The sequence below is a fragment of the Halichoeres trimaculatus genome, unplaced genomic scaffold, assembly GCF_033239565.1.
Source record: "Halichoeres trimaculatus isolate MK-OKI-2021-1 unplaced genomic scaffold, fHalTri1.1 fHalTri1_scaffold_12, whole genome shotgun sequence".
Lineage (NCBI taxonomy): Eukaryota > Metazoa > Chordata > Actinopteri > Labriformes > Labridae > Halichoeres > Halichoeres trimaculatus.
In genome coordinates, this window is record NW_027437190.1 from 12814396 (window position 1) to 12958574 (window position 144179).

General features: G+C 40.6%; 5 protein-coding genes across 7 annotated transcripts; 2 read left to right on the forward strand and 3 right to left on the reverse strand.

The window, feature by feature from the left end:
* The first annotated feature begins 729 nt into the window (after nucleotides 1–729).
* galnt1 (UDP-N-acetyl-alpha-D-galactosamine:polypeptide N-acetylgalactosaminyltransferase 1) lies at nucleotides 730–52971 on the forward strand. Its single transcript, XM_074683683.1, has 15 exons — nucleotides 730–781; nucleotides 941–1125; nucleotides 20953–21064; nucleotides 30110–30249; nucleotides 30341–30509; nucleotides 38286–38452; nucleotides 38957–39084; nucleotides 39200–39279; nucleotides 41328–41498; nucleotides 43269–43386; nucleotides 43730–43910; nucleotides 47566–47705; nucleotides 47907–48005; nucleotides 48199–48333; nucleotides 50433–52971. Exons 4-15 carry the CDS (start codon nucleotides 30111–30113, stop codon nucleotides 50577–50579), a joined length of 1674 nt encoding a protein of 557 aa, XP_074539784.1. The 5' UTR covers nucleotides 730–781; nucleotides 941–1125; nucleotides 20953–21064; nucleotide 30110; the 3' UTR covers nucleotides 50580–52971.
* A 5918-nt stretch (nucleotides 52972–58889) lies between these two features.
* Nucleotides 58890–77097, reverse strand: tmem245 (transmembrane protein 245). Of its 2 annotated transcripts, XM_074683362.1 has the most exons (18): nucleotides 76454–77097; nucleotides 75241–75358; nucleotides 74638–74733; nucleotides 73093–73200; nucleotides 72702–72905; nucleotides 72430–72599; nucleotides 68877–68900; nucleotides 65301–65405; nucleotides 65133–65215; nucleotides 64957–65047; nucleotides 64749–64847; nucleotides 64533–64664; nucleotides 64134–64256; nucleotides 62733–62878; nucleotides 62533–62633; nucleotides 62264–62438; nucleotides 61611–61805; nucleotides 58890–60304 (listed from the first exon to the last, which is right to left on the reverse strand). In XM_074683362.1, exons 1-18 carry the CDS (start codon nucleotides 77051–77053, stop codon nucleotides 60256–60258), a joined length of 2619 nt encoding a protein of 872 aa, XP_074539463.1. In that variant the 5' UTR covers nucleotides 77054–77097; the 3' UTR covers nucleotides 58890–60255. The 2 variants fall into 2 exon arrangements, with proteins under 2 accessions (XP_074539463.1, XP_074539464.1); XM_074683363.1 differs by lacking the exon at nucleotides 68877–68900.
* Nucleotides 77098–79151: 2054 nt separating this feature from the next.
* On the reverse strand, nucleotides 79152–84716 carry frrs1l (ferric-chelate reductase 1-like). The gene is made up of 5 exons (XM_074682637.1): nucleotides 84157–84716; nucleotides 83632–83716; nucleotides 83245–83383; nucleotides 80570–80816; nucleotides 79152–80486 (listed from the first exon to the last, which is right to left on the reverse strand). Exons 1-5 carry the CDS (start codon nucleotides 84359–84361, stop codon nucleotides 80314–80316), a joined length of 849 nt encoding a protein of 282 aa, XP_074538738.1. The 5' UTR covers nucleotides 84362–84716; the 3' UTR covers nucleotides 79152–80313.
* A 19348-nt stretch (nucleotides 84717–104064) lies between these two features.
* Nucleotides 104065–109708, reverse strand: alg2 (ALG2 alpha-1,3/1,6-mannosyltransferase). Of its 2 annotated transcripts, none has more exons than XM_074684378.1 (5): nucleotides 109204–109294; nucleotides 108628–108799; nucleotides 108345–108482; nucleotides 107829–107996; nucleotides 104065–105700 (listed from the first exon to the last, which is right to left on the reverse strand). In XM_074684378.1, the coding sequence occupies exons 2-5, from the start codon at nucleotides 108796–108798 to the stop codon at nucleotides 104960–104962; spliced, it is 1218 nt and encodes a 405-aa protein (XP_074540479.1). In that variant the 5' UTR covers nucleotide 108799; nucleotides 109204–109294; the 3' UTR covers nucleotides 104065–104959. The 2 variants fall into 2 exon arrangements, with proteins under 2 accessions (XP_074540479.1, XP_074540478.1); XM_074684377.1 differs by lacking the exon at nucleotides 109204–109294 and adding an exon at nucleotides 109364–109708 and having other exon boundaries at nucleotides 104069–105700.
* Nucleotides 109709–109797: 89 nt separating this feature from the next.
* sec61b (SEC61 translocon subunit beta) lies at nucleotides 109798–113064 on the forward strand. Its single transcript, XM_074684379.1, has 4 exons — nucleotides 109798–109953; nucleotides 110472–110569; nucleotides 111526–111630; nucleotides 112501–113064. The coding sequence occupies exons 1-4, from the start codon at nucleotides 109951–109953 to the stop codon at nucleotides 112586–112588; spliced, it is 294 nt and encodes a 97-aa protein (XP_074540480.1). The 5' UTR covers nucleotides 109798–109950; the 3' UTR covers nucleotides 112589–113064.
* Nucleotides 113065–144179: the final 31115 nt, after the last annotated feature.

The window sequence follows — 144179 nt, forward strand, 5'->3', positions numbered from 1 at the left end:
ACCTAAATGTCAATGGGCCCAAGCTACCCCTCATCTACTTCTCTGGATACACCCCTGATTACTGTATAAGACCTTATTTAATTAAAGGAGGATAAGCCTAACCTAGTTATACAGTCATTCTCTTCACAAATTAAGCAATTGCCTTGTTATACTTTTCTTATATATAAGTTCATTTCATTTATGAATGTTCACTTTGTCTTACATTCAATATGTAGCCAAAGCTAAAATAACTAAATGGAAGAAGTTCCAGTCAACTGAAAGCCACTTGAGTGTCTCTTTGTTCCAAAAAAGTTACAGAAAGGCTAAGCTCAAGAATTATAATGTGGGATTTACAACCCTATTATACATTACTGTTAGGTATTGTTAAGAGTTATTCTGTTTTAGACGTTATTGCTTTCTAATGAGTTTATCTAAAATGGGAAATCAAACTTCGTCACTCTCATTTTGCGCAGATTTTTGCCATTATTTTTTTATAATTAGCCAAACAAAACATGACATTGGAACATTAGTTGTTTATTTATGTGTTTTTAGTCGGTGTCACACGCAAAGACTACATCCTCCTTCTCAAATGGAAATAGCAAAAGGATGAAATTGTTGTGGTTCTGGACTATGAAAAAATGATGGTATCAGTTTTAGATATTTCTTCCGGGTTGAGGGAGGGATGAGCAGAGATGCTGCCTCTCTTGGCTCTGCTCATCACTACCCTGGCTTCCCTCTCTCTCCCCCTCTCTCAGTCACACAGAGCCAGGCCAGGCAGGCAGAGGCAACGCGTCCGCCCGGGGTAACAGAGATATAACACTGCATAGGGTTATGCCGACTCAACTGAGCTTAATCATTTTAACGGTTTAATATAATGGATGTTTCCGCTGATAAAACCCTTTGACACTGGACTGTCGCTCTTAACGTGGTCAGCAACCTCCCCTCCTGTTTGCTTTTTAAGGTAACTGTTTCGCCTCGACGACATAAGAGAGGACCACACTCCCCCCATCGTTAGCTCGCTAAGCTAGCTAGCCGCGCTAACTTAGCCGTGATACTTTGAACCGTATCGGCGTCTGCTTTCTGCCTCGAAGCGAGCCTACGATCTCCTGCGCCATAGCGCTGGATTGAGGTGCGCCGTCACTCAAGGTAAGCGAAAAAATATATAAAAATGCTGTATTATTGTGGCTGTTTTTTTCTTAAATCCACTTCCAATCGCGGGTCTTGTGAAACCCTAAGGTTTTCTAGCAGCAGCAGCAGCAGAGTGGCGCTATGGCAGAGAGCTTCTTGTTGACAGAAGCAGCCAAGCAACGGAGAGGTGATGCGACTCACCGTTAAGCACACATATGTCACTTTGATTTCCTGCTAATAAGGCGACAGTTGCTGTTCCGCGACCAGCTTGAAATGTGTTGAACAAACGAGAGCCTGCTCTGCCTGAATGAACACGGCTCAGAAATACTTTGACGTGAATCTAATGATAGCATTTACTCCTGGTTTGGCTTGAATGGGCCACTGCCAGGTTAACATTATCTTTCAGTTGCCGCATTTGACTGCAGCGACTTCTCCTAACGGTCTATTCAAACGACTGTTCAAATAGGAGGAGATACCGCCCAGGGATATTTTAATCAGCACATTACGGTTCCACTTTACCATTGAGTGGTTTAGTCACCAGAGCTTCAATACAGTGCTTTCTTCCTCATTTCTCAGTGAACATCAGATCATTGATGGTGCTGGACCGTGTTTGGTGCCGAACATGATTTCAGACGCTGGGAACTGGGTGCAGAAAGCAGGTTGCGTTGGTTTAGATTCGGTTACTTAAGTATTCAAATATAACTTAAAACATGTGGATGGTAGGGGCACTTGACATGTTTAAACTGCAAGAGTCAACACTCTTCTACTGTTATTGCTTCCGCACAGATGTGCTCATCACCAGTTAAGGAGACAATTGGGAGATATGCCTCTTTTTTGAGATTATGTTTATATTCCGTATAATTTATATAGACAATAAACTTTTATTGCACTGTTGATGCTTTCTAGCACCATGCTGTCTTTTATCTAGACATAGAGTCCACAGTAAAGTTTGAACAGAGAAGGGCTTCAGTGTTGCATCACAGCCTGGAAAGATGAGCTGTGCAGCTGGAATTTAACCCTCGGTTTGTGTTGGTTGTGTGTCCTGATTCCAGGTCAGATGATTTAGCTTAGCTTAATAGGAGGAACCCAACCAGTGACCAGACCCTTCCTCACAGGACTTCAGATAATCAGGGCCCTCCTCCTCCTCTTTCACTGCTGACCAGAAGTTAATCACATTTCATGTAGTTCATGTCTCCAGGAGACTTTTTTATAGGGTTCAGTTGAGGCATGTGGGGCCTGATCTGTGCGTGTGCATGTGTGAGAAGGTGAGACTCATTGGGTGAGTGAAAGAGGAGAGAATGGGTGTGCATGAGAGAGCAAGCATTAGCTGTAATTATCTGAAGAGATAAGAAAATGGATTCACTATCAATCCTGCAAGAGTCTGCAGCGGTGGAGGAGCAGATGAAGATGTAGCATTGACAGGGAACCAATTATATTAATCTGTCATGTTCCGTAAAGGGAGAGAGACGAGGAGGCTGTATTATTTATTCCCTGTGTGCGTGGTGCATGTGCAGTAGCAGAATATGCAGTGTAGCTGGAGGGGAGCTGCTGTATATTTATGCTACCTGTTGGATTAGTCCCACGATGTCTGTACATGAACTGCCGGCTTTGATCATGCTTTGAAAAGACGTGAAGGAAATCTGGATTACGTTCAAAGAAGAACTGATTTGGCCATGTAGGTTTGTGTTATGAAACATGTTTGTCGTGAAATGTGTACTAAACATGATGTGTCCTCAGCACAAGCGTTCTTCCTGGTCTGGGTAATACGTATGTCATGTTCAGGACCTGGCCTCAGAGCTGTATCTGAAATCAGCCCTGTGTTGGAGCCATGACTGTCCAGCTTTGAAAGGAAATGAATCATGTTCCTCATTTCAAGGCCGTGGAGTCGGCATGATGCGTTTCCTGCCCTGTGTGTGTGTGTGTGTTTGTGTGCGTGTGTGTGTGTTGACTGTGTTCAGGCGTTGGCAGATGTGCTTGTTTTTGGATGTGTGTACTGCTACTCCTGTATTTGTGGGCGCTGACTTGAGATTTTTTTAAATTTGGAATATTTTTCTCGGTCTTTTAGACATAACTGGTCAGGTGAGGGTTTGTATTTCCAAATTTGGCTTTGCGCCTCAGAGAAATAACATCAGAGCTTATGTATAACAAGCTGTGTGCGTGGTGTCGGGTACGTCATTGTGGTTTTAGTTCATAGGGTATGTAGAAGTAATAACTAGTGCGTTTGAACTGCTACGTTAACAGATAGTTTTAGTGATGATAACAGACTGTAGAGCAGGGGTCTTCAACCTGCGGCTCTTTGACTCCTTTGCTGTGGCTCTTTGTAGCTTTAAAAAAATATTATTTAAATAAGAATTTCTATTTTTCTCATATAGGGATTTTTTTTAATTTCCCATTTTTTTAATGTGTCGAATATTTCAAATTATTTTTTAATATATTTTTTAAAAGTTTTGAAATTTCAGTTTTATTTTTGCAAATTTACTGAATTTAATTAAAAAAAACATTTTTACAAAAAAGTAAAATTTGTATTTATTTGCAAGTTTTGTAAAATTTTGCAAATTTTTGCAAGAATTTCCAATTTTCTCATAGAGGAATTTTTTTTAAATTCCATATTTTTTTAATGTGTCAAATTTTTGAAATTATTATTTTTATATATTTTTGAAAAGTTTTGAAAGAAATTTCATTTTTATTTTGCAAACATTTTTACAAATAAGCGAAATTTCAATTTATTTGTGAGTTTTGAAAAATTTTGCAATTTTTTCCAATTTTTGCAAATGTTTGCAGTTTTTAAAAATATCTATTTTTTTTATTTTTTACAAGTTTATCAAAAATAAGAAACTAAGACATCGCGCACGCAATTCTATAAATTTGAAAAACCTCTCTTTTTAGACAACTAATCACTATATTTTACTCCGTATAGAATTTTACACTCTGTCTTGTCTTTATTGTGAAGATAAAGTAGATTGTGTGGCTCCTGAATGACTTTAATCCAGGTGAGCTGAAGAAAAATGGCTCCTTTGAAAGTAAAGGTTGCAGACCCCTGCTGTAGAGTATAATTTTTTGACCTTAACAAAATTTCAAATTATAATGTGAACAGATGCAAACAAGGTGTTCTGATCTTTTTCAGTTTTCATTAGCAGTGGAGCAGTATTTACTTGGTATTGCTGCTCAGTGGAAGTCAAGATGTGCTGGTGAAGGTCAGTGATATAAGGCAGTATTTTAAAGAGTGTTGGTCACAGAAGGTGGCCGTGGAGCATTTATTGCTCCAAGCGGGTTTAGAACAATAGCTCTATTCTGGCCCATTTCTCTGGAGGGAGGCTGCACTATTCCCCGTCCCGGCACTCTGTGTGCCAGCGAGGCTTGGTTTGGGATTGGGTTTCCACAGCCACCTGGAGCTCTGAGCACAGGAATGCCATTGTTCCTTCTTCCAGACTATGGCCGGATCAGCCACACATGCAAACACACACATGCAACGTAAACAGACATGTGCATGTTTGCATCTTTATTACACACTGGGCAACAGGAGCTCATGTCAGCCTGCATCTTCACCGAAACTTAGGTTACCCCGCTCTTGTTAAGTTGACTTTGCTTACATAAATAGAATGAGCTGACTCTAGCAGCAGAGAAATAAGCTCGTCTGAGTTGCTGGTTTGTATTTTAAGCATGGTATGACTGCTGAAGACTGAACTTTTTTGTAATTAAAATGTTTTACTTTCACTTTTCTTTTTTAACTCATGATTAAACTGCTCAAGACCTGCATTGAATGAAAAGCATTTTAAAATGCAATTAGTGCGGAAATAATTGCTCAATTAATAAATGACTTGCTTGACATATAACCACTCATCTGTACAGCTGAGAGGCAGTAAATCGTTGTCGTCATTTATCTAAAGAATGTTTTCTTCCAGCGTGAGGAATTTTCAGCCTGCAGCTTGGTGAATGATTATGACTAATTGTCACCATTGTCAGTCATTTTCTGCACCAAACTTTTTAATTTTAACGATTAAGTAATAATGAAAATAGCTAATTGCAGCCTGAAAGACAAACCTGAAAACCGTGACCTTGAAATTGATGTATGAATTCATTAATATGGATGCGTTATGCTAAAGAGGAAGCACAGCGCGAGCGTAGCGACACCCCCTCTGTTATCTGTTCCAGCCGGTGAAATGTCACTCCGACTTTGTTTACGCCAAAGTTGTCTCTTTAATCAAATCCTCCTCTTGCAAGAAAACATTGAACAATCACCAGCTGTCAGTTAGACATGTGATTACTTTCCTGCCAGCTCCGTCTCAAAGGTGGGTTTTGTTTTTTACTTCTGTTATCTGATCACAGAGCACGTCAGACGGATTTATTCAACATTTTGCATCTATTGTTTTTTGCAAGTGACACTGCAGCAAAAGCTTTATTTGTTCTTAACTGATACATCTGCTTTTTTATCCTGTAACATAATGTTTTTTTCACTGTGATTTGAAAGGAAGTAGTTGAGAGCGACATGACATTTGTAGTTCAAGCGATAGTGAGATGACATTCAATACGTTTCCTCGGTCAGCGCTGACCTCAAACATATTATTAGACACTATTTGTATTTCAAATTGAAAGTAGGTACCTTGATGTATTTGCAACCTGTTTCATCTTCCTTCCTTTTTGAAACGGTGCCTCTACAAAGTGCAGACAGTTCAGAAACTCACTCCGGATGTTGATAGCTGGTTAAGCTTTATCAGATCAGGCCGAGTCCTAAATGTTTTGATCTTCAGACAAAGTGAGAGAAACAGTAAACGAAGAGAGATGAGGGCCACAAAGAGATAGCCATCAGCAGCATTTAGTTGTTTTTTTTCCCCTCTGTCCTCCAGGGTTTGAAGGCAGTTAGAGTGTGTGTGTGTGTGTGTGTGGGCACGTGCATGATATGTGTATGTCCTCTGTCTTCCCAGCAGGTCACAGTAGGGATTGAGTTGCACAGAAGTGGGTCAGCTAGTGCCACCAGGGAGTCTTGCAAGCTCCCCTCTCCCTCTTAGGCTGGTACCAACTGAGGCCGACACAAACATGTAAATCTCACTTGTGTGTACATCATTTATGGGCACTGATTGCTGGCCACAGACAGAGTGTGTGTGCATGATGTGTGTCATTCATAGAGATCACATGCCCCTGCCTTGTTCCCTGCCCTTTGACTCCTCATAAACAGTTCTCATGAAACAGGAAAACCTTCAAGAAAGACAGAGCAGCTGGGCAGAGCTGTGGCGCAGTATGTTCAGACTGCATATAGAGCTTCTACAGATGATTCAGAGCCTGTCACACTCTGTGTGTCTCAGCTGGATGGACACACTGTTTCTGCGAGGGTAATGATAAGGAAATAGGATTTAGCCTAGTATTCAGCTGAGGTTTATTTCATCTCCTTACTGCAGCCTCTTGTTTTCAGCATTGGTTCTCCTGTGACGAGGAATGAATGGTCTGTTCTCAGTTAGCAGTCTGCTTTCCTCGGTCCTTGTGATTGAGACAGCACATTAGGGTAAGTAGACGGTAATGTAAGCAAAGCAGAAGGCTAGGCCTGTCACGAAAACACATTTTGCTTGACGATAATTTTCCAAAATATTATTGCTGATAAACGATAGTATTGTCAATATTATTTTGATTTTTTTTCCATTTTTTCATTGATGTAATTATGATAAATGGGATAATACAGTGAGTACACCATATCAAAAGCAAGAAACTTTAATTTTTTAAGAGTATTTAACTGTAATTTAAAGGTCAGGATATTTTGAATAAAATAAATTAAACAAAAAATATGATAAATTTAACAAACAAGAAAGAGAAAAAAATACTATGAAAATGAAATGGACTCTCTTTTAGAAAAAAATACATGTAAATGAAAATAGTTAATACTAATCAAAAACAATAAAACATAGACCCTGTCTCTAAAGAAAAAACAAAACGCCAAAAAAAAACAAACCAACGATAAAAACTATAGCCTAAATAAAAGGGAGTTTATACAGTTCCTGAATTGTTTGTAACATGTACTTTTTCCCAGTCAATCCGTACTGTCTGTTAAACATTTTTAACATTTCTGGCTTTCAACCGTATTGAAGGGCTGCATTTCTTTGGCAATGTAGCTGTCTTTGAGCGCCCACCATTTTGCGCTTTTATTTCTATTTACTTTGCAGACCAAAAGCCTCAGTAAGAGTGGATTGTCAAAGAACAAGGCTCCGCTGCACCTCCCCCTCTTCTTCTTTGTAGCCACTATTTTCAAACAAATGCGACATATCAGCTCGTTGGTGTTCATGAGCTCACACTTGGTTCATTCTGATAAAAAACAAAATATTCCCACACTGGGACTGTGGCAGGCAGCTTAAGAACCGTATCTTTTGTCCCATCACTCATATTAGCGCGTGTTTCCTCCTTACCCCTCAGGACGCTCGCTTCAGCTCTCTCCATGTGTACGCGAGCAGCCCCGTCTTCACCCCAAAGACCCAAAGCATTTTTGACAGATGCTCACTCCGCTTTAAATCCGCTAAATCCGCTTTAGAATCTATGCACCCCAATGTTAGGAAAGATAGACGTAGTGAGCCATCTTCTCATTCAACCTCTTTGGTCGAAGAGAGGAGGAAAGCAAACATGCATGCGCGTGTCAGTTTATCGAGGCTGGCAAACTTACCGAGGACGTTTTTCTTTATCGTTCGGTTAATCAATTTATTGATTATCGTGACAGGCCCACACAAGGCTAAATTTTAGATGGACAAACGAGAGGTCACGCTTTGATGACACCCAAAAGAAGTGACCAAGAGTGATGAAAAATGTCAGAAAAACATTTCAACAAGAAAACTTAGTTGACAAAAGCCTGAATCTGTTGCACTGTTCAGGTGTGGTTCTGTGCACTAATGAGAGGGGTTTCATTCAGGCCTCAAGAGTACTTTGTAATTATTACTATTTACTCAACTTTGTGGAGGAACTTTCTGGGGACAACTCAAATCTGTGAGGCACCATCGTGGTTTGGAATACATAAATATTTTGCAGGAGCATGTCCCAACTTGTACATGATCTGCATTCCAGCAAATGAATGATGGCTTCCTCAGCAGACACTGTGACTTGCTTGTTGTCGTCACTGAAAACAGGGTGAAATATTGTAAACATTGAAGAAGTTAACACAAATCAGGCAAAGTTGTGCAATTGCAGAGATTATAGCGTAATTTCCCCTAGTCTTTTTCTCATTGCTATTAAAAAATTTAGGTTATAGATACAGAGAACAAAGAGCACAATTTAGTTATTTTATTTCTCTCCTCTCCCCTATTTATAAGCCTATGTCACCTAACTTCTCAATTTTATATGAGCAACTTTATTTCAAAACTTCAGGGATATGGAAGATTTTCCTGCAGTGACATTAGTGAAGGGAAAAATAGCATGATAGTATGTCAGTATGCATGTCACTACATCTTAGTTTTCAGTATCCAAATCCTATTTCCCACTGTCCTTATTCATCTCTCTGTTTCATTACAACTTCATTAGCTTAAATGAAATCCAATTGGACCTGAAATTGTAACTGACTTGTTTTCACAATCCTAACTGGCTTTTCCCTTAGTGCGTCTGCTCGTCCTACGACACGTTTGCCTCCAAACACTGATCCTGTTCTTGGATTGTGAAAGCATTAAGTGGAGCTTTGAACACCTGAACACAGTGAAGTAGTATTAACTGCACCAGCTCACTTAGGTAGTAACCCTACACCAAGTTCAAGCTGGAGTCAACAATCACCTTCTTTGTGAGAGCGTGCCGTTCATGTGTCCCTGCGTTTCTTGCAGCATCTGTTTCAGACTGAGATATGACCCAACAGGAAGAGACAGAGTTTCCATGGTGACAGCCCTGCTCCTTGCCTGAGTCCCCTGTGCAGACACTATAAGAGGAAGTGGAATATGTCCAATTTCTGCTGACTCGTGAGGGAACAATGAAACAACAGATGTCTTTTGTCCATCAGGCGTGGTGTTATTGTTTGGGGGCCTGTTCAGTGTGTTTGAAACGGGACTTTTTAAAGCTTGTTTTGGGGCTTTAGTGTTGTTGTAGGACAGTGGATGGAATAAAAAGCTAGAAAGAGGAAGTGTGGAATGACAAGTGGCGAAGGGTCAGGGGCTGGGAGCCTCTGTGCTCTCAGGGCATGGGAGTCAGCCGTTTAACTAGCATGTTGAAACAAATCCACGCAGTCACTTCAGAGAAATGGAAATATTTTAAAAGAAACAGGCTTATTTACAGTAACTTTTTCACCCGTGCCTAATTTTTTCACCTTACTTTTGTTTTATGTCTTCCTCCTCTCCTTTCTTTTTAGCCTTTTCTCTCTGTCGTACTCCCTCTCTTCCCCCTCCCTTTCTCCCTCTCGCTTTTTTTGGTTTCTCTTTCCATTTGTTTCTCTTACTCTTTGGTTTTCGGTCTGAGCGTGTGTTTTTCTCTGATGAGCGTGTGCAGAAACACTACAAGTCTCTGGTTAGTTTCTCTTAATCAGAAGCTTGGGGGTTTAGTCCCAGGCCTCACTGACCACATGCTGAAGTGTCTTATTGCAAGACACTGAACCCCAGAAGTGGCTGAATGTGACATGTTGTGTAAATAGTCTGAGTCGTTGGAGGACAAGAGAAGGCATTATATAAACACAGTTCACTCATATAGTTAAGAAAAGCACGAGGGAAACACGAGGTGTAACTGCCAAGCCGGATGTCCTACATAACTCCTATTGATTATTTATGTTTTAGCTCATTAACTGATGGTATTTATCAGCCATATTCTGTTTTTTTCCTGTATAATGGTCAATCATTAATATTAGAGCCGAGCAATTTTGGAAAATAATCGAATTACAATTTTTTGGGACCAATATTGCGATTGTGATTTAGCATCTTCTGCATTGTTCACTAAACACAAGCTACAAGTCATTTTATAGTATCACCAACACGACAAGGGAAACTGTTAGCATTTAAACAAGTCTTTCCTGCACTTTCTAATTGAAAAAGAAAAAGGAACACTGTAAAATTTTACTGATCTCTGGTTGTTAGTCAAAATAACAAACCATGCAGAATAAAGTAAACAAGGGGTACGGCTCTGCCAGCCCAGTCACTGTACTGTATGGGTCTCTGTAGCTCACAGGGTTTTTGACAGAAAACCAGCATGTTGACTTTTGCTAGTTTTAAGGAAGAATAAGTAAAAAAAATACAGTATTTCCTCCAGGTCAGTGTCCATTAATTTTTTTTTTCTAATTGCAGCCTTTGTGATTTGAAAATCGCATTCTATTGAAATGCGATGCCAGTTTCAAACCGATTAATTGTTCAGCCCTAATTAATATCTTGAATCTGTTATTATCCACATAATTTTAACTCATAGAGTGACAACTGATGCCAGACACTTAAAAGTTTACTTTGGGTGGAGAGGAGAAAAGCTTCACAGTTTTAGGGGTCGTTTACAAGACAACGGTTTTTGGGTGTAACGCAAAAGTTTTGTTGCGTTTTGGCCTCGTGTTTACACGGAAACAGCATTTCAGCCGACCTAAAGAGTGGGATTTTATGAAACGCTCCCGACACCGTAGCTGTGTAAACAGTAAGCTCGGCGTTTTCAGTGGAAACACTGACGTCACAGTCTGCCTCACGCGCGCGCATACAACAGGACAACAGTACAGTTGGTACGATTGTCACAAACTACCATGTTGTGCTTGTGTTGCTCAATCTGCTGAATCTGCTGACTGTCTTTCAACAAAATCTGCATCTGTTGCTCCACTTTTTGACTTAGTATTCCTCATTGCACCAGATGACCAGCTCAACTCTACTTCGGTGGAGATCCCACAAAAGGGGCTTCTGGACAAGACAGTTATAGCACCACCTATAGGCCTGGCATGCTTACTACAGCGTTTTCAGTCCATCAGCGTTTCCATGTAAACGCAGATTTTTTTCATTTGAGTTTTCACTGCGTTTTAGCATTTCAGATGAAACGTTGTTGTGTAAACGGGGCCTTAGTTGCCTTTTCTTTTGTTGTCATAGACAGAAAAGTTCTGCTGTCCAAGTCAGGATGGTGTTCACTACCAGCTGCTTATCTGTTCTTCATCTGTTCTAAAAACTAAAGAAAACTAAAAACAAAGAGCAAAAGTTATGAGCACCCACTTTTAAATTTTTCTCACCTTTTACAAAGCCTTACTAAACTCTCAAAGGCTTATGGATTTAGTGGCTTCAGGCATTTGGCACAGTGAACCCTTACAAATGCAACAGAGTGAAATATTTAGTGAAAAAGAAATAAATTTGCTGTCGAAGGTGGGGTAGCACTCTTGAGGTGGTTCATATAGTGAAATTTTTTAGCCAGAGCTGTAGGCAAATTGTCACTCCTAAATAGAAAAGTCGTGGAAGAGTGAAGAGATCCAGAGGAGGGCAGAGAGGACAGACCCCTGCTGTGGCAGCTCTGTGCTCTGTCTTTGTTGTGTGACAGAGCAAGCTATCTGCCCCGGGCTCACCCTGACCCAGGTACAAACCCCCCCTCCCGGGCTCACACAGCTATCCATCTACAGCTCTTATCTGTTACCAGGCTGCTCCTCTGACTCTCTCCAGGCCTGTGTGGAGTCCCTGTATTTGTGTGTCTGAGGACTCTTTTGAGCGTAGTTGTTCTGGCCCGGTCACCCTGATAGCCGTATCAACAGTTACTCCTGGCTGATGGACTGCAGAACAACAGGCCCATTGTTTTTTCTGAGTGTGTGCACGTGTGACTCTGTGTGGGCATGTGTGCTAAGCCTTCAGAAAAGGCATTTCTACAAGCCACAAATGTCAGATGCACTGTGCTCATGTATCTTTTGGAAAGTGTGTGAGTGTGCGCGTGTGTTTGTGTGTGCACGCATGCTGCAGTGTAATCTGCCAGAGGCTGGGATATGGGTCAGTGTGACTGCAGCTCTGCAGAGAGATAGAGCAGCAGGATACTGCCTTTGTGCTAACTGTCAGGGGCTGGTCTGATGAAAAAGATACACAATAAACTAACAAAGAAAAAAACAAGCTAAATCAGTATATGACTAGAAATATTAAAGTCTAAAGAGCCAGGTGTAAGAATTAAAAATGAAAATATGTGTGTGTTGAGGCTTGATTGGAAAAAGGATGATCATTTTAGCCGTACCTCAGGGATCATAGTGTAATTTACCTGCATCCAACAAAGCAGAGTTCTTGCAGATTGGAGGTTATGTAATGTGACCCCTGTGTGTGTCTGTGTGTAGGAAGTATTACCCTCATGAAGTAGCTGCTCAAACACAGTATTGATAGCGCTTGCTTGAGGAGGAGATTTGGGAACAAATCTATTTAGAGCCTTGCTCTGTGATTGGTTGTGCCTTTTTCAGGATTGTATTTTGGCTTTCAGTGTCTTTATTGAGAGGGTAGGATGGTGGAAAGTGGGAAGAGAGAGTGGGGGAGGACATGCAGCAAAGGACTGAGCAGGTCAAAAATGACCTCAGGATGCCTGCTATACTATGCTCATATCCTCGCTGTCAAAAACCACATCTCCACTTTGAGAAATTTGACTTTCCACAGCGTCCAGAGTGTCCAACGTCTCTCTGTCAGCGGTGGGGACCCAAATGACCAATGGAAAAACATTATGTCATATACATATTACACTTAACTCATCCTACTCTCCGTAGCAGGAGATGCATTTTCTGTTGAGTGTGCTCTGTAATGTATCCATTTTTGAGGGAAACACTGCACGGTTTCTTCCAACGAAGTATCTAATAGTCCATTATCACAGAGAAGCGCTGTGAGACAGGCTGATGCATGTACATTAGTATTGGACTACTGGCCTTTAGATTAACATGATTTCAGGATGAAATCCCAAGAAAAAGTCTTGATCAGGGTAATGTGCTGTGTGGAATCGTAGAGCAGTGAACTGTCAATGGTTTACCATCATAGTGGAACATAAACCAGGAGGTTTGTGATAACTGATATTCCAGTGTGTTATTAAAACATGTGTCCATCACCACTTAAATTATGGTGGGATGGGCACCTTTCACATTTGATGTGGTACCGATGCCGGTACTCAACAGTACCAATTTTTGGTACTTTTTTGTGTTTATGTGGTAAAAATATATTTTTTAAAATAATAAATTATATATATTTTTTATAAATTTAACATATTTATGCATCAATATGTAACCTTGCAATGCTGTGTTCATGCCCAGCACGGAAACATTATCTTCTACTCCCCCAAAGTCACAAGGATGCATTTAGGTACCCAAACATGGTACCTTTTGATTTTACGTGAATCGGTACCTCCTGCTTTTGACAGAACTTGCTTGGTACCTATAAAAGTACCTAATTTGGTACCCACCCAGAAGTGATGGGTGTGTTCATGTCCAGCATGGAAAATGGAAAATCACCTACTCTTCAACTCCCTCGCAAGGATGTGTTTAGGTACTGGGAAACCAACAACATAATGTACCAGAGAACAGAATTCGGTACCCATCCATCCCTTACTGAATGGTTTACGGATGACTCTACATATATGGTTTTAATTTCAGGTCTTGTCAAATATCAGTATTTTGTGTTTATTTTGAAAGTTAGTAGATGAGAAAAAAAAAATTTGTGACCCTGGACACAAAAAAGAAATTGTGTATATTTGTTTTTATTTTACAGAAAGCAACAATAGGTATGTACATAGGAGCCTCTGTACTTCTGTCAGAACTAGACTCCTCAGCTACTCTGATGTCCCTGATTGACCGTTAACTGCAGGGTTAATAAGAACTCAACATGCAAACAGACTCAGAAATTACACGATGTCTAATGAAGGGCATCTAATGTGTTGACAAGCAGCTACTACTGCACGACATGAACAGTTAAGATATTGAACTACAGAACTACAGATGTGCTTTTTGTTGAAAGCTGAAAATGGAAATAAGTCACGTTTGGAGTGACTCAGCAAGCTCAGCTCCCCAATGAAATAATGTGGGGTCTCCAGATGTCTGCTGCACGTGTATCATTTCACCCTGAGTCTGTGCCTTTACCGTGTGTTTCATTAAAAACATTTACTTTGCTTTGTAGGGAAAGAGAATCAGTAATCTTTTTTGCAGTGTAAGCAGATAAAACAGCCTTGTTCTCCTGAAAATGTGTTAACCCTTTGAAACCTACAATTGCCGTCTAGTTGGGTACATTCAGATACAACAAAGGGGAAAAAAGCAGTGGATAGATTTATATTCATCTTATTAGGAGCTTGCAGAACTTTAACATGTTGATTAAAGTGCAGCATCAGAAGTTCAGACTTGTAGGCATGCTCAATATATCTTGTATTTACAATGTGATGAATGGGAAGATGAAAAATCTGTGCAATGTAGTTTTGTTTTGCTAACAGATTTAACACACTCATGTAACATCTGATCTGCAGGAACTTGTTAAAGCCCACACATGATATCATGAGCATAATGTATGTAACCATAATGATGTCATTGAGAGAGCACATAGATGGTTTGTTGTGGCTGAAGAGTAACTGAAGGATGTATTCACTGGTTTTATTTACATCAAACAGGATCATTCAATGTTAAAAAGGGGTTTAAGCCATGTTTTGCCTCTACATCACGGGAGGAGATTTACACCCCAGGACTGTTGGGACGTCTCTCTTCAGTCGGGAATGTCGCCTGGAGCATTTAAACACACAGCTGAGGGCACGCACGCACTTAAGCCTGATCCTGTTAACACGGCTGCTGGCCAGAGCAGAGACAAGCTGCGAGATACAGAACCGAGAACAAATCACACGCCTCCAGATGTCACCAGAACACACAGAGATAGATGGGAAAGTTTGGGGCTAAATCTGTTCCGTGTAATCATTCAGGACACAGAGAGGGAAAGGTAGTGTGTTTGTGTGTGTGTGAGATGTTGTCATCCCTGTCAGGCCTGTTAACAGCGTACCCTCTGTCCCCTCTTCTCTACATAAACAGGAAGCAGATCTCTCTTTCGGATACCCTCTCCTCTCATGTGTCTTTGCCTGTTCTCTCGTGGTCCCACTTTGTTCTTCTTCCTCCTGCCTTCTCCCCCAGTGAGTGTGTACAGTAGATTTGCAAAGTGACAGGTCCCCAGCTGCCAAGCACATCCTTATTATAGAAAGTAAAGCGAGCTTTTGTGTAACATCCCGGTTAAGTGTGACATATTGGTGTTTCCAGCTGCTTCTCACCTATTTTTCTCCACGCTCTATTCCTGGTATTCCTGTTTTTCCTCGCTGGGCTTCCCCTGGAAAGCTGTCAGAAATGTTGAGCTACAGCTTCACTTGCATGCAACGCTGTTGTTGCCATGTTTTGTAACTTTTCCTCTCATCCCTATTTAGCATGGATTTGGTGTTTGTGCGTACATGGAGGACTGCAGGCTCCTCTGGGTCCTTCCTTTCCCACACGCCTGGAGACATGAGGTGTGTGACAGGGCAGGAGGCCTGTGTGGAGGTGTAGATGGAGGTGGGAGTGCTGTCAGCACAGGATTGACACCAGCTCTGTTTGTTGTTGTCATCTTTTGACTCCCTCTGTTCCAACATACGCTACAAAAGGAGTCATATTACGCATATAGAAGCCTTGGCTGGGAACCACACACACTCTATCACACAGTTTTAAGAAAAGACACCATTCTTCCTGTCCTGCCCACTCTGTCCCTCTCTCACAGTGTCTATCTCTGGCAGTCCTTAGAGGAAATGGAACAGTTTGGTTTTATGCTTCACCATGGCTGGTTGGTCACACTCTGTTCATGCAAGGCTTGGGGAATTGTGAAAGACTGATTTGACTGTCTGTTAGTTTAGGCTCAGCCCACATTATCCTCTAAACTGTCCAGAGCAAAGGTTGTTTCGGGGCTCCTCCACCTTGTCTGGCTCCAGTTCTGCTATAAAGGCTTGTATCTCTTAAGCTTTAGAAGGCCAACTAAATGTTTTAAGATGTAACGTGAGAAGTGCACACGATGAGTGCGTCTGTGAGAAGTGAGCTTTAGCTGAAAGAGATCATGAGCCTGCTCGCAGAGATTTCATTAGTCCACTCATGAGCTCATCCTGCATTTTTCTCGTCTGTCTCATTCACCGGTTTTTGGACATATGTCAGGAATTACGTAGGTCCTGAGTGAACAGAAAGAGGCCTGCATGGAAGAAGAGAAAGACTTCACGTAAGGAGTTTTCATTTGGGTCATAGAAAGAGGCAACATTAGGGTGGGATAATGAGGACCAAGCCTTTCAGCTCTCAGGCATTTTTAGCATTGCTGACCAGCTGCTCACAGCTGGAGCAAAGAGAAGTACAAAGAGAGATAAAAAGGAGGGAGAGGATAGGAGATGCAGTTATTTGTCTTTTCTCCCTCACAAAACCAAATGGGAGACCTGAACTCAGAGTATTTACTGAAATCCAGATCAGTTTGTCCCTTTACACCAAATTTAATACAAAACCTTACTGTTTGTAACTGTGAGTAAAGACGTCAAACTACCACAACCACACTCTGCCAAACATTTTATGATAATATGTTGGGACGTCCAGTTCTCCATCTCAAGTGTCAGATTAAGGGCAATTTTGGCATTTTCTAATTGATCTGTGATCGGCATTTTAGCCAATTTTCTCATCCAATCATTCACATCAGCTGTCATTGAGCACAAAATGTTTTGGTATAACTGAGCGCTGAGTTTCCCACAATGTAAAATTGTTTAGAAATAATAAAACATAGTATGGTACATTGATGTGGCACACCAGCCACACTTAGCTTTATTAAAGAATAGGGATGGGTACTGAATTAGGTACTTTTATAGGTACCAACCGAATTCCAACTGTCATACCGAGTCACGATTCACTTAGAATCAAAGAGTACTATGTTTAGGTACCTAAACGCATCCTTGTAACTGTGAGAGAGTGGAAGAGTAGGGGATTTTCCATGCTGGACATGAACACAGCAATGCAAGTTTATATATTGACAAAAAAATATGTTACGTTGAAAAACTTTGAGATTTTATTATTCAACAAATTGATATTTAATACCACAAATACACACACAGAAGTACCAAAAAGTGGTACCATTCAGTACCGATACCGATTGCCAGGTACTGGGCATCTGTACTGTATCAGTTCAAAGCTGAAAGGTGAAATATTCCCTATTTCAGAACACATACACAGACACTTTACAGCAATAACGTGTTGTTACGTAAAAAAGACAACAAATAAAAAGGGGACAGTCTGATACCTTAGCATTAAGAACTCTGTGGATCAAATGTTGGTAGTGTAAAAAATATATTTTACCAGAACGTAAAAACAGTCCAGACATGTGAATACATTTATGCCCCATGATCTGTTTGTGAGGCGTATAGTATGACTACGGATGGATACCTTTCACATTTGAAACAATAGAGTACCAATGCCCAGTACCTGGTAATTAGTACCAGTGCTCAACGGTACCATAGTTTAAGATATTTATTTCTCAGAATATAAATTTGCAATACTGTTTTTATGTCCAGTATCGAAAATCACCTACTCTTCCACTCCCTCACAGTAGGGCTGGACAATTAATCAGATTTTAATCGTGATTTCAATTTTGCCATCTGACAATCATAAAAACAATATAATTGAAGAAAAACAATTAATATGCCACACAGTGTAGATGTATGCAAGTTCCTGTGCTTCATAGCTCTTCTGTGTTCCATGTGCAGTCACAGCGAGTGTGTGTGACTTGTGTGTATCAAAAATACTGAATGTGCCACTTGCTGGTTCTTTAAAGTTGTGTTTAAATCAGTATTGAAGTTTTTTTAATAAATGAATAATTGTGTATATTAATTGTGATTTCAATATCACTTAAAATAATCAGGATTCTTATTTTTACCATAATCGCCCAGCCCTACCTCACAGTCACAAGGATGCATTTAGGTACCTAAACAAGGTACCTTTTGATTTTACCTGAATCGGTACCTGGTACTTTTGACAGAATTCGGTTGGTACCTTTAAAAGCACCTATCTCGGTACCCATCCCTATACATGACCAAACATTCTTAAGAAACATTACAATGTAGTTCACTTACAAGGGAAAGGTTGCTCAGGTTTTAACAGAACAAAGAAAGATAAAAATAAAGCTCTGAGAAAAAGGTGGGACAGGTTTATACCATCTCCATCAACCACATTAACTCCTGTTGTTGCAACACCTGGTTTCACGTCCTGCCTCACTGGAACTAAACAGCACGGTCAACGAGAACATGCAGTGTGATTTAAACATGATGTGATTGGTTTTACGATGGATGTTTTTCCCATGTTACTGCTGAATCTTGCAACACAATGAGTAGGTTTCTTTACTTTTGAGTTTTGGATGATTCAGGTCAGTTGGAGTTGTTATTCCGTTTGTGGCAAAATAAACACTTCAGTGAATGGAGAAAAATATGAGATAGTCGTGTTAGTTTCCAACAAGTTCAGGGGGCCTTATACAGGCAAGTATGAAATAGATAGATTAGATGGAATTGAATTAAACTCAAGGCATATTTTAGTTGTTATTTTTTAATATTCATTATTGTTGGAAGACCATAAATTATTGTGAAGAACAGAAAACTCTGCAGCTTCACTTTCTTACCTCTTTATCAAAGTTTATATCTGCAAACCCAAGCATCACAACAGGACTCTGTATCCCCAGATATTCAATACTGAAATTTGGATTGCATTGGGGGCAAAAAATGCCATTGTGGATGTCCCTAATATTATGTAACCATAACATCAGAATGGTTTTATCCCAGCATTTTGACTGGAGGACTAAACTCATCAAAAACAGGTCACTGTCAGTATATGAATAGAGCAGGACAGACGACTATATTTAATGTAGATTACTTGTGTCAGGCTAAATCCTGATCCACTTCTTTTTGAGGTCAGTGTGGCCACTGATTCTAATCCATCAGGTTTTATCAGCACAATTCTACACAGAATGGGTGTTAGACAACTGGCACAGTAAAAGTTTTGATCAGGAGTATTTTTAGACGACAGAAAAATAGAGTGAGTGCTTTACGACAAGCAGCAGACACAGAGAGACACACTCAGGCACACACACAGCTTGTCTCTTTAGTGTGCGTGCTTGAATCAGTGCACTGTTTGTCTCCATAATGTCATGTTACAGTGTTCCAGCTCAGTGTTTGGACAGGTTCATTGCTGCTCACTTGCTCTGCATTACACATCTGACTAAGTGTCCATCTGTTAGCCCAACCACTCAAGCGTTGTATCTTGAGGTTTTCTTTCTGATAAAATCTGCTCTGTCTTACAGCAGCAGTTTGTGTAACAACTACTTTTTTGGCTCCAAAGAACAGAGGTCAGGGTTTACATTTATTAAGAAAACAATTTATACCCCGGTGGCAGAAACGCTGCGTTAGCTGCATGTGTTGGAAGACCTCCCAGCTTTGCTGCACTGCTGGAGACAAGCCCAGTAAAACACACAGACTTGGAGTATCTTCCTCTGTTAAAATTTGTTTTATTGAAACAAAGTAACTAAGTAAAGTATTGCCAAAGCATGGTCTACAAGTTGTGACCCCTCTCAGTTTCAGTATGTTTCACTGTCTGTGTTTCCAAGTTTACTCCTTTGCTGGTATTCTTCATAAGCGTTTAGCGCACATGCATCATCGACAGCATGAGAGGAGCAGAGAGCAGAATGTGAAGAGGACAAGGTTCACTTTGCAGGCAGACACAGAGATGGTGTGCTATTTGAGCTGCAGTGTTGCGTGTGGTTCTGTAGGTTTCTTTTGTGATTTGTCAGGGGAATCTCATGAGTATTTTTAGAAGCTCTCGCTCGTCCTGCTTCCAATTTGCAGATGGATTAGGTTCCTCCCGAACTTGGTGGAGGTGTGAGTGAGATAAAGAGAGGGGAAAAAGTAGAGGCACTTTATGATGTGTATGTTTGATGAAGAGAGCAGGAGAGGGTAAAGTGAATGAGAAGTAATGCCTCAGTTTGAAGGAGACACCTTAGGTGGCCAAGATCCTCCACATACTGAGGCATACCTGCACTGCAGTACACCTTCCTCACACTCACTAATACAGGAGTGTGTGGGCTGAGAGGAAGAGATTAATGGTATGGTTCTTATTATATTAAAAACCCTGAACACACACGCACACACAGATACACAGCCTGGCAATATGAAATCCCAGTGGACCCAGTGATGACTTGGCTTTAAAGTAGGCCAAGGACTAGATTTAAGGACACACACATACACATAAGCCCAGACTGAGTCATATTCATTCGCATCTTCATTCTCAGCGGATTTTTCAAAAATAGCAGATTAATCCTGTGAAATGAGCAGTTCTGAGAATCTGTCAGTTGTCCATCCCCATATCCCTCTGTCTTCTCCCTCCCTCCCTCTCGCGCTCTCTTTTATCCTCCTCCAAGGCTGCCAGAGTCTTTGGCTGTGTTTGACCTTTGGGTTGGCGTGAAAGGAAGGAAGATGATGGATTTATATCAAAACACAAAGAGATATGGGTCTAGGCTGACAAATGTAAATGATTGACAACTGGAAACATGCGTGGTGACACTGGGACTGCGGCTGTGTGATTATGTGCCAGAGATGAGTGTTATTACTGTGCGTGCCAGCCAGGAAGTGTATTTTAGGCGGTTGACTGACAACTTCTCTCGGGTCTTCCTGTGGTTGTGTTGCAATTTTACATCCCTGAGCTGAGACCAGGATGCTCAGTGCCTCTTCTCCAAGCCACTGGGTCAAACCTCAGTATGCATGAGCTGTTGGTGTAACGGTAAAGTGATGAATGAAAGTGAGACAAAGCTCCTTTAGGATATTTCCTAACTTAGAATCTTAGTGTGTGATCACCTGAGGATTAAGAATTTATATTTAACTGCTTAGCATGCACACTGGCTTTTCACACTCTAAACAACTGAACTGTGTTTTAAGTCTGAGTCTGTTGTTCCCTTCTTCTAGGAGCATGTCTGAGTGACAAGACAGGGAGGAAGTGGGATCTCTGACGCTCCGCCCCTCCAGCTGGTGGAGCAACCTGTACATCTGACCAGAGACCCCTAAGTCACCTGAACAGGTATGTTTGTAAATTATGGTTGGCTGAGCTTCAGCTATTGTATTCACCAAAGGCTAGAGGGGAATTGTGATTTTTTTTAAGGCTTTATACTGTACCTCTGGTACCCCTGTAGTGGCTTCAGGTGTTTTATGGTTTAAGATTATTAATGTTTTTCTCACACTGGTGTTTTAGAAAACTCTTATTTCAGCCCCTGTCTGAAATGTTTTTCTTTTAGCTGCTGTCTCTTTAAGACCCCTGAGACCCTGCTCCACAAACCCTAACTGGCCAGCCTTCTAGAGGCCTGTCAGGGGGAGAGCTAAGGAAGGCCTTGGTGTTTGAGACTAGGGCTGGTTACCAAATTAGGTCCTTTTAGTGGTACCAACCAAATCCCGTCTTTAGTACCAAGTATTGATTCACATAAAATTAAAAGGTACTAGGGCTGAACAATTAATCTATTTTAAACCAACATCGCAATGTGATACAATGCAATTTTCAAATCGCCGCAATTAGAAAAAAAGTTTCATGTACACAGACCTGGAGGGTAATATAGTAACTTGTACTTGTTCTTCCTTAAAACCAGCAATAATCAAAATGCTGTTTTTTCTCTGGCAAAAAAACTGCAAAGATCTGTCACTTTTTTCTGTATGGTTTGTTACTCTTACTGACAGCTGGAGGTCAGTAAAATTTCACAGTTTTCCTTTTCCTTTTTTAATTAAGAAATGCAAAAAAGACTTGTTTAGATGCTAACAGTATCTTTTGTTGGTTAGTTATACTATAAAATGACTTGAAACTTTTCAGAAGAAGAAGATAACCACCACCCCACCCCCACTACCCCCCCCCCCCCCCCAAAAAAAAATTGTATGATTAACCACAATCGCAATATTGGTCTAAAAAAATCGCAATTACATTATTTTTCAAAATCCTTCAGCCCTAAAAGGTACCATGTTTAGGTACCTAAACGCATCCTTGTGACTGTGAGGGAGTGGAAGAGTAGGTGATTTTCCACACCTGACATGAACACAGCTTTTCAAATTTATATTTTGAGAACTAAATATGTTAAAGTGAAAAACTTTGAGATTTTATTATTCAACAAATTAATAGTATCACACTTACATACACAGAAGTGCCTTATCGTTTCAAATGTGAAAGGTGCCCATTCCTATTTGAGACCCACCCCTCCAGCTTTTCATGAACCAGTTTGTCCTTTTGTGATGACCTTATGATTTCAACAAGTCCTGTATCTTATTGGTTTTTAGAAATGCCCGCTTAGAGCTGTTTACAGACAGATTCAGGGATTTCTACAACTTATTAATACGTAGCTTTTTGGAAATCTGGACAGTTTAATACAGACATAAGGTAATGTTACTTTGTAGCTTTGTTTAATATATGGAAGAGGTCTTTGTTTTTCTCTGCTGAAAACAATTTTTTGAGTAACTTTGTTGTAATGGTGGACCCTGCAGCTGGACTGGCAAAAAGAAAGAAGATGTCAAAACACAAGATAAAGGGTCAAACACTGGCTAAGCTGTTAGTGATAATGTTCATTCCAACCCACAGTCAGCAGTTATTCTGCAGTGGTCTGTTCAAACTTGAGAGTCTATCAATAAAATGAAGAGTGCGGTTATGTGGATCGTGGATTTCAATCCAGCTAATATCTAGAATTGTGAAATTTGCAGGATCACTTATAAAGTCCTCACAGAGACTTTTATTAAACCACACAGCCTACTTTTTTGATAGACTTTTTCGATCAAAAAAGAAATTGTTTCTTCTGTTTTAACCTTTGTTTAGACAAGTTAGCTCATTGACACACAGGCTGTTGATATCCTAAAAAGACCTCAGTTATTAAAACACAGATAAACAACACAGAGATGCCGACACATGGGACTAGAGGTGTACCAACAAAGTAGAACTTCATTTATCTTGAAAACACAAAGTACAAATCCTAGTTAGATAAATAATTCATTGGGGTGTGTTCTTTAAAATAAAATTGGGCAAACTTGTAAGTAATGCAGCATTTGTAAAGCTAAAGCATAAAAAGCATAAAAAGCATCATGTTCTGTATTTTCAGAAAAGCAAAACAACTTTCTCCATCTTTAACATTGGCTCTTTGTTCCCGGTTCAAAGCCACCTCAGTATAAGTACAATCAAACCATACAAGCTGATCTGCTTCTAACAGATACTGGAATCAGATCTGTTCATGGCACTGTTAGAATATTTGGATTTGGAAAGTAAAAACAAAGTGTTATGAGATGTCACTCACATTTTTCATATTTCTGGGTTGAGATAAAAGGTAGAGCCAGGCTGTTGAAGTGGTTAGTAAGCAGAGAGATCCTGCTGTGAATCCAGAGCCTCATAAATCCTGTCTGCTTTGCATTATCACGGGGAGGTAGCAGCTCGCACACAGCTGAGATTCGACTCCCATTAGCAGACAGGTTTAACAAATCAGTCTGGCACTGTTGTGAGTGTGTGAATTGTTATGATAATCTGACTTAAAAAAAAAAAAGTTAATATCAGCGTCATAACCGTCTGTCCTGTTTGTGAGGTGAAAGAAGAGACAGAAAGAAAAGAGCTGTTAGAAAAAATAAAATCATGCAGGCGTCACACAGACTGTAAAGGCCTGATGCTGTGGTTTGTGCTCCCTCATGTTTGCTGTAAATGCTTGTTTTATGAATGTGCTTTGTGCCTGCCTGTATAGCTGTGGTTTAATGCATAGACAACCAGCTGGACTCTCTCCAAACATCAGGGAACCCCGTGAGACAATAATGTGTATCGATTTGTCCGAAAATGCCCGAGCGATCAGAGATTGAAGTGTTTAATTTCACTTTGTGCCATTGCCAAGCTCTCAATGGAAATCAATTTCATTTGGGACCCAAACACTGCCATGGGCAGTACTCTGGGTTGTACTCTTCAAACCTTTTTTATTGTGACTTTAAAACTTTGTGTTATCTTTTCTTATCTTTCGTGCTCTCTAAAATTCTGTGTTACTGAAGATTAATGAATCTTTACATTCAAGTATGTCATGATCAAGCATGTATCATGATGTGAAAATGTGCAGGTTTAAAAAACTTTAAAGGACGCAAAAAACAGGGGGACACAAGAAAGGTTTAGAGCTATGAAATGATGCAAAAGAAGAAAAAAGGAGATACATGAAAATAGTTCAGAATGCAGGATAAGAAATATTTGGTCAAAATAGTCTGAATATGAATCCTGAGAAAATCCAGATACTGATCTGCCATAAAAACATCCTGACATATTTTTCCCAGAAAGCCCCCTGATTGAGAGCATTCTCCGTGGTCAGAAGCAGAGTTTGCTGATGCAGCATGTAACACTGCAGATAACTGACCACCTATCATGTGGTATCAAGAGACAATAGAGGGACAGGTGTAGTTTGAAATAGGGCTGAACAATGTTGGAGAATAATCTAATTGCATTTTTTTTACCGATGTTGTAATTGTGATTTATTGTACAATTTATTTATTTTTTTCCTGGCCAGACCTACATGCTATGATGAAATGAAATGAAGCATTGCATGAGTTGATGCGGATAACATATCTTAATCTAACTGTTACAGCCACAGCAGAATACTGACTGATTGATTGAACTTCAAGCCTTGTATAGTTTAATATAATTGTCATTAGTTACCTTAAATAAAATCAGATAAAGAAACAAAGAACTGCAGAGCAACAGGCCAGGTATGAACAATAATATGAAAAATCCATATGAATTCTCTCTTTGATGAATCTCACACAAGGAGCAACATCCAGTCAGTAGAAATGAAGCCTCTGTTGAAATGCTAAAAGTTCATCGAGGATCCACTTGAGCTGGCAGCAGAGACTGGAAGTCACGTACACACCCAGCTTTAAAAACGGACTTTTACCACATTAAAAAGCACATTTACAGCCTGGTTCAAAAAACAGCTTGGGTCAAAAACACTGATTTCACTGTCAGCACCCACTGTATGGTGAGTGAATTTTCTTCTAACACACAGGTTTAGAAGTTATTAGAATCGTTTGAATTTCCAATCAGAAAACTCAAAATGAAACTCAAAGCAGGTGTCATAACAAATGTGGCTGCGTCTGCGGATTGGCTTTATTATAAGCGTCAGGAACAGACAGGTGACGTGGCGGAGGCTACATGTGTGGATTTCACTTTTTCAATGCACTTTAAAACATTTTTTAATTGCAGCCTTTGTGATTTGAAAAGTGCATTCTATTCAGATTTGCCACTTAATGGCCTTTTTTTCAGACATGACTAAAAGAAATAGTCCACAAATGAGGCATTTATGTTACTTTCATGATCAATCAATATGTCATTAAGAGCTGTTGGCCCTTGATCATTTTCACAAAATCAAATATGGCTCTCAGAAAAAAGTTTGGACACCCCAAGGCTTAAGGCAAGTGGAATTACAATTCAAAAAAGCCCCACACACACACATCAGCTTCATCATTGCATCTTTCAAGCCTAAGTGACCCACAGACAGCTTTAACATTTCACACACAATGGCATCTACTCTCATTCTGACATTAAAGATGCACATGAGCTGGTTTATGATGGGGAGAGTTGATACAATTAAAATTGTCAGATTTTGTTCACAACAGTTTGTTGAAATATATCATGAGGCAGCAGAAAGCTCCTCTAAAGTCCTCCTCCCTAGTTGCCCCATGCTTCAATAAATTCTATCTCCCTCCCTTTTTATTGTCTTTTTTTCTCTTATAAGCACAAAATGCCCAGAAGGGAGACTCCTCACTCCCAGTTATAAATTGTGAAACTCTTGGTTACCTCTGAACCAGACTTTTTACCGAGTGGTTGTGAGAAAAACTGGTTGTGCAATCTCTAAAGGGGGATTAAGCCTGTGGAGAAGAGGAGAGGAGGGGATATGAAGAGCGACACAGAGAAGGATGTGAAGGGGGAAATTGTGTTCTCATTGGGGTGTAGTGATGGCAACCACCCCTGAAAGGGGACGACATCACTAAGAGACGGACAAGGAGCTGGTGGAGGGGGTGAGGGTGGAAAAGAGAAAGAGAGAGCAAGGTGCCAGGATGGAGATATAAAAGAAGGATGGAGGGAACGTGATATGTTAATGGATCGGGGAGATGGAAGCTTAGAGAAGTGTGCGTCTGTTTAACGTCGAAGGAGCCGTGCTGCTTTAAAAGACTTCAAAGACACAAGTGCCTAACATAAACTAGACTGACACACACTCTCACACACATGCAACACACGCAGTAAAGCACGACCCCGGGGCCGTGAGGGCGAGCGCAAAGGAGACCTGAGGTGTCCGCTGCCATGCCTGATTAGAAATACTGTGGGCAGAAGAGTACTGCAGAGAGGCAGCAGTGGGAAAGTGTGTGTGCTTGCGTTAAGTCAATGTACAGGCATATAAATCTGTTTGTGCGGCTTGGAGCGTAGCTGTCTGCTTCTCTTACACTCACTGGGATCTCTTAGCATCCTAGGCAGCAAGTTGACATCCCCCTGACAGCATTTTGACACTACTTTGAGAGCAGGAGTGTATGTGTGTCTATGTGACGTAGGGCTTTCATGTCTGTGCCTGTCTCTGCCAGACTGTGCAGATTTAAGTTTGTCATATGTGCCTTGCTCTGCTGGGAAAGATATCGGTAAAAAAGTAGAAAGGGAGCCTCTTCCAAGTTTCTTCTGTAGCATCAGATTGCGTCATGTTGCTGCATGGAGGTCAAACAAGGCCGGCACAGTCCTGTGGGGGTCAGAGAGAAACCATGACGAGAGCAGAGACTTCAATTCAGGCTTCCCACCGATCCTGGAATTTCAACAATTTCAAGGGGAGCGATCCAAACCATGAAACAAGCTATTTAATGAATTTATGAGGATATCCGGGGGAATAAGTGAATTACAGAAAGGGGTTTTACAGCTAGAGAATACCAGATGGAGTTGTGCAACCATGTTGCTACCATGTTTGCTTCCTGACGGTTTTTGGCTGTTTTCTGCCTGCGCTGTTAAACAGAGCTGGCTTTGAGTTTGTCTCTGAACGTTGCAGGGATTGAACTCGCATACTTTACTGCAGCTCAGCGATAGCACAGAGGTTATACATCAAAGACAGCTGATAAATAAAAAGGAGAGAGAGAAAGCTTTGGTGAGATACAGTGACAAACGGTATAGCTCTGCAATTTATAGCACTCAGCTATCACCCACACTCTCTCCACACTTACTGCACTGGGAGTAACACGTGTGTGTGAACCATAACAACAGTCTGGAGTGTGAACACACTGAGCTGATAATGCACGGATCTTACTGAGCCATTTATGTCTCCTCTGCTGTTAAAACAGACAAGCACTCTGACAAATGCTAACTTACAGGATGTCGAGCTTGAAAATCATCCTCTAAAGTGTGATAACATGTACAGTCTGACCTTTGCTATAAAATATAACACCTGCACATTATTCCAACGATGTTACAACAGCTGTATTTCTGGAACAACAACATGACAACATGAAAAAACTCCATACATGATCCCATCTGCGAGTCCTGCCTCAGTTCTAGTTGATAGATTTTACCAGCTGTGGTGCTTGTTGAACTGAGAAGACAACATTCCCATGATCCCATGCTTCTTTATCACGCTATCATGCTTTGATGGCAAACTGCTGGTGGCAGAATTACACACTGAGATTTGAATGTTTGGCTTTTATTATCTGCTATTTGGAAAGGGAACTGCTTCATTAAGGAAAAATTCACATGGAAGGATTGAAAATTAGAGTTTAATTAGAGCAATTAAACTTGTGTTAAAGCAAGAGCCAAGACTTAAAAAATGTTTTTGAAATGTCTTTTTTTTTCTGACTCATCACCTAAGACCAAAAGGTATTTGAATAACAAACACATGAGACAGACAGATGTTCAGAGCTGAGGTTCTCGAGCCAAAGGTGTTTGGTTGTGGTTGATGATAAGTTAACAATAACATAGATAGTATAAACATATTTTTACAAATAGTAATGAAAATAAAGATACATTATCTAGAAAAGCATTCAGAGAGCACAAACCTCCGCCAAGCATATTGTGATTGTCACCAACACTTTAGTCCTACTTTAATGTTATACTCCCTTTCAGCAGACTGTCTGCTACAATTTGGTGGTAGCTGCAGGTTTATACCATAATTTGTTGCCTGACAGTGTTGAAAATTATGATGACCCAGTATATATTTCATATTCCATACATACTTTTACATCTGTCAGAAATGATTGTGACCTTGTCTTGTATTGTTTTGCAAAGCAATCTGACCGTTTATAGTGGAGTTATATACTCATATGGTGAAAACGGCCTTATCTCATAATGATAAAGAATCCTTCAAAAAACGTCCTGGATCCAGACAGTGATCCAGATCAACTCCAAAATTTATTCACTTCTTCCTCATCCTATTTTGAACATTTCCTGAAAATTTCTTCAAGAACTGTTCACTTTTTGAGTTATATTGTTCACAGACAAACAAACAAGCTCTTGCAAAAACATAACCTCTTTGGCGAAGGTAAATATGTGGTTTTTGTTTTCTGAAAACTTTAAAATATGACAGGCAATAATGCTATGAGGCTACTTCATTAAATTTTGAGTTTTGTTTGTAATTCCTGCCCAAAGAACACACTTTTTGAGAGATTTTTATTAGAGCTGCACGATTTGGGGAAAAGGTGCGATTTGCGATTAGGTGGACAATATTACGATTGCGATTGTGCTTGCGATTTAATAAAAAAAGTTGTGTCATGATGAGTCTACAGGCTTGCTTGGTTATCATGGAGAAAAATCTGAATTGCATCTGCTGACATTGCGATTGCGATTGCGATTGCGATATCCTCTTTTGCGATTACATAATTGCGTGTGCTGACATTGCGATTGCGATTGCGATTGCGATAATCGTGCAGCCCTAATTTTTATCCTATCATGTCGATTATGCTCATATTGTTAAGCACAGAGTCCTTGTCTTTGACTGGTTTAAGCTCCAACGCTGTCACAGCACTCAAACCATTTGCCTCCACAGGCATAAAAGCCTGAGAAAACACAAACTCAGAGAGAAAAGATTTTCACTCCCATTTTCTGCTGTGCCCACACTTTGTGCATCCAGAATCCTATCAGGTGGAATTTAGAAATGCTGCACTGCACTTCCCCTATCCTCCGTGGCTGCTATGCAAAGCTAAACTAAGCTAAGCTAGCAATGCACAAACACCTTCTTCTTTTTTTTCTCCCTCCTGGGAGGACGAGAGAAATCACCGTGGCCAAATTAATTTTCTCCCTTCTGCTTGTGCTGTTGCAACCTGAGGGATCACTGAGGCAGAGAATCAGCCAAAGAGAGGAGAGACGGTGCTGGAGGAGAGAAGGAAAGGAGAGCAGAGGAATTTTAATGTGGCTGTGTCTGTCTCTTGCTGCCTGCCAAAGAAAAGCAATTACTATCACAGCTCCCTCCCTCTGCTGTGTGTGCGTGTCTGTCTGTGTGCTTACCTGTGTGTGTGTTTAGCTGCGTGTCAGGAACCCGTATGTTACATGTGTTAAGTATCAATTAGCTTAAATACTGTACTGTGTATAGGAACTCTGATGTAGTAGATATTTAATTCAGCTTAAAGCTTTAACATTGTTTGGATACCACAAAACATCCTCCTCAGAACACAATTGTTAATGTTCATTGTGCTTAGAATGGCTTCAGACCCAAACAAAACCAATTCCCATTTTCTGCTACATAATTTACAAACGCCCTTACAGATTTTCTCCTCTAAAGGAAGAGACACAGGATGAAAATCCTACAGTGCAGTGCAGTGAGGCTCTTTCTGAATGTGAAGGTGAACATTTGAAGAAGCCTGATAAACAGCTGACAGATAAGAGCCAAGAGTAAGTCAGTCTGTCAGAAAGACAGACAGACTGGAGGGAGAGAAAAGGACAAATAGAAAATAGATAGTCAGGGTGTTGAGCTGTTGGAAGGATGAGGTTTCAAATGAAGCATGAGCTCCTCATAGAGCTCTGAAAACACCTGTGATTTTATCCGCCCAGGACTCTCCATCACACCTCACCTCTAACAGCGTTTTAATATTCCACCTCTCTTCTTTCTCCCTCTTGTTTCCTCCACAGGATGAGGAGGTTTGCCTACTGCAAGGTGGTTTTAGCCACCTCTCTGGTGTGGGTGATGCTGGACATGTTCATCCTGCTCTACTTCAGCGAGTGCAACAAGTGTGATGATAAAAAGGAGCGAGGATTGCCCGGGAGAGATGGTGAGTGTGTTATGCAGCACGCACAGATTTGATTGCACAGGCACACGGCTGCACTCTGATTGATTGCCTTGTGTCTTGTGTCTCCTCGCAGATGCTCTGGCCAGGCCGCGGGATGGGCCCGGTGAGGGGGGGAAGCCTGTGGTGATCCCGAAGGAGAACCAAGAAAAGATGAAGGAGATGTTTAAGATCAACCAGTTCAACCTCATGGCCTCTGAGATGATTGCTCTCAATCGGTCACTGCCTGATGTCCGACTGGAAGGGTAAGCAGCCTCTCTGCAGCTGATATCTGTCCTGTCACTTACTCTTACACTGCTCATCACACTCCCTTCACTGGCATCCACTCCTGGGGTAGTCCACAGAAGTGATGAACAGCCTTTACAATTGCTCACACAGGGAGCCATTTACTTCAGGAGACGTGTGACATTTAAGAGTTATTAAAAGTTATGGAATCAAGAAAACCATAATTAACAAGAGGAGATGCTTTAAAAAGTCTTAAGATGGTTAGACGCTGGAATTGACAGGGTGCGGTGGACTGGAAGAATCCACGTACACTTCCTGACAAACAACTCACACAGCTATCTGATTGAACACAGCTTTTACTACCTTCATACTGTGCCCATGTGCTGCCCACATTGTCACACATCACAGCATTGTATGGTAGCAGGAAATCAATCAGCGCTCATAGTGGTACATTTCACTCATGCTGTGATTTGGCTGTATGATTTCTAATTACTGTCAACACACAGACAGCAGAGTGTTGCTCAGAGACCTGATTGATGTTTCTTTGTTGTCATTGTTCTGATACGCTCCCAAAGCTGCTTCACTTGTCATTGCAAATCATTTAGGATATTTCCTGCTGTGACTAGCCTCATATATTACATGGGAAAACCCTCAACACTTAGCTGTAGGGATGGAAAGGTTTATGAAAAAAATCAGAACTGTTGGGTTTTTCTCACTCGGTTTCGGTCGTGTGTGCTTTGTTTGTTTTTTTTTCTTTATTTATTTTACTTCTCAGTTTGAAGCGAGTATGTGGCTCGGATCAGACGCATGCACAACTCGAGGCGAAGGCGTACAGAAGGACACTTTGTGGGGAAGCATGTGTGTTGTGTACATGACAAATGGAGAAGACAGAGTTAGAGGGTATACCTGTGGTGTTGTGTCGTTCTGCTGTCGGTGAGCACTTTAGATTCAGTGTGAGCTCTGATGACAGCAGTAAGAAGGTGGAAGATAAAACCACAACTGAGTGTTGCCAACTTAGAGACTTTGTCCCTACATTTAATGACTTTTCAGACCCCTTTGCACGTTTTTGTAAAGATGACAACTCTTGTGACTTTTCTGGAGTTTGGAGAATCTGAGGTAAAAGAATGTTTTGATCTCCTCAGTGGTCAGCATGTTTGAGTCCCTCCCCTATCCAAAACACAGACAGACAGCCCCTCTCACTCACAGCAGTCTCCTCCTGCTGCTCCTGCAGACAACTGCATTCAAATGAATCACACAAGTGTGTGTCTCATCATGGTCACTTCTGCTGGTCTCCAGCCCAGATAAAGGAGGAGGGTTAATATTAAGACATAAACAAAAAAATAAGAATGGACAGAAGAAAGTTAGTTTGTAGTTCTAAACATATTTGTGATGTTGTGTTTCACCTGCTTTCTGTCTCTCCCACTTTATCTTTTCTCTCGTACAGAGTCCATGACAATTACATGCAAATAGATTATTATGCAAATTAGACAGCAGCGTCGTTTAGTAGGGATGTCCTGATGTTACATTTTCACTTCCGATTCAATACCGATACTGCAGCGTTTAGTATTGCCGATACTGATATTAATCCGATACGATATCAGCATTAAACATGCATACTTTTATTACTTATTTTGTAGTATGTCTATCATGTTAGAAAAGGCTTGATAAAGTGATATTATTCAAACAAAGAACAGTAGTCAGCAACAGTAGGTATGAGGAAAAACTGACCCATTTATTATTAACCAATGGGTAACAGAAACTGCTTATATCGGAGATTTAGATGCATCCCGATACGATACGATACTTGTTATTTTGCTGATATTGGACCGATATCCGATATCAATATCAGACTGGGACACCACTAACGTTTAGTGACTTTTAGTAGCTTCTGGGACAGACAATAGTGACTTTCCTTACTGAGGAGCTTGCATGTTGAAACTAGCAATTTTTCACTCAGCTTTAATAGTGTTTTAAATGCGAAACAGCCTCATTCGTTCACGTTTTTCATGACTATACATGACAGGTTTTATTAAAAATAATCTGTTATCAGTGGATTATTGGGGTATATGGAATCTGGGATGTTGAAAACAACAACAATGTAAACCAAACAAAACCCAAAACCTTGATAAGAGCTGGTGTCTGTGAACCATTCCATCCCTAGTTAATTGTTTCTAGACTGAAACTGTGATGCCATTACTTGTTGAGTCCTGTTCATGGCCGGGAGCTGCTAGTTTTACCTTGGTGCCATGAATCATACCATTCAAACAATACGCAGTGTGTTGTTCTGGGCTGTTGTTCTGGTCTGTTCTTTGTTGTTTTGAGACTTGATTCGACACCACAGAACATGTATGACATAAAAAAATAATGAATTTCCACATGCAGCAAACTGACTTTGCTGAAGTCAGTTGCCAGGGTTGTCCAGTGCAGGTCAGTTTGTTTTGTCACGTCTTTTCACTTATTTTAAAAAAGCCACTTCATTCTCAGTCAAGTCCAGAGGTGAGGTGTAACAACATATAGCTTTTTTCTTCTTGTTCTGGCCAAATGAGCCAAACCAAGTGGGGAAAATTGGCTTGGTATTCACAATAACTGTTTTTTGGGGGGTCTTTGGTTTGTCACAGTTCCACTATTAGTATAAAACTTCACATTTAGGACCTGAGTTTATAACTGGGACACGACTAGCCGGTGATTTAATGAGGTGGCATCACCTTTCACTACTGGGTATGACTAAAGCCAGCAGAGTTTGCACAGATCTTGCAGAAATCCAAGCTTCCTGGCTAATCAAATCAAACTTGCTCTCCATGGCTGAAGCCAGTTGGACCGGCCTAAAGATTGATCCCTGACTTTCCTCTTTCAACAGAAAATGCACCAAATTCTGCAAGCACTGTGCTCTGACTCAGCAGTACCATACCCCTAACTCACTGCCTTACAGTTTGACTCTCCTTACCGAAGAAAGTCAAGAATAAACAAAAATTAACATGATAGCCACCTTTGAGGACAATGGTTACAGAATGAGTTTTTAATGATCACTCTTTTGCTTCCTTCCTTTTATTTTGCTTCAGTAATTTTAGGACACATGCGCCACACGTATAATAAAGAGTGTAGTGTAGGCTGCAGCTTGTTCAGTCCCCTCACAGAAACCCACAGAGCAACAGACAGACAAGCATCCGGCCGGTAGTGTGGAAGGCATGTCAAGGTTAGTTCAAGCAGGTGTAAACCAACTCCCTCCACTCTGCCCACCCTCACCCACGCTTCTGTAGAAGAACATGTATGTATGAGTAATGAAGGATTTAAAGACCAAGCACAGAGACTGACTGACAGGCAAAAGAGTGACAGACAGGGGCACATGCACACCAGACAGGCAGCAAAGAAAGAGGACATTGATCCGTGAAATGGGTTTTAGTCTTTGAGCGAGAGTTGATTACTAGGTGTGTTTTCACTCAGCCTTCTCTCCGTCTATCCGCTTTTCCAATTAGGAGATAAGAGAGAGTCAATATCAGGCCAGGCAACGTGTCGCTTGGTGTATGTATGTGTTTATTTGCGTGTGTTGTGAGTGCACGTGTGTATATCAGCAGGTTTGGGGGGAAACGGTGAATACAGGTTGTCTTAAGCTGAAACTTTAAAGAGGAATGTCACAGAAAATAAATTTTACTCTGGTCAGTAATGGGAGTGTTAAGTTGAAACACACACAATAGAGAGCAGGTCATTCTGACACTGCAGTGAAGTGTGTGTGTGACGGGGAGGGGTTGTGTGTGGGTGTGTGGACATGTGGTTGGGTGGATCTACAGTGTTTAAAAACACTTTCCACGACCGCACCTTTCACAGACTTGGCATTTTCCCCTTTTTAATGCCATGACTGACACATTTTAATGAGGAGACTGTATAGATTTATGTACGTGTGTGCTTTTGAGTTTGTTAAATGTTGCAAGAGGGATTTAATCAGAACCAGTCTGCCCGGCCATCCCAACTATCCCCACAATCCACTGGCTGGAGAAACGGTCTGTATCTCATTAAGCTGCTCTGCTGCTGCCAAATGTTGCTCCAGCAGCACCCTGACTGTTTGGGATACACACGGCTCACAACCACTCCTCAGTTTTTAAATCCACATCATGTGACACATAGTCACAACATGTGTCAACACGTGTTGGCCCTGTTGACACACTGGCGTGCTTGTTTTCCATGAGCTGTACAGCACAGATCATGTCTGAAGACTGGACTGGTCTTAGGATTTTAGTGTTTTTTTGTACATGAGAGGAATAACAAACTGACGTGTACAAGCTGAAAGACTGCAAGGGTGTCTCTGTTTTTGCTGTGAATCATCTTGTGTGCTCATCAGCCCTGCTTCCTTGCAGAAAGCTCGTACATACACACACACACGCAGCACACACTGAGAATCACTGTGTGTGTGTTATTTAACATGCTCCAGAGGCAGCTGCAGGATGGAGTGTATTCTTGACCTCCTCTCCTCTGTTGCTGATACATTCTTGTCAAAAGCAGCAGCGGCACAGAGAGAAAGAGGGAGAGGAAGCATTCCTGCATTCCCAATCACATTGAGCGAGGGAGTTATGACGATGGAGGAAGAGCGATCATATTCCTCTTGGCTATTGTGACAGTTTAGTCTGCCAGAGGAAGGAAGTCAGAAGCCTGTTTCAGTTTGTCGTTAATACATGACAGTAAGAGCAGCTCTTAGCGTTTTCTCAGAGAAGCACTGACAGTGTTTGCCTGCAGGTGTTAAGTCAGGCTTTATTGTTTCTTGTGAATTAAATTGGTCTATTCTCCCTTTGCTTATGTGGTAGAAAAATAACTCACTGTTTATCCAAAAGAGTTCATTTCTTATACAATCTGCTGTGCAAAAAATACATCTGCAGCATGTGAAGACCAGGAAAGACTCAAACCTTAAAAGAAGTTGATAAGATGAGTAGGGATGGGTACCAGATTGGGTACTTTTATGGGTACCAACCGAATCTGTCAAAAGTACTGGTTCATAAGAAATCAAAAGGAACCATGTTTAGGTACCTAAATGCATCCTTGTGACTCGTGGTGCAACGGATCACAAAACTCACGGATCGGATCGTTCCTTGGATCAAGAGTCATGGATTGGATCATTTTTCGGATCAGCAAAAAGCAAAAAAATAAAAATAAATAAATAAACAAGTTTTGTCCGTTTATTAAACACTTTAATTATTAAATTGAATGTATAAAAGTAGTGCACAAGGCATATCTTCTTTATAACATACTTATTAATGAAAAACAATTAAAAGTGCAATATATATCTCCTTCCTTTAAAATGTAACAATGAACCAAAAATTAACTTAAAGTGCAACAGCAACATAAAAAGGCATATCTCCTTTTAATTTTGGTTGAAAGACCATTAATAAAATAGAACTCAAAAGTAAACATTAGAAGACATCTTCCTTGAAACAAGGAGAGTGAAAGAATTTGAGCTTATAATTTCTTTTTTTTTTTTTCTCAAAAAGACACGCCAGATATAAACAAACAGATATAAACAATATGGGAATGGAATGCGAAGTGAACGGCAGGTTGTCTTGCTCTCATAATCACTCATCTTTACTTTGTTATTGCATAATTCGTTCTGGCAGACTACCTGTGTTTGTTTATATCTTGCACGCCGCGTGCGGACTGATACACTAAGAGGTGAGCGCCTCGTAGCCAGCTGTGGCTCTGCAGCTGAGGGAGCGCCGTTTTACGATACGATGAGAACTAGAGCCTTATTTAGCGGTGTTTTTGTATGAAAGTAGCATGCTGAAAATTCTCTAAATAAAGCATGAATGCAGACCGATATCACATTTTTTCAGTGGGAGTCCGTTTATTTGTGCTTTTGGTCAAGTAAAAATGGCCCCGTCTGAGTGCAGAGGAAACCAGCAGAGGAGCAGGGAGGGGGTGTTTGGTGCGAGCGCCCTGGGCTTCTGCTGCACAAAAACACTGCTGTAGGGGTAATTTCTGCTCTAAACCGTGTGATAGGAGCCAACTTGTTCCATCCCGGAGTATCACTTTAATGCCCTGACAGTGGCAATAAGCTTTAATTTTGTATTTACATTTTGTAAATTTGATTTGCACTAAATATGTGATTTAACTATTACTGTATAACAAGTACTGATTTAGTGTTTGCATGACAGATGTTATGGCACTTTTGTTCATATGGCAGAACATTCCAATAAAAGTGCACTATACACTGCTTTTGAACTCATTATTTGATATTGAATTTACAATGCAATTAATTATGATTAATCAGGGAAATCATGCGATTAATTACAATTAAAAGTTTTAATCGTTGCCCAGCCCTAGTTTTACCACATAAGCAAAAAAAAGTAACGTCAATATGTACCATTGACTGCCAATACCGATTGCCAGGTACCAGGCATCAGTACTGTAGAGTTTAGTGTGAGTGTGAAACATACCCATCCCTAAAGATGAGACCAAGAAAGACCTGGAAAATAGCAACCAGTTGTCAGGGTGTAAAAGTGTGGTGTACCATAGACTGAATTCTGCAACACTGAAACAAAACTGCCTAAAAACCCATAAATCTCTTTGGTTCGATCCCTCAAACTGAAACCTTGTTTTCATTGCAACCCTAAACTGCTTTTTGTTTGCCAAAGTCATAAAAAGGTTTTGAAATCTGCAAACAGTGGAGGAGCAATAAGGATGCTGTCTGTACTGTAACTGTGCAAGATTAGGGGTTAGAATTATATTTACTCTAAACTACAGAGATCGATTTCTTGGGATATGTTTCAAAATTCAATTGAGAGATTTTAAAAAACTGACAACAAATGAATGAATGTGTTTTGAAGCATTATTAGACACTCCCCTCTCCCCTTCCCTTTATTTTTTGAATATTCAGGGAAGCTATGGTAAGCAAGTTTCAAGTATCCCTAAGCTGATTTTCTTGCAACAATCAAATAATCCTTCATCAATGGCTGCCTGGAAAGCATGAAATCATCTGAAAGCCATAAATGTGATTTGGAAAGAGTTTAAACAAACTCTGAACAACTGAATCCTGCTGGAATGATTGTTTAATATTTAAATACGACTGTGACCGTCTTCACCTCACTCATATCTGTCTCCTCTGCTCTCCGGCTCTCCTCTGCGTCTTCAGTACGAGAGTTTGATGTGTGTGCTGTTCTACACGGCTCTGATAATGACTCACACTCTTAATTAGCATCACTAATCAGCTGTCATCACGCTGACCTCGCTATTTCTGTATCGACTGTCTTTGTCTAAATGTGGGGATACACACGCTTGGTTTGCTCACTCATTACTTCCCTCCGTTTCTTTGTTGGAAGATGCTAAAAATATGACTTTTCACAAGGCCATAAATGATGATCTGATTAGTGCTGCAACTCCATGACTGACTAATGCGCTTTAGCTGATGTTTCAGTCCCAGCTACCCCTCTCTTTCTCTGGTGTGTGGATCGACTTCAGCTGCAGCTCTTCGTCTCTGTGTAGCAGTCTCTTACAATCAGACAGACGGTGGATTGTGATGTCTCCGCTGGAGTGTTTCTCTCTTCCCTCACTCTGTCTCTGTCAGCTCAGTTTTGTCTGTGTTCAAAGCCTACAACTTCGCTCGGAGAAGATGTGTCTGTCTTTGTGTCTGTGTTGGTTAAGACACAATTCTCACACTTCCTCTCCCTGAGCTGTGTCACCACTTTGAAAGTGTCTTTCCTGTATCGTATTCAATGTGTGCTTTGTACTCGTATGCCTAGACACACAAAGCATCTCACCCCACATGGAAAGCGTGTTTTAAGGATACGAGTTTTGATTGTTTTTTTTTCTCTTTATAGGTGCAAGAATAAGTTATACCCAGATAACCTTCCTCGCACCAGCGTGGTGATTGTATTTCACAACGAGGCATGGAGCACGCTGCTGCGAACCGTCCACTCCGTCATCGACCGCTCCCCCCACACACTGCTGGAGGAGATTGTCCTGGTGGATGATGCTAGTGAAAGAGGTACACACACACCAGCATAATTCCTTTGGTGCTTGTGCCTCTTGTTTGAGGCTTAGCCTATTTTTTTAGACCTACTGTATGATTTTGCTAGGTTAGTGTGTGTGTCTGTCAAAGTGTTTTGGCACTGAGATCCAATAGCCAGTCAGCATATATGAGCTGCGTGTGCCACTCCACCCTGTGCAATGCTGCTAATCCCTGTTTGGGGGAGATTAGGTCTTTAATTCGCCAGCCGCAGGGATTACACTCTGTTATTACCCTCAATCCCCCCACACATCCCCAAGCCGCCACCACCACCACCACACAGCGCCTTTTAACCCTGTGGGCCCTCAGGTTGGGTGTGAGCTCACAGCAGGTGTGATGTAAGCAGGCGTGCTGAAACACAGCCACATAAACATACATTCACCTTTTGATCTCTCCGGTGACTCGAGGAATATTTTAGAGGAGAATCTTGTAATCCATCCTCAAGTCTGTAAGTGCATCAGTGAGATCATTTCTGTCTGCTAGACTTCCTGAAGCGGCCGTTGGAGCAGTATGTCAGGAGGCTGGAGGTTCCTGTCAGAGTGGTGAGGATGGAGCAGCGCTCTGGACTGATCCGTGCTCGCCTTAAAGGAGCGTCCATCTCCACAGGCCAGGTGTGTGTTTGCGAGTGTGTGTACGCATTTGTGCACGCACTTGAAATCCAGCGTCTTAATCTCTGTATGGTGTTCACCGTTGGGTAAGTCTGATGTTTTCTTTGTGTGCTACTAGGTCATAACCTTCCTGGATGCTCATTGTGAATGCACAACAGGGTGGCTCGAGCCTCTGCTGGCCCGCATAAAGCAAGACAAGTAAGAGGCACATTCACACAGACACTACAAAAGACACACACACAGCAACTGCAAGCATGAAAAAAATCGATAAGCGATGTTGAGCTTGCAGGGGGCTTGCCCTTGTGTTTATTTGATGCTTAATTACTCATTCTCTGTTAACTGCTTTGGCTAAGCAGGTACTCAAATAGGAGCACTAACACAAATACACACATAACACATCAGGATCTGAGCTAGACCCAGCACAGAGCTCACACAGCTCAGCCCATCTGTTGTTCAGAGCTGCTTAACAGCTGATATGATCTTTCTTCCATACAGACTCTGTAGAAAACAGTTCCACACCCATCTCTGCTCTTATTAGTTGGTTTTGATCTTTCATCTTAGGTTAGTAATTTCACTATCGAGCAGCAGAACCATGTTAAAAGTTTATAAGATTTAAAACTGCTAATGGCCCAGAGGACCAAGGTTAAAATAGTTTTGGATTTGTCATTATAATTTAGTTTTAATTAGTTTTGAAATTGTTTTCCATTATAATTTAGTTTTAGTTAGTTTTGACATTTTTTTTCCATTATAGTTTAGTTTTAATTAGTTTTAAAGCAGGCATTCTAGTTTTTATTTAGTTTTAATTTTTGCAACAATGCTTAGTTTTAGTTTAGTTTTAGTTTAGTTTTAGTTTAGTTTTAGTTTTTTCATTCCTTATTAACCAGGTGCAGGATTCAAAAAGGTCAGAGTAAATATTTTGTAATACAGTTTATTTTCCAGTTCAACATAGTGCTCACTGCTCAGTCAATGCTGATACTGAACTGTTGGCTGCTGCCTTAAACACAAGAAAATAATATAAACTTAATATAAAAATATAAACATAAATTATATAAAATAATGTTGACATGAATTAAATAAAAATAATACAAACATAAATTATATAAAACAATATAATATGAGCTTTAATAATTAGAAACTTGGACGCTGTAACAATAAAGTCAGACTCACATGAAATTAAACTGTTACAGATGCTCTGATTCATTGCTCCATTACGTTTCGTCGCAGCACAGCGCACAGACAGTCAGTGCAGTAAACAAGCACGTCCCAGTACGTTGCTATGATGGTGCCGTACGGCGCTGACAACTGCCGAAAACTGTCATAAAATTGGTTGGGAAAATGTGTCGGATTAATTTAAATCCTAAAGGCTATTAATATTGTCAAAAACTATAACTAAGGACATTTTGTCTTTAGTTTTGGTTAGTTTCAGTTAGTTTTGTGAACACAAGATACAGTTTTAGTTTACTTATCGTTTTTGTTTTCTTTTCTAGTTTTTATTAGTTTGAGTTAACTGCAATGTATTTAAAATTTTAGTTTTCCTTTTTAGTTTGGTTTTAGTTAACTTTTGTAACCTTGCAGAGGACTGGGAGATGGCGAGCTTTTGGTGAACACGTCCTGTCGTCATCATACAACCTTCAGCACTGTGGCTGCTGAGGTATTACCAGATTATAAGGACATGCTCACAGTTATCTCTTCCCACGCTCGCCTCACCTCAGGGAGCTTTGCTGGATCCCTGCTGGAGCCCTGCAAGGGTCACAAACAACACCCTGACACTAACACCTAACTCTCACCACATAAACAACCACACTGCCTGAACCACACTGCCACTGAGCATCATGCCACTAATATTTACTCTAATTTAAAGACCTACCCAGCAGTATGAACACACAGCAAACATTTTTAGATCTAAAGAGTACTCACTAACAAGGATCATTTGTAAAAACATAAACAAACATCCCAGTTTTTCTGCTTTGATAGGATTTCTTTAGACATAACTTCAGTTGTCGCATTATGATATTTCAGAGTGTGTGGGCAAATGTAATCAGAATGAAGGATGTGTAAAAACATAGTTGGAGAAAGATGGTTAAAATCTGCCGAAGCAAACCAGGATTCACACACACACACACTCTCTGCTCTTGTACAATGAACTTCGACTATAGCATTTCAGTGTTGACCCTAAGACTAGGAGAAAGTGTGGTAATCAGCGAGAAGCAGTGCATCATGGTCTCTTTGTATTTTGTTTGCTTCAGGAGAACGGTGGTGTGCCCAATTATCGACGTTATCAGCGATGACACATTTGAGTACATGGCAGGATCCGACATGACGTACGGGGGCTTCAACTGGAAGCTCAACTTCCGCTGGTACCCTGTACCACAGAGAGAGATGGACCGCCGCAAAGGAGACCGCACGCTTCCTGTCAGGTGGGTCAAACAGCCAAGGAACCCTAAATCAGCTGAAGTAGGGTTTGGCACATTTCGCAGCTTCGTAAACATCTTCAATCCTCACCAGCTCGGGGGGCTGCTGCCGAGCTGCCGACCCTGACCTCTCTGTTCGGTGAAGTGAAGAGAATGTGCGGAGACTTTGCCTACAGGGACGGATGAATTCATTAGTAAAACACGCCGTGAATCATGCAATCTAACTCTGTCACTTTAAGATAACTTATATAGCTTGAGCTGTAGTGTTGCTGAAAGGCATTCACAATTGATGGGCGCAGAGTAATCGCACTTCAACATTTAATTTATCACACTTAATAGTCATGAAATGTTCCAGCGGCTTGTAAACTGAAGGAATAGAGTGAGCTTCCTCTGTAGCTGAAGTCATGATGTTTTTATTTAAGATTGTGTTTTATATCGTTTTGCCATGGAAACAAAATGAAACATATTTGTGCCCGTCTATCATCTCTTCTTCCTGCTCTTGTTTTCAAGCCTGCTTGATGCCAATATTAGAGGTCGCGCACACATAATATGTCTTATATAACCGTTTGCCCCTGTTTTGCTTGTTTTTATCAGCTTTGCATAACAAATCTTTCCTAAGGGCGTCTTCTAAGCAGGCCAAAAAGACAAAAATGAAGTGTAATGACAGGAAAAGGAATTAACTACCACACACTGATGACATGACTTGCTTCAAATATTACCATGAGTCTGAAAACTAGGTTTTATGGACACATCCTCAGAAAGAGGCATGTTACAGGTTTCAGTTGAGCACCATTAGAGCTCACTGAGTGTAGAGTTTCAGTGGTAATGATTCAGCCAGTGATGAGCAGCATTAATGTTTTTACAAGTGACCTTTTCCTGTCACGCTGAGCAAACCCCAACAGGAGAAAACCTCAGCAGCTGAACTGGTTGTTATGGGCTCATCTACCTTGTAATTTAGCTTTCTTGCAAAAGTCTGAGGTCACTTTTTAGAGTCACACTGTACAGCTGTTGGACAGAAAAGGTCTGACGGATGTCTGAACATTTTCAATGATGTTGTGCCAGTTAGGCGCTGTAATTCCTCTTGGGAAGGAACGCTGAAAAAGTTCATCATAGGATCACCAGACCAGAGAAACAGTCTGTGTTTGTTTCACTGGATTCATGGATTCTGAGTGTGTAGAGAAGGTCCTGTAGATGGACTGACTTTGTTTTGTTTTTTCTGCTCTGTGCCTTGTGGGAACCTGGGATGGTTATGTAAACTCTTTGTATACTTGGATATTGAATACAGCCTTTCAGAGTCTGAACATCTTTGATTGAAGATCCACCAAAGCTCCCAGGAGTTATTCATCAAAAGCTGTTAAAATCCTGCCGTTTATTTTCGTTTCTCAGTATGGTTCAAGAGATAAACAGTTTTTATGATACCTTTTTGTATGTGTTTGACACGCACAGTGGTTTGCTCCAAGGCTGCAAGCAAACATTTACCCTCAGGTTGTGCTCAGTTCGTTTGTATGCAAGGTATTGTGTTTTGGAAAATGAACTTGGATTTCAAATGAAAGCAAAATCAGGTAATACTTACTCGCAATCTGAAGGGTAGAAATCAGAGAGGGGAGATCAAAACAGAGGATGGAAAAAAGCAGGAAGACTGCAGATGACAGGGAGTGAGAGCAGTGAGATACACGCTGACCTTTAGAAAGCTGGCCTTTGGTGAATTAAGTTGCTCTAACCCACCTCGCTCTGAATTCACCACGCTGTATCCCTCTCCTCTCTGTTTCTCTCCAGGACTCCCACCATGGCAGGTGGCTTGTTCTCCATAGACAGAGATTATTTCCAAGAGATCGGCACGTATGACGCAGGCATGGACATCTGGGGAGGAGAAAACCTGGAGATCTCTTTCAGAGTGAGTGAACACACTCACACGCAGCCAACTGAAATGACTGCATTCTTCCATAGCCTGGCTGGCTCTCAGGACTGTCCGAAACACACTCACTAGCACACACTCACACAGGCACAGTGCACTTGTGAGTCTGACTTCTCTGTTTACTTGACTAATACTTTGTCAGGCGTCATCCTGACTGCCGTTTAATCAAACTTATTCAGGCTGTCAAAACACAGGGCAGGACCAGTCTGCGTCATGCATCTCCCTGCAGAGTTCACTGGTCAGCCTGTGCTTGTTCAGCATTCACAGCTACAGCATGCTCACTTCTGACAGTACGAGTGTTGACAGTGCCTGTGCTTCACAGATCTGGCAGTGTGGCGGGACTCTGGAGATCGTGACATGCTCTCATGTTGGCCACGTGTTCAGAAAGGCAACGCCCTACACATTCCCTGGAGGAACAGGACAGATCATAAACAAAAACAACCGGCGCCTGGCAGAGGTCTGGATGGATGAATTCAAAAACTTCTTCTATATCATCTCTCCTGGTGAGTTTTCCTCTGTGTGTGTGTGAGTGTGTGTGTGCTCATGAAAGTATGCATGTATGTGCTCATGTGTGGAGGTTAATCTCCGTGGCAGTTTTGATCTATCCATTAACCCTGTGACAGTGTGATATAGCAGTGCTGACCCAACAGTGTGGGACGGGGGAGGGGCGGCGAGTAATTTCACGCTACGAAGCATCTATTGACTCACACACGCATACTCTCACACACACATTCTCACACACATACACATATATGCACATATGGAAGCCAGCTCAGAAGAAGGAAAGTTAGAGTTTCTAAAAAGAGAATTTCTTTAGAAAAGAGCTGGCCTGGGGTTTCCCGACAAACTCCACCAGTCACATTTGTGTTTAAAGCCTGCAGATCCTCCACAGGGGGCTGTTTTATTTTTATCAGGCTAGTTCTTAACACAATATCTGCACCATTTACAGAAAAAAAAGTCCTCTGCAGTAAAGATCTCCAGACTGTTTTTGATCCACCTTGTGCCAAAATAAGTAAAAGAAGTTTCCTCAGGACTGAACGTCAAAGTCTTATCATACTTATTCTGACTCATTGGAGTGTTTCTAAAGTTGAAGGAATCTGTTAAAAGAAAGAAATATCACAGCTATCTCTATTTTTTTTTGTGCCTTTACACTTAAAAGTAAGATAAGTTGTGTTTCATCAACTCATGACCTCATTTACAAAAAGCTGTTTGGTCGTGTAGAAATAGCTGAATTTATTCGGAATCCGCTCCACAAAAGTGTTCAATGAGTGTCAGCTAGGGACTTCAGGCAGCACCCAGACTCTTCTACTACAGAGCCATGCTGTTCTAATGCATGCAGGATGAGGTTTTGTTACGCGTTGCTGAAATATGCAAATGAACAAGGCATTGTCTAGAGCAGGGGTGCCCAAATTCAGTGAAGGGCCAAAAATGAATCAGAGTAGAGGGCCACAGGCCAAAACTAAGCATTCATGTTGCAGTGTATGATATTAAATATGCCTATAGCATATTTGTGCAAAGTAAATACTCATACAAGTCATTTGAAAAAGAAAACACTTTTCTTTCCTGTGTTTCACAGCATCAAGTTACTGAACGTCCATATGGCCCAAATACTAGGCCTGTGTCTTTAAAGACATTTAGTGCAATATAACCTGAACAACATGAGACAGCATGCTCCTATGAAACCAAAATAGTGCATGTTCCATCCTCTTAAAATAAGGAATAGAAATAAGCTGGACATCTGCTTTAGATTGTTTTTCCCCTTTAATTGACTACTGTATTTACAGTAATTTACAAAGATTATACTTTTTTAAAACAGCGACTGTCTGGTACCTATTCCACATACTGGTGTGGAATCTATTTCTGTAAAAAAAGTACTCATGTTCCCAACTATTTTTAAACTTTCTCTCGTCAGAGTGCCACTGCCTCTCCATCCCAGCCATGACCCTGCATCTTCTCACTCTCTGGTCATGAACTTCCAGATTTAAGCTGACAGGACTAGCACCACCCTTCTCCAAATGTAACACAGTGTTAATTTATGGTCAGGAGAGGAAGTGCAACAATATATCAATAACGAGTGAGAAATTCAGAATGCTGGCGGTGGGAAAAAAATTATAAAAATGATAATTGAAAGTATACATAAAATAAAAATTCAAAAATGGCAGCGGGCCAAAAAAAGCTCCCAAATTGGACAGCCCTGGTCTAGAGGGTGCCATCATTTGCTTCAGATGCAAATGTCATGTCATTCACATTTATAGTATCTCAACAAATGTGCAGGCTAGCCGTTTGATGTCCGGCACTAATGTTTCCCCCTACCCTTGTGGATGCTGGCATTCGATCTGTGTAGTTGTGTGTAGTTTTTGTGTTCTTGGCTACAGAAATTGCTTCTGAATCTTATAATGGTATTTTTACTGCAGTTAGTTAAATCCCCAAATTCTTCATAATTAGAGCTAAGAAACCTTACACTGCAAAAATGGAAATGAAAAGTTTTTATTCCTAGTACAAACATCTTATCAGACAGAAGTCTAGAAAAGTGTCTTAGTTCAAGATATTAAAAGACAAGATAAAGCCTGAGCTTCTTGAAGTGGGTAAAAATAACTGCAAGCGAAGTAAGAAAAATATACTTGTCAAATTTTCATATAAGAGTAATAAAGACTTAGATTTTAGTTTTTGCTCTTCTTTGGTGTTTTAAATAAGTCATCACATCCTGTGTCTGTTCACATTTTTCACAGGCTCCTGACTTTTGAAGGATTAAAAATAAGTTCTTTGTGACTGCTGTGTGAATGTGTCGTCTCCCCAAGTTACAACTTCATGCTCCTTCATCAGATCAAACTTTTTTCCTGTAATTGACCTCATATACTTTTGTAAGTGACTACAGTGAGCTGAGCAGAGCAGCACTGCATCCCTGTGTGATGTCGAAGCTCTAGCTGGAGAAACCACCTGTCGTCATGTGCAGTGACAGCGAGGGCAGAGTGCGAGCAGGTAGATAGAGATGTAGAAGGACACTGGGATGGCCCTGTTGAATCAGACAACATGTGAGAGACTTGCAGTAGCCTCAAATCAGAGAAATGTTTCTGTTTCACAGAGAATTTGATTTTTTGGTGGCTGGCAGAGTAGAAAGAGTCTTTCAACAAACACAGCATTCAATAAATTGCCGGCTCAAGCCTTAATTATGATGTCAGTCTTCAGGTCTTTGTGTTCATGCTTTTGTTTTGAAGGGGTGTTGTTGTGCCTTGATCAGTCAGTAGTAACTGATGTTTGCAGCACTCACGACAATGGTAGCAGCAGCTGCTCAGAACAACAAACGTCGTGTGGTTGAAGGGAAAAACGGGCCAGTTTGAGCCATTTTCATCTGGGTCAATAAACAACAACATGAAAAGCTTGTCGCCATTTGTGTCACCGTTTTTCAGGCTATGGCACCGGAAGAAGTCGTCCCCATTCTTTTTTGCTGCCCACTAAGCTGTGTTTGTCTTAGTTTCTCAACCTGGGGAAATGCTTCACTTGACAGAGTGTTGGTAGTTATTCACAGGTCTGGAACAAGGGTTTACAACATTTCAGAGTGCCTGCTTCCTCTGCTGTAGCTTGGCATTTCTGACCCTGAACATCCTTTAGAAATGAAGCATGAGGTTCCTCATTCTCGTCAGAGTTTAGCTCTGACCGGTGCAGATGTAGAAGTTTAACCTCCAGAATGACTGAACAAATAAACACACCGTTTGCTGATTGTTTAACATTTGAAGCAAGCACGTACAGTTTACTGACACTAAGGGAGTGGATTATCTTGCAGAACCAGTCGTAAATAACTTGGGGTGTTCCTTTCCCCTAAAACTAAAGCATGAATATTAGAAGTCAGCTCTGCAAATCAGTGCCATGAAATTTATGTTTTAATTCAATGTGTTTGTGAAGTGTTCCCCAAAAAAAAAAAACTTTAAGTAACGTGACTGGGACACTGGATTGTGAGATTGAAGTTAGTGCAGCCGCTGACCTTCATGTAACTTTCTGTCTGTCTGTGTTTTTTTTGTGTGTGTGTGTGTGTGTGTGTGTGTGTGTGTGTGTGTGTGTGTGTGTGTGTGTGTGTGTGTGTGTGTGTGTGTGTGTGTGTGTGTGTGTGTGTGTGTGTGTGTGTGTGTGTGTGTGTGTGTGTGTGTGTGTGTGTGTGTCCAGGTGTGACCAAAGTGGACTACGGTGACATCACGTCTCGTACAGCTCTGAGACAAAAGCTTCAATGTAAACCCTTCAGCTGGTACTTAGAGAACGTCTACCCAGACTCCCAGATCCCTCGGCACTATTACTCCCTGGGAGAGGTACACTCATCCACAGATACACACATATCTTTATATTTAGTCTCACACACTGTCTGAATCACAAAATTTAACACACTGTAATTCACTGGAGGACAGATGAATGTTGGATTCATTGCTTCTCGGCTAAGTTCCAAGCAGACACAAGAATCAGATAGTGGTCTTTTTTATTTTTTGAGTTTTTTCTGTTTGTGTTCTGCTCAGATCCGTAACGTGGAGACGAACCAGTGCCTGGACAACATGGCCCGCAAGGAGAATGAAAAAGTCGGCATTTTCAACTGCCACGGCATGGGCGGCAATCAGGTAACTGAGGGCTGAGACAGAAACGTCCAAAACAACACAATAACCAAGCACTGTCATAAAATGTACCCAGCAGAAATGTTTTAACCTCCTTCCTGACAGAGATAACAACAGAGAGAAACAGAGGTTAGATGTTGAGTAAGAGACTGAAGGGAGATTATTTTTTTTATCAGACATTTGTTTTTGTGAATTGCAGGTTTTTTCTTACACGGCAAACAAAGAGATCAGGACAGATGACTTGTGTTTAGACGTGTCCAAGCTGAACGGACCCGTTATGATGCTCAAATGCCATCACCTCAAAGGAAACCAGCTCTGGGAGTACGACCCTGTGGTGAGTGGAGGAGATCATGCAAATTTTAACATGATGTTATGTATAAGGGAACGGTTCTTCTGAAAATGAATTTTTCTAACAGCGAATATTTCAGGGTATCAGTTTTTGTTCTGACGCAGTTTTTAAAGCTCACTCTCACTGTGTGCCAGGAAATCTTTGCAGATTGTAATCTCTGTTTTCTGAACACTTAGCTTTGCCAGGCACTCTGTCAACTCCTTATAGGCTAACAAGCAAAAACAACACAACCAGAGACTTTATCCAAACCCTCCTGTCTGATTTCTCTGCTAGTCTCTGCCTTTGGTGCACACCATCCTCTTAGACTGAGGCTCACACATGTGTAGTCGACATGTCTTCTTTCACACACACCACCATTGCACGGTATTTTCACCAATCAATCCTTATCTGCAGTCATGTGAGGCTCTGAGTGTGGCCTCATGTAAAATTTCCTAATGAAGGGAGGAAGAGTAGATATCGCTGCAGAAGTGTTTTTGTTTATGTTAAAAAGGGCAACAGTACAACATGTGTAATCACGACATGGGGAAATAGTTTTTTGGGGTTTTTTTTAATTTGCAGCTTTATCTTCTTTTATTAATCTCTCTCATTCAAATACAAATTAGCTTAAGCCTCCCAGGGTACAATGAGAGAGCTAAAATCTGAGCAAGTGTTCATCTTTTATATTTAGTAAAATGTTTCATCAGACTCAGTGTGAACCACTTTCACCTGACCAGTGCAAGGATAATGTTTGATTTTACCAAAGTGAAAAACAATAATAACACCTGTTTTGCTTTAAAGAGAAAAAAAAGGTAAATGGGTGAAGACCTACTGACTTGTTTGGTGTCCTTAGACAGGGGGCCTCATTCACTGCACATAAAATAAGTGCATGTGCAAAAACACCTTTGGACTCATGAAGTGCAAACCAGCCAAACTGGTTTCTGACCACCTCATGTGTAAATCAATGAATCAGAATAATCCATTGCTATTTAGTATTCGGCATTTAGTTAATTCAATGTTTTTGTCATTGATTTTTATCAAAGCTTTTTTTTTTCTTTTACTGGAAGTGGTTTAAATATGTCATGCATTTATTTATAAGAGTATGTGTTTACATTTTCAGAAAGTGTAAGTCGTTATCATTTGTGGTCTGTTTTTTTTTGTTTGCAGTGTATAAATAAATTCCACTAAAAAAAATACTGATGAATCCCTGGTGCACATGCACCAATCTGTTAGTGAATGAGGCTCATTGTCCTTATTTCAAGAAAACTTATCAAGAACATTTCTTACTCTATTGACAGATTTGTTTTTTTAGTCTTTGCAAGAAATCAGATGTTATTTTTCTGGACTTTTCAGGTGAAGATGGCTCATTTTTTTACTAAAAATTGGAAAAACTCTTGCTTGGATTTCAGTTTTGCAGTGTAAAAAAAAAATAGAGAAAAATTTGAAAATTGTTGGATAAGATTAAAAAAAAGCCACTAGATGATGTCATAGAAAGAAACTAAAACATAAGAGTTTCCAAAAACAAAAAATAGACAGAGTGCAAATGTTCAGCATTAAAAGTAGTTTTGGATTTGATTTTGTTGATTTGATGTCGCCACATTTCTACATTTTATGTTTTCCTTTAGGCAAAAAGTGTAACCACACAGATTATAACGAAGAATTTTCTTCAGCAACATCTCAGAGCAAGGAAAGTGTAAAAAACAGAAGCATTAAGTAAATTCTCATGAGTCGAAGTATCTATCTGTTTATTGTCGCTGATAGAAAGAAACAGACTTTTCTACAGTGAAGAAGTCAGAGTATTTACAGCGCACACACTAACAATCAGTATGAGTTTGCTCACTCAGTGCTGTACTTCAGCTGCTATTTCATTAGATGGAATATTTGTTTTTTAAGTTTTATGAGCTGCACATCTTAACTGACTCATAAGCCAACCACCACAGAGTTTCTGAGAGCGGAGCCAAAACGCAGCCTCTAAATTAAGTCTGACAGAGTAAACAGATAAATAGATATGAATAGTTATTTATTTACTTGCCTTTGTGGGTTAAATCAGTGGACTTAAATCCTCCCTCCCTGTCTCTGTCTCTGTCTCTGTTCGTCTCTCTGTGCAGAAGCTGACCCTGATCCATGTCAACAGTAACCAGTGTCTGGACAAGGCCAGCGAGGAGGACAGCCAGGTGCCCAGCGTCAGAGACTGCACACACACACGCTCCCAACAGTGGCTACTGCGCAATGTCACACTACCAGAGGTCTTCTGACCACACTCTGCACACTCCCAAACACACACACAGTCACACACACAGCAGCCCAGAGTGAATTATCAGGGGAGCAGACCTTGTTTATCAGAAACGGGCACAAAGAAAACAAAGACTTCCCATGAAGGGATTCGGGACAAGAGGGGGACAGATCGGACGGTACTTCCTCTGCCCGAGATCAAAGGGAGGAGCATGTGTGAGCCTCCTCGGAGCGCCGTGAGAGCAAAGACTCCCTCATGGGGACGATGGCTGTTTGTTTTACGTTTGTTGTTTTTTTAAAGAGATTTGAACCACGCACTGCAGAGTGTGACGTCACTCCTGTGGGTGATCCTGAGACGGACCGATGGAGTCGAGGCTCTCAGCTCACAGCTTCCCTGGACAAAGCAGTCCACCCCTCAACTCATCATTTAACGTTTACTGACTGCCTCTTGTGAGAGAATGTGTGCACTTACATGCGAGTGAGAGTGAGTGTTTGTGTGTGTGTGTGTGTGTGTGTGTGTGTGTGTGTGTGTGTGTGTGTGTGTGTGTGTGTGTGTGTGTGTGTGTGTGTGTGAGTGAGTGTGTGTGTGTGTGTGTGTGTGTGTATTCTAAGATGAATGTATGCCAAGAGAAGGGGGCTAAATTCCTTGTTTTATGTTTTTTTTTTATTTAAATTTGTATTGACATGAACTTAGGTGAACTCCTATGAAGAAGGATGCATGTGTCTGTATGTGTGTGTGTGTTTGTGTGTGTGTGTGAGGCCCTCCTTTAGTCTTGCAGCAGTGTGTGTCTCCCTCTGGTGTTGCTCTTTGGTATTTCATCCCACAGACTGAAGCCTCCTCGCTGAGGAACTTCCAAGAGACTGCACATAAGAAGCGAGAGGACGAGGAGCTGGCGTCTGTCGTCAGCGGAGAACTAGAGATAGAGAAATATGATGTTTGTGATATCTTGAGATTTCTATGTCTGTTTTTTTATGGTTTTGTGTTTCTACGGTCCTGTGAGAGTGCCACAGAGCAGTAACATTAGTGCGTCTGTCCGTCTCTGTCGACTTTAAAGATGTTAACGTAGAGCTAACACACAAACAGGAACTCTGCATATGTAACTGACGCTCACTGCCTATTGATGTGTTCAACCACAAGGAACTCATGCACACACCACCTGTAAACACATAGGAAACAGGCTGCACCAGTCTCATACTTTAATCCATTTTGTCATATCTTCTTCTCTACGACCTCTTCGAGACACTCCAAGGGCTTTTTTTTCCTCCAGTGGAGTGTGTGTATGTGTGAGAGCGTGTGTGTGTGTGAGAGTGTGTCTTCAGTTAACCCCAGTCCATCAGCTCCCTGTTTACCAGGACAAACCGCTCTCTGATCCCCTCGCTGTTGGACACCCAGACTCGGTAGCTTGAACCGAAAGCAGACGCATCACATAAAAGAGCAAAATGCTGCTTTCCTTTTCTCTGTGCTCTCCTGAGGACGTATCTACAATAGGAAAGGAAGCCGGGGAAGCAATTGTTAGAATATCAAAGAGACGTGGCCGAGGTGTGTTAGACTTAATCAGGGACAGAATAATAAATGCAGAGAGAGCGGAAATAGGGCAGGGTTGAACTGTGGGTAACAAAGAGCACAGCAGCAGACATATCTGAAATCATGACTGTACATCTCCTCCTGAAAGCCCACCCGCAGTATTTCTCTTTTCATATCTCAGACAGCGGAACAGAGGCATCAGCGTGTCGTTCCTTTTCCAACCACCATGCTCTCTGTTTGCTTCTCTGTCACTGCTGCTGCTAGTCAGGGCAGGACAGAGGATCCATGAACCTTTTGTACCATTTCAGCTTCCTCCAGTGGAGGAGGGGTTTACATAGGACGAGTCCCTGGTTCACCTTATGGTGGACGCCGTAGAGAGACGAGGCCATCAACTGATCCCGTGTCTGAGCGAGTGACTGTGCTGAGGATGTGAACGTTTTATTTTTGTTTTTATTGTTTTTATTTTTTGATTGTGAGACAGAGGGAGTGAATCGATTGTTCTGATATTTGGGGCGGGGGTTTTAAGTAAACTGACATGTCCAGGCTTCCACACTGAGCTGATCCAAATGTAGAAAATAAAACAAAAAAAGGTTTACAGAACAATAAGAGAGAACTTTTGGTATCTGCCTCTTATTTTTACACACACACCATAAAAAACACACTTTTTGTATATTTTTGTGAGAGTGAGTTTTTTGTTTTTTCATTCATGATTTATTGACTCAACTGACTGACATAAATACAGGCAGGATGCCTCTTTTCCTTTCCATGATGGAAAATTGGAATATGAAGCAAAAAACTGTGACCTTGTGAAAACCAAGTGGTTTAAAAACCACACTCTTAAAAACAGCCCTGACAAAATTGCAACAACATAAAATAAGGAAATCAACATTGGTAAATTAAGCCACACGCTTAGTGATTGGTACCTTTCACATTTCAAACGATACCGTACTGATTCAGTACTGAAAATTGGTACCCGTCAATCAGTATTGGTACTCAACGGTACCAATTTAGGTACTTTTGTGTGTTTATGTGTAAACAATTATTAATTTATTTAAAAGAAGAATCTCAAAGTTTTTTAATCTAACATTTATTTCTCAATATATAATTTTGCAATGCTGTGTTCATGTCCAGCACAGAAGTCCACCTCCTCTTCCACTCCCTCACAGTCACAAGGATGTGTTAGCTACCTAAACATGGTACCGTTTGATTCTATGTGAACCAGTACTCAGTACTACAGATGGAATTAAGATTGGTACCTGTAAAAGTGTCTAATCTGGTCCCCATCCCTACACATGCTTGTCTTCTTTTTACATTTTCCACTTTGCTCAGGGTGCGGTTTTGTTTGCGTTACTGTCATGCCTCTGAGCGCTATCAACCAGTGGATGACACGTCTCAGTCTGCTCTTCTCATTGGTTACAGCAGGCGTTCTGACAGAGGTAGCTTGACCAGGAGTCATAAATATTTACATGGTTAATATTTATACTTCACATCGAGGAGGCTCTTTAGAGCCAGATCTGCAAAAATAACCCAAAATTTAGAAACAACCCAAAATGTAATGAAAAACAATGCCATATAATGTAATAACTGGTTGAAAAAAAATTGTAACAAGTTGTCCCATTTGGGCAGACAGAATTTGGCCTCAGCATCTCGTTACATTTTGGGTTGTTGGCACACATCAGGGTCTAACACGGCTTTGATGTGGCTGGAAGCAGTAGAATCAACACACTTGAAGATAATCAGGAAAAATAATCACTTATATAAAGTACCAAAATATGTGACACGCTGCTTAACTGATCAGCGTAACCGATCACTCATAAAACATCAAAGATCCCTCATGTTGGTGAGTGCAGTGCAGAGCAGAGCAGATCCTGTTTGTCTAGATTGGACACTCGTGACTATAGAAAGTGACTCTTGTTTCGTTTCTTCACACGGCTCCGGTGCAGGAGCTGGTATTTCTCCAAAGAGATGTCAAACAGTCATCTTTTTGCCTCTTCATAACTCATAAAACTTCTCAGATAAATGAACTCTTGCACATAAATCTTGATAAGAGCTGTAATGACTGAAAGTATGCGTAATTTAATTTCCTTGTTAGACTCGTGTTGCATCTGTTTGATGGAGGAGGCGAGCTTTAAGCCTTAACTACAGCCAGTCACAGGGGAGAGCCCAGAAAGTGTTGGCTTCATATAGAACAGCTAACTCACTGTTCATGTTTTCATGCAGTCTATGCTACACTCACAGGAAAAGTGGAGCATGTGAAGTATTCAAACAGAAAAAAAATCCACTGTATGCATGGAGAAAGAGCAGGACTCTGTGGCTTTGATATGGTCGTGTGTTGCTTCCGCATGGGGCAGCCACGGGGATTAAAAGATAATCATCAGTGTTTTATCTCCCACAGCACTACTGCAGAATGAGTCTGACCAAAAGCAGGAGGTTTGAGGGAATCTGAATTAACATGACCGTGCTGTGTGAAGGTAACAGAGTCGGGCAGCAGGCTCGCTACATGTTGAGTGGATTATTCAAACTCCTCAACTTGATCTGTTGAATTATTCATCTGTCAGGATTAAACCCAGAGAGAGCCATCAGGGAGACGTATTAGACCACTGAGTTTTACTGACACATTTTTAATAAAACATGCTTCATTTCACAGAGCATTTTCCCCATGATGAGAGGATCCGTCCAGCTCAACCTTTGTCTCCATTAAGATTTTAAAAAAGGACCAGGTCCCTGAAGTTGGAGCAGGAACATTCAGGTGTTCATTAGTCAGTCTGCTTCTCAGTGCCTCAATAAAGCCTTCAAAAGGAGTCTTCTGCAGAGAGACAACATCATGCAAATGAAATGAGTCTCTCTTGCTCTTGTTAAGTAGACTTTGAGCTGCTGGAGCGGAGGACTCTGCTATGGTTTGTGCTGCGGGTGTGGAGCCTTTGATGTGAAGAAATGGATCAAAGTGAATGAGGCTGCAGCCCGGAGGAAAACTCCAGGAAGAGATGGAATAATGAAGTGAGAGGGAGGAAGAGAGTGAATCTGAGAGTCAAGCAGTGTGTCCCTCTGGTTTAGTTCTTCCATTGATCGGTGATTGTAAAACACCTCTGTGATAACGACACAAACCTATCTTTGTTTTATGACAAATTTTAAACCAAAGGAGGTTCAGTTTTCCTCACAAAGATGCTCACTTCATAAATAAACCTGTGACAGCTGTTTTGACTTTATTACTGGAGTCAGTGTTAGCTGGTGACAGGATTAATATTGAGGCTATCGACTCCTCATTAAAGGTCCCATATTTTGCTCCTTTTCTGCAGTTTAATATGGATCATTGATGTCTTCATGAAATGGTAGTAACATGTTTTGGTCCAAAAAGCCAACAAATCAAGCACAGCAGCATTGTTTCCAGGCTCTCATAGCCCCTCTGTTCAGAACGCTCTGATTTAGTGGGTGTGACCTTCATATGTAAATGAGCCACAGCTGATACGGCCCCGCTCTTCAGCGTCACTGAGAGCGGCGCCACGAGCTCCGAGTGCACAATGTTTAGAAAACAGCGAAGCTCGTTTACCATAACATTACAGGCTAAAACAACAGGCTAACAGCAGCTGATTGGTTCAAAAAAAGGAATCGCTGACATCAGCAAATCCCCAAAATCTAAACAGCTCATGTTAGGTCAGAATTTTACATTCAAAAGAACTACTAAGTACAGGTTTGTTCATTAAATATCACATTTTGTTTTTAGGGAGGAAAGCCAAAGACTCACAAATTTCACTAAGAGACTTAATAAAGTGTTTTTTTGCATAATATGGGGCCTTAAAAAGTTTCATAACTCTTTATGAAGACAATCATTGAGCCCAACAGTTCGTTACTGAATTGGACTGTTAATGATTTTATTTGATGGCTTATTGCCTATTAGGCTTGTTCTAAGTATACTGACAATCTGTTAAAACCGAAAAATTAAAAAGCAAGCGTTAATGTCTAAATTCTAGTTTAGAAAAAAAATAATAATTCAACAACAAACACACCTACTAACAGGGTTGATTTTTGTTTTTAGCTTCTCCAAACAATAACCTTTTAATACAAGAAACTTATGATAAATTGTCTTACCCCTTTTGACAACTTTTTTTTTTCTTTTTGAGCAAAAATAAACATGCTTAAATTTCAGTTTTCGCACAGTGCACATCAAACATCCGCTTCAGACACCACAGCACTTATTCTTATCCTAAATCCGAGGAATGTGGACTGCCAGCTGATCCAAGATTCAAACTTCAAACTTCATTTTTAATCACGAGGAAGGGAATTTGTCTAATTGTAAAACAATATACAATGAAGCTGTAGTGATACTGATAGTGTGTGGTACACTGTATGGTGTCATGCAGTGTAATAAATATAAGTAAGTGCCTGAAACCAACTCTATTAGATAAGTCGTGAACAAACATTAAGCATTAGCAAAAGCAGGTTAAAACTCAAATCAATGTCACCTATGGCTTTTTCTGACTTTGCCTTCAGTTAAAAGTTTAATGTATGCAGGAATAAATTAGTATTTAATCCAAGTGTGTTAGAGGGAAGTCTAAACCTCCTACCAGAAGGCAGCAGCTCACACTCTGAGAGCAGAATGTGACATCAATCAAACTATCCTTATCAATCTTCAGGTTTGAGGACCATTTGAGATTTTTGCATGACTATATTTCCCACAATCACTGCAAAAATTAAAACAAAAAATAAAGATCTTATAAAAGTAGTAGAATGCTGGATTCATGTGCAGCTTTCTTTTGGTAAACACAGAATATCATAAATATCATCCTGTGATGGCGGTGTTTGTTAATGAGCTGACTGAAGACTTCAAATGAAGGTTTCTGTCTGGATTTAGCAGCAGCTGTGCTCGGGCTTCATTTATTCTGTCCATCTGTCCAGAGCCGCGCTGACACATCCACAATCTGTAAAGTGTTTACAGCACAGACGACATCCGTCTGACTCAGCTCACACAAACACAGACGTAGGATTTAACTTTTGTTTGTCCTGAAGTTAGATTTTAATGGACGCTCGTTTTGTCCTTGTTTTGTAGCTTTTGTTTCTTATCTCTGGGAAGCTACCAGAGCTTCTATAGATAAACAAGCCGCCTAGAAGTCTTCTTGGATCACAGAGAGATCAGATTCACAAACAGGTGCAAAACTGGTTCAGACTTTGTGTAAATGATCCTCCTCGGTCACTGGGATTCAAAGGAACACACACGTTTAAATAAGCAGTTTAGAAGCAAAGCGCTCACTCATCTGTAAACACAGAAGTTCAGACCAACCTGTTTGGTGTTTGCATGGACCGAATGATCTCCTGACTATGACGTAGGAACGTACAGCAAATATTTCTCCTCATCAAAGAGCAGAGTTATTAATCTGTCTCCTGATAATTATAGTTTTAATGATTGTTAACAGGAGCAGCTTGGCAGAGGAACACTATCAAACACTGGCTTCTTCAAACTTTTTTCAAGTTTTATAACATTCTGAAATATCATGAGATTACAACATTAGGTTGAGACAAAAGGAGTAAAACAGAATAAAGACAAATGATAACACACCGCTCACAGCTGTGTGCATTATTATACGAACAACTTAAGTCCTGTGCTCATCTATTAAGCCATGAGAAACGATAAACTGACAACAAAATGACCGTTGCTAGCTGGGACAGAACCAGGATTTCAGTTTTGGGTGTGCCAAACCAATTTTGGGTGGGCCTCATACAGATATAGATGTACAACTGTTACTATGTTTGTTTTAGAGCGGATTTGGGTGCTTTTTGCTCCTTTAAACTTTGATTGCATTACTTAATGTTTTAGTGCAGTGGTTCTCAAATGGGGGTGCGTGTACCCCTGGGGGTACACATGATTCAAAGATGTATGTATTAAAAAAATAGCAACCATGCAAAATTCATTTATCACCATTTATTTAATCAATGTTTGAATCTAATATAAGATTAAGTTCATATATTTAATATCATACTCAATAGACACTAAGAGTACAGTGCTATGTTCTTTTTTTTTCATCTAAAACTGCTTTGTGCTTGTTAGGGCGGTTGGTAAGAAAAAGTTTGAGAACCACAGTTTTAGTGCATTAGATGGACCTACCTGCTCCATGATATTGGCCCAAGAATAGCCCTTTAAGGCAGCAGCAGGCTGTGCCACCTCAACTCTCCTTTATTACAGGCTGTAAGAGCAGCGAAATTAACCACAGTTAAATAAAATGCAAAAATCTAAAGTCTTTCCCCAAATCTTTCTCTAGTTCTACGGGTATAACGTGAAGCTGAATTTCAATTGTTTTTTTTTGTTTTTTTTCAGACAGACCAAAAGATTGCCACACTCAGCTCATTTTACAAAGATGGGGCATCTAATGATAATAAAAAACAGCACAAAGTGACAAAGTTTTACAAAAATTCTTTCATTTTTTTAATTTGCTTTTATTTTTTTAAGTTTTGGGTGAGCCTGGGACCTTTGGGCCCACCCATAAAGCCACCCCTGGTTTCTCGTACTGAAATCACCCAAATATAATGCCAGCCTCTGAAAAGCATTTGAAAACTTCAAACAACTTCAGGGCCAGACCAGGTTCAAATCATTTAAAGCCACTCAGTGTTTTAAAGAGATTTTTGACTTTTTTTTTTTTTACAACCTGTGCATCACTAACTACATTTTTCTTTCCCATCTGTGGAATTTCAACCAGGACCCACTCTCATTAGTTCGGGGAGTGTTACTGGATTTTGATAAGCCAAGAACTAAATTAATTTACTGAAAGACTTGAAATCATTTGTTGAATAAGTCAAAAAACAAGTTGAGTGTAGTTAAATGAGTTTTATTGTCAGTGCATATCCAGAGATAAAAAAATGAAACTGTACTAAATGCAAACTACAGTAAATCTGTTGTACAGTGAACTATTGCTGAACCACACTCTGGTTTAAACTGAGAGTACCACACAAACACCCCCCAACCCCAGGCAGCTAACACAGTAGCCACGTTTGATTAATGTGTCACGTTACAAACACAATTCATACGGATAGCTTGTTTATTAAAGCTTCAAGAGATGTAAACTTTTCAAACTCTCTGTTAGGAAAAGTGCTCAGACAGTAGCTAAAGAAAGTGAAGAGGAGTGGATGAAGTGAAAAGAGAACATGGCGGCATGTCTTCTGAATTTTAAAACCCAGAAAAAAAAAACGTTTCATCGAAACTTAAAGCTTAGGCTTCTCAGTCAGACTTGTTAAGAGGCTCAGCCTCAGCTTGAATGTGCTTCAGTACAGGTGAATCGTCTCAGTGTATCCAAACTAAAACGCAAAGTTGTTTCTATGTGCATTCAGTGTATTGAAAAACAAATGTTAAGCTGGAAATAATGTAAAATATTAAAACACCGTCCCTCATCATTCACATTAAGACTTTTCACTCAGAAAACAGGGCGTGTACTCTGACCCTCAGAAGTAGTCATCAGTCTGAACCTGAAGTCGTTTTAGGAAAAAAAAAAAAACACAAAAAAGTGGTGAAACCTGGTGCTGAAGATCAGGAGAAAGTTTTGTTGGCAAAGATCTATGGCCACGATCACTGAAACATGAACGACATCACAGTAAACTAAATTAATGAACTAAGATCATGAACTCCTCCCCCTGAGCCAGGGGGAACTTAAGATCATCTTTACATAAACCAGTTGTCACTATAAACTATTTGAGGCTCCATTCGGAGAGAGGTAGGGAGTACAAATACTGCATGACCACATTCTGGGGCTTAGACACAGCCAAGGAGCTCAGGTAAAGATCAGGGCTTTGAGATTAAAAATCTTATCTGATTATTCTCCACAACAATTTTAGCCTCTTCTAAAGAAATCAAATTGATTCAGGCACAAAGTGCAGAGAGAAGATGTCAAAATCTCTGCCAGTCAAACTCCAATGTGCTGCCTTTGGTCCTTATTTGGGATCAGGATGAACACCCACATCCTCAATTTTTGGGTCTCCAGTGAGAGCACTTCAGAGTGCTCGATGAAGCGCTCTGCTAAGCAGCAGCGTTTTTGGGTAACCAGCCGTGAAGCCACACCTTCTCTTCAGGGTCAGGGGCTGACTCCTGTAGAGCCAGGCAGGCGGGCAGGCAGCGCGGGAGGAGCTTCAGGGAGGAGAGCGGTTCCACCGAAGAATCAGCCGACAGGATGCCACAGGAACAGATCCTCACGCTCTCACTCACTGGTTTTCTTCAGGACGGAGGGGGTGGCATCTACAAAAGTCCTTTGAGCAACATGGAGACAAAATTGGTCAGGATTAAATGTGTGCGTGAAGCTGACAAAACAATTCTACATCATGACCATTGCTATTTGGCACAAGAGTTAAATGGTAAAATGGACAACGGACCAGTGCTCGTATAGCGTTTACACCGCTCGCCTCAGTCACCCAATCACACCACATTCACACCCTGATGGTGGAGAAGAGGGAGTTGTAAGGAACTGTAAGTTTTTACCGAGCCATTCACACCATCCACACACCACTGAGTAACAGTGGGAGAGAAATTTGAAGTTCAGTGTCACTTCCACATGTGACTGCAGGAGCTGGAATCAAACCTCTGACTTTGTATGAGAGGTGACGACTCTACCACTGAGCCGCAGCTGCCACAGGATAATGAGTCAGATACAGACATGATTTACTTTTTATTAATGCAGGTTCAAAATGCCTCCTGTGTGGGCTGTTGGTTCAGTTAACAGCTAATACCAAAAATCTTTGATGTCTGGAAGAAAAGATAAACCAATTTGACTGTTTACCTGCAGACTGTGATGCAGTGTTTGAGCATGCTGAATTTTTGACTGTTTGAGTGTTTCTTTTTACTTTAAGTCTGGTTTATTTATTAAGATTTTTTTTTTTTATATTACAGACAAAAAAAACAAACGTAGCGCAAATAGCGAGACAATTTTTAATATTCTAGCCATCTGTATTTTGATTGCCAGGCACCTGATACTGTTCCAGTGGAAAGATCCTCTTCCTCCTATAAATTCTCACTGGATTGAAGACATTATGCAATATGTCAAGCTTGAGAGGATAAGACACTCTCTTAAAGGGTCTGTCTTGTGATTTTATGGAACCTGGAAGCCTTACTTGGTGTTTGTTGAGAAGTTAGGAGCAGAGAGTATAATCCCATAATTTATTATACTTCTTTCTGTGTTAGCTAGTCCTGGTGTAGGATTACTGATCAATATAGCATAACATTTGTTCAGTGGGTGGGATAATGGGTGGGGCTTTCTTTGATAGTTTGCATTTATGTTTTTCTGTATACATCTTTTTGTTTTTTGTGTTTAGTACATTACTCTTTTGTTTTAACAATGCTTCTTTGCAATAAACATTACCTTTAAATGGAGCCACATTTGTGGGATAAGCACTAAAGCTGAGTTTGTTGTTTGTATCCATTTGAAATTTGCTGAATATTCTACATGCCAAACAAATTGCCCTACTTTCCTGCCATGTTTATTTTCTTCAGCACATCCATATTTAAAGCGCAATTTTCACATTTTTAACAATTTAAATGTGTCTCAGATTTGAATTTTACCTCATGGGATGCAGTGGCCAGGTGGACTGCACAGGTGTTGGCACGGCCGAGCTTGGACTCATCAGCATGGCGCTGTAGATGTTCGCTGCAACCACCAGGATGCAGAGGAGGATCGGCCCAATGATGGCGCCCTCAAGACCCAGATAGTATGCTCCACCTGCCACCGCCAGACCTGTCAGATACGGGTGTCCACCCCTGAGACACAAAACAGGAGAAAAGTCACAGAGATACTTTTAGAAAACATGAATGGGAAAAGAAAAAAAAAGCTGCATCAAACAGTCCTGAGGAAACTGGTGTTGTGTTGAAATCTGCATGCCAATAAAAATGTGGTTATCGTGACCTGAAGGAGCTCCAGTTTGGTTAAAATTAAACATGAACAGCAGCATCACAGGATGCTGATTTCAAAACACAGCTCAGCTGCCAATAAACACTGCGTTAGATTATTATCTGTCCGGCTGTCGGGTTGTTTTTATCAGATCTATTTCAAACAGCTGATGGTTATGAAACCGACTGATGCAAAAGAAACACTATTTATAGACCTCAGTCACAGACTGTTTTCCTTTCTAAGCCTTTTTCTTGTACCAAATGATCATTTGGTTCATGCTTGCCAACGCAGGGCAGCGAAGCTCCAACGACAAACATACGGTACACACCCGGATATGTCGGAGTAGATCGCTGTGTCTACAAAATAGGTTGGAAGCAGGTGGCAGATCAGCAGCAGCACCGCCTTGACGCCTTCTCCCTGTGCCAGCCACAGGTCGCACACTGCTGGCACCGCCGCCCAGTATGTCCCCAAGAACGGCACCGCACCCAGGATGGCGGCAAGAGCTGGAGAAGAGGAAGGGAGGGATTCAAAGTATGAGAATACGTCACCTGTGTGTTGGCTGGGGCAGGCAATGAGACGACTCACACACAGACTCACCAGAGGGAATAAAGACGATGTTGATGCCAAAGATGGTGTGTGTGAGCCAAGTGTAGAGGCCATAGAAGCCCGCCATTTTAAAGGAGGCATCAAACACTCCTCTTTAAGATAAACAAAGACAAAAGATCAAAATGAAAGTCCATGTTTAGGGTTGTTTATGTCATTGCACACACACGGGAAGGTTTTGTGCATGTTGCTACCTGATGGCCTCCTCCACTGACTGGCCTATGATGTTAGATGAAGGTCCAGGCTGGGAGAGAGGAGTCAGGCTGATCACCCATTTCACAGGTTTGTAGTATTCACCACTGGAGCTCAGTAGGTAGAAGAGAGTGGTCAGGAAAATCACCTGCACATCAACAAGAAACGTCAATCAACTCAAGAGCTGCAGGAAATACACTGCCCAGACAAAAAAAAAAAAAAAGCTGTCACCAAAAAAAGTTACACACTTTATTTCCATCCAGTGTTGCATTAATTTTTCAAGATCTTTCATTGATGATGGTAGAGTCTGACCGCTGTGCAAAACCTTCTCCAGCTCATCCCAAACATTCTCAATGGGGTTAAGGTCTGGACTCTGTGGTGGCCAACCCATGTGTGAAAATGATGTCTTATGCTCTTTGAACCACTCTTTCAAAATCTGAGCCCGATGAGTCCTGGTATTGTCACCTTGGAAAATGTCCGTGCCATCAGGGAAGAAAAAACCCACTGATGGAATAACCTGGTCATTCAGTTTATTCAGGTAGTCAGCTGACCTCATTCTTTAAACACAGACTGTTGCTGAACCCAGACCTGACCAACTGCAGCAACCCCAGATCATAGCACTGCCCCCACAGGCTTGGACAGTAAGCACTCGGCATGATGGGTTATCACTTTATCCGCCTCTCTTCTTACCCTAATGGCCCATCACTCTGGAACAGGGTCAATCTGGACTCATCAGACCACATGACCTTCATCAGTTGCTCCAGAGTCCAATTTTTATGCTCCCTAGCAAATTGAAGCCTTTTTTTCCAGGTAGCCTCACTGACTGCTGACTGACAACGGTCAGACTCTACCATCATCAGTAAAGATCTTAGTGAAAAATTAATGCAACACTGGATGGAGAAGCTTATCAAAACAATGTCACAGCGAATGCGTGCTGTAATCAAAGCTAAATGCAGTTTTACTATCATGTGCTTATATGCTGAGGTGTTTTTTTTCTCAATCTCAAACTTTGCCCCCTATTGGGAATAGCCTGGGATTTACTTTTTTCCCCTCTTCTCCCAATGTTATTTCATATCTATTGCAAAGGGGCGCTGGGTAGCTGGCAGCCCCTGGGTTTATCACATTTCTGGTTTTCCCCATGTTTGTTTTCTTACACGTCTTGGTAGGGATGTAATTGAAATGAAATTTCCCCTCAGGGATCAAAAAAGTATTCTGATTCTGATTCAAAATATTACAGTGTGTGACCTTTTTTTTACGATAAGTCTCTGGATCACCACTGAATACCTTATATTTTAGCTCTAAACTTAGGTTTTGCCTCAAGAGTAAAAATTTTATCATCTTTTTTCTGCCAAGTGATCCTCATCATCCATTTAACTACACCTCAACTACTTCATGGTTCATACCAGACTCAGGGCAAAGTTGAGCAGAGCCGTGCCGCTGTGGAACAGGACGGTGAAGAGGGTGGTGGTGGTGGAGATGAGGAGGCCTACGTTTCGACTCATTACCACCCACAAAGACTCCAGGATCTACAAAACAAGGCAACAGTAAACATGTCAACCACGGGAAGAACGCACACCCCTCTGAGACACAGAGCTGTAAATCTATCAAAACGTTCCTGATGACAAAACACCCACTTTGAGCCAGCAGTGCACAGATACAGCACATTTACCCTCACCCTTTTTGCTGATGTCAAGAAATGAAGCAAAACTTTATGTAGACCTCTTTTGGTCAAGCCAAATGATTCTAAATGAAATCAAAATATATGCTAATCTTTTACAGAGAGTGCACAGACAGAGACTCACAGAAAGCAGGGTCTCAATATTCTCCTGCAGGAACGAGGCGATGTCTTTCCAGTCAAGGATGTCCACCAACCAGCTGTTCTGCCTCTGTGCCATCATCTTATGACCACGATGGCGTCCAGTATGGGTCGTGTTCTGTGAAATGCATTCAATAATTTGTGAGCGTGGTATTTAAAGATCTTTTTGTGGCTTTAATCAGCTGAGTCATTCTCATCCTACCTTCACAAACCAGGAGTGATACAGTCTGTCCCAGAGCTCCAAAACCTGTTTCTCAATCACCACTGTGTGGTTCACTTTGTCTCCTAACATTTTATGAAGCTGCATCAAAAAAGACAAAATTCAGTGCATCAGGTTGTTGTTGTTTTGTTTTGGCTTCCATATTTCAGAACAGGAAATCAAAAAGAACAGAGATAGTGACTTCTCTCACCTTATGTGTTATCCATTCTCTACCATGTTGATAGACATTAGTAGCAGCTGAATTCAAAGCTTTCTGCACCACTCGAGCCTCAGGGAGCCAACTGGAGGAGGAAAAACAGTTCAGGAAATGTGAAACGATAAATTCATAAGACAAAGAAAAACCATAAAAAGGCAAAAGTGTCCTACTTGGCCCATTCTGGATGGTTAGACACTGTCTCGTTGATGAGATTACTCGTCACCTCGATGATATGAGCGCTCTCATGATGAACCTGGAAAGCAGACAGTAACCTGATTATCCAGGGTGATGTCTCTGAGATCCAGTGTGTGCAGTGCCTGAGACGAGCTACAACGTACCATAGCAGTGAGTAGAAGAGCCATGAGTAGTGTTCCAGTGACCAGGAGGAAGATGATGAAGATGCTGATGATTTTATCCAGGGACCGCTCCAGCCACACAATCATCTGTATGTGTAGAGAGGAGGGAGACAGTGACAGGAAACAAACAGGAAGTGAAACAGAAAATAAGTCAGTGAAATTCTGTAGAGGCTGGGAATAAACTTGAATTAGACACATGGAGAAACCTGTGTTCTTCACATTTTGGATCTAAATCTGCCCACCTGAAGAAAAGTCAGAAGACTGTGTCAACAAACAGTGAAGTCTGACCCAGGCATGTGCACATCCTTAACTCGAGAACTTGCAAGTTAAAAACTCAGGCTGTGAGCTTTGAATGCACAAGTTCTCTTTCAGGATAATTCATCTTAAAACTTTTAAGTCTCATTAACATATGTTAAAGAAGTGACAAAATACTTCACTCAGGTTTCTCTATGCCCCTTTACTTCATGAACATCAGACCTTAGAAGCTTTAGTGTCTGTAAGTTTGTGTGTGTTAATGTGATCAAAGCCATGTGTCAAAACCAAGTTATTGCAATGACAGAGGAACTGTTACTGTGGACTCTTCTCTACAACAACGCCAAGGAGTTTATCAGTGAACATTTACCATCCAGGACTCAGGGGGAAAATACATTTCAGGCTTCAACGATGCCATGTTTATAAATAAATAAATAAATAAATATATATATATATATATATATATATATATATATATATATATATATATATATATATATATATATATATATATATATATATATATATATATATATATATATATATATATATATATACATACATATATATATATATATATATATATATATATATATATATATATATATATATATATATATATATATATATATATATATATAAAATAAATATTTAAAAATATATATATATACATATATATAAAGGTACAGTGTGAAGTATTACGCAGCATTTAGCAGAACAGACTTGGTACAAATAGAGTATGTTATCTATAAATAGGATTAAACTAGTGCCTGAAAAAGATAACCCTCATTTTGTTTCTTGTTATTTAGAATAGTTATTTAAATTTGCAAAAGGGTGAACCGCCATCTTGCACCACCATGTTTCTACGGAAGCACAAAACAGACAAACTAGTAACAGATATTTTTGTTTTTGGCTTTCACTATTTGACTATATAAAATGAACCAGTCGGGAGAAAGAAAGGAAGAAGAGCTATATTACCTCCCCAAGGACGTTATGTTTCAGGGAGTTTGTCTGTCTGTGAAAAAGTAACAAACAGATCTAATCAAATTTTCAGAAAATGTTCAAAATGGGATAAGGAAGAAGAGATTAAATTTTGGAGGTTAACTAGGATGTTTTTTAAAGGATTCTTTATCATTGTGAGTTAGGGCTGGTTTCACCATATGTATATATTATTCCATGATAAATGGTCAGATTGTTTTGCAAAACAATACAAGACAAGGTCATCATAATTTCTGACAAATGTAAAAGTACAATCCAGATCCTGGCAATATTCTGGGTACTAAGATCTGGAATATGAAATATGCACTGGTTCATCATAATTTTCAACACTGTCAGGTAACAAATTATTGTACAAACCTGCAACTAACACTAAATTGTAGCAGAGAGTCTGCTGAAAGGGAGTATAACATTAAAGACTTAAGTATTGCATGACAATCATGATATGCTTGGTGGAGGTCTGCGCCCTCTGACTGCTTTTCTAGTTTGTCGTTGTTGTCACACTGTATCTTTAAAACCAAGGAGAAAGCAAAGGGAGAAAGAAATCCTGATTCATTTAATAATTAAAACTGTTTTTTAATCATTTCATTAAAAAAAAATAAAATAAAAACTAAAAACCTGTGACAGGTTTTCACAGCAGATAAAAATTTAAAAAAATATTAAATTATGTTTTCATGAAGGGGGTGAGGATACTAAAAATTATGGTGAAAATTAAGAAAGTGACAAAAAATTGTTATTTTTCCTTGGATTTCTGACACTTCAGTCTGAATTCTATCGGTCAGAATTTTGATTCCAACAAATTAAGATTTCTGATTCTATTTTGCATTAATATCATAACCCACTGTATTCTGAACAAAGTGTACGGCCATGCTCCATAACCCAGTGTTCTAAATGTTATTGAAAGCATGCAGGTCAGTAGCTGAGTAAAGTAAATAAAAGTTAAACTTTCTTGTTGTCCTTTTTGATTAAAAGGAAGAAAGTGAAAACTATCCCAGCAGAAAATGTGATCATCCTTAGTATCATTATAAACAAATGAGGGACATAATAATAATCAGATTTGGTTAAATTGATGTCAGTTTTTTGTCTCTCTTTGCCCTTTGGGGCTTCCACAATACAACAAATTTTTATTAAATTATACTTTTTTTATTTAAATCATTTGGCTTTTTTATTGTTGTACTGCTGGTGTCAGAGGCTTTACGCTCTTCACATCTCCTCACCTTCAGGATCAACTCAATTAATAATTTGACACATTGTGTCTTGTTGTAAAACATCACCCATCTGAATAGCCTGGAGATGTAACCATAAATCCTTTCATCTGCCCGCTGTGGAGAATTTCTTGTTCGAGAAACAAAATCACCTCCTCCAGATTAGTGTGCTACTTTCTTTTGAACAGCTCCAGCATACGTCACTGTGTTTCTAAAGTCTGGATGCTTATAACAGTGTGATGATTCTGGACTCAAATCAGTAGTATCTCTTAAAAATTTTCGAGCTTGCTTTTTGACAGATGTATGTCTTATTTATGACTTTGCAAACTTGAAAAGTTTTTTCCAGAATATTTTGAGTTTTCTTTCTCAAAAATTATTACTTTTCTACTTCTATGGGTGACTTTACGCTGTCTTACCATGAAGCCCTCAAAAATGAGTTTTCTTAAAGCAATATCTTGCTAAACTCAAATAAAACTTTTGGAGAGTTGTCAAATTGTGCTGGTCAAAGTTTGGACATATGGGAGCAAAATAAGAAGTTTAAAGATGAAGGTAATTTTTTTTTTTTATACCGACAAACTGAAAGAAGTTTCTTATACTTTTTCTACTACCTGCTCAATTACATTTTACAACATTTGTGGATCTTGTTACAACTTAACCCTGTCAACCCAGGACGGTGTTTCTCTGTTTTCAAAAACACAGTCAACCTGGGGATTTCAGACCAGTGTGTGTTCATACAGAGATGCCCTCTCCTCCATCTATCTACGTCAGCCATCTTTCCATGCAGCTCATTCACTCTCAAGCCAAACCTGCTGGTTAGATCACAGTGGGGAAGGTACAGATGAGGCCTAGGGGATAAAAATCCTCGACCTGACCGTAGCTTCCTTTGAAAAAAAAAAGCAGGCAGCAAAAAGCAGCAGCAGGACAAACAAAGACAGGATGACAGGGTGATGACAGTGGATGGGTAAAGTGCCAGTCCAAGCTACTAAAAGGTGTGCTCACGCCTTCACCCACACCCTCACATATGAACAGGGTTGTTTTTCTTTTTTAACTATGTTTTCCTCACACACACTCTTTCTCTCAGCACTCTGCTCCCCCAAGTCATTACCTGCTTGTTAAGCCAATGCCAGAGCTTTGGGAGGAGACAAAGAGACATTGGGAAGATTATTTTTGGAAAGATCTGTGCAGCAGTCATCACATGTACCAGTGCAACAGAAACACAACCTCTCTACAGGGTACAGGCAGTCAGGGGTCAGGAAGAGAAGTGTGGCAGGCAGGTTAAATACACCACATACAGGAAGAGTGACTGTACCGAGAGATGCAAGTCACTGTGGTTAACACATGACAAACGTCCAGGGGGGAGAAAACCTGAAGTGTGGAAGGCATCATGAGTTATGCTGGTGTTTTGTTTTTGTTTTTATTGAGAAATATCTGCCTCTTCAGATGATAAATGCTCCCCTTTGTTCACACCTGTATGCTGCACCTTGAAACAACCCTCTGTGGACATTGGTGACGGTACCTCACAAAAAAGTTGAGCTATTCTTCAAAGATCATATTTAAAACTTTTAGCTCTAACGTGTGATTCATAGTGTTGTTGTCCCCAATGGGATTTAGAAAGTTGTTTGAATTCAGTTGGCATAAATGAGGGAAAAACTTGAATCTATGAGATAAAAAACAATCACAAGACTTTTTTCAAACAGCAGGGGTACTATTTATGTTTGACTTCTCATGATCAACACCGTTACGTTCCTTAAAACTGAAGACATACATACAGGTCAGCAGCAGGTAAGGATTCTACAGTTGAGGCTTCGCTGCCAGTGTTTTACAAACATAGGTATTCCAGGGTATATTTGTTGATCAAATATTATCAGGAGGCACCGTATTAACATTCATGGCTGTACACACATTTCTGCTTTCTGATGACATTATATTTTAGATTTTATTAAGCCATGAATGGTAGGACATTTTTTACAGCTTAACTTGGACAAAACTCAGGTTTTAGTCATTGGTACTGATCCAAAACTATAAGTACTGACACTCAGCACATGTATCTTGGTATGTCTGTCATTAGCGTAGAGCCTTGAATTAATATCATCATAAAAAAGACATTTTACCACTTGGAAAAATATCGCCAAGTTAGTTGGTTTTTCTAAAGCCCCAACAAAGACACTGGGGATGTTCGATACCACTTTTTATGCAGACTGATACCAGTACAAGCACTCCTTCTGGAGTACTCACTGATACTGAGTCCTGATCCTACTAGCACTTTTGACACATAACATTTCAATTAACAGTGACTGATCATTGTAATCAAAGACAGCACAGTCATTCTGACATTAAGTCCAAATAAAACACAAACAGCTCTCTCTGAGTTTAGAATTTTTTTGATAAATATTTAAACAAAAAACATATTTTTTAGGTGCACAATAAAACTAACAACTATCAGAGTTTAAGTATTTTTTAAAGTAAACTAAAGTGCAAAATAAAAAAGTTTAACTGTTAACTCTTCCTGGTTCATTCATATTGTCTGATAAGGACCTGGCGCACATTTTCCCTGGTGTTAAACTGCAGCAATTAGCAGCATCAGGTGGCGAGGAGGACTTGCTCAATGTAAGATTTTTTTGCCTAGAGTATCTGCTGCTGGTATCTGCAGCCTTCTCCAGTAACGAAACCTTGAAAAAAGGCTGGTACCAGCCCAATACCTGGTCATTCCTAAAAGACACTAGTTTATGCTTATAGAGGGTATGCACATTACGTCATTGTCACAGCAAGCAGAAGTCACTGTGGTTACACCCACTGAGTGGCAGAAAGAGGGGAATGAGTGGCAGCATTGGCTTAAATACCGTCTAACCTCTGAAACAAAATCGAAAAATGGGGAAGAGCTGTTGTGCAATTGATTGAACGTACATGTTTGAAAAGCATTTAAAGCTTTATTTTGACAGGCTACTGAAAGACAGAGAGAAGACAAACTGATGGATTGCTGCAATTTACAGAAACAATCCAGGCAACGAAAGCTGGATATGTGGATCTCATTTTGTGTCAGTTAGCGTTAATTCATGCTGTATTTTTGGGTTGAATCATTCCTTAAAATACAAAATCTCTGAATGTTAGCATTTTTCATTCATCATATTTTTCATAACGACACATTTTTGTCTTTGTATGATTATGAACCTTGTGCTTAATATGATTTGTAAACTAACTTACACTGAGGCCAACCAAACAAGTTTTCCAAACAAGGGAAAACGGAGGCACAATCAGCTGTAGTGCTGTATTAAGTGTTTGATATTAAGTATACTTAAATACTGTCACAGAAACTATATGTCTGTAAATCATACAGTCTACGTTAAATACCAAAAGTACAAATATACAACACGTGTATTGACTTAGGTCAACCTACTGTATACAGTAAACTGAATCATATAGAGGCTTCATATGTTTTCAGGCTTTACATTGTGTGTTTTCCTGGCGTTGGAACCAGGTACAGATAAATGTCAGGATATGATTTCTGGCCACACGTTGATGTTCGTGGACCCCTGGTTCTTTGGTAGCTTCAAAAAATCAATGTTGAGTCCAACTCTCCTTAATTTTATGTCATAATCCACATTTCTCGCAGTCTCACCAAGTTTACTGCATACCCTTTGTATCACCTGCAGAATTGATTATTGTATCGTTTTTCCCTAAAAGAACATTTCTCAACTTTGGCTGGTATAAACTCCATATTACACTGATTTGAAATTCCCTGCATTGGCTGCCATTCTCTTTCAGAATGATTTTGAGGTTGATGTTTAATTTTAATCAGACTGTAAAAGTGGGGCTCTTGTTGTATGTTCATTGTATCATATTAACATTATCTGAGTTCTTTCCACCTTTAATTAACTATCATTAACCCAGAATTATGAATTATATCATGTTTTGAGTATATCAGTGCTTCTGTAACAAACACTGAACCAACCTGGAAAAAAGCTCTCAGATCTCACTACTAACAACAAAAAAGACTGTGCAATCACAGCAACAGAAATTCTGCATCACACACTTTTTTAATATAATACAAAAGACTGTTAAGTGTAATTTCTGGATTTTTGACTAAGTTTAAAATTTAACAGCTAGCAGATAATTAGCATCAAACTGAAATGGGTTTGTATTTCCGTGTCAGATAAATTGTAAAGTTTCTTTTATCCTAAAATGTATCCAAACTTTGTTAACTTAGTAACACTTTATCTGAGTAACCACCGTGTCAAAAATCTGCATCAGTGAACAACCCCAGTCATCATTGTTTTTACAAGGGTTGTTAGATATGTGCATGTTTTGTGGAGGTGTCATCTCCTCACATAACTTCCTTTAAACTTGTTCTCTAAGAATATTGTGCAAGCGCCAAACAATATGAGTGTCCTAATCTTCATCATTCACAGGATTCCACAGCTGCTCCCTTTGTGGTTGAACTTTGTCAACCCTTCAAAAGATTTTTTTCCTCAGCTGAAACGTTTTCTTTCCAGACAGTCCCTGAAAGACGTTAATGTGTTCTGTGATTGAGACACTGTATGAGGATCTATGCACACATGTACAACAGAGCATGTCTGTGCTCACTGCTCAATGACGATGTGCAGAAGAGTAATCAACGAGAGCTGCACCACTGGCACTCAAAGATCAGTTGGAGACATTACCTTAGTGTCAACACGTAGCAAGAACTGAGCCAGGCCTTTGATTGGTCCAGGTAGCAGGGCCTCCTCTCGCTCGCGTCCCTGCTTCTCCAGCACCGTCCACCATGAGCTGAGAGTCCGCTCTGCAAAGCTCTTCAAGCCGAAGTGGACCACCAGCTTCTTCAGCACCCACACTGAAGCATCAACAACACGAGAGGATGTGTGTAAAGAGAGTGACATGACTGTGCATGTGTGCGCGTGTGTGTGTGTGTGTGTGTGTGTGTGCGTGGTGTTACCAGCCACAGGGATTGGCAGGAGCTGCAGAATCCACAGGTTGAGCCACACTTGAACAAGTACGATGGCCCACACCAGCAGGACGAAGTAGATGTCACTGGCTCTTTGGGAGCTTTTCTCTCTCTGGAAGAGGCCGGCTGGTAATGAACGAGAGCCTCGAGGGAACCCGGGCGTGCCAGGAAGTGGGCCAACAGTCTGCACTCCATCTTTAGAGGAGACATGGGAAAAAGCATGGAGGAGGAAAAAAGAGGAGAAAGAGATAAAGAAACAAGAACTGATGTTTGTTTTGTCTCATGCAGTGAGAGTGCCAGGCACCGTGGTCACTCGCTGAAACCACTCGCTGCATTTCTCCAATGCTGACTCAAAGCTCTGTGTTGCATGTTTGTTTCTTACCTGTAGCAGAGCTGTCAGTGGGTTCAGTTTTTGGCTGAAGGTTGCTACAGGAGATGGCCATGTAAATAGTGTTAGCAGCAAATGACAACACCTGCCCCGACAGCTCTCCTGGGGTCAAAAGAAACAAGAACAAATCCACACCTGGTGACAAACACACTTCTTATTTGTATGTTTGAAAGTTCCTCCTGTTAGTTCACTACTTGATTACATAAGGTGTACTGAGTTAGGAATACTTTGTACAGAAAAGACCTAAAGCAACACTTAGCACAAAAAATTGGTCCACACATTGAAATAAGCTCATTTGACGTTTCTAGCATGGTCTACTAAAAAGAGAAATAAGCTTTTCATTTCATTACTGAGGATGCAACAAGAAAAAAAGATATCACTCAAGTGTGTAGACAGTGAATATGAGAATAGCTAGCTTAGCTTAGCTTAGCTTAGCTTAGCTTAGCTTAGCTTAGCTTAGCTTAGCTTAGCTTAGCCTGGCCTAGCTTGGCTTTTTTATCCTATCTCCTTTGGCACACAAACAGTATAAATAAAACAGCAGGAGCAGAATATACAATCGTACTATTCAACAACCCAAAGCCAACAACACATTACTTTTACATTGTCTACTTAAAGCTCCAGTAAGGAGTTTTTGATTGTTTTAAAACAGAGACAAATTAATGGTGATGACCCTTCATGATCTACAAAAGTACCACTATAAAAATTAGAACAGTCAGTTCCCAAATGATAGTTTTTTTAATGCCTGTAACAAAAGTAAGATGGTAGGGATTTCAGCAGCAATATCCCTAACTGAGTACAGTGCACATTGATAAGATTTACTGTCAAATGAGTCTTTGATTAACTTGTCTGTAAATACCACTTAGACGTTACGGCAAGGGTGAAAATGGAACCATAGGAAGGGGGCTGATTACAACAATAAGGGCGCGGCCACACTGGCCATCCAAACCATGCCGTGCCTAAGCACGCTTGCTCCCCCTGCAGGGCTGTACCCCAGACGGCCAGCAGTCACACTGACCCTATATGAACCAGACTTTAGCGGGTATCACACACGCGCATGGCCCGCCTATGTCACCCGACACAGCCCTCTAACACCCCTTTTGTTTAAATTGACTGTCGAGAGATGCGCCTGCGGTGATCATACATCAAGGATCACACACGCTGACCGCGTGCTTGTGCTCGTGCATGAAGTAAACCGTGCCATAGCCCACCTCTTCGAAGCGTGACAAAGCACTGAAGCGACTCGTGTTTGCGGTCACACTGGCCATTTAAAACGTGCTTTAGGGCTGAAGCATGCTTAGGCACGGTACGGTCTGCCAGTGTGACCCCGTCCTAACAGAAAGTTACTCACAGGAGCTTTAACAAAAACTATTTAACGGCTGTTTTTGTTGCATTATAAAAGCAGAGCTGATGAGGAGCAGTGTCTTCTAACTGTGGTAAATTTAAATGTGTGTGTGTGTGTGTGTGTGTGTGTGTGTGTGTGTGTGTGTGTGTGTGTGTGTGTGTGTGTGTGTGTGTGTGTGTGTGTGTGTAAGTATTCACCTCTGCCAGGGACTGGGGGCTTCTCTTGGGAGCCCACGATCAAGAGTATAACCATAACCACACACAGGGGCACCCTCCAGGAGCCGGTCAGAGACACTGAAACAAAAAGTTCAACATGAGTTTGAGTAATGTGCATACTTTAAGAAATATATGAAGCAGACGTAAACTCGTGATATTGTCGTAGAATAAGAGCAGGTATAAGTCTACACAGCAGCTATGGGAATGTAATAATCTTCCAGTCATGTGGGGACATTTTATTCAGGCACTCAGTCACTTTTAACATTTCATGCATGAAGGTCAAGTGAGCTAAAAATACTGGAGACTTCCTCATCTGCTTGGCATGTGCTCTGTCTGATGGTGGACCAGCAGAGACCCCATCTTATCTTGACTAAAGAACCACTTTGCCTCCCTCTACACCTGACAGTGTTTAGCTTATTCTTCAAAGTCTGCCTCCAGCGATCAGATACCTGTCGACTCAAGCCTGCAAAAATGTTGGAGGAGGGAAAAAAAACATTCCTTAGGCAAAGACAGGATTTACATGAAAGTTTGAAAACGAACCTGTCAGAGCAAGTCCCCCCTCCTCTCCCTCACATGCTCACTCACCGATGTAGAAGAGCAGGACAGACCAGACAGGAAGAGCCAGAGCCCGCAGGTAGCGCTCAGTGTGGGGACCCCACTTGAAACAAACAGCCAACAGGTAGCCAAACACCACAGTGCACACCTGAGGAGACACCAAAGAAGAAGTGTTGGGACTCCTGCAGAGGAAGACTTTAAAATATTTGTGTGGTTTTGTATAATTTCCAAACTCCCTGACTGAATTTCAAGAATTCAGTCTATGCTCTGTTATTACTCAGCTTAAAGTGGTATTGTATCTTGGTTGTCATTAGTGGGTAAACCAAAAACTCAATATCTGGAATGATGTGGTCATGAAGGTCTCAGCTACTTTCTCTCCACACAAAGACATCTTTTAGTGTAATTCAATATAGTGTCCTTCAGCCTATTTATAGACAAGGGCCCTGTGTCAATCCACCTCTGTGTCTAGAGGAAGAAGGACTGTCTGAAGAGGAACATTTAACACAATTTGCATCCAATCGAAGTGAAGCCAAGCTCAGTTCCCTGTAGCTGTTTGGGGATAATAAGGTATAGATCAATCTGAACCTAAAACGAAGGAAATTAGACCCCCTGAGACAAAAGCTGAAGCTGAAAAATACTTCCTGCTGTAAGGTGTTTTCCTCTTATTGTCACACATTCAGAGAAATGTTTGTGTTATCCCAGGGGTTGTGTTTTGATAATAATATAACACAATATAAAGTCATCCTCTTCAAATATTAACTCATAAATGGTGATTTAACTAATCAAAATTTCTTAATGCATATTAAATTTGAGTTTGTTAATTGTTTATCCAGTAAAAGTACAAGTTCCAACTACATTTTAAATGTTATTGTCATATCAGAGGAGGAAAGGGGACAAAAGGAGACAGACTGTGACATTAACTTGTTGCCAGCTTTTTATCAATCAATTATTGGTCCAGGCTTCTCAGCTTATAAAACAATGAATGAATTTGCAGTTGTTTGTTGCTTATAATACTACACACCCCTCTGTATTGTCAAAATAGTGGCTGATTATTATGAATAAGAATATTTTTGGGGTTTTTTTTGGTGATTTAATCATTTGATCGAGTCCCTCCCTCAGCAGCTGGGTGACAGGTGGACAGCCTGGTCTCACCCACCCAGTTGCATTCACACACTGACACAGATGAGCCCTTGTTGCCATCAGAAAGGGGTGTGTACCCAGTTGTCACTGTCCATTCACTCACCCACACTGTGTGGAAGCAGTCCAGCACGGATCCAATGATCCAGCAGATGTGCCCCAGTATCACTTGCATACCGATGACGCTCCAGAACAGGTAGAGGAAGTAGACCAGCGGCGTCCCGACCCCGATCATCACCAGCACCGTGAGCCTCTCCAACAACAGTCTGCCCATCGCCTCCACTCCGTAGTTCACACACCACACCGGGACCAGCAGGGTCCCCAGAACGATGGGCGTCCCGGTTTCCTGCAGGCCGCTGAGCCAGGAGCGGCCGAGCCGGGCCAGAGAGTGCTTAAAAGGGTGGAGGAAGGTTCCGCAGAGCGTAGCCCAAAGCAGCGGGCGTAGGAAGGCCTCCAGGATGAAGTAGACCAACACCGCTGCTCCGCAACAGATAGCTACGAAGATCATCGCCCCCGTGTTGTAGAAGGCCTGTTTGATGTTTTTATCAAACTTGAGGGAAGACGGCTGGCTCAGCAGCTGGCTCACCATTCCGACGGCCGGCTGGACGCTCTCGGAGAAAGAGACAAAGTGAGGCCGTTCAGTGGGTGGGCTGCCCGGGGGAGACGCAGCGGCTGGCTCCGGAGCCGCGTCTTCCTCGTCTGCCATGTTCCCCGACTCCGCTCCAGTACTGTGGGACCACTGAGATATCCAACGCGTGACGGAGAAACATTCGACGTAACAGATACGACACTGTTCATGGAACTATGGGAAATGAAGTCCTTGTGAAAAAGAAATGCTTCCGGTGACGGACTTTTTTTTAAAATCTATTAGTGGCCTGTTGATTATTATTATTATTATTATTATTATTATTATTATTATTATTATTATTATTATTATTATTATTATTATTATTATTATTATTATTATTATCATCATTATTATAACTGTTATTTGTTGATACATTTTAACAATTATCTAAATGTCTTGCATTTTTATAAAAAGACTTTAGCACCCTAAGACTTAATGGAGAAAAGGAAGCAGGACCCTTGAGTCCAACTGTTAGAAAATAAAACATACCGGTTTTGTTGTTTTATTTTTGTTTGTTTGTTTTTTCTTTCTCTTATCTACACTGTCAAAATGTTTTCTGCTGGGGACAGGCAGCAAGCAAATGCGTTGAAATGCTGAAGCTGAAGAAGTTAAAACAGTGGTGAAAAATGCTAAAATTGTGAAATAAAATAGCTAAAAAGTTGAACAAACTATGAACTGAAAATATGGAGTGTAGAAGGAGGGAAGAGGAAGGGAACAAAGGGTGAAACAGAGTAAAGGAGAAGGAGTAAAGAAGAAAAGATAAGTTTAAAGCAAAGAAGAAATTAAGCAAAAAAGTTAAGAATTTTTGCATGTCCTGTGACACTTTACTGAGATCAGCTGATACCATGGTGATCATAAGTTTAATCGTAACAGAGTAACTGTTGGGGTAACCATCACAGTCTCCACTGCGCAGACTCTGGCTGACAACTGCTGCCAATGGCTGCGCCTGTGATGGGGGTATTTTGGCTTCAGAACCGTGCAATGGTAAATGGCAGAGCTACGTGGCCTACTCTTTATTTGTAATTTCGTTGCACTGGTTGCAATAACAAATAAAGTTCTATTCTATTCTATTCTATTCTATTCTATTCTATTCTACAAATAGTTTGTGGTTGGAATCCTGCTCCAACAGCTGAAGGCTTTGGGATTTCTGGTGTCACAGTTTAAAAACAGTCTGAGATAGGACAAAGGCGAGCACACTGTGAGGAAGCCAAGACTTTAAGGAATCTGTCAGTGTGATTTTTGTATGTGAAGAGCCAAAAACGAGAGCATAGCAGCAATTTCAAAAGAGGGTAGAAATGGTTCTGACCAGAAATGTTTGATCTAAGTTCCAATGGGATTGCATGTGAGCAAAAACAGGGTTTGTCTGGCTGTTGGCTGTATACTGTCCAAGAGGTGTAATATTTTGCTTAGATATCCCCTTTGTTAGAAGCAGGGGAAGTCCAGGAACAGTTTGAGGCCTTTTTCATTTCATTTAAGTCAAGTTTGTGAATTTTATGGCAGGCTTATCAGCAGATTTCTTCAGTCTCATCAGCTGCCGGTGCACTCTAGCTGGAGATGATCCCCACTCTAACAGAAGGTGGTGTTGCTTAAACAGTTAAATCTCAAAAATAGTTGAAAATATTAAAAAAGTTACCTTAAATACAAGTAGTGGAAAGGTCAGTGAACATTTTAAAACCAAAATGAAGTCTGTAAGTGGAAGTAAACTAAAGTTTACAGCTTCTTAAAATTGAAGGAGAGTTAGAGGGAGAAGCTGAAGTGTCCTATTCATTTCAGATGGATTTTTTTTTTTTTTGAACAAGTGAAATAAGTCAAAAAGTTTAAGTGTTTGAAAAGTGAAAAGACAAAGTGCACATTTCCTTAACAAGCTGAATAGTTTAAAAGTTGAAAATTAAAAAAGTGGTGAAAATTTGAAGGCTGTGAAAACTGCCAAAAAATGTATGGAAAATTTTGAAGAAGAAGAAGAAGAAGAAAAAGAAGAAGAGAAAGAAGTCGAGGAAGAAGTTTAAGAATAAAGTAGGAGAACAATATGTTGAAATGCTGAGTCAGCATTTCAAAATGATTATGAACTAAAAGTGGTCGGTAGCTGCTAGTCCGGTAGACCGTTTCCCTCCCTGTTTTCTTTTTTCAAATTTTAACAAAAATGGAAAAAGACAAAACAATAAAAAAAACTCAAACATAGTGAAATATAAATTTAATTTTCCAGACTGTGCATTCAGATTAAGCAGAAGACAATATGTGTGTCGTTGATGGTAGGTAGTTACAGCCCTGAATGAAGATATATATTTTTAAAACATCTCATACCTTCACAAAGGTTGACGATCACAGCTCTGTTCATGCACAGCATTGTTAGTGTTTACTTTTAAACTTTTATTTATTAAAAGGTTTTCTGTGGATAAATGCAATCATGGCACATTTTTTCAGAGAGGCATTTTAACATATTCATCTATTCTCCTAACAGATCAAAAAGCTACACTTAGAGAAGAAATTCATCCAAGTCCAAGAAAACAGCTCTTTCCTCCACAGTGTCCTCTTGTTGAGTGTTATTGCTTGTATAGGCAATAGTACATCATGATGCAGTCTCTTTCTCTCTGCATGAAACACAGCCACGGTGCTGCGATAACGAACACTGGTTGAGACACACACAAAAAAAGTGGAAACTGTGATGAACCAAGAGTTTATCAGTGCTTAAAACTAGGAAAAATCTTAAAACCTTTGACAGAGTAATGCATAATTCAGTAAGTAGTTCAAACCCTGGCAAGTACATGCTGTTATGGTAAAAACAAGGACGTGAACCATCATTCTTCTGCAGTTTTGAATGGATGATAAAACTGTAAACATAAAGGGTAAAAAGACAGGAAGAGCCATTGCAAACAGCTGAGAGCTGCTTTATTTCTTCGTCCCCCAGAGATCCTTTCTGTTGTAGCCAAGTTCAACATGAGGCTCTGTCTTCTCTTCTCCAGTAACAGTGGACCCTTTGAGCTCTTTCCCAGATCTCCTTGTGCATGCAGTTTTTAAAGACTTGTGATGTTTAGTTATTGGCATGTGTTGTCCTCATACTTTTTATAACTTGGAAGCTATTGTGAATACTGAAAATAATTAGTTTGCTTTCACTATAATACTACTCTTACATCAGACCGTGTGTTTGTACCAGCAGTAGTACATGAATCCTCTACAGTACAGGTTTACTTTGCCTAGTTTCTGAGTAATAAATATATACTGTCTATTGTGTTTAATATATCTGTGCATGGGATGCACTGGGATGTGGCATCAGACAGAATGGCAACTTTGTTTATTGCTGCTTTCTCTTCCCTTTTTTCAGTCTCCCCTGCTGCTCTTCATTACGGCGTTCCCATCAGTAGATAGAAGGTGAGAGCTACAATGAGCAGTAAGCAGAGGGGAGAGTTGAAGGTCTGGTAGGCTGTAGAGGGCATGAAAATGTCTTCATATTTATAGATACTGATCATGTGGTCGCTGACAGGTGGACTGTCGATGTCATGCCTTGTGATGGAACCTATGAGAAAAGGTAAAACAATGTATGAGATGTCATAAAGACAACAAACCCAGCCAACTTTGTGCTTCAGTTCCATAAGTTACCTTGGATGGCAGGTCCCCATGCAAACAGGTAATACCAAGACAGGTGTAAATCCACAAGTGTTTCCTCTCTGGGAACGTATAATGGTCGCTTGAAGCGGCAGGTCACCCGGTTGTTCTCAAAGATGCCCTCTTCATCTCTTGCAGGGTTCCTCTTTATCTCTTTGGCCCACTGGCCCACGTTGTAGAAGTGATGAATGCGCACACGTCCATTGTCATCGTGAACACATCCCATGACGTCATCTCCACCCTGGACAAACAAAAGGTCAAACAGATGAACAGGTTCACTCAAGGCTAAAAGAAAGTTTCAGTTGTGATACAAAATATTAAGACAGTGAGATGGTTTTCTACAATAGCTGTTACAAATAGACTGGAGTTGTGACACAAGATATCTGTGACTACATCTGCTGTATAGTTAAAATGTACTCAAGTTTTCATTTCAGTACCATTTTTATCTGGAAAACAGGAAAATAAGAATATAATATCAATCAAAGGTATAAAATGTAATATACAACAAAATTAACGACACATCTTATTGGAATGGAAGTGAATCTCAGTAGAAGTGTTATAATTGTTGAAATATATATATATATATATATATATATATATATATATATATATATATATATATATATATATATATATATATATATATATAGATAGATAGATAGATATAGATATAGATATAGATATAGATATTAGGTTTTAATTTAAAACAAAATCAAACTTCCACCAAGATGAGTACAGATTAGATCATGAATGCTTAAGTGCCTGGCTCATTTATTTAAATAACTGTTCATTAAATTTATTAAAATACTGAAATCTCTCTCAAACATCCATAAAGTGGTTCCCAAACCTTTAATCTGCGACCTCCATACACTCTGAGTTCCTGTCTAGTTTCAATTGTCAAAAATATTTCTTATACATAAGATTATCATTGCCAAAAGAATTTGAAGACTTCTGTAAAGTATTCTGTACTGTACTTTAAAAGAAAAATAAAATAAATTTAAAGCCATCCATATGTTTCTGAAGAGGCTCAGAGATAGTAGTCATGTCTCAGTCAATGTAGACAGAGACAGAAACAGAGTTTAGGCAAGTTTACAGCCTCCTGACCAACAGCTACAACCCTGACTGTCTTTTTCCCCTGAATCAATAGCATAGCTTGAGAGAGACAAATTTTGGGAGAGAGAAAAGAAACTGTACACACCAAATCAAGTCAGGACTGAGAATCAATATCACATATTGTGCAGGAAAGACCCCATCCTCTGTAGAGCAAGGGCCTACTCCACCAATGTAGCCAAATCAGCATTTGAGCCATGCCACTGGTTATGCAAACCTTTGTGTAACTTTTAGCCTCAAAATGATCAAACCAGATGAGTTTATAAGAAAGTCAAGTCATCATATGCTCCATACAAATAGAGTAATCAGCCATTTAGACTTTTAGATTCATCTTTGGACTGATCCTGCCATGAATTTTGATAAACGCCTAAGATTGATTGATGTTGGGTTTTAAGGGCCATTACTGAAAAGTCCCTTGATAATCACTGATTATTAACTAGGCTGATAATCAGACAACCCTTGATATGGACTGTGTTCTGTATTTTAAGTTTACATGTCTGACCATGTTATAAGCTTTTAATATATGGTAAAAGGAGGTGATGAAAGCAAAAGAAAACAATGAAAACATGTTGAGTTAAAAAGACTGTTTTTTGTTCAAAATGAACATAAAAGTGTTGTATTCTTAGGGGTGGGAATTGATAAGATTTTCTCAATACGAATGCCCATATTGATCTGATTCTTTATCGCTTCTCTTATCAATTCCTGTTGTGAATTTTCTTGGTACAAAAAGTAACTTTACAGGTTTTCTGTGTCAACATTTAATTGAGTTATACTGTAAGTGAATAAAATGTAATTGGTCCCTGAGTCTGGATATTTCTGGGTACAATTATACAGAAACAGGTAAAAATTACACTCAGTGTGACGTTGATGTACTGTGTTATAATATATTGATTCAAGTAGGCCATCTAGTGTCTCAAAGTGGTTATAGCAATGGTTTAAGTTGTTTGGAAGCTTTCCATAGTTATGCAGTCAGTCATGAGCCTTTCAGTTGCCTGTTAGCTTTTGACATTTGGAATTCTCAATATTTTTTACAAAGAGTTGATGTGATATGTTTCTGTGATAAAAGTTGAAATTCTATTCTGAAGCTAAAGTTAAACTGTTGTATGCTAACTGCTAGCATATCAATGCAGTTTCCCATATGCCTTAGCATCAGGCTTGCGCTATTTTGTTATTTTGGTAAATAAGGTGATTCATACCATTTCGAATGTACTGAAGATGAATCTCCTGAGAGAGAGTAATGTACATTTCTTTATGAAGGCAGTTCTTCAGTAAAACTTCAAGCTGAAAATCCTGAATCAGAGTTTTTCTTGGGAAACGTAATCTTACTGCTAAGCTAAGATAGCTGCGGCAGACTAGTCGACGTAAGGCCAAACGGCTCCGGCACAATGTAAAGAATTGATAAGGGAATCGTTAAGCACAAAGGCTAACGATATCCATGGATTGAAACATTTCTTATCGATTCTCAACAGAAACTGGTTTTCGATTCCCAGCCCTGTGTATTCTCCTAAAAAGATTCAGGGGTTTATCAGTACAGGCAGAAAGGATGTGAAACAGCTCACCATCTTTTTGTCAGAGGAGAACCCAACAGCCACCCATCCATCTGTGTCTGCACTCATCTCATACTCCACATCTGTCCCAATACGGCGATAACTCAGGAAGTAGTCGCATGTCTCTGCATCGCAGCCCGGCTTTCCATATCTGTACAAAAGCAGATAAATCAGCACTCTTTTTTTCTAAAAGCAACAGAGAAAAACAGGTTTCAGCTGAGAAGGTGGAGCTCACAACATTACATAACTAGTCCTTGTTTTAAAAAAAATTAGCCCAGTTTCACAGATCAAAGACTCAACAGGACACAGCTTCTAGGATAGAGCCGCCTCAGGGAATACAGCTGCTCTGGAGCTCCGACTTCAGAGAGCGAGCAGGAAAAGGATGTGTCCTCCTCTCACCTAATGCAGCCTTTGGTGACTCCACAGTCAGTCACTTTTATCTTGGCAAAGGGGTCCACTGGTGGGGCAGTGGGGAACGGGTAACCTGCAAAATAAAACAAAAAAAATTAGCATTTTGTTTTTTACATAAGAACTATTAAAGCTTATTTTAGAGTCAAGAGAGGGGGTCATCTATACTTTCTCATTTCTCCTGTGTGTGTGTGTGTGTGTGTGTGTGTGTGTGTGTGTGTGTGTGTGTGTGTGTGTGTGTGTGTGTGTGTGTGTGTGTGTGTGTGTGTGTGTGTGATAGAGTGGGAGGGGTGGTGGGCAGCCTCACAGGGGAGCTGGCCTGGGTGCTGAAAGGCCTTGCACAGTGAGGGCAGGTTTTAATGCAGGACAAAATAGACGACACATGCTCAGTTTCTGTTTCTCTGGCCTACGCTTTCACCTCCTGCATATTTAGTTTGTTTGTTGTGAGCTCACAGTGTAAACCAAATCATCTAGCTAGAAATCTAGAAAGTGCAAACCAAAAGGCTTCATCCTCACCGTCATCAGATAGATATCTAGACTCCAGGAACTCGGATGCGAAAGTGCTGTAAGAGTCCTTGTGAGTCTCCTGGTGGCCCGGCTCTCCGTGCTCGCCTTGGCCGGCCCGAAGTGCTCCCTCATCGGTAGGGCTCGGCGCGACCCCCAACCATCCACAGTGGAGCAGCAGCACGGACAGCTGCAGCATCCTCCGGAGGAAAATCATGGCTTCCGACGTTGGAATTTTATTTACAAACGACGTTAAAACGAATTAAAAACCTGAAATCAAATCTATTACACGCGATTTTTCGCATTTCTTCGTAGGTGTCCATCGCAGCGTCACCAAAATACTCTCCGCATCCTAAGTGCTTGTTTGGATGCTGATGCTCAGGGATGTTCACGGGGATTAAACGCCAGTGACCGCGTCGTTAAAAGGCTAATCCGGTTTGAATTAGCCTGATTTGTAATCTTGCAATCTAATTCAGACTCAAAACCATAACACCCTGTAAAATCCGAATCAAGTGCATCGTACCCCGCGTTAGTCCGGTGTTTCTGTCGAAGAGGAAGAATGGTTTGGTCCGGCCTCCCTCCTCTCTGCTTCTTCAGTCTATCATAGGAGCAGCCAATCAGGAGCCGCTACGTGCTGCCATCAGGGTTGATCAATTGGGCAATTTGCCCCATACACACTGAGGCATTAGTGTTGTGAAAACAGTCCACTAGATCCGACAGAGATTTGGAGTCAACACGAAACCCAGACCCTTAATAACTTAACTATGACAGAATGAAAACTGTTGGGGGAAAAAAAACAATCACAGGACTTTCAAAGCTACCGTGACTCCTTTTATGCTGATCTAAAAGACTGCTTAAAATAGCTTAATCTTTGTAACACCTGTTAACAAAACAGTACTTATCATTTACTTATTGACTTTATCTGCACATGAAAAATATTCATTCAAGTCTTCTATATCAACCCATGGGAAGGTTTTGCTGTGGACATATAAACAAAGGCAGATTTGTTTCTTTATATTGGTGCTGTTATTCACCTTGTCTGACTCTGACTGAAGGGAAGTAGACATTAGAATTAAATCTTACTCTGATGGTTTCATCTGCTCAATCATTTATCACCAGGAATATAGAAACTTTAAAAACAAACAAGAACATAAACCTGAAGAGTGAATATTTCTGTGTAATTATTTTTAATGCCTGAGGCCACTAACAGGGGGTAGTCATCAGACAAAGTGATTAATTGCAGCCTGCTAAAACAGCTTTTTCCACTGGAGGCACCAAAATCATCAAAAACCAAAGGTTTGTCACAGAAACTTTAACTACAGTGAAACACTAGGGTAATTCCTCAGTAGAATTTTAAAATGATGTTTTTCTAAAACTATTGAAATCAGTCATACTATGTAATGTTAAACTTTGTCAAAATCTTCCTTGAGTCTCACTATATGTTTCAGCTGTGGGGATCTGCCTGATAATGACTGTACAAGTCAGTGTACAGTTGCTTAATGAGCAAATTACAATTCCTTATGCCTTTGCCACATTAATTAGTAGCCCTAGAATGAACTAACGGTGTTGTGAAACTTCTGTAGTAATATACAGCTTGTTTATTAATTTACATGATTGTTTTCTTGGTTTAAATATAAAAGTGGCATGTTTTAGAAGAATTAATCTACCTCCACCCTTCACTGAAGGGTAGCCCAACACCTCTCTGTCCCTGGTTGTTCACAGTCCTGCCACTAGATGGTAATCTACACCACAGTTTGAACCTCTTGTGCAGGCAGGGTGAGAGTTGTCTTGGGCTACCAAGTAACTTTCTCTTTAACTGAAACTCACTTTAACAGTTGTAGTATGCTGGAGTTCTGTGGAGGCTTCATCAATAGATGCCTCGTAAAACTTATGTTACTTGAGTAAAATGTGTTTTCTTTATGGCATCAGCTGTTTGATGAGTGGATTATGAGCATTGAACTTTGTCTCAATAATTCAAATTTAAATTAAAATCATTTATCTGATATAATTAAAAAGATCATTTTATCTTTCAAAAGGAATAAACATTATAGTTTCTATTTCAGAATGTTAGCGCTGAAAGTAAAACTGATATTTTGATACTGGATTTTTGTCCATTTAAGCAAATTTACTTAGTCTGCCTAAAGATATACAGAGCTGTAGTTTAATGCAAAAAATCTTGTAAAAAAATTTACATCTATTCCTCTTCAAAGCCATCATACAGGTCTGTCAGTATTTAATGTTTCATCAGAGCAATCCAAAAGAAATAAAGAAACTTAATAATAAATGGAAAATAATTTTCCAGTCTTTTACTGAAGAGTGTTTTTCTTATCCATATTTAAGATTTTAAGCGTGGAGACATCAGTTTGTTGTTTGACTGTGTAACCTGTAGGTGATGCTGGTGTCACACTGTGTGAAACAGAGAACATAAATGTAAAAGACAACAGTGACCGTTTGAGAGATTGGAGGTGATTGACAACCATGTTAACATACAAGTGCTCACATGTTGAATTTAACCAAAGTACTTAAACATGACATAATGAGTCTGATTTATTTAAGGCTGATACAAAAATAATGCAACATAAAGGCTCAGGATAACTTTTCATCTCTGCATCTTTGCTTTTAATTTTAACTGATCCATCCAAGGTCCAAAGAGCATCCACTCATGCATGTAAAACGTGTGTTTCCTGTATTATGGGTGTGCACAGACATGTGTGTACATACATACAAGAGTGTGTGACCTTTAACCCTTCCACGCCTCACAACGTGGCTCTGTGCAGACACAAATCAGCCTGATCAATCACTCTTGTTCTCAATCCACCCAATTATCTCTCGTTTATCCTCCTATTAACCCCCCACCCCCCACCCCCTCATCCCACCCTCTCCCCCCTCTCTCCTTCCCAATTACCATTCTGTGTAGGGGGTGATGCTTGCTGGGTAATGAGGGACTCTGGGCGTACCAATCTTATCTTAATAGCCTTAAAGGGCCACTCATTTACACAAACACTTACACCGTCTCGCACACACACACACACACAGACACACACACACCAGTTCCTGCACATCACACACAGAGAGATGAAGTGACAGAAAGAGAGAATGAGCGAGGGACTTGATGGAAGCAATAGAGAGAAAGAATGAGAAAGGAGAGAGGAAGGATATTGTGGGAGAGAAGCAATGAGGAGGGGTGAGGCAGAAGCGGGAGGAAGGGGGGACAGAGGGGAAGGTGTGTGGGGGGGATATCTGGTAAATGTCAGCGGTGTGTCTCCGGGGCCTGAGAGACGAGTTAGTGACAGGAGAACAATGGCTGCTGGATCCATTCAGAAACACAGCTGCTGTAAGCGCAGGCATGGATCTGTCTGCCGCTCAGCCTCCAACCTGAACTTGTTAAGACAAACCAACACACACACCAACTCACACCAACACATATCGACAGAAAAAAATTCTATAGATTTGTTTGTTTTTTTGTTTGTTTGTTTTTGTTTTTGTAGACACCTGCAGTGGTATGTATGGTTTCACTCAGACTGTTAATGAAAGGCCTAGTTTCCCTCAGCCAAAGTAAAGTTATCAAAACACTCTACAGGTTCATATATAAGTCTGAATCAGGGCTTCTCATGTCAAGCTAGAATTATTCAAAATTTTTAGAATGTAAAAAAAAAAAAGTTTTTTTCTCTAAAAATTTTTTTTTCGAGCCCTTGTGAAGAAATTACAGTTTGTGTCACACCCCATGTGGACAAAGGCTCTGATCTCCACATTGATTTTATTCTGTACATGAGTAAGCAGTGTTATTTAACAGGAAAAAAAACATATGCAAGTTTAGCTCAGTGGTCAAATTACAAATCATGTGAGCAGGAAAGTTTTGCTCTGAACCAAACCCACTCTTCCTCTCCACAGCCCACTCCTCTACCGCTGCTCTGACACTGAAGTTAAAGCATAAAAGCCCCAAAACTTGAAAAACATCAAGTCATCCTTCTCAAATCTATTAAGCATAACTCATATTTTAATATGGAAAGGCTGTAGTTTCTGTATGGGAAAATACCTTGACAGCTTTCGGAGATCATTGTTAATACACTGAATTAATGACTTTGCTGATTTTGTTCGCTTTGCAGTTCGTAGATGGGCACTGATTTTACATTTACTCTCTATCATAACAAAATGTTTTGATGATATCACAAAACAAGACATCAGTTTCCCCTCCTCAAGAAGTAAAAAATATAATTAAACCGGTGGTCTTTATAAAAAAAACATATTTTATATGGTATTTTCTGAAGATTCTTGAAGATACTCTTACTTTACTCCATTACTTTATTGGATAGTTCATTACACATGAGGCACAGCTGGAGATCTACCATGTCCTCCATTAAGCTGGTATTTATGAACAAAATGTGTATTTATCACTCATTAACACATTATTTTGGACAGTGCCTTGTAACTTTTAGGTAACCCCTGAGCCTGTATGTATGCAGACAAAAATATCTGTGACCTTTTTAAAGTTAGATGATGTATTAAGTCAGACCAAAAAAGGTTTTGAAGATTGATGGAGATACACACAAAGGGGAAGAAATAGAAATTAAATTAACAAGCATAACATAGATAAATAAAAATCTGAGACACAGAGTTAAAGTGTGCTCCTCTTGATGTTTTAAAAGGGGAATGTTAAGTATTTTTTCTAGAATGTGCCCTAAAATTAAAAACATCTCTTCACCTCAGTCCCTTTGTTCATATTCTCTGTGGGGTTTCATGGCTGATAACTCATGTGAAACAGGATTGCACAGGTATCATGTTGTTCCCTCACAGAGACACAAACCTGAAGGTTTTACTTTATTTTGACATCTCACCTCGAATGAAGAAACCTCTCCTCATTCTCCATTCAAGAGTGGCGAGATCACTTATTGACTCGACTCTCCTCAAAACGTCAAGCTATTACCTCTGTCTCTAACCGTCTCACAAACAGACATAAAGCAGGCCTGTGATCTAGCTCCAGGCCCCCCCACCCCCAGGGCTTCATTTAGGAGGTGTCAGAAATCACTTTACTCTCAGAGGACAGTAAGCACTATCGGCATCTTCTGTCTGTCTGCGGAGCATGTGCACCTCCACCCCACCCACACCCTCACACCCACTGAGACCCTGAAGAGGCACGCATCTCCACTGGAGTTTGCTGATTCTGCTTGTTGGCTGGTGGGATTTGAACAATAGCATGTCTGTCTCTGCCTCTCATTTGCATACATCTTTTTGTTTGTGCAGTTTGACTGTTGGGGTCTCAGTGTGTACCAAAGGCTGAGAGGTTCCGTTGTGCTGATGAAATGTTTGCTTTAGAGATAAGACAACACATATGAGGCATCGATCAGCACTCATTAAACATCTCCAACTGTGGTGACACACACAAATACAGAGACACACATGCAGACTCACACACACACGTACACACACACACACACACACACACACACACACACACACAGTTGACAAACAGAAAAATTATTGAAGCTGTGAATGTATTTGATCTCATTCCAGCCTCTCTCGGATCTCAACTCTCAGAGCTCATATTGACAGCCGACTTAAACTGCTTGTTGTCAGTAGACTTATCCATAAAGCTGTGACACTGCCCGCTCCATAGAGACGTGCCGACTGGCTGGGCCTTAAGCAGTGATTATGGTGCTGGGCAGTGGGAGCTGGGGGCCATGTCATTAGTCTGGTTAATCAGAGCCTTACTCCAGGTTAAGCTCCGCAGTCTCCAGAGAGGGGCTGATGAGCTGAGAGCCGTGCCCTGCCTACAGTTCTCGGGGTCTAGGCTCTAGCGACTCCCCTGGCCCTCTGCCTGCTCCGGCCAGTAATCTATAACTCTCCCCTGGAGCCCTGCACGAAGGCTCAGCCTGCTGGACAACACTGACACACCATGCATGGTAATGAGACACACTGAATGACACACTGTCACACACACCTGTTCACACACACCCACAGCTTTAGCGATTAGCACTGAGTTACTATGAGTTTTCTGTGCCTGAGTAGCACATTGTGCTCATCGGATCATATTTGCACATTTCCTAACATGCTCAGGGTGGGCCGTTCAAAGGCTGGGTTAATGTTGCAGAGCAGCGTTTCAGGGTTTAAGTTGTATAAATTTAGAGCTCCTGCCAAATCTTAAAAAAAAAAAACCACACAACTGCCTATGTCTCAAATTTTACAAGCACTGATACCTGTAAAGCAGCAGTTTCAACATTTCTCCATCAACTAGCATATGTACCACTTAGCTAGGAAGTAGCTTGCGTTGGCTTTGAAATGTGTTACACACTGATTTCATCAACATATATCGTTTATGCCACTTATTCACACCTACAGAGGGTTTATGACATCCATTAATGTCAGTCATCACATTAGAGTCACTGACTTTCATTAATCATGGAGCGATTTAGTAACAATGATACTCAGATATTCTACATTAGAGTTGTGAGGTGTGACATTATAACAGCTTTGGAGCTTCCCACACTGAGCAAGATGTCAGAGGAAAGTGGCTGCTGCATAAATATGGTAAATAATGCACACTCAAAACAAACAGATGAATAAATGAATAAACAATGAGTTAAGCACAAAGTACATTTTTAATTCAGTTAGATTATTTACAAATCTTTTGCTCTCCTTTAAACTGTAATGTGTTACAGGGTAAGAACAGTTTGCAGTTGTTTGGGGTCTATTGTTATTCAATGGAGAATGGAAGATAAGCTGTGATTGGAGAAGTTTGATCTTAGCTTTTTGACATAGTACAGGGGTCTGCAACCTATACTTTCATGAGAGCCATTTTCCCTCAGCTCACCTGGATTGAAGTTGTTCTGGAGCCACAAAATTTACTTTATCTTCAGAGCAAAGACAAAAAAAGTAATAAAAAAAATTCTTAACATGGTAAAATATAGGGAAGGGTTTTTGTTTATAAAATTGTACATTGTATATTGTATTAAGATTTTTTATATTTAACAAATTTGCAAAATAAAAAATAAAAACAATAATCATAAATTTGTAATTTTATTAATTTCATAAATTTGCCAAAAAAAATGAAAAAATTTGAAAGTAAAAAAAAAAAAGAAATTTTCAAAACATTTTAATTTTTTTTTCAAAATTTTATAAATTTGCAAAAAAAATAAATTGAAAAATTTGCAAAAAAATGAAATTCAAATAATTTGCAAAAATTTGCAGAAATTCCAAGAAGATTTTAATTTTTTTATCCAACATTTAAAAAAATGTCAAAAAGTTTGTAATAATCTAAAAAAAAAAAAAAGAAAGAAACCTTTTCAGATACATGATTTTATTTAGTGTCAGTGTCTTTAATCATCAACACCCTCTGTATGAAAAATGAAAAATTCTTTATTGCAATAATATTTTAAAGCTATAAGGAGCCACTGTAAAGGAGTCAAAGAGCCACATGAGGCTCCAGAGCCGCAGGTTGAAGACCCTTGACATAGTAGATATAAAAACATGTGGGGGAATGGGGACTTCATTGAGACCACAATAGACTCAAAACTGTTTTGTAACTGTTGCCCTAAACAGCAAAACTCAGCCAAATGATCAGGAACGATAACCAGGGACAGGGGTTTTCATCTGCGAGGTTAACACACACCTCTGTAAGGTCGCAAAATCTCAAAAATTCAAACAGGCCACAACAAATTGCTCAGTTGCCTCCATCCAACCAGCTCAGCAGAATAAATGCCTAATGACCACAGGGACTTTCAAACAGGAACAGCCCAGACACATTCACACTTGTACCCAAACAAATCCCCGCAGGACCACGAGGGCCTCTGCTCAGCAGGGGCCCTCTGGAGGAGCGTATCTGAACCCAACCTGCCATTGCCCAGCCTCCTCCATCCCAGTGTCCCCTGTGAGCTCATTAGCTCCGATCATAACCACTTCCCTATGTCTATATTACATGCTCCATCCATCGCCAACCTGCCACACAAATTACACTCTCCATCAGGATCCCGTGGAAAGTGTGTGTTTGTGAGTGTGTGTGTGTGTGTATACATGTTTAAAGGACACAGAAGGTCGTAAGGCCCTGTGAGCTCACCCAGCATGTCCCAGTGGACGCTGCAGACCCTGGTAGAGCAGGGAGGCAGCAGGAGAGGGCACAGAGGGGGGCTTAAAGTAGGTAAGAGGTTAAAAAGTGTGTTTTCAGGTGACTCAGAGGCCCTTGTGTTTCTCTTTTATGCCGTGTGACCCAGATGGGCGGCGAGGGAGAAAAAGAGGATGGAGGGGGAGGCGGAAGAGAAATAAAGAAAGAGGTTTTTCATTTAAAAAATGAGTGTATGCTGCAGACACAGGAAGGACCCCAGAGGACGGCAGAATGGGATGAGACAACAAAGAGCCCCATCATCAGTTCAGTGAATAGATCTGTCCATCCTTCCCTTTTATCTCTTTTTTTCACCTCTTCTTCCTCTCTTAATCAGCCCCTCATTGTGCCATTAGCTGAACCTGTACTCTTAATCAGAGGCTTGGCACAGACATCATCACTTACCACTGCCCTTCTCACACCTCAACACACACACACACGCGCACACACACACACACGCTAAATAAACACATTTTAATGCGACACCAATCATGTCATCTACTCAATGAGCCCTCCCTTTTGCCAACCCGAACATAAAACATGAGACGCCCGTGTCTCCCGTCCATCACTCTGCCAACACACTGCTGCTCTGGAAATGTGTGTGTGTGAGTGAGCGTGTGTGTGTGTGTGCACCTTTTTTGCGATGAATCCCGAAGGGAGGGAGAATGATTTTAACTCAAGTAACCTGAATCACCTCATATCCCAGATACTCTATGCATGAACACTGTACACACACACACACAAACACAAATTACACACACACACTCTCTTATTTATGTCAGTGAGTGTGTATTGATAATGGCCATTAGCATATTTATGATCATTGCCAGCCTCTTATTGTTTGCACGCTCCATTAATCTTCATCTGCTGCCTACGGACTGACAGCTCAATCTAACAGGCCATCACTGGGCACCGGGCACACACACACACATACACACACATTAAGATTGCATAGTTGTACATAAAGCAAACTTGCATCAACAATCAGGGGGCATTGTCTCACACATGCAGACACACACACACATTCAGGCAGACAGCGTGATTGACACTCACCCCTGTGAATGTAATCACGGGGGGTTATCCTCCCCAGCTGTGCGGGATCTGCTCGGCTTGTCCCGTGTGGCACTGTAGGGTCGTACCTACAGGGGAGTGCAGGTGTTTTTGGGGGGTAAACCTGGCCACTGGTCTACTAAGATCATGGTGCACGGCCTATTTCCCACCCGAGCTCCAACAAATGCTCCTTCAAACCAGAACAAATGCAGCAGGTCAGAAACACCCAGGGTGATAAAGTGTGCCATTGTTAGGTGCACGTGCGCATGTGTGGGTGTGTTTTATGTGATGACAGCATGTGGGTGTGTGTGCACCAGTGAAAGCCCATGAAACGTTCACTCAGATGTTAATGTGTTTGTTTAAACCCAGTGTGACTGAGTGACTCACAGCTGATCTCGAGATGAATGAGAGCTGGAAAAGAGCCAAGTTCAGCAGGAGGTCTGTTCTCCTGTTGCCTCTTCCTTTCTCCTCTCTCCCTCATCCCCTCATCCAGGCTTCATCCCCCTGCTTCACCCTGCTGCTACAGGAAGAGCAACCAAGGAGCCAGGATGTTTGAAAGAGTGTGTTGTGTGTGTGTGTGTGTGTGTGTGTGTGTGTGTGTGTGTGTGTGTGTGTGTGTGTGTGTGTGTGTGTGTGTGTGTGTGTGTGTGTGTGTGTGTGTGTGTGTGTGTATGTGTGCTGGTTGGGGCAGATGCCTGTCTGGGACATAACTTTCAAATAGTAAAAGAATGAAAACAGAACATTTTTTGTCATCTTCGTATGTCTTCTGGGCCAAACTAAACATTGGGGTACCTTTAAAACTCAATACGTTCATGGAAGAACTTATGCCACTGATACTGTTATCAGTCAGATTGTGACTGATGGAGGTCACATCATACAGAGCAGGTAGAGATACGTCAAAAAAGAAGGTACGCCTTTCCAAAATCATTTAGGGGTGAAATCAGAGGTCCCCTGTCTTAGAAAGGTAGACTAGCATAGAATAGAATAGAAAATACTTTATTTATCCCAAAGGGGAAATTCAGGAGTCACAGCAGCAATCAAGAAAACAAAAGTAAGAAAGTGTATAGAAAGTACAAAAAGGTCCACGAGAAAATAGATGACGATAGCCCGTCCACCACTCCAGCCCAGCCAGTCTCCACCTCCACAGGGTCCAGGACTGAGCCTCCCCAACAGTCTGTTCAGTCTCTGCAAGTGTGTCTCCTGGATCCTGTCTGCTCACAGCAGGCGAAGCTCCGGCGTCCGATGTCAGCTCTGTCAGCCACGTCCGTGAACAGCACGATGCCACTCTGCCCTCCGGCAGCCCCTCTGCCGCTGGGCTAGCACGGCTAGCTCGTCCATTCCACCGGAGCTAGATCCCACGTTCCCAACAATGGATGGAAGGACAGGTCCACGTCGTCCTCCCCTCCTCCTCCTCACCTTGAAGGAAATCATCAAGCCTTACACTAGTTAGCATTGACATGCTACAAGCTGCTAACAGCTAATTTCACATGTAAACAATGCAGCCATGGTTACATGTAGGATCTCCAGACAAACACAGGAGAAAAGTAGTAAAAATATCGCTGAAGCCACAAAAAGTTTGGTGTCCATGACCAACAATGAACCATACAAAGTAATGATCTACTCCAAATACAAAGATGAGGAAAAAGAGATGAAAAAAATTACAAGAAAAGGACAAAGAAGAGAGAGCTGCTGCAACAGGCAGCTACTTGGGCAGCGCCTAGCAACTAAAAGGTAAGATAGGTAAGAAGCAGTGGCGATTGCTCTAAGACTGCAAGGGAAGCTCAGCTTCCCCTAAAATGTCGCCAAAAAAGTGGTGATATGTTCTGCTGAGTGTACATTTCATTGTCAAAATATGCGCTAGAATTCCTTCATCTTTTGTTCAGAATCAGCTACCTATCACAGATAACTGGCCGTCTCATTCATCCCCGCAGCGTCTCAGCGCTTTCACACAGTCGGATGCTGAGCGTCTTCTGACCTCAGCGGGGAAGCATAGAGTGGGTTGTTCCACTGTGGAAACTTGACGGTCATTTGACAAACGCTGGGCTTTGTCCCGCCCTCGGATGCTCAGCATCTCTGGGGGTCTATGAGGCAGTGGGCTGGCCTGGATGCTGGGCTTCTGCATGATGATTGGATGATCTGTCTGAGGCTGAATCCCTTTTTGATTGACAGTGAAATGAGCCAATCAGCGATCTTGAAGTATAACCCTCCACCGGAGCAACTTCTCAGTTTTACAGTCAGTTGTTCTGGACTGATCCAGAGGCTGTATCAATCCCCAACGAGTTTACCTTTCTTAAAAACAACGAGCATTGTGTTTAAAGATTCTCTCTCTTTTCACCAATTAAGCAGCTACAGCTGCGGAAATTCTCCCCTTGTCACTCACACTTACAGCCTGTCGTAGTCTCACGTAGCAGCTCCAGCTGCTAGCAAGCAGGCACGGAGGGTAGAATTTACATTTAAATAAATAAAAAAAGTTATGATGCAGGCCAGAAAAAAATGAGCTTCCCCTCCTTGACTGATGAGCAGCCGCCACTGGTAAGGAGAACAACAGCACTTACTTGATTTTGGTGCTAATGCTAGCTACAGCTACCACTTCTACATACTTCTTTAATGCATCTTAGTTTTGATGGCAGGAAGCTAAAACGGATTTTTTGTTGTTGTTGTTGTTCTCCTTGGATTACTCGTAAATCATATTTCCAAGTTTCAATTTTTTTTGAATTTTATTTGAAACACTAAAGTTATCCTCCAGTTGTTGCCAGTTTTACTCTTTTGCTAGCTTGCTGCAGCTGTGTTTGTTCCTTCTCCCCACGTGTACTGACAGATTACATCCTACCACCTACAGCGGGATAACTTGTGGGCTAGTTCTTTAAATAAAGGAGACTTTTACCAGCCAATTTTCATTTCATAAAACTGTATTATCAAATGATGAATTACAAGAAATATCTTCAATATCTGGCCAACAACCTATCGCCTCAACACATATTGTGTATCTCTACTTACTGTTCCTGTTTCCCAAACTTCATTTCCAGTTACCAAAATTGTTATTCAGCAAACACAAATCATAAAAACCATCATTTGTTCTGTAATTGCATATTTTCAAGATGTTTACATAATTTCAGGTAATGTTTGTTTTCATATTTTTAAATAGCATAAATTATCTTACAATGTGTTGTTAGCTAGCTGTGCAGCATTTTCCTCTGAGTTCATGCTGAGGTACTGAAGCGCAATTTTCAGAGTTATTTGGCAAAGCTGTGTTTTTTTCCCCCTATTACTGCTTCTCAAAGATTTACAACCAGCCATATTTCAATTAAAACATTACTTATCTGGCGTCTTTCAGACAAAAGCAATTGTTCATCACAGTTTCTCGCTAACATTTCATTTAGCTAAGAGGTAGCTTAATGCTCACTTTAGCCATTGTCTAGTGGTCGTTTAAAGGTCCACAGTCATGTATTGTCTTTCTTTCAACGTCTTGAAGTCCCTAAAGAATTATGACAGATATTTGTCCTAACATCTTTCTTGAAAACTATCAATCAATCAATCAATCAATCAATCAATCAATCAATCAATCAATCAATCAATCAGTGTTTATTTATAGAGCCCTTTACAGAACCCAAAAGGCCCCCAAAGTGCTTTACAGTCGTGTCTTATGATTAATAAGAGCACTATAGATAAAAGCAACATAAGACAATTTAGTAGGAACGATACATAAAAAAAAAGGGAAAGATACATAAAAATGCAAGGGAAGGTGTGCATAAGGGTGCATAAAAGCCATATGGAAGAGATAAAACAAGTCAAAAACTAATAAGAGCACGATACCTAAAAGCCTTAGTCAGGGTTAAAAGCCATTCTAAAAAAGTGAGTTTTGAGTTTAGATCTAAAAAGACCAAAGTCTGTGGTGGTGCGGATGTCTGGGGGCAACCTGTTCCATAATGAAGGTGCAGCGATAGAGAAAGAACGGTCCCCCCACTTTTTATATCTGGACTTTTGAATGTCTAAGAGGAACTGGCCAGAAGAACGCAGGGCCCTCGTATGGCTGCGCAAAGTTAAAATCTCTGACAAGTAGAGAGGAGCCAGGCCGTGAATGGCATTAAAAGCAAACAACATAAGTTTAAAATCAATTCTAAAACTAACTGGAAGCCAGTGGAGAGACAACTAGGCGTTCCAGTTAGAAATCTGGCCGCAGCATTCTGGATGAGCTGATGGCGAGAGAGGGAAGACTGGCTGAGGTCGACATAAAGGGCATTACAATAGTCTAGCCGGGAACTAATAAAAGCATGAATGGCCTTTTCAAGATCCTGCCAACTGAGGAAGGGCTTTACTTTAGCCAAGAGACGCAGCTGAATAAAGCTCGTTCTCACCACAGAGGTTATCTGTTTATCAAACTTTAGGTGGCAGTCAAAAGTTACCCCCAGGTTTTTTACCTGCGATTTAAAAAGCGGAGACAGAGAGCCGAGATTCATCACGGCTGCATCTGGCAGAGACGGGCTAAACAGGACACATTCAGTTTTGCTGTCGTTCAGGTGCAGGAAGTTACATGCCAGCCACTGCTTGATGTCGCTAATGCAGCTCTGCAATTTGTCGAGTGCAGAGCCTTCCTTTGAGTTCAGAGGCAAATATAACTGTAGATCGTCCGCATAGAGGTGAAACGACACATTGTGCTTTCCAATAACTGACCCCAACTGAAGCAAATATAGGGAAAAGAGAACAGGGCCAAGAATAGATCCCTGTGGCACCCCACAGGGAAGTAGTACATCGGATGGGCAGAGGTCACCAATCATCACCGAGAAGCTTCTGTTCGTCAGGTAATCCCACGGATGCCAACATGCTGCTCTAGGCAAGATACAAAGACTGCATGGTCAACAGTATCAAAAGCTGCTGTGAGGTCGAGCAGCCCCAGCACCGTGGGATTCCCAGCATCCATGGACAGGGTGATGTTATTGTGAACCTATGAGGTGCTCTGAAATCTTTTTAATCAGGACTCCAAATATTTTTTATGATGAATGAGTTTCTGAAGTAAGAATCAGAAAATAAAATCTTTTCTGTATGGTTTTGATTTTAATTTAAGAAAACAAAACCTCTTAAATATGTTGAGAATAACAGTACTTTATGGGAGGCTATAATCATTTAGTCTCATCATCTCAAGTTACATTATTTCAAATCAGAACAGTGAGTAATCTTCATCTTCTGTTTACTTTTCTCTCTTTTTGTTTCTGGTCCGACAGCCCCCCATCACTGATAGTAAAAATTCTGTTACAACTCTGCATTTTAGAAGAGACTCCACTCTTTTTTATGAGCTACCCCACTGTGAATTAGATGACGTCCTATGTTTGAAATCTATGGATGCGTTTATCTCGAAGCTCTGAGGTTTAAATATACCCAACACACAGCGTGGAACAAGTCGTAATGCTTCTTTTTCTTAAGCCATAAAGTTATTTTTATAGAGGCTATCTATAATATTCCACTATCAGAGATTAAAGAAGTTTTATTATGATCTCCCACAGAGAAAAGAGTTTATGAAGCTTAAGTAAATCATTCCTTTCCTCTGTTAGATCAGCTGCTGGGACTGTTTGCCTGTGTGACTATAAGAGTTGTGCAGCAGTAACATTTATGAGGTGTAAGCTAATATATTTGAGTAGTTTATGGAAGCAGTAAAGAGTGAAATACATAATTTGCTAGCATGTACCATGTAAAACAGCTCTTAAAGATGAGCTGTGAATACAAATGTGCATTTTTTTCACTGGTTAAGCAGATTCTATCATTCACGACCAGGATGGCTCTGTCTCTGCTCTACATTTATCCAACAGTAATAATCCTCCTCCAGCCCGAGGAGGAAAACATGACCATGGAGTTCAAGTTGTTTTACTTTGTAGCTACACAAACATTCAGGAATTCAGTCTTTTTGTATCTGTTTGTGAATGATAAACTTAAAACTTATAATGACTTTTTAACTGGTAATAAAATCAATCTGGGGTCAATGGGAATACCTCTTTATAACCAACAAAAATCAACTAATTCATTAGCAGTAAGTCTGTTGATTTTGGTATTGTTATTTTTAATACCTGGAATCAAAGCCAGAGGAAAGGTGTCAGATAAACATACTAAAGTAACAATCTTCTTTACAATCTCCACCACAAATATAAACGACTGATAGAGTCAAAATACTTAAAGAGTTCATACTTAAAATAAGGAAACACCACCGACACATATACAGAATGATCAGCAAAAGGATAAGAGGTGCCAAATCAACACAGACCCCAAGTTCTTCTCAGGAGCTTTAAGATACACTTACTAACTTAAAACTTACCTTTTTAGTCTGGCCTTTAACTGAGTTTTACTTTTACTTTTACTTATTTATCTATTTATCTGATTATGTTTGGATCTTCGTCTTTTAAAGGTGTATAATCCTTCATTTAGTTCAATATATATTTACCTTTTGTATGTGTCTAAACCTAATTATTTGTCTTTTTATTTACTGCACTGTTACTTTTAGCTTTTAATGTTGTATCTTGTATCTGTTATATCTCTCTAAAGTTTTAGTTCTACATCACTTCTTTTTTACTGCTTTAATTTTTTAATATTTTATTAACTTATTTGTTTCTTTTAGCCTGGTTGTTTTCTTTTCTTACTGTAAGTTTAACATTTTACTTTACTTTCAGTGTTTCCTCATGAAGGTCTCCAGATAGTGTTTCCACAGTTCCTCAGGTCATCTGCAGGGATTTTAATCAGCTGTGTTCACCTAATGCACTAAAGATTGGTGGTGGGTTAAAGGTGGAGGGTTGTACACTGATGTGTTGTTGTTTCCCTTGTTTTGTTTTGATTTGTTAAGCACTTTGTGTTGCCACCACTGTGCATGAAAAGTGCTTTATAACTAAAGTTTGATTGATTGATAACTTGTATTTGTTTTAACCATGTTCATAAAAACTGGAACCACACCTCTTTTTTTCCTGTTAATAACATTAAGTGCCTCACATTATTATGATGAACATAATCTGCTTTATTACTGTGCATCATGTATTCTGGTGCAACTCAGAGAAAACTCTTATCATTAAGACAATACTATAAACACGAGTGCTGTACACTAAGCTGTCGTATTCATTGCGGCAGGTGAACAGCAGTTTTATTTTGGCCACTTTTTTCAATCATTTGGGGCTTTTTGCCTTTATTTAATAACTATGACCAAATGAGAGAAACAGAATATGTGAGGAGAGAGCAGAGGATGACATGCATAAACATTATCGCGACCAAGAATTTATTTAACGTTCAGTATGACGATGACTCTAGCCTCAGTGCATGGGGCGCCTGCTCCACCAACTGAGCTTCACTGACACTGAGACTTTCTGACGTATCAAGAAGAAAGGAATGTAAATGCTCTTCAAAGTGGCAGCAAATCTGTAAAACTTGAAAATCAGCTTTAATGCTGAGTTTATTAGAAGTGTTGAAAATAATGTAAACTAAAAGGATTGTAAATTTTGTGCAAATTTACTTGTTAAGACTTAAGCCCCACATGAAATGTGTTTTGTGCAAGAGAAAAAAAATGATTCAAGATTCAAAGCCTACAATGATAACTGTTTCTTTTCTAAACTCACATGCTATGAAGACAAATAGAAACCATTGTTTGTTCAGTTTTAATTATATATACTTTGCTGTTTCGTTTATTTATTTTGTCTTCAGGTTTTTTTTTAAACCAGGGTCACTTGAGCCCTTAAAATAATGCAAAGGTGACCATAATTTCTGATAAAAATATTTTTTTCATTCTGTTCGTAATGTTTATTTTATAAATCAATAGAGCCTCTGTAATAATCTGAGAGGAATCACACTGTTTTGATGACCTATAAAAAATAATACCTTACACCATCCATTTCATTACAGTAAATAAACACCACCCCCTGCTCTAAACAACAACATCCACGACCTGCAATATGTTTAAATGTCAGGTACATTTCTCTGTTTCAGGGCAATGAGTCCATGACCTGGTTAGAGTGCTGGAGGAAGAGCTCAGATTGATGCATTAGCACTAACTGTGTTTCCTCCATCATCATCTTCATTTAGCCCATGATTAACTCCCAATCATTGGGCAAGATTAAAAGTCAGGGTAAAAATATTCCATACATACTTAATATTCAACTAATAAGGAAACCAGCTCCAAAACTGCCAACAAAATAGATCTACACTCATCACACACACACACACACACACACACACACACACACACACACACACACACACACACACACACACACACACACACACACACACACACACACACACACACACACACACACACACACACACACACACTCGCTCACATACATCTCTCAGTTCTTTGCCTGAAAACACACACCTAAACATTTTGCGGCTATCTCCCCCACAGCCCGGTGCTGGCTAGGTGGAATTAGAAAACCAACCCCGCGGTCTCATTAATTAATTAAACACCATGTGCCAGTGGCACCTGGGTACCGGTTATCAGTGCCACTCAGACACACCGTGATCTCAATATCCACCCTACCACAGGGCAATGACAGAGGGGTGGGGGGGCTGGAAGGGAGGAAGGGGGCATTTTCTACAACTTTGAGTTAAAGACAGTTTCTGTGCAGAGTGACGGAGATCGGAAACTACGGGCAATAAAGTGGGACACATTTACTGTGAACGGAGCCTGATGAGTGTTTACTGCAGTGTGTTTGTTCCTCCCTCACAGGCTCCATGGGGCCTTTTATCACCTGGCCTAGCGGGGGCCCTAAATCATAGTAGTAACACCCTCCTAATCATCAGCCCTTAATACACACATATACACACACACACTGCTGCTTCTTTAGTCTCCCAGCAGTATTTCACATTTATAAACCATCTTTAAATGTGTCCTGAAGCATTTTTCCCTTTTTGTTCCAAACACTAAGTTAACAGTTGAACACTGTGAACACTTAAATCACCTTTATTTATTTGGGGGAGCATCATGTATTTTGTTATGCCCCACAGTTGTAACCACTGTGACGATGGTTTCTCTGAAAAAGAAAAACGCTAAGTAATGCCTGTGGGCCATGAACAGTCCCGTCTGTAGACAATAAAAAAACATGATTCAAACACTGGAAGTTGACGGAGCTCAGTGGCAATGTGTGTGGCTAGGTAACTTATAAGCTGTGAATATTGATAGTAGTGCTGGACAATTAATCGGATTTTAATCATGATTTCAATTTTGCCATCTGACAATCATAAAAACAATATAATCAAAGAAAAACAAATAATATGCCACACAGTGTAGATGTATGCAAGTTCCTGTGCTTCATAGCTCTTCTGTGTTCCATGTCCAGCCACAGCGAGTGTGTGTGACTTATGTGTATCAATAATACTGTGTGTGCCACTTGCTGGTTCTTTAAAGGTGTGTTTAAATCAGTACTGAAGTTTTTGAGTAAATGAATAATTGTGATTTCAATATCACTTAAAATAATTGGGATTCTTATTTTTACCATAATCGCCCAGCCCTAATTGATGGAGTATTCCGAATTCTCCACTCAAAATTCAACCTTTTCCTAGGGAAACATTTTCATATCCAGATGAGGAAGAATTTCTTATTTGTGAGTTTTATGAAAGATGCAAGCTATGACAAAGTCACCCATAACAAGGACACAGAGAAAGCAAACAGAAGTGCAATCTTTTGCAAGTTCAATTAAGGTATTAAACTTGTTCGGTCACCTGCACTAATTGGGCCTATAGGGACAATAAAGTTCACTTTTTTAACATTTCAGCTTTTAAAATTGTCTCATCCTATGCAGGTGGACAGGTTGTAAAACTCTCCTTTTGTTGATCTTATCGTACAAATACAGTGCACCTTTCAGGAAACTAGAACCGCTTTTAGTCTTAAATTTTAATGCAGTTTGCTTTACAAGCAGTTCATTTTCCAGGTGTCTGTTTGGGTACAAAGGTGAGGACAATGTCAGCTTTAATCGACAGTTTTTGAGTGTTTGGAAAGATGTAGATTTTTATTCCATATTGAATCCAGTTGTTTTAAAATCTCCATAAATGCTGCCATAGCCAGGTCTGATGTATCATTAGCTAAACTGTATACCAAAACCCATCAAAGTATTTGGTTTTATTTTAGGTCAATTAAGTTTCACAGATTTGAATTTTTTTTCACATTAAGATTCAGTGTGGAAATCCAGGGGGAAATAACTTCTAATTAATTCTGCTGCTCTACCTTTTGTGTATATTCAGATTGTGTATTTACACCAAAGTTTGAAGACTAAGTTGAGCTTGTGCATCCATGAACATTACTCTCTCCTAAGGAGATGTTGAAAAAAGCTCTATCAACCACTTTGAAGTAGTGGATAGAAAACCAAAACCCCAAAAGATTTTTTTTTAATAAATACAAAGTGTTTTTTTTATCTGAGCGAAGTTTGATCTATTTGGTTCATCCTTTCACTGAAATATGTGAAAGGTGGAATCGCCTCACAAAAAGTCGACCACAGTGTCTTACAATAACTATTACTGAGGTGAAAAAGGTGACCTTAAAAGGTGAGGATGAAAATATGTGCTCTGTGTATCACAAAGATCAAAGTGCCATCAAAGTCATGAGGGCCAACATCGACAAGCACAACCTGGATCTACTCCACAGGATGTGATGAGGAGTCACTTCAAAAAGAGACTGAAACTTACCCCCTTCCCTCAAAAGTCCATCTGCAGCCCTGACTTTGTGGATAAAAAATAAAACTTCCAGCCACTACAATGTTTATGAATGTCTGTGAATCCTTGTGGTGCTATAATAATGTTTCTGTCTGCATTCTCACCCACAGGATCCTTAGCTTGTTTTGTTAAAGGCCAAAATAACTTACCCACAAAGAAAAGCCCATAAGAGTCAGAAAACTATGTGTCCTCTTGTTTATTAAGACTCCCAGAATGTCAATATGAGCATTTCTATACAGTAGAGGACCTGAGGAGACCAGCTCGCAGACACAATGACCTTCTGCTGTTCTCCTGCTTGATAATGACCCAGACAAAGACACGCTGGCCATCAGCCAGACCTCTAATAAAGCCAAACATGCTCTATCATCTGCTAATAACCTCCACGCTGCAGCAGGAGTCACTGACAGGCCAGCTTCTTCTGAATGCGAGGAGGGGGAACAAAGCTCGGTGTGGACAGGAAGTGGTGGAAAGCATCCCGTTTATTGATCCAGGACTTTGCAGTGATGGGACACAGCAGTAACTACATTCCTCTTCTTTCTCTCCCTCCAAACACGCACACAAAGACTAAAAAAAACAAACAGTGCAAAACATCTCACTCTAACAATCAATTCTGCTGGTACGCTCATTTGTTGAGCTCTTTGTGGCTGCGCTGCTGCACATAAAATATTAACAACATGGACACACTTGCAGGGGAGGTATTTTTCCAAAGATAGGGTGGGTAAACTCGTTACTCTTTCTTAATTGGTACAGAGAATCCTTCCTATTTTGTCCCTCTCAGCAACCCCTCCAGGGGAATGCTGATTGATTGTCCTCTAAGTCCTCATAATACCCTCCTGCTGCCTTCCTACTCTCTCACACAAACACACACACACACACACTCTTCCTGTTAGACCGTACTCAAGTCCACTGTCCATGGTCATCCATCGGAAATTCACAGTTCAGAAGAGGATAACTTTTCCAACGCAGAACTGTCTGTCTCAGGCCTCTCTTCCAGCTTCTCCATCACTGGCTCAGCCTCAAAATGTAGCCGTACAGCTGCTCTGAGAAAGCCTGCAGAGAGAATTTATCTTGCACCCTCCTCCTCCCAGCTTGTCCCATGTCCCTGCGGAGCTGCTGCTCCCTCACCAGCCTCCCCATGGCCTCAGAGAAGGCCTCCGCTGTGGGCTCGCACAGAAAGCCCGTCTCCCCATCAGCCACGCTCTCCAGGGGACCCCCGGAGTTCACAGCGATAACAGGGCAGCAGCAGTACATGGCCTCAACTGGAACTATCCCAAAATGCTCTCTGCTCGGGGTGTACAGCACGGCTGCACTGCCCCGCAGCAGCGCCACCTTCAGTGAGTCAGAGGGAGAGCGCAGGAAAGTGACACAGCCCTCCAAGCGGAGCTGTGCTGCGAGCTCCTTCAGCTCGGTGTAATGTTGAACATTCTCAGTAACTCGGTCATCGTAGCCCCCTGCCACCACCAGGTGAATACCTGCTCTCTGGTCCAGAGGGAGGCTGCTCCTCAAGACAGCGAGAGCCTCCAGAGCCAGCCCCAGATTCTTCTTCCTCTCATATCGGTTGAGAGAAAGAAACAGGCAGGAGGACCCCTCAGGGAGCAGCCCCTCCAGGCTCTGCGCCTCAGACGATGGCTGGTCGAAGGTTGAAGTGTTGAGGGAGGGGTAGAGGACATCGGTGTGGACTTCTCTCAGACCTTGAAAGGTCTCCCTGAAGATGCCTGCAGTGAACTGACTGTTTACCAGAATCTGAGAGGAAGCACAGAAAGATAAATTCATAAGGATCTCACATATATCACAGGTGTTTTAATTCCTCATGAGCCAGATAACAGCCCGCAGTCTTTGACTATCCTCAAGTCTGGTCTAACACTGAAATGTCATTTCCTTTCTATCAGGGCTCTGAGCCTTTAACACTTCCTGCCTGAGGAGATGTGGCTGTATCACAAATTAAATTATTGCTTGGATTTTTTTAAGCTGCTTTAATAGCATACCTTATATTTGGATTAACATTTTCATACTCAAGTTTTTATTAGCTACATACAGCTGAACTCAGTCAGCGAGAGACACTAAATCTACCCTAACTTGTGAGTTTAACTCTTCAAGCTCTGAACAAATTAACCCAGTTTGTTTTGATACTGTGGTATTTTATAAGAGTGTGGCTGCTGTCTAATTTGTCTGAAGGCTCACGAGATTGAGCTGACATCAGAATTTATCTGGTAGTAATAATAAACAGACCCTTTGTTTATGAAACCGTAAAGTACATATAATAAAATCTTCAACCTCTGTGCTATAAAATCATATTTCTCCTATGGGTTCACCTTTTGAAGGCGCGCTCTAAATCTATTGACTCAAAGTGAGTCTTTTAACATGAAGCATCTTCATTCTTTTAAATGTTGTGAGACTGTGCTAAATGTAAAAATAAATAAATAAATAAATAAATAAAAGTTTTTGGTGGTTTTCGAGGATTTGCATGTTATGATACACTGCCCAGCCAAAAAAAGTCACCACCAAAGACAAAGGTCACGCACTCTAATATTTCTTTGGACCACCTTTAGCTTTGATTACAGCACACATTCCCTGTGGTATTGTTTTGATAAGCTTCTGCAATGTCACAAGATTTATTTCCATCCAGTGTTGCAATAATTTTCCACCAAGATCTTCATTGATGATGGTAGAGTCTGACCACTGAGCAAAGCCTTCTCCACCACATCCCAAAGATTCTCAATGGGGTTAAGGTCTGGACTCTGTGGAGGTCAATCCATGTGTGAAAATAAAGTCTCATACTCCCTGAACCACTCTTTCACAATCTGAGTCAGATGACTCCTGGAATTGTCATCTTGGATATATATACCCGTGCCGTCAGGGAAGAAAAACTCTATTGATGGAATAACCTGGTCATTCAGTATCTTCAGGTAGTCAGCTGACCTCATTCTTTGAGCACAGACTGAACCCAGACCTGACCAACTGCAGCAACCCCAGATCATAGACACTAGGCATGATGGGAGATCACTTCATCTGCCCCTCTTCTTACCCTGATGGCCCATCACTCTGGAACAAAATAAATCTGGACTCATCAGATCACATGACCTTCTTCTATTGCTCCACAGTCAAATCTTTATGCTCCCTGGGAAATTAAAGCCTTTTTTCTGGTTAGCCTCACTGATTGCTGACTGACAGCGGTCAGACTCCACCATCATCAAAGCAAGATCTTGGTGAAAAGTTAATGCAACACTGGATGGAAATAAATCTTATGACATTGCAGAAGCTTATTGTAACAATGCCACAGCAAATGCGTGCCATTATCAAAGCTAAAGGAAGTCCGACTAAATAGCGGTGTGTGACCTTTTTCTTTGATGGCGATTTTTTTTTTTTTGGCTGGCCAGTGGATGTTGTCTGTAACACCTCTAAGATTTTTTCATCCTTAAGATTTTGCCATGTGCATAAGCATTGACTCAAATTTAGGACATTTTGTGGTGCTTGTTGCTGCTTTTACCGCCAGAAAAACCTCTTCCCTGTCTAAACCTAGAATCACATCCTACTAGATCTAAATTTGATTTGAATGTATCCACAAAGTGAATATACTTTTCTCCCCTAGCTCTGATACAAACTCAAACTGAAATCCTCACAATCCTCCTTGGAGCATTTTTCAAATCATTGTGATAACACAGAGCTTCAAATTTACACAGCCTGAAGATCTTCTAGCTACTTAATTCAGAAAAAAGTTCAAATCTTGTTCAAAAGTAAATCCTATTTTTTTTTGTGTGGTATTATATCTCTTTGTCACTCTGCTGTGTTTAAATGATAACTTGGGCATAATCTTGTCCAGCAGTGAGACAGTCACAACACTGAGATTGATTGACTCCCAGACTTAATGTACCATATCAGCCATGCCAGTGGTGCGTTCCTCCAGCCAGTCGATGGGAGTGCGATACAGTTTCTTAAGGAGCGTCTTCCTCTGAGTCAACAGCTGGTCCGGGAAGTGACAGTAAAATAAAACTTTCTTCGTGCGACGGGACAGTCGCAGCACTGGGATGCACACTGATACCTGGAGTGGATTAAAAGAGAAATAAAAAAAATTCTTGAGAAACATTTAACATACAGTAGGTAATATTAACATCCAAATACAAAAACAGTAAAAAGCTTTTGAGTTCCCTTTGAGGATTATTTTATCTTAATATTAGTTTCTCTGTAGTACAACTGTATGAAAGGTGGAACCCATGAGAGAAAGGTGTCTTTGTAGATGGGAGTGTCCTCATTATGGTATATTTTGTGGGTGTGATCATAAGTCGAAGTCACAAAGGGACAGCCTGCTGTAAACAATGGAAGCTATTCTCAGACATTATCAGACGAAGGAGGCTGAAGAATTCAATTCACTGATACTTTAACAACTCACCTGATCACAGAAGACAACATCATACTCCTCTCCACTGAGGAAAACCAAATAGAAGGCCACAAAGATCATTCTCAGGTATGCACACAAGGCATGCAGGTAGCCAAACACACTGGTGGGCAGCCAGTCACCCACACATACCTATTAGAGGGGTTAAAGAAACGATTCAATACTCAGTTTGTGCACACTCACAAAACAAAAGCAACTAATTTTTACATAACATACTCTTTGTCTCTGTTGTTAATCATTGAGGGTTAACATGGCAAAGTAAGGTGTGTAAGCATACCACAGGCAGGTCTGGGTCCAGGGTCTCAGAGAAGCAGTGTGTCGGGTCATAATGAGCTGTCCAGATCTGAACGCTGCATCCCTGAGACTTCAGAGCCACAGCAGCGTCCACCACCAGTCGCTCAGCTCCACCAATGCCGAGGTCTGGATGGAGGAACACCACCCGAACCATCCTGAACAATGAGAATAGGTACGGTTCAAATCAGGGCAACATTTTCAGACAAGAAAACACTGGTCAAAAAATAGTGGTCACTATATCGTGGAAAAGATATAGTGCAAAAGCAATAATAAAGATTTTCCAAGTCCAAATGTGAGATGAACTTATCAGCCCATTATAATCAAAACTGACAACTGTGTGTCATATCATCAGCATCTAAAGAATATGAAAAGTTAAAGATACACGAACAATCCAATAAAACTAACAACCCTTTAAAAAGGAGGCAGTGTAATGTTAGTGTTACCTCTGACGCTAAATAACAAATCACCTCAGCTGTCTCAATGAACTTAGTCCTGAGACAAATAACTAGCTTGTTTTGAATGTAAGAACTCAAAGTTGTAGCAAGAACAAACATGAGACCTGTGATAGGTAAGCTGGATAACTGTCCTCTATAAATGTAGCTGAGAATACACAAGTCAGTGGATATAAGCCTATGTAGCAAAAGAACGGTTCATTTTTGGAGCTGAAAAAGCGACTCAGTCTTTGAACATCTCTGAAAATACAATCCGGTTGCTTTTACCTTTCAATCTCTTGATCTGAGTGTCCAAGTTTTGGAAAACTGGCTGTATCAGTTTAGATTCCCATAGCGGTAACACAAACTGTCATGAAACTCCCACTGTGGGACGCCATCTTGGCTCAAATCTACCCATGCGGTCTAGTTATTTGCATCTCGTGTTAGAACCACAATGGTGCCTGTTTCACTGCTGCAGCAGACCCGCTTCCTGTGAGACACGTCTCGCTCAAATTCAAGGCAGGCCACTTATTTGCCTTCATATAGACGAACGATTATCCACCATAATTCATCAAATACCCAATATGCATAGAGTTAAAATTACGTTTTGTCAAATAGCCAGAAAATAGATCCTTTGGTTTATGTTAGAGGTTAAGGTTTTAAACTGAACGCTACCACCTGGTCAGGCATCTGTATGGTCGCCTGCACTGGTCTTGTGTTTTGCCGTCGTGTCCTTTTTAGACAAGCGTCAGCTTTGTGGGCTCTCTTCTGAAGTTTTGACCAATTCACACACTGACTGTGTTGTTCATTTGACGTGGACATCATCTTGAAGAGGGGCTCAGGGTTTCAGCTCGCATCAGGACAAAAATAACAAAATGGTAAGACCCTTAACTCTTTCTACATCTACGAGCACCGTTGAAGTTGGCTGTATTACATTCATTTGGGGACCAGAGCTAGCAGCGTTTCAGTATCTGTTAGCTGACTTGCTAACGTCAGCCCATCATTTGTGGACGTGGCTGATTTTCAGACTTTAAATTTTTCATCAAATGTACAATATAGATTTTTTTTAAGCGTTACCTTTATATAATATGTGCATATCAATATATTTGGTTTGTGTCCCAGCGTGTTGCCACTAGCTAATGAGTAGGAATCAATGAACAGTGAAGGCTTACAGTGAAGGCCTTTGCCATCAGTCACTCACAAAAGCTAAGTTTTGAATCTAAAATGAGTTAGATTATCAGTTAGATCGCTCCCTCGGGGTATTGTGAGTTATACATTTTTTTTCGGTGTTCAAGGGCTATAAAGTTTCTTGCCTCTGTGTGATTAGCATATATGAGAGAGGTTTTTGTTAGTGTGATTTCTGATTGTATATATTAATTGTGTTTCTCCCTCTCAGCCTGGACCAGCAGCAAGTGCAACAAATGTTGGGGCGTCTAGCCGTTCCCCCAGCAAGACAGTGGCTCCCCGTGCAGCAGGCTCCACAGTCAGACAGAGGTACACACACAGGCTTCACCCAACTTTAGTTTCAGCTCTGTGGTCTGGGGCTCTTGAAAAGTTATCATAGATGTGAAACAAATCAAAAGAGAGACTTGAATTGATGGGTGCAGCAACAGATGGAGTGGGTCACTCAAGGACACAAACTTTAAAACAATCTTCAATACTTGCTGCTGCTGCTGCTGCTTCTGCTTCTGTTCAACTCCCTGATTTTAATGCTTGAAAAAATAAAAGTCAAATTGATGATAGTGCTTTAGATTCACATCGCCTACACATAGAAAAAAAATGCTTGCAAGATTTTTTTTTTCAAACTACAAAATGATTTTAAAGAATTTGAAAACCCTTGATAATGACTTGTGGCTTCAGCTATCTCCCAGAAAGCTATCAAATTCACCTTATGTTTGTTTTTACTTCAATTTGTCCCATTCTCATGTTTGCCATCTCTGTGGCCAAATAGAGCTCCAAAAACAGATTATGGATAAAGTGATACAATCATCACTTATTTTTGGACATCTTGGCCCACCTGCACCTGGCATCACGGTGTAAAAAAGGGGATTGATGGTGCAGAGCCACTCTGGGTATTTCTTTGTGCCCTCCTACATAGATTAGAGCAGCACAGATGGATGTTGTGCAGTGAGCTTAATCAGTGTGTAATCACAGGCTCACTGTTACCTCTCTCATTACCCATTACTATCACCGTCTTCATTACCTCATTAACTTGCATTTAATCTCATCACACGAGTGAAGCGGTGATGATTCACTCAGCTCTTTCATCACCAGCTGCTGTTGTTGGATGCTTTCTAAATGCAGTGTGTAAAAGCAAATATGATGAAATTATTATTTGATGAGATTCATGAAATCTGAGGGAATAAGTAATAGCAAGGGAGGCAGTTTAAGATTAAATTAGCCCTTGAAAAGCATTTAACTATCTTTGACCTGAGTTGTATGTTCCACAGGAAAGCTACGAGCAGCGGCACACGCAGTGGTGGCAGGACCACAGGATCAGCAGGCACTGGCGGCATGTGGCGCTTCTACACAGAAGACTCGCCAGGCCTCAAAGTGTAAGTGCAGTATATATAAGCAGCTATTTTCAACCACAATATTTATTCATCCATTTAAACACACACACATTGTGGAGACAACAGGGCACATACATAAGCTAATCTAACCTTTGACAGTTTTAGTTTTTAACCCACTAAAATTCTGCACTAATTCTCAGGATTTCTGACACTTGCTCTATCAGTGTCATTAATGTTCATCAGTTGGGATGGGAGACGCGTGTAATGGCAGGAAATCAGGCAGACGTGCCTCTGTGATGAAACGAGTAATCTCCAAGCAGTAGATGTGTTTTTCAACACACACACACATACACACACACACATACACATAATTGTGTGACAGGAGATTGAACTACTACTGAAAACTTAAACTTCATAAAGTTGTACTCTGCTACATCCTCACCCCTCATATTAAAAAGGCGTCCTGTCTCCGGGCTGTAGTCGGCCGTAGTTGATCGATGGTGCTGTGGTGGTTATTGAGTGCGTCTCTCAAGCAGTCGAAGGAGGGCAGACCAGCCATGCAGTGCTGTATATCGAGTGTGTGTTTGTTCCTGCGTTAGACGCCGGCCTCAAAGCTTCATTAAAGGATCCACTCTGAAAGGTCAACTCAATTACAGCCTCCTGACAGGGGGAGGAGGGGGCCGCTGAAGAGCCGGTTGGCATGGCAATGCTGCTACTTAGCGATGCGTCCTCACCAACCCAACCCCCCCACCCAGTCCCTCCTTTAGCGATGAGAGCCCCTCCTTGTTTTCCTGCAGCTCATCAATAAAATCAGCCACTCCACTAAGACTCTTGATCTGGTTGGGGTTACAGAAAATGAAGGGATTTTGTGAGTTTGTGTGTGTGTTAACTAGTGTGTCTTTGTTCTAACAGCGGCCCGGTGCCAGTGCTGGTGATGAGTCTACTCTTCATCGCTTCAGTCTTCATGCTGCACATCTGGGGAAAGTACACCCGCTCTTAAACCTGCCTGATGACCTCTGACCCTGCGCCTCGGCTTCTTAACATATTGGACCTGGACCAAACGACAACACAACTCCACCCCCCTCTTCCTCCCCTACGATCACTACAACACACAGACACACAAGAAGGATTTTTTGTATGTGACCATTTCAGTACAAGAATTCACCTTCAGTGACGCTGGCATTTACTTTGACGCTTTTGTTCATCCGTGTTTTTCAAGACCTGATGGTGTGAACAGGAGGAAGCCATGCTAGCTCACCTCACCTCCAGGTGATGTCTGTGTGTGTACTTGGCCCTCTCTTTGAGCAGCAACAGCTGGTGTACACCACTGTTGCACAAAGGTGCCACATTCAAAGACATTGTTGTTTTCAGGCCCCCCGGTAAACATTTCTTATCTTCGCCTGGATTGCATTTTTTGTTAACAGCATTTGTACAAATGTAATTGTAAAATTGTACAATAAAAAAGGAAAAAGGGTGTTACTGTACTCTGTTTCAAAATGGTAACTGTTGTGGTGTTAAATTGAAAGGTTCTGTTTGTTTAATAAGAAAAAGACAAATTACAGTAAAATCTCAGTTTGTGTTTTTTCACTTTGAATATTCTTCAAGGACTGTCAGATAATTAAGTTATACACATTTATCCCCCAGACATTAACCTTTATACTGGTGAAAAATAAGCATTCTGCTTATTTGGGCTTTTCAGGACAGGAATGTTGAGCGATATGTTTCAATCACCTATGCGCAGTACTTGGTTTCAACAGATACACCTCCACATTCATTCTACACTTTTTATCATGTCATTTTCTGACATGTATCGAGACAGATCACACAACTTTCACATACTGTGTCGTCTTAAGTACATGGGCAGAAAAGATGAGGTTTGTCTAAACGTATTCCAACCTGCTGCTTCGCTTCAGAGTTTGACTGCATCAAGGTAAGTGTTGAGTGTTCATACCTTCAAAGAAGTTCAGAGGCAAAAGCCTCGAACATGAGCTGCCTCAGGCTTCGTTTCCATGAATCTAAATGAAGCTTTTTCGTCTCTACTCTCAATTATTGCAGACAGGCAAAATGAAGTTTTGAGAAATAGCAGCTTGAGTCCTTAAGCATTAGAAGAAGAAGCAGCCAGAAGGGAGACGAAATGTGAAAACAGCTTGCCAAAATACAGAAGTTGGGGGGTAGAACAAATTATTTATTTTTTATTTTTTGTCTGGAACTTCACATTTGAGTCTGCCTTACTCTTTAAAGAAACCAGGAGCAAAACAGTCTTGTAGATCTTGTTCAATTCTTTTTTTAAACAGAATCAGTTCTATGGCCTCAAAATGAATTATAAGGCACTCGACTAAATAATTCCTTTTAATGCTCAAACTGATCTCAACGACGAGCAGCACCTCTGAAGGGATGTATGTGTAAAAGTTTTCCTTTCTGAATCACTTCCATGCTAACTTTTACACAAGTGTTATTCTGTTTTCCTGAGGGGGGCGCTGCAGACTGTTTTCTGAATTAACCTGACTGAAAGGACATTAAGTTTAAACTCAACATGAGCACATGTTGTGTGGTGATTCTGTATCACTGTCAGGCTGTGTAACCACTGATGGCTAACTTGGCCACAGCGTCGTTTCTGTGAGCTGTGCATCGTTTGTAGCCGGGCTGTAGAAGTTGGTGAGGCCCAGCCTGCATCTCCAGGTAATCTGTGCTGCATATGAAACCACCAGCTGGCTTTGCTTGTGCTTATGCATCTGTGTGTGTCAATGAGTGTGTGTTTGTGTGTGAGAGAGAGAGAGAGCTTGAGCCTTGTGTTAAACGCAGCATTCACATCTCCTGTTCATTAATTCATTCTGTTGCCAAGGCTCTTCTTTCCCACAGGCCTCCAGTGTTCGTGGCAAACTCTCTGCTCCTGCCACATCAGTCTCCCCGTCGTCCTCATCCCAAACACACACTCGTACATACGCTGAGATACGCTCACCGGCTCCATGGCCCAGTTCATGGTGGCACAACACGACAGTGAGCCAGAATAATTCAACATAAGCATTAAAAATGAAGCAGCTGGGGTGAGGCTGTCCCTCAGAGATCAGGAGAGAAATGTGGAGCGCTGAGCCTCAACGCTGCTGCAACCTGTAGTTCCAAACTCCTCCCGACACCATCCACACAAGTCAAGTCAGTGCTCCATCACAGGGTGGAGACAATTAATTTCCTTTTTTTTAAGCTCAGTCTTTACGTACTTAATTATAATGTCCTTAAATCACTCAGTGTGTCAGTGTTTGCAGGATTTCTTCTTTTCATATCTCTCATGTCAGCGCTTAAGAGTTGTAGGGTCTGATTCAACACACTTGACATGTCAGCATAAAGATAACACTCATTTACACCCTAATAAAGATTTTGCCACAATATTGATGGTTTGAAGCTGATTTTTTATTATTTAATCAAATAAAGTGTGCACATTATGTACGTTTTACTCCTACCTTGGTTCGACCAGCATGATTTTACAACCTTTCAGCAATCTCTGTTTGAACATTATCTATGCAGGGTGTACAGTGAAATGTTCACATGTGCCGTATTTATTTTTTATTCAAAAGCATTAGATTAAATCTGACATTCAAATGTGTTTTTTTGTTGTTTATTTTATGAACTACTGAATCACACATCTCTGTCCTTAAACTGAAATGTACAACTGAGTGATTTATTCTCCCCCTGACAGATTTATTCATTTCCACGACATCAAAGAAGATCTCCTCATCGTGCATGTAAAGTTGCCCTGCAGTATCTCTCTGTTCTATTCTACACAAATCACCCTGAACATCTGCATGTAAGACAACGTTTGTCTCGTGGAAAGAGAGAAAGAGAAAGGAGAAAGGTGCATGGAGGGAGAGAAAATAAGAAGTTGTCTTCAAAATCGCTTCCTCTCTGTGTCTTTTTTTTCTTTTTAACAGAAAGCCATATCCTGTGAAGAAACCACACGCTTTTACAAGGGATGGCCCCTTACATGGGGGATGAGCATGTAAGAGTGCACATATGCACACACGCATACAGAAGGAGACCTCTAAATAGGTCACATGCATTTTCTGTTCTACATAACAAACGCCTTTCTGTGGTTAAGAATGAAGGAAAAAAGGGTAACACTGTGTATCGAGGTGCTTGCATTAACCGTTTGTTGATTGAGTATCAGGAACACCTCTCTATAAGCCACTGAAAAGTAATCTTACCCTTTACTCTGTGTGGTCATAACTACCTCAGTGTTTTTTAGTGATTGATTGTATGGAGTTGTACATGAGTGACAATTTTGATACACTTTACGAAGTACTCCAGTATTTGGGACAAACTGAGTAAGCTTTTTACGATTCTAACTCTGACACAAAAACATCTTTAGTTAATTACAATGAGCAGCAGTTAGAGAGTTATAGAAGGAAACTTCTGTCAGACAGGCATTGGAATAAATACTGTATAATGTGCTGTTAAGACAAGTTTGTGTACTAATACTGCATTAGTGGAAAAGGCCTCAAATCTCTGCACTAAAACTGTAGAAAAGCAAATGATCGCTGTAAGAAAAGAGCAAAAACCTGAGGTGGCAAAGGAACAGCAGGATATTCAAAGGGGTATAATTGTTTCTATGTGAAGTGCGGTTGTATGAGGAACTTGTAAATATGAAAAGTAAAACCCAAAGGAGAATACATATTTCGGGCTCTTGGTAGACAAACCAGACAGCGAGCTGAAACGGAACCGCTACAGACAGGGTCAAGTCTTTCACGTGATTAAGTTAATTTTCAGAAACTCTTGAACAATAATACCTGTGTAAGTGTACGCTCTGAGTTTAATGAAAGTTTTCAAATGGAGTGTTCACTTACACCACTATCTGCATTTGGGCTCATCTCCTTGTGAGTAATACACTTACCATTAATAAGTAACCAAACTGTCACTTTAAGTCCAGGTTACTTCATAAAAAAATTTAAAAAAAACAGAAGCAACCTGAACATTGAAATGTGTAAGAAACTGGTTCAGCACATATCACATGTAACATAGTGCACTCATATTAATGAATTTCTTTAAAATGCTTTATTGATTCTTATTTGGTTTGTATTTGATTGTTGTTGAAAAATTTGTCACTCAATGAAAATGAAAATTCAAACTGTAATGAAAGGCAAAAAGGTGAACATTTCTATGAACTGTTAACAGAAACAGAACTCTCTGCCTTGTTTTTGAGCTCTCCTTCTTTTTCTCTTGAGCCACGACACTTCCTCACTCATCCATCACACTCATGTTTATGCCTGAAGATATTACACCCTGCAGGTAAACTTAGCTATCAGGATATCAGGTGCATCAGAGGGCTGAGGATGTGAAACTCTTCCTTCCTTCAAAGATTCTGCTGAGAGAGCCCAGTCATGCACGCACGTTTGCCAAGCCAGAGTGAGTATTTCTGAACGGATCACATGGTTGGTAAAGCGTGGAATGAACGGAGAGACGGATGGAATCGATCGACGCCGAACGACCAGTTGAATCCTGAGGGACATCCCAAAAATATGGGTTGATTCAGGGACTGTGGGGACACCTGAGAGGACACTTCAGATTGATGAAAGCTGCGTGCACACAGGCCTGACAGCATGTTTATTTACTGTCAAAAAGATGAGGTGTAGTTTACAAGTTTGGTGGGATTAGTAATGAGCTTTTACATTTAAACAAGAGTAAATAAAGTAACATGCATAATATATGTGTACTGCAAAAGTTTACTCTTCCTACAGGACAGTCTTCTCTAAGGGATAATTAACTTTGTTTAACTAGGATTTGAATGACATTGTTAAAAATGTGATGCCAAAACAGACCCCATACACCAATGTTCAAAATATGTAATAACCTTATTATATGTTTTTTTTTTTTGCTGGTTATTACTAATGAGAGAAATGTCAAGTTGCTAATCAAATATACATTGCACATTTGTCATCATATATCTTTATACAGTACTTGTATGAACATAACGTTTAATGTTGTTACACCAAAAGTATTCTTAAAACGGCTTTTTACAAAAGCAAGGCAAGCGTATTGAGCTTGATATTGGGGAAAAATAAAAAAATTGAAGTAAAATATATCAAAAGAAAAAACCTATAGGAACGAATATGAAATTAAGCATATACAAGAAATAAAAATAGTGAAGAAAATATAAGGATGCTCTGGAGCAAACAACTTCCCTGTTGTGTAAATTGAAATTTAAATTCTGAATGAGCAGCTAGTCAGAAGTAAGAAAACCCTTGTTTACGCTGTAAATTGAGAAATAAGTATTTAACAACTCATCTGTCATCTGTGCTTGTTTACACCCCATGGCATTATAGCAGTATGGAAGTAGACATTATTAAAAGCTAAAGCATGAAAAAAATCTATGCTAACACAAATACCAGGACTTTGTTTAACTGATTAGTAACGGGTGATAATGTTTTGGCTGACTAAACGAACACATCTGTGGTCAAAATATCTTAAATTTGGGGGATTCCTGATAAATAATTCACTTTTCATGTCCTTCAGTGTTTTACAGCTTTAAAGCCACCAGCTTCAGTCTTTATTGCCCCGTGGACACAGATACACCAGCTGATTTTACTTTAATCAAAATTTATTTTCTTATACAATCTACCAAAATCATCTTCCCTTAAGCCAAAGACTGGCTGTTAGAAGTCTGTTTGAGCATTTCCAGATGGGTTTTGTATGGCTAATATAATAGATTTTTAATAACTTATTTGAGATTTGATTTGAAAGACCAAAGTCTCCAAGTTTCATCGGTTTAGAGAGCTTTAATGAAAAAATACATATTAAAGAGTGAGGGGAAATACAAAGGGATGTAGCACACATTTAAAAAAAAATACATGAGGTTTTGTGTCCTGTTACTGTAGTTTAATGTTAATGCTGAGATGAAGTTATCAAAGGTTACTGCATCAGGTCAGCGTATCATACATGCGTGTGTTCTGTTGGTCCGGTTGCTGGGATCATAAGACCCGTGATTAGTCAGTCGCATAGCAGCCAATTGGTGCAAGAGTCTGTTAATGGGCGCTGATCAGTAGCTCAGGCTGGTCTGCTGAGAGGTGAGAGCTTGTTCACTGTAAATTTATCTGACTGCATATCCTGCCCTCCTGACCACATGGTCGCTGTGATATAACTGCAAGTGGGTCAGGAGGGTCAGTGTGTGTGTGTGTGTGTGTGTGTGTGTGTGTGTGTGTGTGTGTGTGTGTGTGTGTGTGTGTGTGTGTGTGTGTGTGTGTGTGTGTGTGTGTGTGTGTGAGAGTGTGTGTGAGAGTGTGTGTGCGTGAAGGCTCCCTGAACTTTGTGTACTTGGAGCTTCATTCAGAGAGAAATAAGAGAGACAGTGTGGGAGCCAGGGCTGTGTGTGCATCTATCAGGACATCATCTCTGTCTCTCTAATCCTCTCTGAGACACACACTCACCTCGTGCTTTGTGCATGAAAAACGAACCATATCAAACATCCTCAGGAGGAGTGACTGTTCAGAAATAGAAGTCTTAATACCAAATATAAAGTTGTAACGTGGCTTGTCATAAGGAAGAAGTACAATTTTGGCTGTAGTCCAGGGTGATCTGACACTTTGACTGAGGAAGGATCCTAAAGATCTTTTCCTGTTACATACAGTTTGTATTACTCTCAGTGTATTTCAAACATAAGCACCTTATAGCTCTCTAACCTCTGCCCGCTGTCATCTGTCTAAATCACTGCACCTGTATGCCTAGCACAAAGTAGTAGTAGTTATAACTCATAGTGCTTTGGTGACAGTCTAAATTTGTCTGACACATAGACTGTTTAATAAATGGACATAGTAATGTCGTCCATCTTTTTCTGAAACAGCTTCGAAGCAAGCCGGTGGCAGCAGCCATATTGGAAATGGGGCAGGCTTTGAGCCTCCTTATCGACAGCTACAGGGTACAAGCCTGTAAATCAGCTGAGCTGTGCCTCTGATTGAGAAAACTCATCATCTTCATACCTTCTTAACTGCAGGGTTAGAAAATATCCCCCTGTATAGTGTTTGCCATCAGAAAAACGAGCCTGTCAGACAAGAATTTTTTTTGTACCAGGCTGTAAACATGTTTGTTTCTGCTGTGAAATTTTGCTTTTTTTTGTGTGTTTGTGTTTTCCAGTACTTCTGGAGCCAGCCTCAGGTGGACATCCCTCAAACTGCAGAATTTAGCAAGTCTTCATTGCCTCATATTTTTAGACTGGAGGCTGCGGATAGGTTCGACAAAAAGTGCATTTCACCGCCACCTGAGAGTTTCTATGAAGTTTCTATGCCGTTCAAAAGTGCAGCAACCAGGTAGAAGCAGTGAAAGCTTAACTACAGCGTGCTAAAAAAGGATACAATAAGGGATAAAAAAAATTTGTTTGATTGTAGACTTAATATTTTGACAGTTAACACATTAACAGAAAAAAACTAACATTATTTATTTATGTTTTTAAGATATTGTTCCACTATTGTAAAATACTTGCTTCCTCCATGGACACATTAGATTTAATATACCCATTGAGGAAAAAAAATGATCATAACAATAATAATAATAATAATAATAATAATAACAATATTTGGATTGTTGGAATGTACATTCTCATTTTTTAAACTACTTACAAACTAAATACTTAAACTAAAAACACAAACCCCACCCATATATAATATAACTAAGATCTCATTTATGGATGACCTTTTCACTATTTCCAGAGTTTTCTTTTTCCAAGAGAAAAAGCAGCCGCCCTCTTGCTCAAGAAAAAAACAATGAAGCATCTGACAGGCATCTCAAAGTCTTTGTTTCATTTGAACAGTGTATGAAATGAAAATGTAAAAACATGCCAAAGAGTGTTTTCAGCAGCATTAGACCACTCTTACTACTGTCAAAGCTCTACAAACCAGAGCAGGCTGCCTGCTCGGCCTTAAATAATAGACAGAAACACTGAATCTGAGACTCAGTGGTGAACCTGAAGGAGCATCCAAGAGGTCAAGGGACAGATTTTCACAACAAACTATAGATAAATGTTTCTCTTCTCCTGTCTATTATTTGACGGATGTGTGTTTAGAATATGTTTGCTATCTTTTATTTAAAAAAAACTCCAATAAGACACAAGAGTAGGGTTTTATTCTTGTTTCCACGATGGAAGAGTGCTTTGAAGAATACTTTTAGCATGATTTGAAAGATATTTCAATTTAGTCAGGCAGTCTAAAAGATATCATCTTGATGACATTAAACAAAGCTCAGAGTAAAAAAAGAAGACAAGAAGAGATCAAACTAAGGAGAAAGCACTGAGGCTCAATGAATAAAATCTTATCTCAAGTCAAACTTCTTTTTTTGAGCAGATTAAGCAATAAGAGAGGAATCCATTAAAAGAAAATAAAAAAAATAGTTGTAAGTGTGTGTTACTTTCTTGGCAAGTGTACGAGTGTGTGTTGGGGAGGGCTATGATAAGGTGTATCCCGTGTGTGAGACTGATTCCTGTGACCTCCTCACCTATCTCTCCTCCTAACAGCAGTAAAACTACGTCAGGCCTGGTGATGCCCCGTGTGACTGCCACCGGCATGCAGGCAGAGCCAACTGGGCTGTGATGTCATAAGCATGTGTCCCCCCTCAGCTCCCTCCCCCCTCAAAACTTATCACCCCCCCAACCTCCCCCCCACTCCCCACTTACTGCCAGCCTGCAGCAGAGCGGATCAGACTGGACCCTCAGGGACACACCGTTCACCACTGCAACTAATTTGGGGAGGAGGGAGGAGGGTGGGGAGGGTGGCACTGCTGTGTAGAGTGTCTCAGGTGTCAGCCTTGTGTTTTCTAATATTAAAAACACTCTGCCTCTGTGTGTGTCTGTGTGTGTGTAGCTATGTGTATGTGAGAGTGTTGTTTATGCAGGATGTATTTTTAGGTGACAGTATTTTCCACTCCTTGTGCAGCGGTCCAGGACAGAGACGGGGGTAGAGGCGTGGGTAAGAGGTGGGGGGTTACGGGGAGAATTTGCTAATACTATAATTGCTCTCATTAAGAAAAATAAAGCCTTACAGATTTTATTTTACCAAAATACTTTGCAGAACTTTTCAATATTTGGAAGTCCTTCTTGCATCACAGCCTCAAACAACACAACTTGTTAAATAGGCCAACTGTTGTTGTCCACTCAAGCCCACATTAGCGGCAGAAATGTTCCAAATGATGACGTCTTTCTTTTTAGTTTAATTACAAAGGCAACCACACTCATCACTGAAAATCTCATGAGTCATATTCATCATTTCTCTTAGCCAGTTGGATGTCTGCACTGCACTCTGAAATCTAATACTTTCTACATATCATAAAAATAAAACAAAAATCTGAGATCAATGATTTAAATATGAGGAAGCAGAGGAGGTGTTACACATGGCACAGACACACACCCTGTGGCAGGGGTGACTGCTTCAACATATAATTTGTTTCATAAGGAAGTATTAAATTATTATTGTGCTGTTGTGTGTGTGTGTGTGTGTGTGTGTGTGTGTGTGTATATGTGTGTGTGTGTGTGTGTGTGTGTGTGTGTGTGTGTGTGTGTGTGTGTGTGTGTGTGTGTGTGTGTGTGTGCGTGTGTGACCATGTATAGCACAGCTGCATAGACTGGGTGTGGTGGACAGAGGTTTCTTTTAGGATATACCTCCTCTATTGTTTATAACAAACGCTTCATTAAGAGATTCCAACATTTACGGTGCACCTCTGTTTTGGGCCCCCGCCAGCCACGCTGCAGGTGTGGTTGTTTTTGTGGTTCTGCATTTCACAAACTTTCCACATGTGATGAGCGTGCAGGTGATGAATGAATGACAGCTGACTGGAGCAGCTTTCATTCACATGCTGGGCAACCATCAGAACGTGATGTGTTTATACAGACTAATGATACAGTGAGGGATGACTGAATATAATCTTTTACCAGTTACGTAGATGTTTTCCTGATAAGTTCTGAGTAAAAAGAAGTCAGGGTGAATCCTCTTGGCAAAGGATGATGTGGATTTTTTTCAGCAATTTGTGGCTGCTGAAATGGGCTGTCCTTGTGAATTCACAGATTAACAAATTCAGCCAAAAAAGTTTACAACTGTATATTTTTAGATTTGTGTCTGACTAAGGTGGGGCAAAGGCCCATCTTTTCAGATTTTCCTGGGATGAGGTCTGAGGTGTGAATGATCTGCTAAAAAGACGACTGTGACAAAAAAAAAAACTAACGCGTTTAATGTTTAACATTTAAAATCCTGTCGTGTTGGGGAAACCTCAATGAAAGGATTTCCCCTTCAACTTGATGGACTGCAGAAATGAAAAAAAGCAACAACAAAAAAAACAGTGTATTGATTGTTTTTTGTGGTAACATCGAAGCGGCCTGTCTCATAAAACACACAACGTGATTGAAGAGGCAAGGAAAATGGATTACTGAAGTTGCTACCAAAGCAGATCTCAGCACGGGCAGTCAGAGCATGTTTTCTGCTTTGATCTGAGAGAAGGAGTCCTTCCTGCCATAGCCCATGTGGCGTGCCTACTCAACATCCTGACAGGTAGGTACACTGGAGCAATGCCAGGGGTCCTGTGCAAAAGTTTACTGATATTATTGATGATGTGTTAAACAAGATGAGCTAAACATTTATGGAATTTCTTAAAATCTTCCCAGCATGGTGTTGTGACCAAAAAGGAGGAGGACATGTGTGTTAACTCTTCAGTCACGTTTGTGATGAGAGACTTTGCGAGATGCTTAGTGTTTAGGGTGTGGACTCTGCTGTTCAGGGTGTGGACTCTTGTCACTGATGAAAATAAGCCAGTCAGATACTATACTGGAGAGCTTCAGTTTTTATCATGACAATGCTGGGCTCACACTCACTTAATGATTCTACACTCACCAGCCACTTAATTAAGTACACCTTGCTAGAACCAGGTTGGACCCCCTTTTGCCTTCAGCGCTGCCTTAATCCTTGGTGGCATAGGTTCAACAAGAGACTGGAAACATTCCTCGGAAAGTCTGGTCCAAATTGACATGATAGTATCACACAGTTGCTGCAGATTTGTCGGCTGAACATCCATGATGAGAATCTCCCGTTCCACCACATCCCAAAGGTGCTCTATTGGATTGAGATCTGGGACTGTGGAGGTCATTTGAGTACAGTGAACTTATTGTCATGTTCAAGAAACCAGTCTGAGATGATTCTAGCTTTATGACATGGAGCGTTATCCTGCTGGAAGTAGCCATCAGAAGATGGGTACACTGTGCTCATAAAGGGATGGACATGGTCAGCAACAATACTCAGGTAGGCTGTGGACTTTAAACCATGCTCAGTTGGTACTAAGGGGCCCAAAGTGAGCAAAGGAAATATCCTCCACACCATTACACCACCAGCAGCAGCCTGAACTGTTGATACAAGGCAGGATGGATCCATGCTTTCATGTTGCTGATGCCAAATTCTGACCCTACCATCTGAATGTGGAGCAGAAATCCAGACTCATCAGACCAGGCAACGTTTTTCCAATCTTCTATTGTCCAGTTTTGGTGAGCCTGTGTGAGTTGTAGCCTCAGTTTCCTGTTCTTAGCTGACAGGAGGGTCACCCGGTGTGGTCTTCTGCTGCTGTAGCCCATCTCTCTCCAGGTTGGACGTGTTGTGTGTTCAGAGATGCTCGGACCAGTCTGTCCATTCTCCTCTGAAGAAATATTTTTTTCTTCTATTTTGCCCTGACCTCTGGCATCAACAAGGCATTTTGTGTGTGAAAATCCCAGTAGATCAGCAGTTTCTGAAATACTCAGACCAGCTCGTCTGGCACCAACAACCATGCCACGTTCAAAGTCACTTAAATCACCTTTCTTCCCCATTCTGATGCTTGGTTTGAACTGCAGCAGATCGTCTCGATGCACTGAGTTGCTGCCATGTGATTGGCTGATTTGAAATTTGCATTGACGAGCAGTTGGACAGGTGTGCCTAATAAAGTGGCCGGTGAGTGGATAAGACTTCACAATCACTGTCATGCTCATAAGTCCTAATATCCAATTGATGACACTGCCTCGTCTGCCCCTTTCATTTGTGTGAAGTCAGTCAGAGACAGGACTTGTAAACATGTTCAATATTCACAATTTCAGATATGGGAGTCTTCAATGTGATCAGAGGAAAATAGTTATATCAATAGCACACACTGAGAATTATTAGGACAAACATTGGTTACAACAAGCCACTGATCAGATCATGCCACCACAATCACTGGAGGAGGCACATCAGGTCAAAAATCAGGCTTTAAATTGTCCCCTGTGTGGACAGCCTTCTTCATATCTTTGGAAACCACACATTATTTGTCAACATTTGTGGGGTCTCCCACATTTTAAAATGTTACACCTTGTCAGCAGCTAGTTTCCAAATTTACCAAATTCCCCCCTTGGGATTGAAAAAAGTATTTCTGATTATGGTTAAGAAGTTACAGATCAGTTGGTCCGAGTGAGGAAGGGGGAAGTGGGTCTACCATAGTAACAAAAACATCTGCTTTAACTTACCCTGTAAAACCTCAAACCAAAACAAATAAAGAGGAAAAACTATGGATTTGGAAAAAAAACAAAACAAGTCAGGACAGAGAGTAAGAGACTAAGCCTGAGAAAAATCACAGTTCTCTTTTAGTCCTTAGGCTACCTTTTGCGTTCTTCACATAAAAGAGTTGACAAAAATTTGATTTACTCTTTGAGCTGTATGTCTTCATTTGTGTCTGCTGCAGTGCTTTACTTTACAATTAAAGAGATACACATTAAAAAAATCTTATTACATAAGCGTCCTTTTATTTCCATTTGAGTCAGGCTACTATATTTGCATATAGTGGCTACCTGCTTTGCATATAGTATGTTCTGTATTAAGGCATGTTCATTCTTTCTTAGCAGGTCTATCAGGGCAGGTTATTGCATGTTTTGAATGTGTTTGTGTATGTGTGAGAGAGTGTGTGTGTGGGTCAGACTGCGGCAGGTGAAGGTGTATTATGTAATTTTAAGTGTTCGGGGAGTGGAAGCACTCAAAGGAGCGGGGATGTTATCTGAATCTTTGTCGCGTTTGACTGCACGCCCCCGACTTCAAATTCCTGACAGCCAACAGTGCTGTGTCTGTGAGAGAGTCTCTAACTTTACAGCTGCTATGTGTACACGTTTTACTTGGATTCTTGCATATAGTAGAAGGCTCTAAACAAATGCTCTTCAATTGTTTTGTAGATGCAACAAACATTTCTTAAACTTTATTTTAAATTATTCTTTCATTAATAATTCCTTCCATCCTCTCACCTGGTGTCTCACTGTGACCCGGCAGGCAGCAGCTCCAGTCTTGACACAGTGCCCTGACTTACACATCCTCCATAAATGTTATGCACGTCTTAGTCTCTGCATATGTGAGGCAACCATTCACTCTGCTCTTCTCTGCATTTATTTGCTGAATGAGCACATATTCTCCCATACTACCAGGGTATTCACTAATCCATGTAAGCTGCTCACCTGCTGCAGGCTCGAACAGGTAAACCCCTCTGATGCTCAAACGTAAATCAGGTTAAGTGTTTGAGGGGCTTATGGGGTCTTTCAATGACTGTAGATGTGTGTGTGTGTGTGTGTGTGTGTGTGTGTGTTACAGGTCTAACCCCAGGCAATGAAGAGGAAAATAACATAATGACAGGCCAGTCCTGCAGTCATAAGTCTATTGTTGCCTCAAGGTGAGGTGTGTGTTTGTGTGTGTGTGTGTGGGGGGGGGGGGGGTGATGTGCGAAGAAATATGTTCATCATATTTTTTTCTTCTATTTACCAACAATCTCATAAAACTCAAACCTTGTTTCTTTTTTACGTATGTCCTCCATATCAGCAGTGGTGGTTTTTACTTAACAGCATCCTAAAAAAAATGGAATACACTTGATTCTCATTGCTCAAATTCCAATAATGATGCTTCTAAACAGCAAAGTTGTGTCAGGGACAGCCAGACTTCACACGTCAGATTTAATCAGTCTGCTCTTTGAGAATGTGGAAAGAAAAAATGATCAAAAAAATGATGGTAGGAAAACAGCTCAGACGACGTGAGTAAGTTAAAGGCCCTGTATTACCATTATTACTATTAGTAGTAGTTGTAGTAGTAGAGTTAGTAGTTGTAATAGTGGTATCATAATTGGGGTTTTTTAAGGTATTTGATGACAGTAAATGTTTTGTCTACAGTGTAAGATGTATTTAAAGTTTTAGAGCCAAGTAGAACAATGTAGCAGCAAGGCATCCAGTGAGAGGACAGATTCGGTTACCTCCAAAATCCAAACCTGAAGTCCTGTAGTCGGAGCTAAAGTAACTTTAACATTATATTCACTTAATCCAGTGTAAGACATAAGGGTAGAGTATAGTACGAGGGCAAGAGAATAACACAGTGCTTTTTGTGGCTTCTCTGTGTGTAAATCCCAGCGTGACAGAGCACACTGTTGATGACACAACTATAACTGGATTTGCATATGATGAGGATGATTACTCACATGGTACATACCACAGTTTGTGAGTTCCCTCAAGGTGGCTGACTTGATTTCACAGTCATGAATATTCTTAAAGGTCATTTTTTTATTGTTACTTTTTTTCTGTTGCTTTTATGGCTCCTAAATAAAACTCAATCTCAATTATTAATGAAAATCATGGCAGCGTCACTGAAGCACTGCTGTCCTTCTGTGGTGAGTGATGTTGCTGTGAACACGTGACCAGAAGTGATCAACAGAAAAAAAACTGTATAACCTGTCCACTTGAGGGCACTCGGCTGTTCATGAGTGATCAAAAAGGGTTTTTTTTGTTTGTTTTTTTTTGCTAAAGAAATAATTAGGATTTTTTTTTGCTAACTTTTAAAGCTTGTCACACAATCTGATAAAAAAAAAGCCTCAAAACATAAAAAATAGCAAGAGTGTCAAATAGATGTAGTAAACATTCATACCTCCTTGAGTATAGCCATAAACTATTATATTATATACAGATGTAGTGACCATGAAATCAGCCTCTTTGGAGCCATATTTGTAGCTAGGGTGCCCATCGGTCAGTTAATTCCAACATAGATTTAAAGAAAAAAATCTCAAAAGTTTGTTCAATTTGAAAATAAAGAGCTCTGAAAAGTCCCCCTTCCTGTACAGTGTGTCAGTCGACTAATGAACCAAAAAATTTTCTGTAACCAGGCTGTAAATGTGCATATTTATGCTGTAAGAATTGGCCTTTTTGGCTTGGTGTTGCTGTAGTTTCCGGTGTTTTGTCACTCAGCCTCAAGTGGACACTTAATGAACTGCAGCTTTTAGCAGTAGAAGCTGCTGCTTAAGAGTAACAAACATAAAGCAAAGTTAGGTCAAAGTAAATAAGCTAAGTTTCACAAAACTATTTCTACAGGTTCTCAGTTACTTTGCTGCAGTGGCCTCATCCTGCCCGTTCTTCTACCTCACTCGCTCTGGGCTCCTGCCTCCCCCAACGCTCACCAGTTGCTCACGTAGATGAATAAATGAGGAGCAGAGCAGGTAAGACAAACCTGAACACAATCTGCTGGGGGAGAAAAATGCAGACTTGCAGATTTTTCTCACAGAGATTTGTCACGGTGAATGACTGATGTGCGGAGACTGACAGAAACATGACAGCGGCAGCATGTGTGCGCGTAAGCTCTGAGCACTGAGCTGTTTCACTATGTATTATTAAGAAGCTGAGGAATACAAAGAAACACAGAAGCTTGTCTTGTTTAGCGGAGTCTGTTATTCTTTCATGAGGCTGTTTTCAGATTAATGACTCTGATGTGAGTCAGTGATTTGTGGCCAAACAGAAATAACTGATTCGTCTTAAAGTGTTGGCAAGTTAACTATGACCTTCAGGAAACTTTTATTTTAACTGTTTGTTTTCACAGTTTGACTGATTAGACTGGATAAGTCAGAGATTTACAAGGCAGAACACAAATATGCAAGTGTGTGTATGTGTGTGTGTGTGTGTGTGGCTTTGAGGAGTGGTGGTTCAGGCTGCCGTTGGATGTCATGTCTAATACCGTCACATGGCCGCTCGAGCTCTATTATTCATGAGATCAATGCTGCGACTCAAGCAGGCCTGATACAGGAGGATCTGTCCCCCCCTGAGGCTTCCCTTCCTTCCATCCCCTCCATCCTTCCGCCCCAACATTTCTCAGAAGATTATTTTCCCCTCATACTTCTCTTTTCTGCTGAGATTGAGTTGTGAGAGTTGTGAACATGAAAACTGAGAGTGTTCACCTTAGGGGATGAAAGCCGGTGAGAGACAGCGAGGTAGACACCCGACATGGCCAAGGAAGCATAAACCTCAGTTACATGTCCAATAATTCCCTTTCCCGTGGTCACTACAATCATCATGTGATAAACAAGCAGGTGATGACTCTGAACTTGGATATCAGGCTCTTCTTATCATGGCTAAGCAACACTGAGAGAAGAAGAAAAAATTATATAATGATAAGCTCCAAAGCTCGTACTCAGCAGAATTTTGCTTCATTAAGTAACCACACAAACAATATTTCTATCAATGAAAGATAACTTTCAAATCTGAGTTGTCATGTGACACTCCTAATCTAAATTATTATTTCCACACATCATCCAAACGAAACATGCAGCAATTCCACCCACACACATAATTTACATTCACTCTGCGAAGTGGAAAACATGACTGCTGTGCCGGGAACTGGAGCCAGAGGGAAACAGGGACTATCCATGAATTTTATGATACCTCACAAGTCCATCAAACATGCACTTCTTACAGAATCACTGTGAATACAGGACAACGTGTATCAACCTGAACAACAAACCAAGACCTCACTGCTCACCTCTTACACAAACATGAGGATGGAAGAGTTTGGCTGTCACTGAGTCAAAGTTATCACTTAAATGGTGCAAACATGCTAGTAAAGATGAAAGTGCACTGCAAAAAACTAAAATCTTATCGAAGTTTTTTGTCTTATTTCCACTAAAAATGTCTTCTAGACTTAATATGAGCCCCTTTCACTTGACCAGTCCAGAAAAATGTCTTATTTCAAGTTATTTAAAGACAAAAATAAGGTCTAAATTGCCTGAAAAAAGTAAAAAAAAAAAAATGTGCAAGTGGCGTAAGAGGAATGTGCTTGTATTAAGACATTCTAATCTTGACAAGCACATTTCTCTTACCCCAATGGGAGATTTCTTACTTGTTACAGGCAATTTAGACCTCACATTTGTCTTTAAATAACTTGGAATAAAACATTTTTCTGGACTAGTCAGGTGAAAGGGGCTCATGTCAAGTCTGAAAAGACATTTTTACTAAAAACAAGAGAAAAACACTTGATAAGATTTCCTTTTTTTTTTCTTTTTTTTTTTTTTTTGCAGTATGCATGAAGGTTCAGATGGCTAAGCAGGTGGGTGCCTTCCTGTGTTAAGGTTGCGTTCTGTCTGGGTACTCTGTCTCCTTCCCACAGTCCAGAAACATGCTCCCTAGATTGATGGGTAGGGATGGGTACCTTTTACATTTGAAACTATACAGTACTGATTCTCGGTACCTGGCAATCGCAACTGGTACTAGTGCTGCACGATTATCGCTATCGCAATCGCAATCACAATGTCAGCACATGCAATTAAGTTATCACAAAAGAGGTGCAATTGTGCAATTATTTTTAAAAAAGTGTAAAAAAATGAGCATGTTTGTGTGAGTGATGTGTGTGTGTGTGTGTGTGTGTGTGTTTGTGTGTGTGTGTGTGTGTGTGTGTGTGTGTGTGTGAGACTGAGTGAGAGAGCGAGCATGAGATGACTAATCAGTCACTGTTTCAACTGGTCATGTGATCCTGGTACGGCGTTCTAATCAGACAAGATGGAGCACAAAGAAGTAAGTGAGGCACTCAAGGCGAAAAGAAACTCTACCTCTGTTATTTGGTGTTATTTTGGTTACCGGTTGAATGACACAGCAAAAAGATGTAATTTTCAAAACGTGCAAAGCAAAAGTGGCATAAATGTGCTATTTTGAATACAAACAAAACAGTACTGTTGTGCTGTACATTGTTGTTTGTATACATTAAGTTTGGATATTTTGAGAATTATTACGCAATTAAAATCCTCAGTAATCCATCTCTGCTTTTTTCTTGATTTTTCTCCATGATAACCAAGCAAGTCTGTAGACTCATGACACAACTTTTTTTATTAAATCGCAAGCACAATTGCAATCGCAATATTGTCCACCTAATCACCAATTGCACCTTTTCCCCAAATCGTGCAGCACTAACTGGTATTCAACAGTATCAATTTTCTGTACTTCCTTTGTGTTTATGTGGCAAAGAATATCAATTTATTTAATAATAAAATGAAACCTTTTTCAATTTAGAATATTCATTCTTCAGTATATAATCTTTTAATGCTGTGTTCATGTCCAGCATTAAAAAATCACCTACTCTTCCATTCCCTCACAGTCACAAGGATGCATTTAGGTACCTAAACATGATACCTTTTCATTTTTCATCGGTACTCGGTACGTTTGACAGAATACGGTTGATACATACAAAAGTACCTAATTCAGTACCCATCCCTATTGATGGGTGACTCTAAATTGACTTGAAGTATGATTTTGTGTGTGATTGGTTGTCTGTCTCTAAATCTTAGCCCTGTGATAGGCTCGCAACCTGTCCAGAGTATGCATCATCTTTGTCTAAATGACAGCTATACTCCTCCGCACCCCCCTTAAATACGATAATACAAAATTCATCAACAAGTGATATTTGTTATTAGTGAAGAAAAAAAAAATCAAAAACCTACACAGTTTCTCCAATTTGTGGATTTATGTCAAATCATTTCTGAATTAAGTTTCATTTAATCTAAAGGCCTACGTACTCCATATCAGCACTAATCAGATATCGCTTGTCAAACTATATATCACAGTCAGGATTAATGTTTTATAAATAAATAACAGTGCGTCAGGATTTTTCTCCGAAGTGAGGCCTTAAACAATCAGCCATATTGATACAGGGAGAACTTTGCAAGCTCCCAAACAAAGGAGGTTTTGATTCTCTGATTCTCAAAGATTTGGATTTTTTTTAAGTATATGGGTCACATCTCTGCGGTTTGAATATACTGAGCTAAAGCTGGTTCAATCTACATGTGCTCCATGTGATTTTAGAGTACTGCAAATGAAAATTGGGCTGCCAGAAGTTTTGTTGGTTACTTCAAGTCTTCACACCCTGAATGCAAATGTTAGAACACTAAAACAATGTAAATATGCCTCTAATACGATATCTACTCCTCCCATGTGACCCATAAACTGCTTCAGTGTTTCATAACATCTCAGAAATAGTCCAGTGTGTGCCTCCCTCCTGAGAACTACAACTACCGCAGAGAGACGTCTGTGTCTGTGTCAGTTGCCTTAGTTGTGACGTCTCTGCAGGAATGCGTATGTGCTGGTCTGGGCTGCGTGTACGTGGACGGCTTGACAGTGATGTCATCACACGGGATGCGGCTGTGGTCAGTGAAGTGGGACTGAGGTTTTTGAGAGCATGTGGAGCAGCTGGCGCAGACTCCCAAAGGAGAGCTGGGAAAGTGGACACAAACATCTCTGCCCCAAAGGACAGAGAGAGAGGGGGGACCCTGAGTCCAGGATGTTGACAGAAGATGTATTGTGATACATTTTTTATTGCTGTGCACCACATTGTTGAGTGTAGCGACTAAAACCATCTTGTGTTTTATGACTGTGGGTGTGTGACGCTCTCACATCACCTACAACAAAAATTACAACAAAGGGCTCGTGATAGCGAGCATCTGCCCCCCAGCAAACACATGGAAAACTACCACAGAGCTGTGCTTTGGTTGTTCTGGTGAGTACACCAACTAACACAGGCTCAATAAAGGCTGAGTCAGGACACTTCAGTTTGTGTGTGTTTGGGGACAGAGAACAGATGATGGCAAAGCAAATTGGTTTACACACACTCCCGTGCTCCTCTCTTGACACATGTGAGGATAAACATTGATTTCCCTGACTGACGTTAACACCCTGTTGAGTAAACACACACCCCAGCTCGCACCAAGGTAGCTGCATACGACAGCCCCCGAGACACTGAGGCAACTGCATACGCAACTCAGCTGCAGTTATAGCTGTCTGGTGACTGATGGCAGGTCCAACAAACAGCGCCACTTCAGGGTTCAGGGCAGCCTCGGTCCAGTTCTCCCACACGGACAACCACTAAACACAACATCACCTACCTGTATTATGACTTAACAGCCTTCCACTGTCAAGACGCTCGCTGTCATGCCCCACAGGGAAAGAAACAGACACAGGTCACACACTTAATCCAATCACCTTTGTTTGCTAATCACACATGAAGTCCAATCTGTGTCTGAAACATTTCTGAAATAAAATATCTGATACATTCTTTTTAAACAACCAAAAATAAAAGGTATGGTGATTTTGGCAGACTGGCCTATGAGATCTTATAGCTCAAACTAATCCCAGTCTATGCAGTATAAAATACATGTATGTTTTGTTTTATTCTCTTTTAAGTTAAGTTAAGTTAAGCATTGTTGTTTTGAGAAAAGTACCAAACAACCAAATGTAATAACTTATATTCCATCAGACGAGTTAAAATACTCTTTGTGATGAGTTTTAAGTTCTTTAAAATGTTGTTTGTTTTTAGTGATTAGCTCTATATGTAAAACAGAATTCAAACGTCCACATTTTCTGCCAGTGAGCTAAGCATACAGGTGCAAATTGTTGCCAGAAAGCAGCTGTATCACAAAAACCAGCAGAGCGCTATATAAGTGTGTGGGACTTGCCACAGACCTGAGGATAAAACTAAGGGGCCGTTTACATGTCAACAATTTTAGGTTTATACGTTGCTTTGGACTAAAGCGTCTGCTAAATGAAACTGTAGATCTGTGGTAGGATGAAATCCAAAGTTATCGTTGTGTCTCGTTTACACAGAAAAAGCGTTTTAGCCAACCAAAGACTCAAACTTCTGAAAATGGCCTTCGGAGTGTTTTTCTTTTCTGCAACACTGAAGCCATCATTGTCGTGTGAACAGTAAGCGTCATGTCCGCTTTGCACATGTGCATACAATAGCACTGTTGTTATGATCATCGTGGTCTACCATGTTATGCTGTTCAATCAGATGAATCTGCTGAATCTGCTGACTGTCTTTAAGCAAAATGTGCACCTGTTCATCCAGATGATCAGCTCTACTTCAGTGGGGATCTACCAAAGGCCACTTCTGGACAAGACAGTTATAGCGCCAACAACAGGCCTTGCATGCTCACTATAGTGTTTTCAGTCCCTCAGCACTTCTGTGTAAATATTTTTACTGTTTTTTTTTGCATTTTGGAGTAAAACATCATGTAAACGGGTCCCATGTGCATAAATCACTTAAGTCTTTTAGTAGAATTTGTGGGTCTTTGGCTTTCCTCCCAGCCCAATTTAATCAAATTTAATTAAATTTTAAAGGTAAACCTTTTAAATTTAAACCTGTTTGATTTAATTAAACAGGTTTTGTCATTAAGTCTGATATTTAATGACAAAACCTGTACTTAGTAGTTCTTGTGAATGTAAAATCCTGACCTAAAACGAGCTGTTTGGATTTTGGGAATTTGCTGACGTCAGCGATTCCCTTTATTGACCAATCAGGAGCAAGTCTGACCTGATTGGTCCATCCGAGCAGATACCCCTGAACCCCCTCCCTGCCCTCTCCCCTCCCCACTGCTGGAGAGAGGAGAATGCCAAAGTTGAAGAGCCATCACTGCTCTGTTTTTGGCTGTAAACAACCACATAGTTCCATGCACAAGCTTCCCATCTCAGAAGGAGACAAGTCTGAGTGGCTAGAGCTCATTTATCAAGGAAATGTTCCAGCTACACTCAGTAAAACTGTGCATGTGTGTGCTAGTCACCTCACGGCCGACTGCTTTTCCAATTTTGGACAGTACAACAGAGGGCTAGTGAATAGACTGGTCCTGAATCCAGGCGCATTACCAACCATCCGCCAACAAACCTCAGACCCTGGAAATGTGAGTATCTTAAATGCTGTGTGCTGTGGAGCAGATGTAAGAGCTTTTCCTCAGTGTCCCCCCTGTCTCTGTATTAGCTTCAGGATGCTAACTTTAGCTGCAGTTAGCCTGTTGTTTTAGCCTGTAATGTTACGGTAAATGAGCTTTGCTGTTTTCTAAACATTGTGCACTCGGAGCTCGTGGCAGCGCTCTCAGTGGCGCAGAAGAGCGGGGGCGGTGTCAGCGGTGGCTCATTTACATATGAAGGTCACGCCCACTAAATCAGACCGTTCTGAACAGAGGGGATATGAGAGCCTGGAAACAATGCTGCTGTGCTTGATTTATTGGCTTTTAGGACCAAGACATGTTATTACCATTTCATGAAGACATCAATGATCCATATTAAACTGCAGAGAAGAAGCATAATATGGGACCTTTAACACTTACTAAAACTAATACTTCTCTGTTTCCAAAAAGTTACAGTTTTAAGCTTTGGATCCAAATATTTCATCTCAGCCTGGTCTGTCCTCAAACACACAACCATGAAGACAACCCAGTGTCTTACCACTGAACAGTCAATGTCTGAGGGCAGAATTAAAAGAGCTTATCAAGGCAATTTTTGTTCAAAGGGTGAATGATCTGAATTATTCTCACATGAAGACCACGCTGGGATTTTGTAAGATTGTAAAGTAAACCTCAATTTCAGCAGCGCACCCTCAGGCCTCAGGCTGAGAAAACACCGAGCTCAGGACGTCAGCGGTAGACATGAAATCGTGTCTCTAGGCAAAGAGGGGAGCTGATGTGCGTGTTTAGTAGAATTCTTAGAATTTAAGTTTCTGGCCTCCTTTTGTGAATAAAAGCGAACAGTTGTGTAACAGGGTTTCTTCCTGAATAGTGTAAGTGTGTTTTTGAGGTTTATGCCCTACATGACAGAAACAGTGTCACAGTGAGGCAGAAGAGAGGAGGTGGTCATGATATTATGAATGAATCTCTCTACTTACCACAAACCTGAAATCATCAGCGTGTACAAGCATGAGTTATTATCTGTTACCAGTGTTCAGAATTATTGTGCTTTGTTCCAACAGGCAGCTGGTATTTTCTGTGGCATTTCAGTGAGGCACATTTGTTGGTACTCTTTACTCAGGCCTGTGAATACTTCTTTATTTTATTAGCTCTTTAATAGTTAAGCCAAAAAGGTTTTTATTTCACCACATTTTTTCCATTTTTTAATGTTAAACTCAAGAATGTAACAACTGCATGATTTTCATAGGCTGTAAATTAGTGACTAGCCCCTAGTGACTGGCTGTAGTATAGGTCATAAATCTCCTCCATTTTTACATGGTATTTGAGTTACTCTATAATAATATAATATAATATAATATAATATAATATAATATAATATAATATAATATAATAATATAATATAATATAATATAATATAATATAATATAATATAATATAATATAATATAATATAATATAATATAATATAATATAATATCTTTGTTGTCAATATAGTACATAAATCAGTGAAGCTAGGTTTTATCTTGCAATGGATGTCAACTCTGTTGACAAGAGAAGCTCCTGTGGGGCTATGCGCACATTAAAGAGAATGAAGGAAGAATAGTGATTGTTGCTTTAAAGACTTTTTTGGGTCTTATCATGCTTTTATTGAGAGGAGAGAACAGCAGATAATGGGAAGGTGAGAGCAAGGAATGACACGAGGGGCCACAGGTAAGGATGAACTACAGAGGGCTGCATGCTTTACACCCATACCCCCCTGAAATGTGCACATTTTTGACCACATTTAAACCTAGCACCTAACACTACCAGTTCAAAAAGTGAAGACTAGCCATGAGAAAAACACTACTGAAGTCCCCTTCTCTCCATTCACCAGACAGATCTGTGAAAGATGAGGAGGGAAAACAGTAAAGCACACGGAGCGTTGAGGAGGGAATGTCCTGAATGTGCCAGTGAGAAGGGGTGGAGGGCGGCTGGAGCTTGGTGAGGTAGGGTTTGCTCTGGAACTTGCTGGAGGATAAGGCGTGTTCCCTTTGGCAGCCGGACGCAGTGTAAATCCACCGATGCCATCTGACGCCGGCGTTTGTGACGGTGCAGCAGTGTGCAGCGGACACTGAGAAAAGATCTGGCAGCTATAAATAGGCCGTGTGTTAAAGAGGCACGTTGTAAATATAGTACCCTGGTGTGGTGTCACTTTACACCCCTACCATCCACACCCCCTCCCATGCTAACCCACACCAAACCCTACCCCATCCAGCCTCCACCGGACTCCATTAACAGTTTCATTATGCCTGAGTGCGTCATGAGCACTGGAAAAAAGAATTGAAAAGAGAGGAAGAAAAAAGAAAAGAAAAGATGAGGTCTGGTAGGACAGCAGTTACAGGACATATTACACTTTAGTGTGTGTTAGTGTGTTAGCGTGTGTTTGTAAGCATGTGTGTGTCTGTCTGTGCGTGATGTAACTGCTGGGCTACTTTCCTCCATCACTTTTCCTCTTCTCTCTTTGTCTCATGGTTCCTTTCATCTCTTGCTTCACTTTTCGTCTGTTTTCATCACTTTTCACATCTCCTGAGCTCTCCTCTCTATCTTTCCTCCTCTCCAATTACCTCTTGCCCCCTCTTTCCTTTTCTTGTTTCCTATTGTCTCCTTGTCCTTCCGATCCTTCTCTTTATTCCTCTCTTTCCTTTCCTCTATTTTTTAATCTCCTTCTCTTTTGTTCACAGCCCCCCTCCTTCCCTTTCCTGTCACCTTTCCCCCCTCTCTCCTGGATTCTCCTCATCTCTCCATTCATCCACTTTCCAGCCTTTTCTATTGTTTCCTTCCTCTTGTTCCTACTCTCATTCTCTCCTTTCCTTTCTCTCCTCATCTCTTCTCCTGACCGTCCCTATCCCTTCCTATCATCCTTCTTCTTTTCTTTCCCTCTCATCCACTTTTTGCTAATGCTTGTATTATCCTCCTTCCATCTCTTTCTGCATCTCACTTTATTTCTGTGCTCTCTTGTTTCTCCATCTTTCTTTTTCCCTCCATAAACCTGTTGACAACTACTCCTGTGGGTGTGGTGCGCTGCATGTAGGTGACTCCAACTGCCGTGTCCACTATGCATGTGTGTGTGTGTGTGTGTGTGTGTGTGTGTGTGTGTGTGTGTGTGTGTGTGTGTGTGTGTGTGTGTGTGTGTGTGTGTGTGTGTGTGTGTGTGTGTGTGTGTGTGTGTGTGTGTTAGGGGGATGAATTGCTCCTATCACATATAAAATTCTTCCTATGACATCACGCAGTGACGTCCTTTGACATTCAAAGATCGGCTAAGCCTGCTTTCAGGGTCACTGTGTTGGAGTGTGTGTGTGTGTGGTTGTGTGTGTGTGTCACTCCCACATCTGGCAAAGATTTTCAAGAGTTTTTTTCCTCTTTGTTCCTTTTCAGCCCGAACAAGCGACTTCTTTACAAGACACAAGTCGGATACACTCTCTCCCCTTCCTTTCTTGCTCATGCACAGACGTACAAACACACAGACACACAGACTCACACATACACACTCTGTGACGCAACAGCTACTGGTCATGTTCCCAAGGTCCTGTTCTCAGAGCAGTCTGACTGGAGGCCTTTGTCTGAGCTCACTTTAAAAATAAAACTGGAGCAGGGTTACCACACGTACACACACACATGCACACACACACTCACTTGCTCTTTGTGCATGAACTACGCCTGACCTGAGGTGGAAAAGAAGCCCACTGCCAACTCATGATGCTGTTTAAGTAAAGTGTGTGTGTGTGTGTGTGTGTGTGTGTGTGTGTGTGTGTGTGTGTGTGTGTGTGTGTGTGTGTGTGTGTGTGTGTGTGTGTGTGTGTGTGTGTTCACGTATGTACTCTGCCTTACTGTACACACAAATGCATTATTCCACTCAGCCTCCTCCTGACAGAGTAATTATGGGCTTGTGTAACACCCATGTGGATATGAGCACACACACACTCAAACATGAAAGAGTGTGTGTCTTGAACGTGAACACCTGTCACTTTTCAGCGGTGCTCAGAAACATAATCCATAAATATCAGGGCCCTGATTAAAGTCATCACACTCTTCATAACACCTCATAAAGTGAAGAGACTTCATGCTCTCGCTGTGTTTCTCCATGAAGTCCCTGAATGGCACTGGATTCAACTCTTTGTCTATAAAACTAAAAACATCCTGTCAAAACTATTTAAAGTAGAAAAACACTGTGGTTGACATAAAACAAGTGAAGCCCCTTGTACCGCCGTAATCCACGTTACAGAGAGCTTTGGATGCTGACCAAGCAGCACTAATGAGGAAAAAGGGCCACAATCATGCCTAACAAGGCAAAACATATGCCTTTTTCTTCCTTCAGTTGTAAAACATTAGTGCTAAGGAAACTATAAAGGGTCCTTTGGATTTATTACAGCAGAGACTTGAGAAGTAAAAACAACATTTTTTAACCAATAGAGCCAAGAACACCTTCTGACAAGTTTTATTCAAGCTGTGCAAATGATCCTGAGATCCTGAAATCCTGAACAAGCACAGAGGGATTCAAACACTTCACTGTCCCATGTTTGGAGAACACTCAACTCAAGACACTCTTGATTAGCTTTTGTCAACTTACTCCAATGTATTTTTCCTTCTACATTATCTTCTACTCGAAAAACACTCAAACGACCACAGACTAATCATGGCAATCCTGAATGTTTGAAGGGTTCCTGTTGCCTGCGAGTACGGATTATATCCAATGAGAGCTCTTGTTACAAATTACCAAAGGTTTGCCACAACAAGGCTCCAGAGTTCAAAATTTGTGGTAATAAAGGATGCAAGTGAGAGAAAGTAAAGTACGGCCAATTTGTAAAAAGGAAATCCTTCAGCAGAAGATTTTATTGATCTCTTCAAATGTATCCTAAATGATTCATTGCTTATGTCATCAAGGGGCAACATCTGGTTTGATAAACATGAAGCTGATGCAGAAGTGCTAAAAGTTGTAGTGATGGTTGACTTGAGGTAAACGACACATCAAATAAAAAAAGAGCATCTCCTGAGTCAGCAATTCCAAATACTGTTGCCCTTGATTGGCTTCATTACTCTGTATCAGAACAAACAAGTGACGTCTTGGAGACGATTTCCATATATTATACAGTCTATGGTTTTCAAACAATAAGACAGACATTTAGCTAAAAACATCTCATTTAAACCTGAAATTTTGTTTTTAGCCCATTTCGAGCAATGCTGAATAACCAAAATGACATACAACAGATGTTCACTAACATATCTATTATATCCGCTGTAGTTATAGAATAAAATTATCAAGTGTCAATAAAAAAACAGCATTTTTAGCACCTGTCAAGTTATCCTGTCCCCCATGCCTCCAGCCCCCTCCCTTTGCCTAAAAGATATGACTGCCCTGGTTTCAGTTGTGAGGTGTGAGTGTGACCCGTGGCAGGTCAGCCGTCTGGCCGCATCACAAGGCAAACCCTCCTCAGGACACTCAGACCCTTTCCAGGGAGCCAGGGAACAGTGAGGACATTCAGGGAGGAGGGGGGGACACCTGCTGAATCAGGCGCTTCTACGACACAGAGTGTGATGGAAACTGATCTAGTAGTATCAGCCATGAAGCTATTAGTGCCCTGTACCAACACACTGCCGTCTATTAATACTGTAACCTGGCACACACACACGCATCTCTCTATAAATGCACACTCACGAGGTGGCTGTCACACATACCTGATCTGGTTTCAGCTGGGCAAACCTTCCCGGCAACACATTATACAAGCAAGTACATTGGCCCACACACACACACACACCAACACACACACAGACACACACAGTAGCTGGCCGTGGCTCTCAGTAGTGTCCCGTTCAGCAGACACTTGAAAGGACACCCTAGAGAGGGGTCCTTTTCACAGTAATAGTGCCCAGCAGCACTTAGCGCGAACCCCGTGGCTCACTCTCACTGTAGTGAAGGGGGATGAGGGTTCTCAATTCCACAGCAGCCCACTCCTCTCCTCCCACCGAGTGGGGGAAGAAGAGTCTTTCATGGACACAGCACTCCACTGGCTGCACACTCACGCACACTCCACCACACTCACTCAATCGCCGTCCACTGTGGAGTGCGAGATCTCAAATTTGAGTGAATGAACAAGTGGGAATTGAGGATGAGTGTGAAATATTTGCGATTATATTCAGATTGTTCACACTCAAAGCGCCGAAACTCAGCTGCCACAACAGAATGAGTAAAAGCACAATTCACACACTGATGGGGGATGAATTAAAGGACAATACAAAACACAGCGCATATGTCGTCAACTGTAAATCATCAATCTGCTTGGACTACATACACCATTACACTGAGGAAAGAGTCTGTTTCACATTTATACACAAGCCAGAATTTTTTTAACTGTAAGATGGGCTCACGAGTCATGCCCAAGTGCATTGCTAGGTGGTAGAGCTAGGTATGTGTACATATGTAAGAAACATGTTTTACAGGTATCTAAAAATATAACAACTGAATTATCGTTGTTGAATTTTATGTATGGCTTTACCAGCATGAGAGCTTAGCTGGTTTTCAACAGCATACTAACCTTCAGTTAGTGAGCAGGATGCCACATACTGTCTGAGTAACTAGAAGGTCGTATGGTTGTATATGCGGTTTTTAACACAGCCTTCATAAGCTGTTGAGTCAACATAAACTGCTGTAAACTATACTGGGAAGAACACACATACCACATAAGATATCATGTCTGTCTTTATGATAGTGAAGGAGAGCTTTGTTCTCTGCAAAAATCAGATCAACATGAGGTTTGCTTAAAAAGTCCTGGACCAGGTAAGCTGGTCTCAACTTCTGATAGAGACTAATGTGACCACTGGCTGAATATAAAAGAGTGGACTGAGCCTCCTCATATAAAAAGTGTTGAACATGTGGGAAATGCTTTAAATGACTCCACTGCTTGTTAAATGTTGTCTTATTACATACTTTGGTTTTAAGCTTCATTTCAGATAAGCTAAAGTTTGTGTCCAAACATAGATGTGTGTAGCCATCCAGGCTTGTTAGAGGTAGTGATAGGAAATAACTCAGAATCTACAAAATGCAGAATACACCGCCATGTGACTGAATTCCCTGGAAAGCTTTGTTAGAGAGCAAAGGCCTCAAGAGCAAGTCACGCCCATAGACTATATAAAGTCTCAGGCAAAAAGGTGAAGCTGAGGCAGGTTTTTTGCCTCTTGGCATCTGGCTACAACACACATGCTTGTCTATCAACTCAGCTATGCCTCTACTTGTGGAAAATGTATATAACTTAAACCCCTACATACAATCTCTACACATTCATGTTTAAAAAAAATCATCCTGGTTAAGTTTGTGCCAAATAAAGATATAAGGTAACCTCAAGAGGACAATCCAGGAATTGCACTTTTTTGTACTTCCGCACCTGAGGTTGCCTTTTGGTCACAGTATCTTCTAGGTCAGGGCTGGCCAACCTGTGGCTCCGGAGCTCTTTGCCATTTAGTGTGCGGCTCCTCAATCCACTCATAAAACTGATATATTGTTGCAAATGTGGGACCAGTATTGATCAATACTTGAGTGATGAGATTGATACTTAATTTTCAGTTTCTTTTCTCTACATGTGCTCCTCTCAATCGTTCATGTACTCATAGATAGATAGATAGATAGATAGATAGATAGATAGATAGATAGATAGATAGATAGATAGATAGATAGATAGATAACTAGATAGATAGATAGATAGATAGATAGATAGATAGATAGATAGATAGATAGATAGATAGATAGATAGATAGATAGATAGATAGATAGATAGATAGATAGATAGATAGATAACTAGATAGATAGATAGATAGATAGATAGATAGATAGATAGATAGATAGATAGATAGATAGATAGATAGATAGATAGATAGATAGATAGAACTTTGTCTCTTCTCCAAGTACAAATTTAAACACACTTAAAAACACAATAAATCTCGCTTTGAAAATTGCAAATAAATTGATTTTCATTTTATGTCATTTCGTTCATGTGTGAGAGGAAGTGCTTTTGCAAGACCAAGTTTTTTGTGGCTCTTCATAGTATCACGGTAATTTTTGTGGCTCTTGGTCCCTGACTCATTGGCCATACCTGTTCGAGGTGGTTGCTGTACTCCGTCAGTGTATTTTGCATATTTTTAGCAGCTGCTGTAAAATTCTTTCTACAATAATAAAAAACAATTGAATCCATATCTTAGGTCAAACTTCTGATTTCATAAGAAAGTGGTTCGGCCTTATGTCAACCTTCATCACTACATCTTAGTTTAAGTAGCAATAACCTCTCAGTACATTTCCTGTAAGAAAAGACCGATGGGGTTTGATTTATAGTGTCACGGCTACCTTTGTTGAAAGAAAACCTGTGCCACTTTTTTCTCCTCACTAGCCGACTACATGCTGTCAAAACAAAGTGTAGTGAGGAGCTTCACTTCCCATTCAGGAAAACTCATCCTTGAGCACCATGAGGGTGAGGAGAGGAGAAGAGAGGAGCAGTGGGTGAGCCCGTCTCTCTACTCCACAGCATGCACTTCAGTTAACCACCTTTCAACAGGTTATTTATGCTCGCCTCCCCCTCTGTCTTCCTTCCTCTTATCTCTTTTAAACATACTCCACATATTCTGTTGCCTCTGTGGTATTCCTATGTGTGTTTGCCAGCTCAGCATCACCAAAGGAATTCAGCCCTCGTGGTTCTGCATGGACGGGATTACAGCAGCATTCCCCACTGCTCAGTCACAACGTAAATTCAGCTCATCCAAGTAGATATCTTGGCTTGTTGGTCTGTGTGTGTGTGTGTGTGTGTGTGTGTGTGTGTGTGTGTGTGTGTGTGTGTGTGTGTGTGTGTGTGTGTGTGTGTGTGTGTGTGTGTGTGTGTGTGTGTGTTTCTTGGCTGAGGATCTAGACAGGATGAGCAAAATGCTAAGCCTTTAGGAATCAGGAAGATGGTTCCCGGGGTGCCTGCGATTCCTTCCGGAAACCTCGCTGTCTGACACGTAGGGTGAATTAGAGTCCAGTGTTTGAAACAGAGAGTGAAAGTGAGAGCTACATCAGTTATCCCTTCTCTGTCTATTTATCTCTCTTTCTCTTCCTTTTGAGGCAAGAGCCAACAGTATCCACACAAGAGACTAGAATTATGGGACTATAATTTGGGGAAGCCTATTATGGTAAGAGGACACAACACACACAAGCGCGCTCACAGACAGTTACACCATCACAGGTGATAGGAATCAAGCTGTTCCGAGTTATCAGACCAGAATGTGTGATGCTGTGGATTCCTCAGATACCTAAGTGGTCAGGTTTATTCCTCACTTTGGACGAGTCAGGCAGACGATTGTCGAATAGTGCTCTAAAGCGCAATAAAACTTAATCTACGATTTGTCGTAATACTCATGAAGTCATGCGGAGAAAAGAGAAACAGGTCCACAGATGAAAGGAATGCAGAGGAGAGTGAAGATCTGCCAGATCAGTGATAAACTGCAAATACTCACTGGTATTCTCTGGCCCATTAACCCATTTTTTCCAACCACTTCATAGTGTGTTTACATAAGAGACAGATAAGTAAATGAAGTAAAAAGTCATGACCCAAAGAGGGATACCACTCATTGTCGAGGAGT

What these genes read in the sequence shown, in the direction of transcription:
- frrs1l (XM_074682637.1), bottom strand. Translation starts at nt 84,361, where the DNA reads ATGATTTTCCTCCGGAGGATGCTGCAGCTGTCCGTGCTGCTGCTCCAC. An exon ending in GTCACCAAAGGCTGCATTAG is followed by an intron (nt 83,384 to 83,631) that starts GTGAGAGGAGGA and finishes GCTTTTGTACAG; the next exon opens with ATATGGAAAGCCGGGCTGCG. An exon ending in TCTCCTCTGACAAAAAGATG is followed by an intron (nt 80,817 to 83,244) that starts GTGAGCTGTTTC and finishes TTGTTTGTCCAG; the next exon opens with GGTGGAGATGACGTCATGGG.
- tmem245 (XM_074683362.1), bottom strand. Translation starts at nt 77,053, where the DNA reads ATGGCAGACGAGGAAGACGCGGCTCCGGAGCCAGCCGCTGCGTCTCCC. An exon ending in TCAACTTTGCCCTGAGTCTG is followed by an intron (nt 62,879 to 64,133) that starts GTATGAACCATG and finishes GTTGATGTGCAG; the next exon opens with GTGATTTTCCTGACCACTCT. An exon ending in TGGCCACTGCATCCCATGAG is followed by an intron (nt 60,305 to 61,610) that starts GTAAAATTCAAA and finishes TGTTGCTCAAAG; the next exon opens with GACTTTTGTAGATGCCACCC.
- sec61b (XM_074684379.1), top strand. An exon ending in GGCTCCACAGTCAGACAGAG is followed by an intron (nt 110,570 to 111,525) that starts GTACACACACAG and finishes TATGTTCCACAG; the next exon opens with GAAAGCTACGAGCAGCGGCA. An exon ending in GACTCGCCAGGCCTCAAAGT is followed by an intron (nt 111,631 to 112,500) that starts GTAAGTGCAGTA and finishes TTGTTCTAACAG; the next exon opens with CGGCCCGGTGCCAGTGCTGG.
- alg2 (XM_074684378.1), bottom strand. Translation starts at nt 108,798, where the DNA reads ATGGTTCGGGTGGTGTTCCTCCATCCAGACCTCGGCATTGGTGGAGCT. An exon ending in TGGACCCAGACCTGCCTGTG is followed by an intron (nt 108,483 to 108,627) that starts GTATGCTTACAC and finishes CCCCTCTAATAG; the next exon opens with GTATGTGTGGGTGACTGGCT. An exon ending in ATGTTGTCTTCTGTGATCAG is followed by an intron (nt 107,997 to 108,344) that starts GTGAGTTGTTAA and finishes AATCCACTCCAG; the next exon opens with GTATCAGTGTGCATCCCAGT.
- galnt1 (XM_074683683.1), top strand. Translation starts at nt 30,111, where the DNA reads ATGAGGAGGTTTGCCTACTGCAAGGTGGTTTTAGCCACCTCTCTGGTG. An exon ending in GGATGATGCTAGTGAAAGAG is followed by an intron (nt 38,453 to 38,956) that starts GTACACACACAC and finishes TCTGTCTGCTAG; the next exon opens with ACTTCCTGAAGCGGCCGTTG. An exon ending in TCTGGGAGTACGACCCTGTG is followed by an intron (nt 48,334 to 50,432) that starts GTGAGTGGAGGA and finishes CTCTCTGTGCAG; the next exon opens with AAGCTGACCCTGATCCATGT.